This window comes from Mytilus edulis, chromosome 7 (assembly GCF_963676685.1).
Source record: "Mytilus edulis chromosome 7, xbMytEdul2.2, whole genome shotgun sequence".
NCBI lineage: Eukaryota > Metazoa > Mollusca > Bivalvia > Mytilida > Mytilidae > Mytilus > Mytilus edulis.
In genome coordinates, this window is record NC_092350.1 from 66517372 (window position 1) to 66661550 (window position 144179).

A 144179-nucleotide genomic window follows, 5' to 3' on the forward strand; every position below is an offset into this window, starting at 1 on the left:
ATGTATACACATCAATTGACGCTGCTTCGTAAGAGATGACATGTTCAATTTGCTAGATATGTATGTCAAAACACAACACCTTGATTCGATTACACGTGTTCATAGCTTGTGATAGCTTATTTACAAATACATACAATACTCTCTTCCACATTCGTTGTGCTATCAACATTTTTTGACATTCAGTATTACATTCAGAAACGTTAGAAAATGACATCCTCTTACATAGAGACATGGTCCTAATGTCATAACTACATAAAGATACGTAATTTTTCAAGACCCTTATATCTTGCATCGTTACTTTTCCACATATGATGTATGTTTCTTGGGCATTAAACCGTGTCATATATAGTACTTGTCATATGTTTTCACATGATATAAATACTTAGAAGATATGTGGAATGAGTGGCAACGAGACAATTTTACACACACGTCACCATGTTTAAAAGGTTAACAATTATAGACCAAAAAACGTTCTTCAAAACGGAGACTTGGCTCACACCGAACGGCAAAATGACTAGTTTTAAACCATTCAAACAGGATAACCAACGGTCTAATATATACATAAAACGAGAAACGAGAAACAGAACCCACATCATCAAACGACGACCACTAAACAGGCTCCTGGTTTAAGACAGGTGTACACAAACGTTTTACAGGCGCCTTGATGTCTTAGCCATGTCCTGTTACATCCTTCAGGTCTTAAGCATGAACCTTACCTATGTACCCAGATTCGTTGGCAAATGTTTCTTGTGAAGAACTTAACGGTGCTGTTTCTCGTCCATCTATCACTAATGTTTTCTTGTTCTGTGCATCATAAATAACCATAAAACAACCTAAAATTAACAAGTCTATCTCTTATTTTTCTTAAAATAATATCTTAAAGTGATACGAACAATACAAAAGTCATTTTGACAATCAAACTAAGAAGTTGATAATAAACTGAAAACACCATGGCAAAAAAGACCAAAGTTAAGTTTCAAAACACGCAAAGTTTCTGTGCTTTTACCATTTGTATATTTATTATTATAAATATCGAATCTTTGGTAATATCGCGAGTGATTGTTCTTACGTTTAAGTTGATTTCGTATAACGATATAAACTTTCTTATCGAAAAATCATAACATACCTCCACCTATCCCCATGCTATGAGGTGCCATAATACCGTTACATAACAAAGTAGCGACAGTAGCATCGACAGCAGAACCACCATCTACTAGCACGTCCCTGAAAGAAGAAGTATTGAAAATCAAAATGTGATATATTAGTACCATATAACCAACTACTACTTGCTACGACTATGAATTACCGGTGGTGCAACATGCATTTTGCAAAATGGTTTTATTGATTGATGATTGCTTTACTTTCAACAAAAACGGGCTAAATCGTGACGAGGATTCTACTGCTATGCTGTAGCACCTGTTGCTAATCACAGATTATTTAGAGTTCATATAAATCTAGTTTCTGTTTTTAGTATTGTCTGTGATTTTACATATGCATGGACATTAACCATGGTGTGTTTTTGGATTGTTTCTGATTAGTTTTTTTTGTTGGTTTATTTTTTGGACAACAGATTTCGATATTTTGATATTCCTTATTGTAATACGGTTGCCGCGATACTTATCTAGCTTCAAACCCGTGTAGAACGTCACATGCGGATGTCTATGTTTGACACGGGGTGGCGGTTTTGAAGCGGAGAAAACGATCAAGGTAATTTTAAGTATAAAAATTTCTTATTTGAGAATTGCTACCACCCAATAATGTATTGCAGTATTTCACGGAAGGCACCGAACCATAATGTATGTCCAGCAAGTAGGAGCAGACGAGTACAATGTTATGTTCTCTCAAACACTTCTCCCTAGTTTTCCGTGTAGCGGATTTTGAGGCTTCATATGCAAGTTTCAGGATAGAAACAACTACTTTTAACATGTGTTACCGTATACATTTCATAGAAATGAATTTCTATCATGAAATTTAACTAAATGCCAGCTTCTTAGTGTAAAATTAATGGTTTTAAAACTAATCAAAACATATCATGTCACTCGGGGTGTCAGATTTTGCGTCTTAAATGGTATAGGCATTTATTTAACAACAGAATAGGTTTGCATATAATTAGGTCTTTATCTGATACTTCACATGGTAGTTCATTTGGACCACATTGTAGTCTTTTAAGTAAAGTTCATTTTAATTGTTAGAAATAGAGAAAAAGCCAAGATAAGATTTTAAACTCTTGATTCATATTGCATTAATACATCTTTGCGTTTTATTATATACCTTCCAATTCTGGAACACACTTCATGATCAGCTACAACTGCTCCCTTTCGTACTGTGATTTTTCTAGGCTGACCGTGGTGGTTTCCTTCTTTGCTCCCAAGGATAGCTGCCAAAATTACCACTATAACAAATGCTAATAGGAGACTGGCTAATAGTCCATAAATTACCCATCGCCGCCTCAAAAATCGTAAAACCTTGTTTTTGCTTTTTCGTCGATCTTTCTTCGATGGTGTTGATGTTATGAAACTACAAATTTAAGAATAGATGAAAAAGGTTCAGAGTATTAATAAATATTTCTCAGGAGCAATACCGTAATAAAAAAAACATATTGAAATTGTATCATCTGATGAACAACTTATATTCACTGCGTATATTGAACTTTATATCAAAATGCTAGTTTCTGCTATAACAAAAAGCTCATGCAACGAGTAAATGTTTTAAATGTTAAACACATGCATTGTTTAGTGGTTTAATCAATCATTAAATAACAAAACAAAAATCGATAATTTCAAGATAACACTAACATTGTTGTGTTTTTTCAGAAGCCAATCTATTACCAGAGGCGGATTTAGGGGGGGGGCAGGGGGCCCGCCCCCCCTTTTTGGGAAAAAATTGGTTGCTTATATAGGAAATCACTGAAACGTGACTGGAGCGGGCCCCCTCTTAGGTCAGTCTGTAGGTAAACTGAAATTTGGCACAAATGTATGCATACTTTTTTTGATACACATGATTTTAGGTATTATGAAAACTAGTGATGAAAATGTTGCACTGGCGCAGAAGAGTTTGCATTCTTGCATGGTATGTTACGAGTGTATACGAATAAGAGGAGTTGTGGGGGTTAAAGGCAATGAAACATTTTCACAAGAATGCATACATTTGTGCCAAATTTAAAAAAAGGAAAACCAACGTTGTGGTCTGTACACAGAAAAGAACTATCAGTGGTATCTTTATAATAAGTGTAAAACAAAGCTGATTCGTTGTGTTTACTGCTTTGGGCGTTATTCAAAATTCAATTTATTGCTAATTCATTGAAAACAAACAAAAAACCACTGTACAATAGAAAACCAATTATAAGTGTATTATTTGCATGAAGGATCGATGTTTTTTTTAATAACATGTAAACTAAACAGGAGGGATATTATGTCAGATTTGAGCACGTACATGTAAAACCAATGAACGCGTTCCTGGACGATGGCCTTGTGGGGCCGATCCATGTTTTAAAAGTATTAAATCGTGCACATACAGCAATAAATCATGCACATACAGTTATAAATCGTGCACACATAGTAATTAATCGTGCACATACAGTAATTAATCGCGCACGTACAGTAATAAATCGTGCATATAGTATTACGTAATAAATCGCCCATATACAGGAATTAGTGGTGTATGCGATAAATCGTACCAATGAATGGATAGTAAAAGTAAGAGTTAGAATTTTACATAAGGATTAAGATACTTTAAAAATAAATGATTTTTAGTAAAAATAAAGTATAATTAAATGTATAATTAATTTATGTAATTAATAAAATGCACATGTGTTTACATATTTTAGAGTGTTAGTCAGACATACCTGCTATCCTCGGCTCCAGTCATGTTGTTTGTTACCTGTAAATAAAATGTTATTTCGCCAGGTTAAATCATGTTAGTTTCACGTTTTGTACAACTTGCTTGTGGTTATATTTCTATATATAACTTCCAAAATAACCTGAACTAGAGGTTGTCACTACATCTTTTTTTTCATATATATACACTACGTTCAGAGGCACTTGTCTCCGAATTTCTTCCCCTATAATTAGTTATAAGTATAGCGAAAACAATTCTGAGACAAGTGCCACATTGCCATTAACATATAAAAAAATAACGGCGAAATAAGACATATTTTTTCTGTGATGGTCATGCTGATGATGATTGATGAATGTTTGGAAGTTTAACGTCTAATTACAAAACAGATGCATAAATATTAAAAACGAGAATATGTGAGGGTCTTGAAATGTTTTATGTGATGTGAAATTTAAAAAAAAAATTAATTTGTTTTCAATATGTTACAAATGATAAATAAAAGGACATCCTGGTCCATAATTTTCCCCTAAATAAATGTACTTTTTAATCAGCGTTTGCTCTCTATATGCTCTACTAACTACAATTCCGTATTTAGATAGTTGAATATGTTTTAAACTATTGAAAGAGTAAAATACACCGTGACCTGGTGACGATAGTTTGTGGTTATCTTATTGAACAAGTTTGCATAAATTAAAGAAAGTATACGCACTACTGTAACAATCGTGATATTGAATAAAACTAAATGAGCAGGAATATTTATTTAAAAGTAAACTTTGTCCTTTTGTTTAAGGTGTATAGTTATATCATTGACAATTAAACCACATCTTCTTATGTCTATACATTAAGAGAGCACAATACCCGATACGTACCTAGCAAGCTTGATGTGTCCAACTGCAAGAAATATTCTAACATGCATATTTTCTAGACCTATTTTATAAGATGTGCAAGCCTTAAGGTTTATAAAAGAATAAACAGGTTAATCTGTTTATTATGACTTGAAGACCAGACTATGTATATTTGACATGATTGCGAATCCTCCGGACATGGAAGTTGCAGTACAAGCTATTGTTGAATTGTGTATTTAACTAAAACAATATTTGCTTTTGGCGCGTACCTTTGACATTTATTACATATTGCAAGACCGGTTAATCTGCTTTTCAATATTTATCAGATATTAAAACTTGATAATTTTTTCAAATATTATTAGTACATGTGTACTAGTATTGCCACCAATAATAAAAATGTATATATATGATTTAATGATTTAATGATTTAATATAACATTTTGTTATAGTAGGTACTGTTTTTTCTTTGTAATAAATTAATTTCTTTTTCACAAATAACAAGGTTTTGTATGCTTTTTTGGTTTAAAAAGATCTGAATATAATTATAGACAAAAGATAAGTTATTGATAGAAGCGTCCTCGCTGTGATATTCATACTCGTGTTCATTTTTCTCTGTTTATATGTACGTTCCGAATAACTAAGCATTAAAAACAGCATTTAACATTCAAAAATAAAAGCTACTTTTGCTGTCGCTAACCCTTATTCAGACTTCAAGTTCAATTAACTTACCCCGGCCAATACGTATACTTTCCGGTCAATTTGAATTTTTCCAGCGTGGTGCAAACACGACAAAAATTGATACCTGACCCTAACTTAGTCAACATTACTAGTTCAAAAGATGACCTAAATAGCACTAGCATACTATTTATTTGAAAGAAATTGATGACAAAATCATTTTTGAGTGAGATAGTGATTTGTTATGTGATACGGTTGTCGTTTATCACCCCACAACAATGTACCTGGTAGCTTTCTTTGTGCCCATTTCACGGTCTAGTTTATGTTTTGTGTGTGTATCAATGCATCTTGAAAATTTGACTGTGATAACAAATTATGTTTTATTTTATTTTGTAAATAGATAAATAATGAAATGAATGAAATAGGATTTTGTATTATTCAAGCTTCTTAAAATTTTATTTAAAATAGAAAAAAATAGTTTTAATGCAATTTTCCCTATATTCAGTGGCGGATCCAAGGGGGGAGGGGTGATCAGGGGGTTCCTTTTTTGCCGATAAATGCATTCGAATGGGGACATATGGTTGGACCCCCCTTTTTATCCTTTGTTGGAACCCCTTTTTTGAATGGCTGGATCCGCCCCTGATATTTTTTTCTCGTCATAGTTAAAATGGAAACATGATGTGATCTAGTGAATATAAATACTTATATGCTTAAGAGTGTCAATATACTCTTACTTATAAATGGTTTTAAACTAGTTTTCCATTAAATCAATGAATCCGGTAGCTTTCTGTATTTCCATTTCACGCTCTAGTTTACCTTTTGTGTGTGTAGCAATATGCATATTGTACATTTGACTGTGATAAAAATACGCTTGTCAATTTTGTTAAACTATATAGTAATGCATTGATGATATAGATATAATAAAAAGCAAAGTTGATAAATAAATATATTGATATAGAGACATGTGTTCAACTGGGCAAAGACTTTTTGTCAGCAACTTAAACGGTGCACGTGTACCATGAGTTGTAGTTTATATAGAATGCAAATACAATATCGCAAAGTGATTTCATACTTATTTTTCCTTAAAATCCGACCCCCAGATTTTTTATTAGTATGCTGTTGCCTAAAAAATATCACCAATCGCGAATAAAAAAAAGGGCATGAGTTCATGGGGAATGTTTTTCAAAGGTGCCTGCATGTATATATTGTCAATACTATAACTTTTAGATCTATTCTGACATCTTAAAATTAAACCCGTCTGAAGATGTACAATTTGTCACTCTAAGATAAAAGTTTAGAAAGTGCATCCAATGTATATATGATTATTTTTTTTCAGATGTGTTACTTCAAGAAACTTTATCCTGGGACTTGTTTTATTTTTTGTAGACGATATTTGTTGTTTCAAACTTAAACATAAAAGGTATCAGTTAGGCGTGCTATGAATACGTCGAAAGGAGTAAAATCGCCATCACGTCAACAGAAGTTATATATGTCACAGATACGTGCTCACGTGCAATTTGTCTGAGAAAAGCAGATGAGGTTTGCAATTATTTGTTGTTCTCAAATATAAAATTCATACACAGTACATTCGTTTATTTTTTCCTCGAGCACTTCTTGCATATCTAAAATAAATCGTATTGTGATTATTTGCTTTTCTGCATATCATCCAGTAGCAAATATTTCATCCATATCAATATAATAATCATTTAAGTAGGTTCTGAAAAGTAGGACTAAGACGATGAGTCCGAGAATGTTAGAAGAGTGTACATGTATGTTGAAGAATTCTGCATTGTAAAGAACCTGCGTTCCCCTCGAAAAGTATTGCAGAGAGTGCATTCACATAGATATATGATGAGAACATTTAACTCTCCACAAATACTCAAAATTGGATTAAACGTCTCCATTCCGACCAGATTTTATTTTAATACTTTATAACAGCCGTATTTTTCTGGTTATAAACCCTGTAAGTTTGTGAAATACTTGTCACTGTACAAACCAAACTGCTATCTTTTTTTCTACCTAACATAATAGTTTTCAATAGAAATTCTTGGCACTAATAATGGTAGATTTTAATATAAACGTAATCATCACTTTCACTTTTAAAATATAATAGAGAACAAATGGTTTGGGGTATCGATCTATGACACGAAATTAGTTCATGCACATTAAAAAAAACACTTAAAAAGCAAACGTACAGTACTAGAGCTCTTATTGATCCTTATTGCTTCATCAAAAAGTAAAAGTGCATACAACACTCAAACAACAAACAGTGCATACAACACTCAAACAAAAAACTTAAAGGTTTAAATCGTGAACTAAATATGATTTTTCCCCAGACTTTGCTGACAACTTTTAAAAACTTCATTTGAAATCGAAAGTGGAACAACAGTTTTCATCAAAAGTCATTAAAATGTGCATTTTCTTCTCATCTTGAAGTTAGATTTCATACTCAATAAACATCTGTTAAGTTGGTCAATATGAATGATGAACATAGCTTTTCCATGGAAAATTAATTCCCTCCAACTTAGGTCTTTACATAAAGATATTTTAGAGAAAAAACAACACAAATGAACAAAAGGAAATGTGGGTTATAAGAAAATGAGAAAGCGACAACAAGAGGAGACAGAGATCATAACACACAGTCTTCATAAATCAAAATGAAATGTGTTTGCTCATTGTTAAAGGCCGTACTGTGACCTATAGTTGTTTACATCTATGTCATTTTGGTCCCTGGACGAGAATTGTCTCATTTGCAACTATACCACATTTTCTTATTTCTATCTTAATGACTATACCAACATGTCCACTCTTACCTGCTCAAAGGTAAATTAGTGGGTTTACAGAGCAAAGGGTTTTTCCCCTGGGTCAAGGTGTAACTCCTATAATTTACTAATTCTTTTTTAATTGTAATATTGCTGTATAGAGTACTTATTTTAAAAAAAATCTCCCTTTTGAATCATATGCTGTTGATAAGCATTTCTGTTCAAATTATTATCTGTATTTTTGTTGATTTAAATTGTTTGAATGTGTTAAATAATCATTATTTAAGGTCGATTACTCACATATGGATTCCACTGAAAATTTCGTTTGTGTTGACTTATTCAGTGCAGATCTTGTCATTCTGAATACTTTTTGCTATACTGAGATTTTCTTTGTGTACTATATTTTTATGTAAAAATGTATAATTGAGGAAATAAATCATCTTTAAAGGGCCATAACTTCTATCAGATATTGTCTGAATTTTTATCTATTCAATCTTTTTAAAACTCGTTTTTCTGGTCATATGTTGTCTGCATAGTTTTTGTCCAAAATATACATTAATAAATTTAAAGATTTTGTCTTGCTGATCATTTATAGAACTATTATAGCCTTCAAGATGATGGGCAAAACCAACAATATCTTGTATAAGGAGTTGTCCCACAATTTTTGTCCAATACTGTTCATATGTAGACAGATAATGACATTCTGAACTCTTTTGCTCTGTCTGATTTTTTCAGTCTGTATTTCAGAGGGGAAGATTTTTTGTAAAAGTAAAGTAAATGGATGATGATGGACAGCCACACCATAGGTTGAGACATTAGACGATCGGTGATGAGAAAAATGTTCAACTTTCAAAATATGATCTGCATTGGATAGAAATTGACCATATGCAAATGCACATTTACATGTACCTGTATACAACTTTGATTGGTTTTAGGAACATTGAACATGTTCAAATATGAAATAAAACATGAAAATATAACATATTATTGTAAAGCAATATAATATTTCCCACAGAACGTAACCAAAAGTTAGCGTGCAATAAATTCTAATATTGCACTAGTGCAATAAATCTTCAAAATTCATGACGTCATCAACGTTTAAATCTTAGTTTAAACCATTTTTTACTTTCAAATATTATATTGCTATACAATAAAAGGGTTATTGCATGAATATTGGGGAATATTGTCCCTCGTAGAACATATATTGCACTCGCAAGCTCGTGCAATATAAAATTCTACTTGGGACAATATACCCCAATATTCATGCAATAACCCTATATTATAACAAATCAATTTTCAAACCATTACAGGCTTTTGATAGAGATTTCATTTCAAGCTGAAATATATCCTACCGTAGTCTAAAATCGTTCATCTTGTCAGTTCGTTAGGTATTTGTGTTTGAACTTAACACACGGGGAAACTCCGCATTGACGTCACTACGCTACTTCCGGCGTAGAAAAACAATGTAGAATACGTTTTTTCTGCACTTTTGAATAAAAAAACATTTCTGAAGGTAAGTTTTCATTGTTGTTCTCAATTATGGCTAAAAAATGCCAAATTTCTAATGCCCGTTTCAATCCCGACTTCCGAATGTCTAAAAACATTCTAGAACTTCACAAAATCCCACTTCCGGCCTCCATTGCTTTGTGTACATTCCATTCAGCGTCATCAATCTTGTGGCAGGCAATACAGGTCAAGCAAATCGTATTTTTAGGAATTTTAAAATGACATGCTCCTTACGTCTTTCGCGATTTTCCCGCGAAAAAAGCCCAACCAAAATGAAAGGAAAACTAATTGAAAAAATTATGCCCATGCTATAATTTTGTACAGGAATATAGAGTAGGTTAATGAAAAATAATTTACATTTATTTTTCATAGAATTTTCTTTTTATTCATTATAAAAAGATCGATATTCTGACCATCATGACTGTAGATAAATATTCATACAGAATTCCATTGATGTCAAAAGGGATGGCAAAAAAAGAGTTTTCCTGTTGAATAAAACCCAAAATTATTGCAAACTATTTTGAAGCAATATCCCACAAAGAAATAACGTAATTGCCGTAGACTGGATAATCCCCTAAATGACAGTAGAGCAATTTGATTGGGTAGAACGAATTGACATCACGTGATTTTGACGCCATTGAAATTTAAATGTAAACAAACAAGGTCAGAAGGTTCAGTATGGGACAGCATCGTACATTTAGTTACTGACAAATAATTATGAGTCACCAAGCTTGACAATGCATGGTAATAAAAAATGAAAGCTAAGTGTACAGAAAAAATAAGAAAAAAATAGCCTTAGGATAACGACTTATCATTACACCTGGATATAGGATAACAGATGTATTGATATTCACTTTCATAAGGTTGACTAAGCCCATATCATAAAATGAAAACACAATAATGACAAGTTATATTTATTCAATACATAAAACTAAAAGACATGATTTGGTAATGCCACAAGCAAACACATATAAGACATAATATAAACATACAAATGCTGGGAAAAAAAAGGAAACTAGATATTTCAGATATGAATTTTTATTTAATAAAATGTAAAGTTGAATGAATATTTCTTTGTGGATTTCATAGTTAAAAAAATTTGTATAAAGTTATAATGCATTTTTTATATGGGGTTCTGTTCTTCTTTGTTTAAAAAATGCATAAAAATTTCAACCCAAAAACTTGAAATATGTGTTTCTTTTGTATTGGATTCTGTTACACTTAGTTTGAAAAAATTGGAAAAAGCATTAAAAATTTCAACTCAAAACTTGAAATATATGACTGAAATTATTTTCAAACAGTAAACATAAAATGAAAATGAGGCTATATTGTATCAAAATGAGGCTACCCTGTCAAGTTCTTTAAATAAAACAAAATACATCAAAGCTTAGCCAGTTTGAAAGTGACCAGCTTGATGCCAAATGTTAAAGGCTGGATTTTTTTTCTACATATTTCCCTTATTCAGCCAAATTTTCTGGTAATCTGGTTCTTTTAAAGAGGTTTTACAAGTAATAAGAAGCAAACATATATATAAATAGTACTTAAAACCATAATAACAAAAATAAAAATCTATACATCGACTAATTCTACTTACTAGAATTTGACCTTACTATCTAAATGTTTATCTAATCGACCATTTCATGTCTTAGACGGCTCTACGTTATACACATATTTTGTAAGCGATCATTTTGTTCAAATACTAACAGATCTGAAGATATTTTAAAATCATTTAATTTTTTAAAACAAGATTCAGGTAAACTTTTTCTTTTAAAGGTGGTACCTAACACCTGAACTAAAATTTATTTGGCTCAATTAATTTTCTTAAATTACACTGGTTATATAGCAGTTTGACAAACACTCATTTTGATCATTGAGAAGCTTAATATTCCCTGAAAAACACAATGTCATTAAAATGTTCTGCTGATTTTACAGAGTTATCTTCCTGTAGTGTTATGTACCACCTTAAATACCACAAATTCATCTATACAGCTGTATCAGTTGTTCACCTATGAGCAATTATGCTTTTCTTATGATTTTATTAGCCAATTCAATATTTCCAAATATTGTGGTTTACTGAAAATTTTGGCATTGATATAACAGGAAATTAGATTTCAAATAAAATGCATATATACAAAAGACATGAATGATGAGCATGATTTTTACATTTTTATGAGGATAATGTTTTTACAAAAGTAGAACGGCAGTTTATATCCCTCCTTTGCTGGAGTACAATAAAAATATGTCACTGAAATATAAATAAGCCTATGTACATCATTTGTGTGTTTGGAATGAAAAATTTAAAAAAAAGGGAAACTTTGTCAAATTCATTATGATAAAATGCAGTTTATGAATGAATGCATATGACTACCAAGAAGATATATTTTCAAATTTCAGGAACTTGAAAACCCTTTATATATTTGTCAAATTTTATCAGAATACAGTTTTTTCATGGTTTGGAAAACATTTGTAATGTCAATAGACAATTTTTATATTTGTAGGTTCAAACTGACCAAAAAAATACAAATATAAAATAAAAATTTTGCTGAACATTTAAATTTCTTGTTTTTTGTCTCTTTATAAAAGTAACAAAAAGTTGATATATCAGGAATGATATACAATAAATTCACAGAAATTTTGACCAATGGAGGGTTAAAATACCCTTTAACAAGATCTATAACAAATATGCTAGGGATATTATAATATATTATAATTTGGCCTACTTAAAGAACAAGGGGAGATAATTTCAACCAAGTTTCTATCTGCAAGGTAATGAATGGTATATACCTAGGTTTGTATTTTCAAATTATTTATTTAAATTACTTAAAAATAATAAAATAATGGTGGCTGTCTTAGTTACCCAAGGGATATTATCAATAATTCATTTTCCTCCACAGAAAAGGGAAAATACATAAACTACTATAAATGGTAGACGACTCTCTTTAACCAAGTTACCAAAGGTAGGTAATCCATAATTCATTTTCCTCCACAGAAAAGGGAAAATTGCATAATCTACTTATGGAACTGACTTTCCTAAACCAAGTTACCAAAGGGAGGTAATCAATAATTACCCCCAAAAACTTGGTGAAAAAAGATACCTCTGACAAATATTTTTTTTTCAACTCATTTTGGTTTTACATGATACTTTCTGATGACTATTTACACTCTGAGAATCTCAAGACTATTGTTATAACATATGGCGATCCAATCGGGCTGTGTTGATGACCACTGTATCTGATTTATCTCCCCTGCTGCTGTGTATGCCAAGATAGGATCCTCTATTGCCCTCGGCATGGACTGTATATCCCATATTAATGCTTGATGATCATCAGCTATAAATGGAAATAAAATAAATTACTAAATTTCTTAGGTGGATTTCATGCTTTGTGCTTTATTTCATCAAGTTTAAACATAGATAGTTGTTGTTTTTATCATTAAACTTATTGTAAATTTGTTTTTCTATTCTAAGTATTGGAAACAACAAGAGATGTAGCAAGGTTGAACAATACACATAACTTGAATTAAAAATAAAAAGTTTACACAGAGAAATTTCTCATATTTGTATGAAATTTGATGGTATCATGCCGATCTTGAAATTCAAAAGCCCAAACATTAACATTTTAACTACCATATATACAGCGGGTTATTTTCACGGATGTAAAATTTTGCAATTTTCCTTGAAAAAGGTATACAAAATATTTTGGTGGTTATTATTTTGGCAGATTTAAAACGTTAATAAATACCTTTGCATGTGCAGAATTTGTTTTGGCTATTTTGCAATTAGCTGCCAAAGACTTCAAAATTTTATCCTTCACCTTTAGATAAAAGATAAAATAGCTGTTCTAGTTGAGCTTAATAATAAGGCCGTTAGTTTTCTCGTTTGAACTGTTCTACATTGACATTTTGAGGCCTTTTATAACTGACTATGTGGTATGGGCTTTGCTCATTGTTGAAGGCCATACAGTGACCTATAATTGATAATTTCTGTGTCATTTTTATCTCTTGTGGAGAGTTGTCTCGTTGGCAATAATACCACATCTTCTCTTTTTATATTGAGCATGCCTTCTATTATTTCCAACACTTACCTGCTGTACAGATATGACAACTCGAGTGTGGAGCCCAGGCAATACTGTTGACACATGCTCTATGGTTGTTTAATCTAGCTACTGGTGTACAAGGAACTCTTACATCCAAAATCACCACCTAAAATATTAGTAAAATAACTTTTAAATTTTTTTGTCACAAATTATAAATCGAATTGAATAATACATATACATAGGTGATTAATGTCCATTGGGAAATATGACATGCATCCTGGTCATGGTTTTTTGAGTATTAGACTAACAAGCTGTTGTAACATTGTTTTCATGCCACAAATAAGTTCAAAATACATGTACATATACCGCGAGATTAGTTATTACTATTATGGGAAATGTTGCATAGGCGGATTTAGAGGGGGCCCAGGGGGCCCGGCCCGCCCCTTTTTTGGGAAAAAATTTGGTTGCTTATATAGGGAATCATTGAAGCGTGACTGGAGCGGGCCCCCTCTTAGGTCAGTCAGTGGGCCCCCACTTATGAAAATTTCTGGATCCTCCCTTGTGTTGGATACAACCCATGCTATCAAAATCAAAAATGGAAGTTGTAATTTTTGCAACTTCGTGGCAATTTAATTTTGCCATTTTCATATTCACTTGATGTAATTAGATAAGGAAAAATCCAATTTTTTTTTACTTTCGCAACGATTTATTTTCGCATTATTTTTCTACTCGAAAGTCATGAATTAAATTAGTTGGTTTACAGTTCATATATCTAGTGAAAAGATTTATTACAGAATCAAATTTTGGTTACCTCTAAAGCGTCCATTGCCATGGTTGCTAGGTAGTTAGGATCTTGTTTGTTCCATCCAAGTCTAAGTAATGGATGATGCTGTGGGTCTTCATAGATAATTGTAGAATGTTCTAGATGTCGAAGGTCAAACATTCTTACTGAACCATCTGCACCTGAAAAATTTCATAGAGAGCTATAATAACAAATTCCAAAGGTAATATCTTAACAAGAGGCTCTTAAGAGCCTGTGTGGCTCACCTGTATTTACTGATGCTTTAGAAATCATGTAAAATAAGGTTTTAATCATAATTTATAGTACAAGATATCATTAGATACTACAGTACCCTTCAAGAGGACCAACTCTCCCACACCCTACACCGAGGAAAATGTCGGAGCCACTGCGAAAAACTCCGATATTCCTCCCAAAATGTTGGGAGGAATTTGGGAGTAATCTCTCCCAAAATCAGGTAAATGTTTATTGTGATAACGAGCTCACTCTCTACACCGAGGAATTAATTGCCCTTATCCTACTTTGATCTCTACCGGCACAAGACTGAATGGGTAATTGGATTACCTGACAGGTAAAGGTTGAAGTAATAAAGAATTATATTTCCGGTCTACTGTATCAGTTTAAGTGTCAAACAGGTGTATAATTTTAAATGTCTTCTATTCTTATTAAATTTAATTTGTGGTAATAAAAACTGAAGTCAAATTATTTTCGTATTTTTTGTTAGCCCATCTAAAAATATCTTAACCTTAATGTACTTGCTTTTTAAACTAGAGGCTCTAAAGAGCCTGTGTCGCTCACCTTGGTCTATGTGAATATTAAAGGAAGCAGATGGATTCATGACAAAATTGTGTTTTGGTGATGGTGATGTGTTTGTACATCTTACTTTACTGAACATTCTTGCTGCTTAAAATTATCTCTATCTATAATGAACTTGGCCCATTAGTTTCAGTGGAAAATGTTAGTAAAAATTTACAAATTTTATGAAAATTGTTAAAAATTGACTATAAAGAACAATAACTCCTAAGGGGGTCAATTGACCATTTCGGTTATGTTGACTTATTTGTAAATCTTACTTTGCTGAACATTATTGTTGTTTACAGTTTATCTCTATCAATAATAATATTCAAGATAATGACCAAAAACAGCAAAATTTCCTTAAAACTAACAATTCAGGGTCAGCAACCCAACAACGGGTTGTCCGATTCATCTAAAAATTTCAGAGCAGATAAATGTTGACCTGATAAACAATTTTATTCCATGTCAGATTTGCTCTAAATGCTTTGGGTTTTGAGTTATAAGCCAAAAACTGCATTTTACCCCATGTTCTATTTTTAGCCATGGCGGCCATCTTGGTTGGATGGCCGGGTCACCGGACACATTTTTCAAACTACTAACCCAAAAGATGATTGTGGCCAAGTTTGGATTAATTTGGCCAAGTAGTTTCAGAGGAGAAGATTTTTGTAAAAGATTACTAAGATTTACGAAAAATGGTTAAAAATTGACTATAAAGGGCAATAACTCCTAAAGGGGTCAACTGACCATTTCAGTCATGTTGACTTATTTGTAAATCTTACTTTGGTGAACATTATTGCTGTTTATAGTTTATCTCTATCTATAATAATATTCAAGATAATAACCAAAAAGAGCAAAATTTCCTTAAAATTACTAATTCAGGGCCAGCAACCCAACAACAATTGTCCGATTCATCTGAAAATTTAAGGGCAGATAGATCTTGAACTGATAAACAATTTAACCCCGTGTCAGATTTGCTCTAAATGCTTTGGGTTTTGAGTTATAAGCCAAAAACTGCATTTTACCCCATGTTCTATTTTTAGCCATGGCAGCCATCTTGGTTTGATGGCCGGGTCACCGGACACATTTTTCAAACTACTAACCCAAAAGATGATTGTGGCCAAGTTTGGATTAATTTGGCCCAGTAGTTTCAGAGGAGAAGATTTTTGTAAAATATTACTAAGATTTACGAAAAATGGTTAAAAATTGACTATAAAGGGCAATAACTCCTAAAGGTGTCAACTGACCATTTCAGTCATGTTGCCTTATTTGTAAATCTTACTTTGATGAACATTATTGCTGTTTACAGTTTATCTCTATCTATAATAATATTCAAGATAATAACCAAAAACAGCAAAATTTCCTTAAAATTACTTATTCAGGGGCAGCAACCCAACAACGGGTTATCCGATTCATCTGAAAATTTCAGGGCAGATAGATCTTCATCTGTTTAACAATTCTACCCCATGTCAGATTTGCTCTAAATGCTTTGGTTTTTGAGTTATAAGCCAAAAACTGCATTTTACCCCTATGTTCTATTTTTAGCCATGGCGGCCATCTTGGATGGTTGGCCGGGTCACCGTACACATTTTTTAAACTAGATACCCCAATGATGATTGTGGCCAAGTTTGGTTTAATTTGGCCCAGTAGTTTCAGAGGAGAAGATTTTTGTAAAAGTTAACGACGACGACGGACGACGGACGACGACGGACGACGACGGACGCCAAGTGATGAGAAAAGCTCACTTGGCCTTTAAGGCCAGGTGAGCTAAAAAAAACGATTATAAAATATAGTGGAATATGTGAAAAACCAAATATTCTACTTCAAAGTTAGTCTTTATTTAAAAATTATATGTCTAAAAGTTTTGCATATGCAAGTAAAAAGGAAAATTTATTCACCATTCATTAGGCATAATAATAGCCCCGTAATAATTGTGTAAATCTACGGCCGTTTTTTTTTACGATTATCTAATTGCTTGAATGAATAAAAGATTTAAAAGCAAAATGTTGTTGTTAATTCTTTCAATTGTATTTAAGTTTAATAGAAAAATAACCAGATGCTCCGCAGGGCGCAGCTTTATACGACCGCAGAGGTTGAACCCTGAACGGTTGGGGCAAGTATGGACACAACATTCAAGCTGGATTCAGCTCTAAATTTGGATTGTGATTAAATAGTTGACACAGCATAGGTTTCTGACACAGAATGAATGTGTTCTAATGAACTTAAAATTTTTGTTTTCTCTTAGAGCAATTCACTATGCTGTTGAATATTAATCCTCTCAAAAAAATGTTTGAAGAAATTTTCTTTTTTATTTATGAAATTTCAAATGAGAAAAATTGAACCCAATTTTTTTAATCACATCCCCCTTTCCCTTATTCCAAAACTAATCTCAATTAAAATTTCTAATGGAGTTTGCAACAATAGCTACTCATTTAAATACATCATAAAATATTAAGATGTAAAAAAACTGCTTGTTATCACTGAATGGTAAAGATTATTTTAATTTATCAGTTGGTAGTAAAAAGTGAATATACATTGTATATTGTATATAACAAAGATTTAAGTTGATTCTGGACAAAGAAAGATAACTCCAATTAAAAAAAAATCTTCCTATTGCACAATATTTTGCAATTAGATATTTCTTGCTTACTATTCTGGACAAAGAAAGATAACTCTAATTAAAAAAAAATTTGCTATTTCACAATATTGTGCAATTAGATATTTCTTGCCATTGAGCAATACTGTGCAATTTAAAAGACTTGCTATTGCACAATACTTAATATAATAATTTTAGATCCTGATTTGGACCAACTTGAAAACTGGGCCCATAATAAAAAATCTAAGTACAATTTTGGATTCAGCATATCAAAGAACCCCAAGATTTCAATTTTTGTTAAAATCAGACTAAGTTTAATTTTGGACCCTTTGGACTTTAGTGTAGACCAATTTGAAAACAGGACCAACCAGGTGCTCCACAGGGCGCAGCTTTATACGACCGCAGAGGTCGAACCCTGAACAGTTGGGGCAAGTATGGACAAAACATTCAAGCGTGATACAGCTCTGAATTTGGATTGTGATCAAATTTTTGACATTATATGTTTTTTTTTTACACAAAACAAATGTCAAGATTTTACAAATCAATTAAAGATTTCTTCAAACTTTTTAAATCTAAAATTAAATAGTTGACACAGCATAGGTTTCTGACACAGAATGAATGTGGTCTAATGAACTTAAAAGGTTTTTTTTTGCCTTTCAGCAATTCACTATGCTGTTGAATATTAATCCTCTCAAAAAAATGTTTGAAGAAATTTTCTTTTTATTTATGAAATCTGAAATGAGAAAAATTTAAACCCCCCCTTTTTTTTCACATCCCCGTTTCCCTTTTTCCAAAACTGATATCAATTCAAATTTCTAATGGAGTTTGCAACAATAACTACTCTTTTAAATACATCATAAGATATTAAAATGTAAAATAAAGTGCTTGTTATCACTGAATGGTAAAGATTGGTTGGTAGTAAAAGTGAATATACATTGTTTATTGTATAAAACAATAAAAAAAACTTCATCAGCAACATTTTATATTGGCAAATTTCCAATGAAGTTATTTACATAAAGTTATTGGCAAATAAAAATAGAAAATGACATCATAGTCATGTCTGGCAAATGTCCAACATACATTATCTAAAAACATTTTTGATAAGATAAGGAAAAAAAGCTTCATCAGCAACATTTTATATTGGCAAATTTCCAATGAAGTTATTTACATAAAGTTATTGGCAAATAAAAATAGAAAATGACATCATAGTCATGTCTGGTAAATTTCCAACATATATTATCAACTACTATTCTATACAAAGAAAGATAACTCCAATTGAAAATTAATTGCTATTGCACAATAGTGTGCAATTAGATATTTCTTGCTATTGTGCAATACTGTGTAATTGAAAATTTCTTGCTATTGCACAATACTTGATATGGAATCCTGATTTGGACCAACTTGAAAACTGGGCCCATAATCAAAAATCAAAGTACATATTTAGATAAAGCATATCAAATAAGCCCAAGAATTTAATTTTTGTTAAAATCAAACTTAGTTTAATTTTGGACCCTTTGGACGTTAATGTAAACCAATTTGAAAACGGGACCAAAAATTAAGAATCTACATACACAGTTAGATTTGGCATATCAAAGAACCCCTATTATTCAATTTTTGATGAAATCAAACAAAGTTTAATTTTTGACCCCGATTTGGACCTACTTGAAAACTGGGCCAATAATAAAAAATTTAAGTACATTTTTAGATTCAGCATATCAAAGAACCCCAAGGATTCAATTTTTGTTAAAATCAAACTAAGTTTAATTTTGGACCCTTTGGACCTTAATGTAGACCAATTTGAAAACGGGACCAAAAATTAAGAATCTACATACACAGTTAGATTTGGCATATCAAAGAACCCCAATTATTCAATTTTTGATAAAATCAAACAAAGTTTAAATCTGGACCCTTTGGGCCCTTTATTCCTAAACTGTTGGGACCAAAACTCCCAAAATCAATACCAACCTTCCTTTTATGGTCATAAACCTTGTGTTTAAATTTCATTGATTTTTATTTACTTAAACTAAAGTTATTGTGCGAAAACCAAGAATAATGCTTATTTGGGCCCTTTTTTGGCCCCTAATTCCTAAACTGTTGGAACCAAAACTCCCAAAATCAATCCCAACCTTTCTTTTGTGGTCATAAACCTTATGTCAAAATTTCATAGATTTCTATTTACTTAAACTAAAGTTATAGTGCGAAAACCAAGAAAATGCTTATTTGGGCCCTTTTTGGCCCCTAATTCCTAAAATGTTGGGACTAAAACTCCCAAAATCAATCCTAACCTTCCTTTTGTGGTCATAAACCTTGTGTTAAAATTTCATAGATTTCTATTCACTTTTACTAAAGTTAGAGTGCGAAAACTAAAAGTATTCGGACGACGACGACGACGACGACGCCAACGTGATAGCAATATACGACGAAAAAATTTTCAAATTTTGCGGTCGTATAAAAATGAAGAATCTACATACACAGTTAGATTTGGTATATCAAAGAACCCCATTTATTCAATTTTTGATGAAATCAAACAAAGTTTAATTTTGGACCCCGATTTGGACCAACTTGAAAACTGGGCCAATAATCAAGAATCTAAGTACATTTTTAGATTCAGCATATCAAAGAACCTAACTGATTCATTTTTTGTCAAAATCAAACATTTTTTGTCAAAATCAAACTAAGTTTAATTTTGGACCCTTTGGACCTTAATGTAGACCAATTTGAAAACGGGACCAAAAGTTAAGAATCTACATACACAGTCATGACAGTTAGATTCGGCATATCAAAGAACCCCAATTATTCAATTTTGATGAAATCAAACAAAGTTTAATTTTGGACCCTTTGGGCCCCTTATTCTGTTGGGACCAAAACTCCCAAAATCAATACCAACCTTCCTTTTATGGTCATAAACCTTGTGTTTAAATTTCATAGATTTCTATTTACTTATACTAACGTTATGGTGCGAAAACCAAGAAAAATGCTTATTTGGGTCCCTTTTTGGCCCCTAATTCCTAAACTGTTGGGACCTAAACTCCCAAAATCAATACCAACCTTCCTTTTGTAGTCATTAACATTGTGTTTAAATTTCATTGATTTCTATTTACTTAAACTAAAGTTATTGTGCGAAAATCAAGAATAATGCTTATTTGGGCCCTTTTTTGGCCCCTAATTCCTAAACTGTTGAAACCAAAACTCCCAAAATCAATCCCAACCGTTCTTTTGTGGTCATAAACCTTGTGTCAAAATTTCATAGATTTCTATTAACTTAAACTAAAGTTATAGTGCGAAAACCAAGAAAATGCTTATTTGGGACCTTTTTGGCCCCTAATTCCGAAAATGTTGGGACCAAAACTCCCAAAATCAATACCAACCTTCCTTTTGTGGTCATAAACCTTGTGTTAAAATTTCATAGATTTCCATTCACTTTTACTAAAGTAAAGTGCGAAAACTAAAAGTATTCGGACGACGACGACGACGACGACGACGAAGCCAACGTGATAGCAATATACGACGAAAAATTTTTCAAATTTTGCGGTCGTATAAAAACTACTTAATTTTGACCTCGATGTCTTCACCAGTAAATTAATAGTTTATTTACGAAATGAACATACTTGTGTAAAAATAACCGGAAACTTTCGCTAAATTAATCTGAGCAGTTGAAAGAAAATTATAAAATTACGTGTCTGAAAGTTTTGTATCTTTGTATAATATTTATTTTCGCACAATGAATGTAAATTTGTGTATTTTAAACAAAAGATTTTAAAAACAATTATTTGCCGTGAGAAGACAATTCCACGATACACATCTCAGTTATCAACAGTTTGGGTTGAACTTGAACTTGACTTACTTAACAATGTTAAATGCTAAAAATAGTTAACATCAATTTTATCCAAGCACGAGTTTTTTTAAGGGCGGGAAAAAATATCGCGTACTAGTAAACTCAGGTGACCTTTCTAGACGACCGTGGGAAAGTCCATTCAAGGTTTCTAAAGTTGCAGAACGACATTTTTGTGCAATCGTATTGAGGCTCCGGAAGGTCCTTTTACAATTGATTAATCGGAAAAATATAATTCTTATCCGAATAAACGAGAACACATCTTTAACTATTTGAATGTTAATGTTTTATCTTTCAAAAAGGGAAGTAGCCTGGACATTAGTTATATGTCCATGGTCAATAATATAAATTACGGTTGATGAAATATTGAAATTATGATGGAAATTGTCCGGGTGAATAATTGTATTCAAATGACAATAATACGATAAAGAACTGCCAATTGTAGGCGTTTGGGAAATTTTGAAAATAAAATGATGACTGATTTAACTGGAATAGAATATTATGATGGGCAATTTTGAGGTTTGATATTAATTAAAGGATTAGTGACCTATCGGATAGCGATAAGCGTATTACTTATCATCACAACTTTTAACATCTTTTGTAAACGTTTACTGATTGAGCGTCATAAACTTGTCAAACGCATGAAGACCGGTAGAATTATAATACTTTAAAGTGAACATATTTTTACACTTTCCAAATTTAAATGACGAAATTGATATAAATACTTTCGTCAATTTGAAACCCGTTCTGTAAAATGCGAAAATGACGAGCGCTATCAATATAACTTGAAGTTATTTCCTTTGTTCAACAGACTTGTCATTTTACAGTTTCTGTTAGTAATTTAAATTATTCTAGTCTGTATAAATGTACCGAGGTTGTGAAACATAATATTTCACATGGCGCATTTAATTAAGTTTACTTGATGATCCGATGAATCGTGTTACCGAAAAAACAACATGATTTTATTAGCCAGTTGATTTTTTAAATAATGAACAATTAATGCGCCGATATTGCTTATTGAATGAGTTATAAAAGATGCCAATTGTGGCAAAATCGTCCTTGTTGAAAGAACGCAATGTATGACCTGACGGGATTGTAATAGAAACACAAAATAACAAGTATTTTCTTCATACTTTTTCGTATGTACGTTTTATTTCAAAGATAATGTCAAAGGACAAAAACATATAAGATAATAATAATCTTATTCTAAATGATATTGTCACATCTTTATCTGTCAAAGAAAGGAAAACATTTTCAATTTTTAATACCGTGATTTTAAAGCACACCTGTGCAACCAAGATCGTTTAATGTTCATAGGTAAATTATCTGGGTAATTCGATTATGTTGTCACGCGTCGTTAATTTTTAGTAATTCCGATGGCCAATAAACCAATTAACAGCCACGCGGTGTTGGGAGAGAATCTTTGGAGGATTTTAGGAGTGAAATCCGCGGTACTCCGTGTGATTCCGAGAAACACGGAAATCGGAAAAAAACGAAATCGCATAGATATTTTTGAAGGGTACTGTATAATAATATCTAAGATGATAGCCAAAAACTGCAAAATTTCCATAAAATTACTAACTGAGGGGCAGCAACCCAACAACTGGTTGACGGATTTGTCTGAAAATTTCAGGGCAGATACATGTAAATATAAATCTGATGGACATCCATCAGTCAGATTTGCTCTAAATGCTTCAGTTTCAGAGATATAAACCAAACACTGCATTTTACCCTATGTACTCATTTTTAGACATGTCTGCCATCTTGGTTCGCGAGCAGGGTCATCAGACACATTTTTTAAACTAGATACTCTTGTGATGATTGTGGACAAGTTTGGTTACATTTTGTCTTAGTAGTTTCAGAGGATAAGATTTTTGTAAAAGATTACAAAAATTTAAGAAAAATTGGTAAAATTGACTATTAAGAGCAATAACTCCTGAAGGGGTCAACTGATCATTTTGGTCATTTGACTTATTTGTAGATCTTACTTTGCTGAACATTTTTGTTGTTTAAAGTTTATCCCTATCTATAATAACATTCAAGATAATAACCAAAAACGGCAAAATTTCCTTAAAATTACCAATTAAGTGGTAGCAACCCAACAACCGGTTGTCCGATTCATCTGAAATTTTCAGGGCAGATAGATATTGACTTGATAAACAATTTTAACCCATGTCAGATTTGCTCTAAATGCTTTGGTTAGAAATCTACATTTTACCTCTATGTTCTATTTTTAGCCATGGCGGCCATCTTGGTTGGCTGGCCAGGTCAACAGACACATTTTTTGAACTATATACCCTAATGATGATTGTGGTCAAGTTTGGTTTAATTTGGCCCAGTAATTTCAGAGAGGAAGATTTTTTTTAAAGTTAACGACGCCGGACGACTCCAGGACGCAAAGTGAAGAGAAAAGCTCACTTGGCCCTTTGGGCCAGGTGAGATAAAAAGAAGAGGAGGGAGATACCAAAAGTATTCAAACTCATGAGTCAAAGAAAATTTGACAATGTTTCGACAAAAAATGAAAAACGAATGAAAGACATGAAAAACAAACAGTCTAAATAACAAAACTGTTGTTAAAATTCCTTCATTTCTATCTGGTGAGGGAAAATTGGTTATTACAACAAATATCATCAATCAATCAATCTAGCGACTGGTCTATCAATTTCACTAGGAGATATTCATCTGATGTTGAAATTAATCATGTTAATATTGCTTAGGGCTGTTCCATATAAACAGACATTATAGGGGAAGACGCTTCAAAATCTCCAATATGTGTGGAGTTTTTGTAATGTGTAAAAGTGCAAAAAATATCAAAAATTGCCTCTACCGATAACAATAATATAAAATTTTTAAAGTGTCTTATTTGGTAAAGATGTATGTTTAAATTGAACAGTCATTTAGTGAAAAATATATTGCCTTAGATTTACCTCAGTTCCTATTGAAAAATATTGGTTTCAACACCTGAAAAGTTCTGTTAATAAATGTGAAATAGGTAAAATAGCACATGGCTTTAAAATTAGATTGGTAAACATGCAGTGATGCTTTTAACCATTTTGCCATTTAATCTATTAGTGACTATATTTGTGTCCCTATATATGAATGTCTATTGTCTTATTAAGTTTGATATAAAATTATCAATTAACCATGGACAATGCTCACTTATTTTATGTTATACCACTGTCCCAAGTTAGGGGGAGGGTTGGGATCCCGTTAACATGTTTAACCCCGTCACATTATTTATGTATGTGCCTGTCCCAAGTCAATACCTGTAATTCAGTGGTTGTCGTTTGTTTATGTGTTAAATATTTGTTTTTCGTTCATTTTTTTCACATAAATAAGGCCGTTAGTTTTCTCGTTTGAATTGTTTTACATTGTCTTATCAGGGCCTTTTATAGCTGACTGTGGTATGGGTTTTGCTGATTGTTGAAGGCCGTACGGTGATCCATAGTTGTTAATGTCTGTGTCATTTTGGTCCTTTGTGGATAGTTGTCTCATTGGCAATCATACCACATCTTCTTTTTTATATCATGTCATTTTAATTTTTGAATACAAGTGGCGAAGAGGTCCAATTTAGGTAGATAATTTTTTTCACTAGGATAAATGTGATGTGAATGTGTGCTTACCAACACTGGCAAACATGTCTCTGCCACCTCCTGCCCGACTGAAAGCAATATCATACACCTCTTTATCATGGGCTATCAGTTGTGTCTTTACATGACCAGATACCAAATTGACTCGTCCCAGGACCTGACCAGTCTGAAAAGAAAGAAAATTGTATACCATCAATAACTTCTTTTAGCAAAATTCAAAGTAAAATAATACTTGCAAGTGATCTGTCTCATTGAAGACATCGAAACTTTACCAGTCTTTTATTGAACTTTTCATTTAACTTTGAAAAACAACCAGTCCTGAGGTAAGATATAAAGTTATTAGCAATGAGGGAAAGATCAAACTTTAAATTGGTAAATAAACCAGTTCATCATTGTTCATTGGTGAGAAGTTAAAACAATTATACTTTTATTGATTATATGTTGTTAGGTTTCTTTTAAAACATTTAAATAAAAAGAAATTTTGTGATATCATAACTTGGTATGAGTCATATTGTAATAAACTTTCAATCAGGGCTATTTCAGAAAAAAATGTATGGGGGGAGGGGTGTTGGAAGGCACATTATATTAATACATGGGTGATTGGTATCAGAGCAACTTTTCACACTGTAATGCACTATAATTCTCAATTACAATTGTTAAGTGGCGGGTGCTGACAAAAACTGCCTTCCAACACCTCCCTCCCCATCATTTTTTTCTGGAATTGCCCTCAGTTAAAAAGATATGAATCCATTTTTTTTAAAAATCTGTAGGGGTCAATAAGACCTTATGTACCAACCTCTAGTCCCCAAATTGTACATGTAGTGTCTATACTTGATGTTCCAAGAAGATTTGGATCCACTTCATTCCAGTCAAATGATGTCAATGGTGCACAAAAGTCTGAGTTCTTATTCTGAAATAAAATTATACAGGCTTGCCATGAGAAAATTATTGCAGGGTTAACTTGCAGCAAAATAAATAGGAAAAGGAGTCAGTACAGAAATATTTAGTCTTTAGCTTTCACTTCAAAAAATAAATTTATACTGTCTAAAAATTCTGTTGATTACATCATGAACAGCCATTTATTTTCAATATTTTTCATAGTGGTAAAGCTAAAAAGGTAAAACATGGACAGAGAAACAAGACTCTTAAATTGATTTTTTTTGCATTATATCATTTTTAAATATTGGTCAATTTAACTGTTTTTCAAAATGTTGCTTAGCCTTGTATTTTAAAAACAATGATTTAACAATATTGTCAAAAGTCATCATTAAGAAATTAGATATCAAAACTTGTAAAAATTGTAAATTGTGAATTCTTATATTTGATAAAGAAAAGCAGATATAGATGGGGGTATGAACGCAAATGAGATAACTATCAAACAAGGTCTAAATAACATGGATTTAAGCAGTGATATATAGGTAAATAACTTACATTGTTTAAGAGACATTCTAATCTTGTATCATTATCACTCACTCTCCATACCCTCAGATAATCACCACTGGTAGCTAACAGATCTGGGAAAACCCCTTTCTATAAATAAAATTACATATAGATATTTAAGATGTAAAAGTTATATAAAATCTATAAAAAATCTGACCAGCTAGTCTTACAAGCTTTTAAAATTATGTTCAAACACAAAATTTCAACTGCTCATCCTGTTTATTATCATGATTATAGTGTTGTGTCAGGTGTGAATGGTAAACAATTATTGAACAAATTATGTTTCAGATTTTATAATGTCTTACATGTAATTTTTTTCTTTACAGACATAGCTTTTGATTGCAAATCTTTGGTTAGTTATGTCGTAGAATAGAGAATGTGTCAAAGAGACAACCAATTGGTCCTCAAAGCATTTACAACATTCTGCACTCAGAGGCAGGCTAGCCTCTAAGCAGTAATGTATACAATCACGAGTTCAGCAAGTTTATTTACAACTTGTGTGATATAGACAATTGTTTGGTGTTAAAGAAAGTCCATAATCACATGGCAAAATCAAATAACAAAACGCATCAAAAACGAATGGACAAGAACAGTCATATTCCTGACTTGGTACAGGCATTTTCAAATGTAGAAAATGGTGGAATAAACCTGGTTTTATAGCGCTAACCCTCTCACTTTGATGACAGTCTCATCAAATTCCGTTATATTTACATTGATGCGTTAACTAAACAGACACAATAAATAAAATAGTCAAAATATGGGTACATCAGTCATCATCATATTATATGTTGAGACATCAAATTGTTTTTGTATGGTTTTATGTTGTTGAGTCGTATTACAAAATTTTCTAATGATTGATTGATTGTTTGTGTTTTAATGCCACTTCTGTGATATTTCATGGCAGCCAGTTTTTATTGGTGGAGGATTCAGAGTGCCTTGAGAAAACTACCTACCTTTGATAAGAAAACTGACAATACTAGTCAATTAAGATTGAACATGTTGAATTTGAGTGCACCTGCACTAGCGATTACAGTAGAACTAATTAGACCACTAAGGTCACAAATTGTCTAATGAAATTGAATGGTAAATCTTTATTTCCTTTACTAAACAAATCATATAATCTGAACAAGATATTGTATACTTCAATCAAACTTATATATCTACTGGTTCAAATGTCAATGTATGTGTTTTTTATTACTTACTGCATCAGGAATCCACATGATTTTGGTTGTAGGGTATGGATGGTCAAAAGTACTCTTGGCTGTGAATTCAGATGTTTCTTCATCAAGGGAGACAATTTGTACCTGTAACATAACAACATAACAAAATATTATCAAACCTGCCAATTTTATTAATCCCAAATTTCAATTAACAAAGGATAACACAAGATTAATGTATAGCGTATTTATCATATTACATTGTATATGTACTTTAATTCATTATATTTTTGTGGTTAACAAACTGGAGTTGCCTTAAAAAAAGTTAACCATGAATTAAAAGCTTCAAAGATTTTTTATTTAGAGTTTTAGAGCTTTTATTCACACTTTGGTAAATTCACAAATCAAATATATTTCAAAAATACAATTTTCCAGCAATCCATAAAAAAACTCATTATCAATTAATTAAATGAAACACTTATTCAGTTTTTCTTTAGAATACAACAAATACATTTACCATTTTAATTTATAATGCTTTCTTTGAAACAAAGAAAATAAACAAAATTAAACTGCTCTCTTAGTCAAATACATTTTGCTAAACATTTTGAATCCTAAGTAAAAACATTAGACATCTATATTGTCTATACATTTGTTAAAAAAAAAGTACACAATATTTTTCTTCTTTTTAAATTCACTTACTTTGTTGTTATATTCCTCCACAAAACTACCAAGAGCTAAGCGAAATCTTTTATCAGGTCTTATGCTCCAGTTCATACTATATACTGTCCATGGTGCATCATACTTATAAATCTCTTTCCTCTTTCCCGGGGGTGGAGCAGGAGGAGCTCCTGGCAAGGCACACATTTTTATTGCTGAATAGAGAATTAGAAAATTAATTATACCGTCAGACTTCCATAAATGTACATGTACATGTACATTGTATGTGTAGTCATGGTAGTGGCACAATTATACAATATATACACAGAAAAAAAAAAGAAAACCCATTGTCATTTTATGTCATGAAAGTATCCTTTTCTTCACCATTCTTTTATCCAATTGGTTGGTCAGGGACCTCCATAACCTGTTTTTAAGGAGGTAGACCTTGGATCAGGGAGATAACTCTTTAAATCAGTTATGCGTTTGTAAAATTCAGGTTTCGCCAATGAATTTGAAGCATTTACCTGAAACAGATTGGAAATAATCTATGTATCCAAGAAGCTTAAACATATTTATGAAAATGGCTGACACAAACGTACTGATGATTTTAAGAGTTATCTCCCTTAACCTAGGTCTACCTCCTTAAGATGGCACACAACATTTTTTTATCCCACCTTGTCATTAGTTATTTACCATTTGATTGATTTAACATTATCACATCATACATGTCGTATGACCCCCTATTGTCACTATTTGCTGGGGATTTCCCCCATTGAGGCTCCCAAATGGAAATGTTGGAAGAGCAATTTTGTCCACAATCTTAAACAAAACAATTTTTAACAATTACTTTTATAATGGCTATGGGCTTTAAAAATCAAAGAGAATCATTATTATGAACAGTTTTAAAATATTCCAAATCAAGCCATTAACTTTTAAAATCTTCCCTGTACATTGTATTTTCATGAATTTCGAGAATTTATAAGGGGATGAACAGTAAAAAAATCAATAAAAAAAAAGTAAAAAAAAAAGGGAATTTTCATTGTACTTATGAACTCAAAATCGTTATTTTTTTTGTATTAACCTTTATAATTCTTGCATCTACTTCCTTTTTTCGTTGCATGAAACTTTGAGTAAAATATTTATCAGTCTAGTATAATATCATGAATATAGGATGGAATGCAATACCAATTTCATTTTAAATAATTCAACGATATGAAAAAACATTACCTGATGATAGGGTTTCTTTGCAGGGGTGTGGAAATATTTATTGTGAGCACTTGTCCCTGGGCAAGTAAAACTAAAAATTTTACTTGTCCGGAAAACAATTTATTTGCCCTGATGATCTTAATAAATATTGAAGTATTTCTTGTTACCTAATATATGCTTCTTACTTAGCATGCTTAGCACTATTGTGCATCACAAACAAATGAAATCCATTTGTTTATATGTGTAAACAAGAATGTGTCCTCAGTACACGAATGCCCCACTCGCACTATCATTTTCTATGTTCAGTGGACCTTGAAATTGGGGTAAAATCTCTAATTTGGCATTAAAATTAGAAAGATCATATCATAGGGAACATGTGTACTAAGTTTGAAGTCGATTGGACTTCAACTTCATCAAAAACTACCTCGACCAAAAACTTTAACCTGAAGCAGGATAGACGGACGGACGAACGGACAGACGGACGGATGAACAGACGGACACACGCACAGACCAGAAAACATAATGCCCCTCTACTATCGTAGGTGGGGCATAAAAATTAGGAAAGTAGAAAATGGGTTAACAGCAAGGGGACAGACACCTAACAGCAAACCAACTAATGAAATGACATGTAAAGGACAATTTTGCAGCAGTTTGGGAATAAAAATTGTAGCCAGTAGGTACACAATATACTAAATTTGAGGACAGTGATTGAAGAAATGTAAACTAAATAATAGATCAACTATTGATTTTGTGGTGTTTCTCTCAACTGACACGCTTGTTTTTTTCTTGATTATTTATTATTGTCTTGATGTACAATTAAAGCGTCCCTTCTATTTACCAGTTTGACTACAAATAATGTTGACCTTTCATCTATAAATAAGACAAAAACTGAATTTATTTTCCGAATTTCCATAGATAGCCAGGGGCAATCTGATATCCACGAAGTCTGAAATTCTCGCTTCCTTTTTTTTTCCTCCGTTTGCATTTAAGTTTTTCTACTCGACTCATGATTCTATTTGTCTTGCTTGCCCAGCTTTTTATTAAGTATTTGTCAATCTGAATCTCGATACAAAATTTAAAGAAATATCACTTCTGGTAAATGATGGATCAAACTTAATCGACGATCCCGGGTCAATGGACAAAGCCAATGCAATGTTATGCGACTCGGGTTCGCATACTTATTTTTACTTATTTTTACTTATTTTGGTAATCGATCTATTTCCGGTATCATGTAATATTTATCGTCATGAACATTGATGTTTTTACTTGCTGATTATTGGTTTCTTTTACATAAATTAAACATCTTTATACGTTTTGAAATTAATTCTATGTCTTTTTTTTGTTATTTGACTTTTGTCTTTTTTTACTTGTCCACGGGCAACCAAGACAAAAATAATTACTTGTCCAGTTGTTCAAATGTACGAGTCGGGCGAGTCAGGCATAGCGTTTCCACACCCCTGCTTTGTTTACATTGCATATGACGTCATTACTGAAATAAACGTCACAACTAAAATCCCTTACAACATTGTACAAATGAACAAAAATCAAACGTTACAGTATTTCCGTTTTGAAATAAAATATGTTTGAAAAAAAAAAAAAAAAATCATTCAGACTTCGTCTCCCATACCTGCCAACTTTTGAAAATGGCCATGGGGGTTTTTGTGCGCGGCACCATTTTTGAGGGTAGAATTTTTCGCGGCATTTTTTCGTGTGATGATTTGGCTCCTAAAAGTGTCTGACATACTTCTTTTTTTTTTGGGGGGGGGGGGGGGGGGATAGTTGAAGATGCTATTATAACCTATCTTTTTTTAAATTGTTTGATTGTTGTATTCTTTTTGTTGAGATAAACACCAGTAAGATGACTTTATGTTTGTCTGATACATTGTCAAGAAATAAAAAAAAAAGTAATAATTTTAATAATTTAATAACAAAAAAAACAACAATATATGAGGGTCTGGAAATGGGGGGTGGGGGGGGGGAGTGTCTGTTGTTCTGTAAACATTTAGTTTTCACCCCTTTTTTCTCTAATCTTCAAAAAATTAACCTCTTTCTTTTCTAATCTTCAAAAAAATTTGACCACGTATTTCTCCAATTTTCATTTTTTTTTGCCCGTTATTCCCTTATCTTCATTTTTTAAGGGCATTATATTCTTTAATCATTTAACCCCATCCAAACCCTCATATATTATATAGATCAATATCACAAGCAGTACTAGAATGTTTGAAGACATCATTAAGGCCACCGTAGTCAACTTTAAAGTCTCTGTTGCAAACTTTACAAAAGGCATGTGACAATCCTAACGTTGATTTAGACAACCAGCCCCTGTACTTGACATCATTCTCCCATTTCTCTTAGTATTTGCACGAAGCAACACGCTTTTTTTTCTTAGGCGGTGACAGAACTATTTTGCAAGTGATAACTCGCCCATCATGATTCCAATTTTTATAAATTTAACACCCAAGCTAAAAAAAACAACTCAAAATTTCGATTCTTTGATTGTTTACTATGCCGACATTAATCAACTGGTGAATGTGTGATCACTTAATTTTGAACAATGATAGTTACCACGAGTACATTGAAAATTCCTGACTGTAAAATATAACTTTTTTTATTATTGTAACATTTTGATGTCACCATAGCCAGTGCCAATTAATTAAAGTAAAGGTTAATTTGTAAAAATCACATGCATGTTTTAACAAAGTCTTTTCAAATGTAAACAATGAAACATTCGTAAAAACCAACGTTATTTGATGCAACATAGATATATAATTACCGATGAACTGTTAATCGATGATATATGTAGAACAAAATCAAATTAGAATGTAAAGAAATGATTCATTTTGCCTGATTTATGACATATTTTGATGTTTAAAACACTAGACAGGAAATTTCTTGGTCAATAAAAATAGGATTACGATTATCGTAAATTCCGTTTTGAAGTGTTGATGAATAAATAAATGAAATTTCTTCTGAATTAATTTGATGAATGAACAAACATTGTTTAAAGATTAAATGAATATCTTTTGATAATAAATTTTGATTAAAAATTATTTAATTTACGACAATAATCGTAAATCGATTTTCGATCGACGTTCATGAAATGCTTGTAAATGTAACAATAAATGATCATAGTCATAAGCGTTTAAAAGATATTTGTATGTTTTATTTTGTGCGAGCAAAAACATTCAGCGGGAAATGCCCCAAATAAATTAATGAACGAAAATGACAGAATTAGAAGGATCAGAATCCATGGACAAGCCCGTAAACGTACCTGAGGCTCTATTCAAGGACGTCAAATACTATGTCGTTGGCGATATTGCAAAAGAGGTCCAAAATTATTCAATATTTACTAAAATTATCGCTTTCGGGTCGATCCGGCCCCACGTCGATCCGGCCCAAGTCGATCCGTCCCACGTCGATCCGGCCCCACGTCGATCCGGCCCATATGTAAAGTCGATCCGGCCCCAATAAAAAAAATATTTCTAAGGAATAAAAATAAATATATATTAATTGTAATTCATAAATGTTTATTATTATTATTATAATGTTAAAGGTGTACGGTAAACAAATTAAAAAAGGCCTTTGAAAAATATTTTCCTTAGATGAGTATAAAACAACTAGGTTGATTATGTCTTTATTACAAGTTTTCAAGATTATTGGCTATAATTATATTAAAACATATATAAAAGAATTTAGACATCAACATTAATCAGCAGTAATTAGCATTTTCTTATAATTGTGATCCTAACAAGTTTCATCTTGTGTAACATGTAATAACAAATAGTTACATACATGAACGGTACAAGCCGATCCCCAAGCTGATACATATTAACTTTGTTTTTCTTAAGTTCATAAATTTTTTCAAATTAGGAAATGTTGTTTGATTTGCCGAATCGTTTCTATAAAAGAGTGCTGATATTATATTACGGAACATTAATAAATCAGCATTGGATTGAATTAAGTGATTACGAGTGGCATTACCTTAGTTCACAATCATCAGACAACTGTTGAATAAACAAACCAATTATAGACTAATGATTCGATTAAATATTAAAGTCATAATGATGCGTTAAATTTTATAGGTCCATTGGACGGAAAATATTTATTTAGCTATTCTGTGTGTGAACTGAATAAAAAAAAATCGCCATGAAATTCAAAGTAAAAGTTATCATGGAAAATAACTTCATAATTTAAAAATGTAGAAACTGCGATACAAACGGACACAATAACACTCATTTTCGTATCGATTTAAAATAGTTCTTTAACTGGTACTCCAATACTTCACTGACCTGTTGTCATCCATCATCGATCGGACACATTTTTCAAATTCCATCTATACTGTTAAAATTTGTGACAAATTCCTCCAAAAACAATATAGTTAATTCATATTTTATCATGGGGCCGGACCGACTTGGGGACGGATCGACGTGGGCCGGATCGACTTGGGCCGGATCGACTTTGGGCCGGATTGACTTGGGGCCGGATCGGTTTGGGGCCGGAACGACCGGATACCAAATTATCTAGTACCACAGGGGCTTGTTTAGTGGGTCAGACGAGGTTTTACTGTCAATGGCGATCGCTATCCTATATAAAATTGGTCAGACGAGGTAACCTCGTCTGACCCACTAAACAAGCCCCTGTGCTAGTACTGTGATGTCTGATGAATTTCTTCTACTTTAGTCACACCATCTTCCTCCACCAATAAGGCTAAAAATATATGTTTGTTTACAGTAAGAAGTTCAACCATTTGTTTAGCACCAACCCTAAATCATCCTGTTGTAAAGTAAAAGATTAAGTTGAACTCATGTCATGAATTTCTATTTAGTTAAGTTAGAGTTCTCAAAATAATGGCTAATACGAATGGCCAATTAACACCATAAATACCAGAATAACACTTGAAATTTTAATTTTAGCACATATGGGTGAATAAGAGGGGCATAAAGGGAGGGTATCTGCATGGAAGAATGCAGATACCCTCCCTTTATGCCCCAGATTATCGGAATTCCAATGGGGACTAACTGTGCACCACTTATTGCGGACCTGTTTTTGTATTGTTATGAGTTACAATTTATGACAAAAATAAGCAAAGACCCATCGAAATAACATCTGATAAATAATGACCACTGCCCTTTTCTCGATCTTGATATCTATATCACTAATGGAAAGCTGAATACTAAAATTTATGATAAAAGGGATGATTTTTCATTTCCTATTGTTAATTATCCGTTTTTAGATGGTGACGTTCCCTTGTCACCATCTTACGGTGTTTATATATCTCAACTTGTACGATTCGCTCGTGTATGTAACAATGTTTTAGATTTTAACGAGAGAAATTTATGTATTACTGAAAAATTATTACACCAGGGTTTTCGATATCACAAACTAGTCAAAACATTTACTAAATTTTATCATCGGTATAAAGACATCATTCGTAAATATAGCTCAACATGCAGACTTCTAATACGTTCAGGTATTTCACATCCAATTTTTTATGGTAATATTCTTTATAAAGCACAAAGGTGTCAGTATTCACCTCAGAAACTTACAAAACCTTTGAATAGACTTATTAAGAAGGGATATAATTACGATACTGTTGTCAAGTCATTAAAGATTGCATATTTTGGCGTTAATATTGAGTCACTGATAAGGTCTTTGCATCGGAACTAAACACATTATTTTTTTAAAAACAGTTGTTGGCATGACACGGGTTATGTTCTTCTCATATATGTTATGATGGTATGATACTAAACCCCTAACGGGAAGGATTGTGCCTGATGTTCATATGATGAAATCATAATCTTTCAGTCAGTTTAATTGAAGTCTGGAGCTGGCATGTCAGTTAACTGCTAGTAGTCTGTTGTTATTTATGTATTTTTGTCATTTTGTTTATTTTCTTTGGTTACATCTTCTGACATCAGACTCGGATTTCTCTTGAACTGAATTTTAATGTGCGTATTGTTATGCGTTTACTTTACCACATTGGTTAGAGGTATAGGGGGAGGGTTGAGATCTCACAAACATGTTTAACCCCGCCGCATTTTTGCACCTGTCCCAAGTCAGGAGCCTCTGGCCTTTGTTAGTCTTGTATTATTTTAATTTTAGTTTCTTGTGTACAATTTGGAAATTAGTATGGCGTTCATTATCACTGGACTAGTATATATTTGTTTAGGGGCCAGCTGAAGGACGCCTCCGGGTGCGGGAATTTCTCGCTACATTGAAGACCTGTTGGTGACCCTCTGCTGTTGTTTTTTATTTGGTCGGGTTGTTGTCTCTTTGACACATTCCCCATTTCCATTCTCAATTTTAAAATAAAATTGCTATTTCACAATGAGCAAACAATAAAAAATTTCCAGCATGTTGATCTTTTTACCGATTAACAAAACACACTGGAAAACTTAACTTTTTTATATTTTCACCATGTTCACGGCTGCACGTGAAATAAAAATATCAAATCATGTTGCACGAAAAAAAAACTATCACCCTCTTTAAACATTATATTGATTTAAAAAAATAATATTACATTAATATGAGGCAGGCATTACCTGTGAATGGGGATGAAGTCTGTATTAATTATTTTTTTTTAATTCAAACATTTTTATATAACAGTCAGGGGTACTACTTATACAAGTGTATTTTATTTACTTGAAGAAGTAAGAAAAAATATACACATATAAGTAAATAAATAATGTTTGAATAATCTCCCCTTAATTTTCTTAAAAATTTACTTGTATAAGTAAATTTTTCTTACAATCCCACAAAAATCCTCAAGTTTTGAGATGTAAAATCATGGCTTTTATGATTTTTCCCAGGTTTGCTCAAATTTTTTCATTTAACAGTCAGAGCTCTGACATAAACAAGTCAGAATAAAATGAGTTTTTCAAGTCAGAAAATGTTTTGAAATTCTGACCTGTACGGGTCAATTTTTGTTTTGCGTAGTTTTCCATCGATTCCGTCAAACCAGAAGATATTTTGAATTTGCCGCCGATCTAAGACACATATGATCACATGGTTTTTTGCGAGAGATCACGTGTTTGAGAGTCGTTGTTTTGGGAGTTTCTCGAACGAGAAGTTATTGAAAATATAGTGATTATTTACGTTTTTTTAGTGAAAATCTAGGTCAATGTGGTCATTTTCAGAAGGTAATACATATTACCTCCGTATTTTCATGACCATTTTAATATTTTTTGCATGTGAAGAAGGTCTTTGCAAGTGATTTTGTTGCTGTTTCGTGAAGGCGTGTGACCTGTAAATACGGACGCGTGGCCTTTGAGATGACCTGGTGTCTGACAATTCTGACTTGTTCAGGTCAGAAAATGTTGTTATGATAATGAACTGTTATTTTCGGGAGACAACTCGTGTTGTCTTAAACAGTATTAACATTATAACCACTGAGTCAGTGCAATTTTAAAAGTAAAATGATTGCTTCGAGCTGAACATCATCACGTGATTTTTCTATTTTTAAACTCAATCATGAATTGACTTTTTAACCTTTCTGAGCAGGGTTGGCAAAGTATTACCCGCCCTGGTTTTACTGGGCGGGAAAACCCGGGTTTTCCCGGGCTGGGCAATACTCCCTGAAACGGGGAATACTGGGCAATACTGGGCAATATGATTTTTTAAGCTTATTTCAACACAAAATAGTAAAGACTTGATTTAGTTTCAAAGTACTATAGCTAAATATATACATTTTATACAGATAACCATTGAGAGTCATTTCTAAAAGATTAAATATTCAATTTCATTCTCTTCTCCACATAAATTCTATGTAGGCAAAATACAAAATTTGCCCATTTTAGGATTTCTTGTTAATTTCCAAGCATTGTTTCAATAATCTTAACACCTTATTGTAGTGTTTATGTGAATTGTAAATTAAATTGCTATATATGCAATCATGATTGCTAAATAAACACCCTACAGGGTCTTATCATTAACTCTTATAGAAATGAAAAGACTGATTATTGTTATATAAACATATCTGTGTTCTAATCTGAATAATTACTTATTAATTAGTTTTGTACATTTGTACATATATATAAATTATTTCAAAGTAATTTTTCTTACATGTACATGTAATCCTTAAATTCTTTATACTAGTTATATATACACTAGTTGAAAAAATATTTTGTATCAGAGTTGAAAGAATAATTCTTTCTCAGATGTATACACTTGTACTTTTGTACATGTATGTATCATAAGACACTCAAACAAGTAAACGTACATGTAGTTATAAATAAAAATAGGTTTATATATATCTTAAATGTATTGCATTTGTGTTTGATTACTGAATCCTCTTTAAAATTCAGGCCAGTATCTTATATTACCCAGTATTGCCCAGTATTACCCAGTAAAACCCGGGTTTTCCCAGTATTTCCCACTGGGCTGGGCAATACTCATAAAACCCGGGTTTTTGCCAACACTGTTTCTGAGTTTGCGGCTTATAAATATATTTGTTTTTTCGTTTCTCCCAATGAGAAAAACGATCTTTTGAATATTGATATTAATGTAAATGAAATGAAATCGGAATAATTTTAATAAAGGAAAAGGGAAGGGAGGGTTTAACTAAAGAACCGAAATATTTTTTTATTTATATTTTAAAAATGATTTTAACTTGAGAACATTATAAAGAGATTTTTCAATTATGAACATGGAATATGATATTTTAAAAAACAAATCAAATGAAATGTAGGGTAAGTCTCCAGGGATCACGTACCCTACCCCTGTCATTTGACAATGTTGAACAGTCGAGATCCCTGCCCCCTAAACTCAAGTTGTTCTCTCTGTAAAGTATAATGAAATATACCAGGCTAGTCTCTATGGGTCGCCCCACCCCTTGTCATTTGAGAATGATCTTATATCTTGAAAATGGTCGAGATCCCCACCTGTAAACCATATATATTCCTTTTTATAATGTCAATTTGATTTGAATGAAATATACCGGGCTAGTCTCTGGGTTTACCCCCTCCCCTGCCATTTGCGAATGTTCTTATATTTTGTAAACGGTCAAGATCCCCACCCCTAAACTATATATATTCTTGTATGGGAAAATAAAACAAACCCAATGTAATATAGGGGAAGTCCCTTGGGGGGAGGGGGTTTCACCCCTACTGTGTGAAAACATGTAAATGGTCAAGATCCCCACCCCTGAACCATATATATTAGTGTAAGGGACAACAAGACAAATCAAATGAAATAAAGATAAAGTCCCTTGGGGTCACCCCACCCCCTCATGTTTGAAAACTTGTTAACGGTTGAGATCCCCACCCCTTAAGCCTATATATTATTATATGGGACAATACAACGAATCAAATGAAATAAAGGGAAAGTCCATGGGGGTCATCCCCATCCCCCTTTTTGAAATGGTCTGGATCACCACCCCTAAACCATATAATATTCCTATTCGTCATTTCAAGAAGATTTGAATGACATACAGGGTCAATCCCTAATTATATGGCATATATATTTTCCTATGAAGTTACACATCTATAATTCTTACCCCAGATGCTTAGCCACATAAAGAATTAACCTTTTATTTGAAATATAGATAGTCTTTGTTTCTACAGAAGTGAGAAGAACATTGGAAGTCAGTATGTTCTGACTTATAAAAGTCTGAATGTTCTGACTTATGAAAGTCTGAATTTTCTGACTTTAATTTAATAAGGCCAGAAAGACTCCGAATGATCTGAAGATAATGACTTGTTTAGAGTATTTTAGAATATGAATGCTCTTGTCATGCTAGTACCATAAGAAACCCTGACAAGATTTTGTTCCCAAAAAAATCTATATTAAGAATAACAAGTGTACAATTGAACATAAATTACAAAGTTATAAATGCTGCTAAAAAATCTATTTAAAAAACACCCAATAGATAGTTGTAGTGAAAATATTATGTATTTATATGTACCACTTCTTGAAGGACAACAAAGTCACCAAACTTAGTCTGATTTTCTAAGTATTTTCTCCTCAACATTTTTTTAACAGAACATGATTTGACCTGTTTAAGTCAGTTTACAGAAAAAAAGTCCGATCAAACTAGGTTTCTTCATCTTTGCCCCCCCTCCCCCCTTTTTCTCCTTACCTGAATCTGCTACTGTTGAGATAATTAATTTTTTTTAAGAAACAATTCAGTCAAATGGTTTTTAGAATAATGTTTTTTACAACCAAAAGTTCTATATGTTAACTTTACAGAAAAAAAAGTCATGAAAATACAGAAATAAAATAAATTTTTAAGATATAAATTTGATGAAATTTGTTAAAAAATACATTTGAATATAAAATATACCAAATACATTTTTTTTTATAGTCCTCAATATTTTGACTCGAGGGGACCATATTTCATCAGTCTTTTATCTGGTTTGTCATACATTTTAAAATCAATATGAAAATCCTAGACTTAAAAGTTGACATAAGTTTAGTTTTGACTGACTCTTTGAAGTCAGAACATGATTTGACCTGTTAAAGTCAGTTTACAGAGAAAATTAAATCCAATCAAAACTAGGTCTTCTTCTTCTAAGCCCCCCCCCCCTTTTCCCCTTTATCTGAATCTGCCACTGTTGAGTTAATTAATTGATAAGTTTATTAGAAACAATTCAGTCAAATGGTTTAAAATAAAATATTTTACAACCAAAAGTTCCATGTGTTAACTTAACAGAAAAGAAAGGTCATGAAAATACAGAAATATAATAAAATTTAAAGATGATTTGATGAAATTTGTAAACAAAATATATTTGAATATAAAATATTAGTTCTCATTATTGTGACTTTATTATTGGGTGTCTTTTATCTGATTTTCCCATACGTTCTTAAATGCATATATTTATCACAATGCCAGACTTAACAGTTGTAATAATAAGTTAAAGTGAAGTTTTTGACTGACTCTTTGAAGTTAGAACATAATTTGACCAGTTTAAAACAAAATACATTTAAATATTGAATAATCAATATGCAAAATAAACTTTTTTATAGTCCTCATTATTGCGCTGTATGGCGACCTTATTTCCTCTGTCTTTTATCTGGCTTTTCCGTACATTTTTAAATCAATATGAAAAAACTAGACTTAAAAGTTGAATTAAGTTTAGATGGGACTGACTTTTTGAAGTCAGAACACGATTTGACCTGTTAAAGTCAGTTGACAGGAAAACAAGAATGTGTCCTCAGTACACGAATGCCCCACTCGCACTTTCATTTTCTATGTTCAGTGGACCGTGACATTGGGATAAAAACTCTAATTTGGCATTAAAATTTAAAGATCATATCATAGGGAACATGTGTACTAAGTTTGAAGTTGATTGAACTTCAACTTCATCAAAAACTACCTTGACCAAAAACTTTAACCTGAAGCTGGACAGACGGACGAACGGACGCACAGACCAGAAAACATAATGCCCCTCTACTATCGTAGGTGGGGCATAAAAATGTCCTATCAAAGCTAGGTGTTCTTCCTCTAATCCCCCTCCCCACTAAATATCAATCTGCTACTGTTGAGTTAATTAATTACTGAGTTTTTTTAGAAACAATTCAGTCAAATGGTTATTAAAATATAAAAAAATTTTGCAACCACAAGTTCCATGTGTTAACTTAACAAAAAAGAAAAGTCATGAAAATACAGAAATAATACACTATTTTTTTTTTAGATAATTTGATGAAAATCTCTAAAAAAACAAAATGCATTTGAATATTGAATTTATCAAATAAAAATGTTCCATACATTTTTAAATCAATATGAAAATCCTGGGCTTAAAAGTTGAAATAAGTTTAGTTTTGACAGACTCTTTGAAGTCAGAACATGATTTGACCTGTTAAAGTCAGTTTACAGAAAAAAAAATCCAATCAAACTAGGTTTCTTTATCTTAGCCCCCCCCCCCCCCCCTTTTCCCTTATTTGAATCTGCTACTGTTGAGTTAAAAAAAAATTAAGAAACAATTCAGTCAAATGGTTTTAGAATAATGTTTTTTACAACCAAAATTTCTATTTGTTAACTTAACAGAAAAAAGGTATGAAAATAGAATAAATTTTTAAGATATTAATTTGATGAAATTTGTTAACAAAATACATTTGAATATAAAATATACCAAATACATTTTTGTATAGTCCTCATTATTGTGTCTTAAGGGGACCTTATTTCATCAATCTTTTATCGTGGTTTCCCATACATTTTAAAATCAATATGAAAATCCTAGACTTAAAAGTTGAAATAAGTTTAGTTTTGACTGACTCTTTGAAGTCAGAACATGATTTGACCTGTTAATTAGTCAGTTTACAGAGAAAATTAAATCCAATCAAAACTAGGTCTTCTTCTTCTAAGTCCCCCCCTCCTCCCCCCCCCCCCCCCTTTTCCAATATCTGAATCTGCTACTGTTGAGTTAATTTATTGATAGGTTTATTAGAAACAATTCAGTCAAATGGTTTAAAATAATATATTTTACAACCGTTAACTTAACAGAAAAGAAAGGTCATGAAAATACAAAAATATAATAAAATTTAAAGATGTTTGATGAAATTTGTAAACAAAGGAGAAGGTCCGGTAAGGACTGATTTTGGCCTCAAATTTCAGGTTCATCTGACGAAAGATTTTGACCACTTTTTAAACACTTAAGTGTCTATTTTATTTGAATCAATTAGTTGTTGTGAAAGATTTTAACTGATTTAATCATAAAAAAAGCACCGATTCAAGCTGAAATAAGAAAAATCTACCAAATATGCCGAAAAATGTCACTTTTCAGATGGTTTTTGTCAAAAATGAAAGTGGCCGCATCCGTGTTCATCCTCAACCTTTATCTATGTTATGTATTATCATAAAATACAACTTACATTTTAATATTAAGGATGAACACGAATGCGGCCACTTTCGTTTTACACGAAATCCGTCTAAAATTCAACTAAAATGCTAGAATTGAGAAGAATTCAGTAATTTAGCATGGCTTTGTGGTGCTAGTACCCGATATATTTTCATTGTATTGTAAAAAACAGCCCATATTTATGTAGCAGAAGCATTCTTCTGTCCAATTAATAACTGTAAGTTTACATTTGAACAATTTTGTAAAACTGCTATATTTTGGGGCCAAAAAGGGGTCTTACTGGACCTACTCCTTTATTTGAATATAAAATATACCAAACACATTTTTTTATAGTCCTCATTATTGTGACTTTATTATTGGGTGTCTTTTATCTGATTTTCCCATACATTCTTAAATGCATATGACAATGCCAGACTAAAAAGTTGTAATAATTAGCTTATTAAAAGTGAAGTTTTTGACTGACTCTTTGAAGTCAGAACATAATTTGACCGGTTTAAAACAAAATACATTTAAATATTGAATATGCAAAATAAACTTTTTTATAGTCCTCATTATTGCGCTGTATGGGGACCTTTGTTCCTCCGTACATTTTTAAATCAATATGAAAAAACTAGACTTAATTGTTGAAATAAGTTTAGTTGGGACTGACTCTTTGAAGTCAGAACACGATTTGACCTGTTTAAGTCAGTTGACAGAAAAAAATATGTCCAATCAAAACTAAGTCTTCTTCCTTTAAGCCCCCTCCATATCTGAATCTGCTACTGTTGAGTTAATTAATTCATAATTTTTTTAAGAAACAATTCAGTCAAATTGTTTTTAAAATAATGTTTTTTAAAACCGAAAGTTCCAAATGTTAATTTAACAGAAAAAAAGTCATGAAAATACAGAAATATAATAAAATTTTAAAATAATTTGGAGAAATTTGTTAACAAAATACATTTGAATATTAAATAATAGTATACCAAATACACTTTTTTATAGTTCACATTTTTGTGACTTTATTATTGGGTGTCTTTTATCTGAGTTTCTTATACATTCTTAAATGCATATGACAATCCCAGACTTAAAGTTGCAATACTTAATTAAAGTATAGTTTTTTACTGACTCCTTGAAGTCAGAACATAATGTGACTTGTTCAAGTCAGTTTGCACAACAGGATTTACCTCAATTAAATATTAAGATATCTGAAAAATATACCAAATTATCTTTTATATATATAGTTCTTATAATTGTGACTTAATTTTTTGTGATTTTTTTTCCTACTTGTATCCATACATTCTAACAATCACATCACAATCATGATAATGCACGACTTTAACAGAACTTTGCAAGCCATTTAGTTTTTGACAGACTCTTTTAAGTCAGAACATGATTTGACCTGTTTAAGTCAATTTGTCCGAACATGCCCATTTGACCTGTTTAAGTCAATTTGTCTGAACATGATTTGACCTGTTCAAGTCAGATTGAAGAACAAATTTTCCTATCAAAGCTAGGTGTACTTCCTTTAAGCCCTGCTTCTGAATCTGCCATTTGTGAATTTATTTGATAAATGTTTAGAAACAATTAAGTCAAATGGTTATTTATTTTAGGGGATCTTACGTATATTTCTTATGTCTGACGTTCCCATACTTTCATTTAATACATGTATCATATGTCAGTGCCCCACTCTAAAAATTTCAATAAATTTAGTTTTGGGCTGACTGATTTAAGTCACAACATGATTTGACCTGTTTAAGTCAGTTGACAGAAAAAAATATGTCCAATCAAAACTAAGTCTTCTTCCTTTAAGCCCCCTCCATATCTGAATCTGCTACTGTTGAGTTAATTAATTCATAATTTTTTTAAGAAACAATTCAGTCAAATTGTTTTTAAAATAATGTTTTTTAAAACCGAAAGTTCCAAATGTTAATTTAACAGAAAAAAAGTCATGAAAATACAGAAATATAATAAAATTTTAAAATAATTTGGAGAAATTTGTTAACAAAATACATTTGAATATTAAATAATAGTATACCAAATACACTTTTTTATAGTTCACATTTTTGTGACTTTATTATTGGGTGTCTTTTATCTGAGTTTCTTATACATTCTTAAATGCATATGACAATCCCAGACTTAAAGTTGCAATACTTAATTAAAGTATAGTTTTTTACTGACTCCTTGAAGTCAGAACATAATGTGACTTGTTCAAGTCAGTTTGCACAACAGGATTTACCTCAATTAAATATTAAGATATCTGAAAAATATACCAAATTATCTTTTATATATATAGTTCTTATAATTGTGACTTAATTTTTTGTGATTTTTTTTCCTACTTGTATCCATACATTCTAACAATCACATCACAATCATGATAATGCACGACTTTAACAGAACTTTGCAAGCCATTTAGTTTTTGACAGACTCTTTTAAGTCAGAACATGATTTGACCTGTTTAAGTCAATTTGTCCGAACATGCCCATTTGACCTGTTTAAGTCAATTTGTCTGAACATGATTTGACCTGTTCAAGTCAGATTGAAGAACAAATTTTCCTATCAAAGCTAGGTGTACTTCCTTTAAGCCCTGCTTCTGAATCTGCCATTTGTGAATTTATTTGATAAATGTTTAGAAACAATTAAGTCAAATGGTTATTTATTTTAGGGGATCTTACGTATATTTCTTATGTCTGACGTTCCCATACTTTCATTTAATACATGTATCATATGTCAGTGCCCCACTCTAAAAATTTCAATAAATTTAGTTTTGGGCTGACTGATTTAAGTCACAACATGATTTGACCTGTTTAAAAGAAAATGCATTTAAATATTGAATATACCAAATAATTTTTTTTATAGTCCTCATTGTGACTTTAGGGGACCTTTAATATTTCCTCTGTCCTATATCTGGCTTTCCCATACATTTTAAAATCAATATGACAGTACTAGACTTAAAGGTTGAAATAAGTTTAGTTTTGACTGACTCTTTGAAGTCAGAACATAGTATGACTTGTTTGAGTCAGTTTGCACAACAGTATTTACCTCAATGAAATATTAAAACAATAAATGTTTTTCCTTGGAAGATTTGAAGTATTGTCATGGTACTAGTAAATGTATCCAATATTGTATTTTGTAAATCTTTTGATATTGACAGAAAATTGTATGATAATTTTTTCTGCTTTGGTTTTTGTTTGTATTTTGAAATGGTTGAATTTAATGAGATAAATATATTATGTTAAGATTCTGGAAAGAAGAAGGTATGATGAGCCCCACTTTTTAAACTCTTTGATTCGAAACTAGTAATCACTATATTTTTATGGAGATTGATAACAAAGTGGTAGTAATGACTGCTTCAAGTCAGAACAAAAATGACCTCTCTAAGTCAAAATGCATTAAAAAGGGACATAAATCTTATTAGAATATGAAGATATTAAGTCACAATATTTTATGCAAAAGCTGACCTGTGGAAGTCATTTTATGATAAATTAAAGTCTGACATAAACTGACCTGTCTGACATAAACTGACCTGTACAAGTCATATTCTGTTGAGTGCAAGAAGGGAGACAACACTTACATCAAATTATATCTGACCTATATATGGAAGTCATTTTATTCTGACTTGTTTATGTCAGAGCTCTAACTGTTTAAGTTCAATGTTTCATCTCATTAATTCATCAAAGAAACTGATTGAGCAAAGATCTTCTATATTTGCGCAAGGCAATCAAAAATTGCTCCTTTGGGGCTTGTAAATGAGCAGTGTTATGAAGATAACAGACAAATGGGATTTTCATTGTCCATTATATTACACTTAAATGATTAGTAAAGACATCTATAAAGGGTACACAATTTAAAATTCTATTAGAGGAAAGAAATCTTAAGAATTCAAGAAAAGAAGAAAGGAGGATTTTTTTACTTATACAAGTAAAAAATTCTGAATGCCTAAAGGACATAACTAAGCCAATTTTTTTTTTACCTATACAAGTAAATAAAATTCACTTGTATATAATAAGTATCCTACAAATTTACTTATATGTGTATATTTTTTTTTACTTCTTTAAGTTAATAAAATACACTTGTACAAGTAGTACCCCTGACTGTAAAAGAAACAGAAATAATGTAACGTTTCCAATTTTGGTTCTGTTGTTAGGGATTTAGTTGTGACGTTACTTTAGTTATGACGTCATATTCAATATTAACAAAGGTAACGTTTTTTCATATTATAACAATTATTAAAAATGAATGGGTATTGAGTTCCAATCCTACATTTTACTAGACTGATAAATATATATTGTATTCAAAGTCTCATGCAAACAAGAGCGGAACATTCAAAAAGGAAGTAGATTTCTGCACAGATGCGAGGATTTAAAAAAGTCTAAAAATAAAAAAGTTAATGATTTTGAGTTCATTAGTAGAATATACATCCAGTCTTCACGCTTAACCACAGACTACCAGCCCAGGCTTCTGTTCTCTACAGGGGAAAAGAAGCTAACTTATATTTTCATAAAGTTGCACTTCAAAAATTTATTGTAAAGACTGTACATCATAATCTGTGATCAACACCAACATTTATTTATAAATAGTAAATTATCTTTCTTTGTGTTTAGGTGTCTGAATACAATTAGAAAATGCATATTCATAAGTATTCTTTTTATAGGTATTGGAACTCCTGAATGCGGGTGGAGCTAAACAAGACACCTATCTGAGTGAGATGGTCAGTCATGTGATATCTGACGACCCGTCACAAGATGAATATTCAGAAGCCAAGGAATTATTTGATCTTCCTGTTGTCAGGGTAATTAAACATCATTTCAGGCCTAAAATAAAATATTGTTTGTTTTCCCAATCCCGACCGACCCAGCAAAAATGGTCCTACTCATAAAATTTTATTGTCAAAACTTAGTCAAATATTATTTTCTTCTTTTTCAATTTTCAGGCTTGCTGGATCATTCGATAATTTTCAAGCTTTTTGGAAAATAAAATTATTTCCTTACCTACCTACCCACATCTGCTTGGCAGGGTCGGGATTGGGGAAACAAACAATTATACATTAATTTAGGCTTCATGTTATATGAAAGAATATGTTTTGCAGTGAAAAAAATGTTGACAGCTGAATTTTAAGATTTATCCACATATATCTTTATCAATTTTTAACTTGTATGCTTCATATTTAACGACAAAGCCATCTGCTATTTATTTATTCATTTGCTAATAAATGATATGTTTCTGTTATTACACTTTAAACACTGGTACATTCATTTGACCATTTACTGATGAATTCACACAGTATTGTTAATCTTTTTCTTTGTTTATTTTCAGTCCAGCTGGGTTTACCTGTCTATAAAATGCAAGAAACAGCTTCCGTATCCTTTGCAATAATAACATTTCACAGATAAATATATATGCATCATGATTTAGATAATATATATATAGTCCTTTATTTTTAAAATCTATAAAAACCAAGAAATTATGAGCTTTTTTAAGTTTTTTTTCAGGAGCACCTAATTACTCAAATTCTTTTCCTTCTGTATTTCTATTTTGCCAGCTATGGTCATGATGGCAACTAAATTTCTTGAGGACAATCTGGAAACATGAAAAAGACATTAACAATTTTTGTGTGCTCAAATTCGCAAAATTAACTCTACAAATTAAAGAGACTGCAAGAATTTGTTCTCAAACAATCCCTCCATCTGTATAAAAATGTAAACATCACAATTGATAAAATAAAAAAGAAAAGAGGAACCACTCAAAAAGGCAGAATATTGACATACTGACTTGCATAGGTTCGAGCTTTGACAGATATTCAGATAACATACAAATGTTGCACACATTTATTACTGTAAATTTAGAAATTATTGCGTGCATTTCTTATTGCAATTTTGTCATTTTAGACTAAAATGTGATTTTTATTTTTGCAATATTGAGAAAAATCCTTTTAAATGATATGGAAAATTTTCAAATTGCAAGTTTAAATTATTGCGATTATAACCCTTTCGCATTTTCGCAATAATATCTGAATTTACAGTACAGAAAAATGGGAGATTGTAGAAAAGATTGTGTTAATAGTATATTCAAAGTGGGCATACTGTTTTACCTCTGTCTATCCATCTGACAGTCCGTCTGTCAGTCCATCAGTCTGTCTGTCCCATGAAAATTTTGTCACATTTTTCTCAGAAACTACAATACAAGGATTTCTGAAATTTGGTTTCAAGGTTTATATAAGTCTGCTATACCGTGTGATGCGTTTTCAGATCCATCACTCGACAACTTGCTGTTTACTGAACACTTGTATGATTTTACACATGATAGCCAAGTTGAAAATTTTCGTCACGTTTTTCTCAGGAACTACAATACAAGGATTTCTGAAATTTGGTTTCAGGGTTTAAATAAGTCAGCTATACCGTTTGATGTGTTTTCAGATTCATCACTCGGAAACTTGCTGTTTACTGAACACTTGTATGATTTTACACATGATAGCCAAGTCGAAAATTTTTGTCACATTTTTCTCTGGAACTACAATACAAGAATTTCTGAAATTTGGTTTCAGGATTTATACAAGTCAGCTATACCGTGTGATGCATTTTCAGATTCATCGCTCAACAACTTCCTGTTTACCGAATACTTGCATATTTTTCCACTATTAAAATTATCCACTTGTGGCATGGGTATCATCAGTGAGTAGAATCTCACAGTTTCACTTGTAATATCAGTATTAAGACAGTTATAGGACACAATTTCTTGATATAGCTTTTACAGTATTGATCACTTATGGTACATTTAAATGCTTATAATTTTCTTAACTGTTTGAAGCATCCCAGTATTTTCTCCAGCAGACCTTCTATTCTCGGGAGTTGTTGCTTGTTCATCTCAGGTAATATTATGATTATGAATATAAGAAGTGGTATGATTGCTAATAAGACAAATTTCCATAAAAGACCTAAAAGCAGATGTCAATAATTACAACTCTTTGGACTGCCTTTGACAATGAATAGAATCCAAACTGTATTGTATGTTATAAAAGGAAATGGAGACAAAATGCAAAAAAATCAAAAGAGAAAACCAATGACTTGATTTATTCTACTATAATGAAAGAAAAGGAAATTCGATCATGGCAGAGAGCAAACAAAGACCATCACATTATTCTGGGCCTATACAGACAGACACACAAGTAGTTTATTTGATTCTTGTATTTGTAGAGAAGCAATTATGTGTTTTTGGAAACCACACTAACAAATTATTCAGTTTCCAATGTTCAAATCGGAAAAGTTGAAACCACAAAACTTAAAATTCGAAGATAAACTTGTTTGTACAATATAGTTAATTAAACTATGCCAAATAACAGCTATGAAGGAGTATACCACTCTGTATAAGCCAACACATTTAATTGAACCGTTAACATAATCTAGCAAAATTAATTGCATAAAGTGTTGCTAAGTTTACATAGATATAGGAAGATGTGGTATGAGTGACAATGAGACAACTCTCCATCCAAGTCACAATTTATAAAAGTAAACCATGATAGGTCAAGGTACAGCCTTCAACACTAAGCCTTGGCTCACACCGAACAACAAGCTTTAAAGGGCCATGTTTACTTTTATGAGATTGTCTATTTGTAGCTTGATGCACATGTTTATTTTCATGAGAATGTCTATTTATAGCTTGAAACACATGTTTGTTTTCCTGAGATTGTCTGTTTTAGCTTGACGCAGAAGAGTGTTTACATGTTTATTTTTTTGAGATTGTCTATTTATAGCTTGATGCAGAAGACACTTTACATATATGGGGAATGATAACTTACAATGGAGGGAAATGTCAGCAGAAACTGGATAGTAAATGTACACATCTAATTACTACAGCTACAGAAGGAGTAAGATAAAGTTGACTTTTAAATCTAAATTTATTTTTAACTTGTAGAAGGGTCTGGATGAGGAAAAATTAAAATCAAGAAAAATAGGCTAAAAAAAAGATATAGAATAGAAAATGAGTGGCCAAAAAATATAGAAAAACTACTTATGAAGGACCATATCCAGACCCACATACAGGGTTACCAATTACAGACATAATTTTGTTGAAAAATATCATTTTTTTTGTACATTACTTACTAAGTCTTCAACAATAAGCAAATCCAATATCATAATCTTAGCCATGAAAGTCTTGAGATGACAAAATGTGAAATAATTCATTAGAGAAATCATTAGCCTTATTTACTTTTAATTAAGTGTACCAATAAATAAACAAAAATTATGAAAGTTAACTATCAAACACAATCATGACCATGCATTTTTTTGGGGAACACTTTTTTTGTAATACATTTTTTCAAAAACAGTGTAACAAAAAATGATTACATGTTAATATTGCTATATTAGAAATTGTTATAAATATTTTTATGAAAAAACCAACCTTTTCAGATTTATTATTCAGTATAAATAAAATTTTGACCTTAAAGGATTTCTATTGGTCAAAATTCTTCAATAAGAAAATAAATTTACGAGCCAAACATATTCCATAACAACCTCACCAACAAAAACTCAAGTTGGAGTATTCTGAGAAATCAGCCATGTGAATAACTTTGTTAATGATCTTTATTTGTAGGCAAAATATGAAGCAGCTTTGAAACATGCAGAAAAGGTTAACATTGTGACACCAGACTGGGTAACAGACAGCATCAAGAAAGAGACCAAAGTGGATGAATCGATATATCATCCACGGCTTATTGTATATCCTGAACCTGAACCACCCACACCCCCAACACCACCTGCCACACCACCCCAGGAGAAGATTCCAACTCCACCTTTACCACAGCCTATGGATACAAGTGAACCACAGACAATGCCAATTCTAGATAGAGCAAATATGGGTTTACCAAGGCCAAACTTTGCAGACTTTTCAGAGAGAGTACAGAAAGGTCGTGTACGCCCTGACAAATCTCCAAGACGCTCACCAGGCCACCAGGATTCTGCAGGACGGAACATGTCAAAACAGGTGATTTCTCAACAGCTGGCAGCAGCTGTTTTAGAGAGACGGTTATCCAATGAAGATAAAGGAATATCCCGCCCTGATACACCCGGTAGTTCAGCACGTCCTGGCACCCCCAGTGGCACTGCAAGAGAAGCACTTGCTCGTATGGTCAACAATCGTATACAGGTTTGCCTGCTCGCAGCTTCTTTGCACGACATGCATGTCACTGTTACGATTGTTGTGGTATTTTCTCTTGCATGAATTCAGTCCTAGGGTCATGTTTTGTTCCCCTTCTTAGTTGTCCCTTATATAAATCATTCATGTTCTTAATAGATTTTTAGTTGAATTTAGTTATTTGCTTTTTGTAATTGTTGCATACTTGAATGGTCATGCAGAATAGATTATATGTTTTAAGTTTCTGTTTTTAATTTTATACATGAAGGTTCAAGTTTTGTTATTTTTTTCAGTCTTCAACACCAACAAAAAATATAATAATTTATTTAGCTTTTGTGACCCTAGTGTTATAAATGGTTTTTTTTTTCTTTTTTTTTTCTTTTATAAAGTTGATGCATATTTTGTGTTTTTAAAAAGAATCAAGAGTTCAATTGATTAACAATTAACTAGTGGGCTTATTTTGGGAAATTGACACAGATTTTAAAGTTTATGTTAGTTGTGCTACAAATAAATATTTACTTATTTTGTATGAAAATAATTTTAGTTTTTTCTTTCATCCTATAAAAATCTTATTTGGAGAACTAACAAGCATACACCCTTCAGTGATAAACAACACACAAATATTGTCAGGCCTTGCTTGAAAAAGTGTCTTTTATTTTTAACATAGCTGCATGTTTAATTCTTCAAAACAGTCATTCTGATCTTTATTCACATAGATAATGCATATATATTTAGAATGATAGAATTATATTTACCATGTTTAAATTTTTTGAAAGTTTGTGGTTGAATTATGTAGGTAGTACTCCAGTGTTTTGCTAGAATTTAAGGGCAAATGGGCACAATTTTAAGATGAAGGGTGCAAAAGGGCAATTTCTTGACTGAAATAGGATAACCTTGATCATGTTTATAGAGTTGAAATATTAAATCATTATTTAATTGGTGTATTTTTGAATTTTTTTTTTTAAAGTTTTAACTTTATTTAAAATGATTAATTTGCATTGAAAAGTTTTTATTTCCCTCAGACATGTCAGAATACAAATGAAAATGCATAAGGGTAGAGGGGTGCACATAAAGGGAAACGGTGAGCACAGAAATGGCCTACGGGAGCTGCCATCCCTTATTTAGATTAGCTCTACTCTTTGCTTGCTATGGAATGCACTGCCTCGATGGTAGCACAATATTCTCCAAACAAGAAAGTTAAATTTTCTAAAATTAAAACAGGAGGTCTTTAAAAAAACTAAAAATATAACTATTGTCGCTGATTGTGTAGAAAATTTTTTTAGCATAAGAAGAGTGGTTTGAATCTAATTCTCTTAAAATGTTAGATATTAGAAGGCTAAACAATATTTCTTTTTCAATGAAAAATTGTAATCTTTCTGTGCAAATACTGGTTGGCTCAAAGTCGAAATAATGTGTCTGGGTACGGTGACATGTCATCATGTCTTCTTTCGAACTGTTTGTTACCTTAAGATTGTGAACTAGCAAATAAAAATCCAGCTCAGCATGGCGGGTCCAGTGTAAAGCAGGGTTTATATTTGTATAAAATTAACTTGTTCTTGTCCTGAATATGCATATCAATTTGCTGCTGGATGATAATCATCCATCCATCTTCAAAAGAAATGATGGAACACATGTAACTGAAATTCTAAGAGAATTACTGAGACACAACCACACAGGCTAGTGAGCACTGTAGAAAAACTTAAGTATTTGGTCTGGAAAAATTTGAATACTGTCAGTTAGGGGTACTACTTGTACAAGTGTATTTTATTTACTTGAAGAAGTAAAAAAAAATATACACATATAAGTAAATAAATAATGTTTGAATAATCTCCCCTTAGTTTTCTAAAAAAATGGATTTTCATTGTCTATCAAATAACACTTAAATGATTAGTAGACATCTGTAAAGGGTACACAATTTAAGATTCTATTAGAGCAAAGAAATCTTAAGAATTCAAGAAAAGAAGAAAGGATGATTTTTTTACTTATACAAGTAAAAAATTCTGAATGCCTAAGGGATATAACTAAGCCAATTTTTTTTTACCTATACAAGTAAATAAAATTCACTTGTATAAGTATCCTACAAATTTACTTATATGTGTATATTTTTTTTTATTTCTTCAAGTAAATGAAATACACTTCTAAAGTAGTACTCCTGACTGACTGTGTAAAAGACAGGAAAAAGATACCAAAAGGACATTCAAACTCATATGTTGAAAAATAAACTTATAATGCCATGGGTCAAAAAGAAAAAGACCAATGGACAAACAACAGTACACAAAACACAGCATAGAAAACTTAAGACAAAAAAATAACCTCACCAAAAAATTAGGGTGATGTCTGGTGTTCTGGAAGGATACAAGAACCTTCTCCACATGTGACACCTGTCATGCTTCAAAATATGTTGATCAGTATCAAGTGTAAGGGATTTTAAAATCTGCTGTTTAGTTTCCTCTCTTGAACAATTTAAAACCAATGTTAAAAGGAGGATATATATTTTTAACTTCATGGTTCAGTGGTCACAGTTATATTACTTATTTAGAATATTTAAGCATGACATAAACACTCTTCACATGGTATTAGCTTCATAGCCCACAATGTCCAATGTTCACTGATACTAGGAATCAATAATGTTATGTAGTTTGGCAACTTTTGTAGATTTTTATGCCCCACCTACGATAGTAGAGGGGCATTATGTTTTCTGGTCTGTGCCTCCGTTCGTTCGTCCGTCCGTCTACGTCCGTTTGCTTCAGGTTAAAGTTTTTGGTCAAGGTAGTTTTTGAAGAAGTTGAAGTCCAATCAACTTGAAACTTAGTACACATGTTCCCCATGATATGATCTTTCTAATTTTAATGCCAAATTATAGTTTTGACCCCAATTTCATGGTCCACTGAACATAGAAAATGATAGTGCAAAGTTCAGGTTAAAGTTTTTGGTCAAGGTAGTTTTTGATAATGTTAAAGTTACATCAACTTGAAACTTAGTACACATGTTCCCTATGATATGATCTTTGTAATTATAATTCCAAATTATAAGTTTGACCCCAATTTCACGGTCCACTGAACATAGAAAATGATAGTGCGAGTGGGGCATCCGTGTACTATGGACACATTCTTGTTTACTTTAAAACAGACAAATAGTGTTCTAGCTCATTATTAAAGAAGGAATTTGGTAAATATCAGGGAAAAAAAACATGTTAATTTCCAGATTTTTTACAACATATACTTTCAAAGTTAACTTTAAATTAACAGTTTTTATAAAGCAATTGAAACTAAATCACTTAGAATTATACAAATTTTGATGATTTGCAAAATTTCCAATTCAAGAATTTACTATAAAACCAAAATTTTATTTTGCATGATTATATTGTAAAAGAACCCAACTAATTAAACTACTGAACAGCAAATATAGACTTTGATTTTTGACAAGTCCATGGCAAAAAAAAAAGTCTTGACCACTCAACCCTCCCATATGGAGTGTTCATACCTTCATTACAAAGACTTGAGGGGGAAGACATGCTTTTGGGATGTATGATATTGGTGTAAAAAAAGTAGGGAAGTGCGATAGCTAGAGGGGGTAAAAAATTTGTTTCTGGGAAAATGAAGGAAAAAAGTTGGAATTTACAACTTAACGTATTGACAGAAAGCACTTTAAAAAGCCATCCAAATACAAGTGATAAAAAGCATCCATTGATACCTCCCTCCAGTGCACATAGTAATTTATGTGCATTTTATTTAGTATAAAACTATTAGAATTTGTTCCAAAATTTGTATTAGGAACATTTGGACGAGATTTAATAATAACAACACTTTGCATTTACATCAGTGGTCAAATGAGTTTACATGGTTTTTTTTTTATGATTTTGCAGTTATATTTGATTGTAACATGACATAGTATGATCCAGAACAGTTTATATTTCATTTAAAATTACTTTCCTAAAAATGCAACTCCAATTTTGTTTGGAAACACTTCACTGTTTAATCAGATTGCTTTTTTAATTATTTTGTGAAAATATGAAGAAAATCATGATATGTCATGTTGCATTATTTGTAACACATGTAATCACTGCACATGTAGAGTTTTAGACGAGTGTTTTGATTTTTCACACAGGGTGTCGGTGTTGGTAGTAGGAGTGGTCACATTCCCGTACCTAGGATGCCATCCATGCCCCCTTACCCTCTCCCACCGCAGTTACAACAGTTCCAGCAGGGTGGTGCACCACAACAGTTTCAGCAGGGTGCACCTCCACACCTATCTCAGCAGGGTGGTGCTCCACACTTATCTCAGCAGGATTTCCTATCTCACATGAGGACACTACGTAACATCACAAACAATGAGATGAGGCAGGCTAGACCACCTCCACCTACAAATAAGGTACATTCGTGCATCACACTAAGAATTGTTTATGGTGAGTCCCTGGACTCACAATTTTTTACCATGGCTAGTCCAACAGTGAAAAGATGAAATTTTATTGGTATATCATTTATCAATTCAGTGCCCATGCCAAATAGAACATTAACTTTAGAAGGTTTTTTTCAAATTTTTGTCATAAAATGAAGATATTTGTGCTCAGTTGAAACAACATTTTAAAAGCTTGATGAGTTCAGACAGATTTTCAGGAGTCCAGAACTCAAACTTATCTAAGGAGAACCCTGTGACTAATTCTATAGTTATGTTAGAGATGTTATGTACAGCCTTCACAAAAAGTTTCTGACTTACTATACAGTTAATCAGGCTTTCATAAAGGAGTAGGTCCGGTAAGACCCCTTTTTGGCCCCAAAATATAGCAGTTTTACAAAATTGTTAAAATGTAAACTTTTAAATATATATTGGACAGTAGAATGCTTCTGCTACATAAATATTGGTTGTTTTTGGCAATACAATGCACATATATCGAGTACTAGCACCATTAAGTCACGCTAAATTACTGAAATCTTCACAATTCTATCATTTTAGCTAAATTTTAGACGGTTTTCGTGTAAAACGAAAGTGGCCGCATTCGTGTTCATCCTTAATATTGAAATGTAAGTTGTATTTTATGATAATACATAACATATATAAAGATTTTGGATGAACACAGATGCGGCCACTATCATTTTTGACAAAAACTATCTAAAAAGTGACATTTTTCGACATATTTGGTAGATTTTTCATATTTGAGCTTGAATCGGATCGTTTTCAATGACTAAATCAGTTAAAATCTTTCACATAAACTAATTGATTCAAATGAAATAGACACTTAAGTGTTTAAAAAGAGGTCAAATTCATTCGTCAGATGAACTTGAAATTTGAGGCCAAAATTTATCCTTAGGGGACCTACTCCTTTCTATAAATAAAATTGTTTTTGAGGCTTCAGATCAATAAACTACAGGAGTGATTTTGAACTTACATGTAATCATACTTTTCTATCTGCCTCTTTTATTTTCAAATTGTCTAACTTCAGTAGCTGAGTATGTATTTTGTAAACAGCAAAAATATTTCCACATCTACTCATGTTATCAATCTTAGATAGATTTCATAATATGTATGTTTTATTTTAGGTCAGTCAGATGTTAGGGTTGAACATGCAGGTTCCCCATCGACAGCCACCTCCCAGGTACACTCCTCCTTCTCCTCAAAAGATGGGCACCCAACAACTACAACAGTCACCATACTGGGGACATGAACCTTCTGATAATGGTACAGTTGTTGTATTTTTTACTTTTTATGAGTTCAGAATTGCTTCAGTAATTGTAAAAAAATAACTTGTACTAGAATTTATTGAAAATTTCCAAAAAATAAAGTGTCAAGTGTCATACACTATTATGAATTACAAAAAACTTGTCTAATAGATTTAGAAGTTCAGTGATGGTAGGCACACTTGTCTTCTATGGGCAAAGTAGGTTAAATCTTACATGGGTAGTAAAATACAGGGAATGTGAAATTTAAATGTTATCTTTCTTGATATAAATGTAGAAGTCATGCTCATCACATAACAACCGTTAATCAGATTTAATAATTTCTAGTGGGAAAGCACCTTTTAATGACAATATTTTATTTTTACTGCTATTCTAGCATAGATTTTTTTTTTTATTGAAACAATTTTTAATTCCAGTTCCAGCAGATATGTGTCTTCTTGGTTGTGTGTTCTTCATCACAGATTACCAAAAGATTCTGGGACAGGAACAAATTGATAACTGGAAAAAGGTTTGTTTATAACTATAACTAAAATTTGAATGGTGACACAGTTTTCTCCTAATAATTGATGGACTAGAAAGTTCTAAAATGACTAGCACACATCGTGCTCTTGATTTAACATTGAAGTATTAGAAAAACTTTAAAGAATAATTGGTTGTTAAAGAATTAATTCTCAATGCTAATAGTTAAGTTTAAACATATTTTATTGTTCAAAAAAAGACAAATGGATGAGACGCAAGTTTTTCAACTTAGTAACGTCTTCTCCAATAAAATTGAGAATGGAAATGGGGAATGTGTCAAAGAGACAACAACCCGCCCAAATAAAAAACAACAGCAGAGGGTCACCAACAGGTCTTCAATGTAGCGAGAAATTCCCGCACCCGGAGGCGTCCTTCAGCTGGCCCCTAAACAAATATATACTAGTCCAGTGATAATGAACGCCATACTAATTTCCAAATTGTACACAAGAAACTAAAATTAAAATAATACAAGACTAACAAAGGCCAGAGGCTCCTGACTTGGGACAGGCGCAAAAATGCGGCGGGGTTAAACATGTTTGTGAGATCTCAACCCTCCACCTATACCTCCAACCAATGCAGTAGAGTAAACGCATAACAATACGCACATTAAAATTCAGTTCAAGAGAAATCCGAGTCTGATGTCAGAAGATGTAACCAAAGAAAATAAACAAAATGACAATAATACATAAATAACAACAGACTACTAGCAGTTAACTGACATGCCAGCTCCAGACTTCAACTAAACTGACTGAAAGATTATGATTTCATCATATGAACATCAGGCACAATCCTTCCCGTTAGGGGTTTAGTATCATACCATCATAACATATATGAGAAGAACATAACCCTTGTCATGCCAACAACTGTTTTTAGAATAAATGTGTTTAGTTCCGATGCAAAGACCTTATCAATGACTCAATATTAACGCCAAAATATGCAATCTTTAATGACTTGACAACAGTATCGTAATTATATCCCTTCTTAATAAGTCTATTCAAAGGTTTTGTAAGTTTCTGAGGTGAATACTGACACCTTTGTGCTTTATAAAGAATATTACCATAAAAAAATGGATGTGAAATACCTGAACGTATTAAAAGTCTGCATGTTGAGCTATATTTACGAATAATGTCTTTATACCGATGATAAAATTTAGTAAATGTTTTGACTAGTTTGTGATATCGAAAACCCTGGTGTAATAATTTTTCAGTAATACATAAATTTCTCTCGTTAAAATCTAAATACATACATAAATATACACATGAATGAACATTACATAAATATGATTTTAACCAATTATTATGTTATGCTAAAAAATGATAGAAATAGAGAAAAACATTGGTAGCATTTGTTTCTGAAATTATTAGTTATTTTTGTGCATCTTGGGGAAATTATTAAGGTAAATTAAATTGAGAATGAAAATAGGGAATATGTCAAAGAGACAACAAACTGACCAAAGAACAGATTTAGTACATTTTAACATCTCCATACATTTCATATTTGTTTATAGAATAGTCAGGAGGAGAAAGCTTGTTAAAGTTGTAACTATTTTATTAAGCTTCTATACATCCTTCAACATGTTCAATATTTTTAAGTCTCAATTGAGCCTCAGAACTACACTTCTTTGAACACTTACTAGAATTTAGAATAGAAAGTGAAGAACACATGGCAGGCAATAACAATTTTTAAAATAGACTACAGCAGCATGCTCCAATTCAAAGATGAAAGAAAAAAAAACCCAATAAACAGTCCAGAGATAGAGGGATACCTTTATCTTTCAATGAACACACAAGATAAACAGCCCAGAGATAGAGGGATACCTTTATCTTTCAATGAACACACAAGATAAACAGCCCAGAGATAGAGGGATACCTTTATCTTTCAATGAACACACAAGATAAACAGACCAGAGATAGAGGGATACCTTTATCTTTCAATGAACACACAAGAAAAAGTACTCAAAATGGGACTTTGTATCTGAGGTAACATAAAATAAATAACTTCAAAGGCAATTTTGTTAAATAGTTTTGATTAATTCCAAATTGACATGTTGCCATTTCTTGCAGAATTAGTTTGTATACATTACAGATGATTTTGAATTGTCTCCCTTTGTACATTTTCAATTTCTTTTGAAACACAATATTTTAAGAGGAACATTTACCTGTTATTTCTAGGTGATAGAACAGCATGGTGGACAGGTAGACACGTCATATTCTAACAGAATTACACATATTCTGGCAGCCAATCAACACAGTGATGTATTCCATCTGGTAAGCACTAAGGGGTCTTTCTCTGGGCTAGAGTCAGTTCTGGGTCTGACAGGGATGATTTTTTTCCCAAAAAAAACTTTGCTATTATTATAGATGATATTTATCCCTTTCTGAAATGAAATTAAATGATTTAACTGTTAAAATATTATATATATTTATAGATTCTTACATTGGTACCAGTGGATTATCGGAATTTATCCAATCCAGATAGTCAAATTATCAATTTTAAAGTCTCGGCCTAGGCTGAGGACTTTAAAATTTATAATTGTATTATCTAGATTGGATAAATCCGATAGTCCACCAGTAACTATGTAAGAATCTGTTTCTCTAATGAAAAAACTATTAAATTTTCATATTTTGTTTAACAGAAACCCCCTTCCAGTGCCTTCCACATTCCGAGATGTCAATTTCATTAACACCTGTTAGTATAATTTGATCCATCCAGTGAGCTGATAAAGGTTACGACTTTAAATTCATCCAATCATCTTCTGAGATCCCCGACAACCACATGTTGATTAAATTTTTCATACAATGGGTTAGAAAAGGGTTAAACTCACAGAGAATTAGAGAAATATATATTTGTGGTATATGTAAGAAAATAAATTTACTAATTAAAAAAATAGGGCAGGAAGTAATTTTAAATGTTTTTCATATGAATTTTTTTTGAGGTCCTATATTTAATAAATATACAGTTCTTCAGAGCTGTTAAAGACAATGCAATGTGTGACTTTTGGGGTAAATAATATACATATTAATTTTATGGATGTCTAAAACTAAACTTTATTTCAGATACATCAAGTAAGTAATATATAATACAATACACAACCTACTTGCATACCTTGTATTCATTTTAGAGTTGAAATGTGATTACGCAACAAGTCAATATGCAAATCTGCTTTGAACTTTGAGATGCACCAATTGCACTTAAAATTGTTGGCATTTGCAATTTTCATAGAACAAAATCACATTTCACTTTGAGATGACCCCTTGCTTTATCACTTGGAATTGTGGGATATATTTGTATAGCTACATATCCTGAGTATGTGCAATGGGGGAAGGTTATAATCAGAAACATACTGAATAAGTTTGATCTTGTGGAGTTGTGGTATTACTTCATAAATTTTACTAGATTGGGTGTGACTTATAAGGCTTTTTATATTTAAGAAATGTGGTTAGATATAAGAAGATGTGGTATGAGTGCCAATGAGACAATTTTCCATCCAAGTTGCAATTAGTAAAAATAAACCATTATAGGTCAAAGTATGGTCTTCAACACGGAGCATTGGGCTCACACCTAACAGCAAGCAGGGCCCCAAAAATAATAGAATAATACATGAATCATTACTTAATCTGTGCAAAGAGTTTTTTAAATTTTATGAAATACATAACTTGGTGTCCCGACTCATTTCTTTCTGCCATGAATCTGATATCCTTTAATTGCATAGAAGTCTAAGCCACCCCCAACCATGTGAAATACATTGAGTAATAAGTGTCTTGTTTTTATCAGTCAAATTACTCTGCATAGGTCTTCGGGGAAAAAATAGTTTAGTTTGAAAATTTTCGTCTTTGCTTCTCCCATTTTGTAAGCTAGAATACTCCATATTTGATTTTATTGTTTCACTGCAAAACAGATTTTGTTCCCTTCTTTCAGAGGAACTCAACTTTTCTGAATTCTTGATTTAATATAAAAAGTCTCAATTGCTTTCAATGTATAAGAGTTTTATCTTGCATTGAAATAGGAAATTAAGATATTTTTAATAAAAATTTTGGATGAAAAAAGCAAAGTTTCACAAAGTTCAGGAACTCTTACATTAAATTAAAAATTACCAAAGAAAAATTCTGTGAACTGCTTTATTGTATTGAAATTGAGAAACTACTTACGTGAAACAGTAGACTCAAATTTTAAATTTCCAATCTTCATATCTATATCCATATTCAAATATCTTTTCTTTGTCCTATGAGCAAAATATTGCTTTCTATACATAAGTCTGATGATATAAAAGTAGAACAACTCCTAACTTTAAGACAACGTTGAAGATGCACAACTATATGATCTAATTCTTTACTTGCCATCTGAATAAAAGTTAATGGACCTGTCACCAATTAGCATGATTAGGCAATGATGACTGCTGAAATTTCATATACAATGTATTGTTTCCAAAGTTTTTACTAGTTTTTATATATTTTCATTCGAGTTTTGTTTTAAATCTGATTAACGTTACTTTATATTTTAGTTGTTTTAGTCATATTTTGGAAATACTATTGATACTCTTAAGGAAGGACTTGTCTATCAGAGTGATTGAGGGTGGGTAGAAAGGGATATTCATTTTTGTGGATATGGGTTGTCGGTCATTAATAGTTGTATGTCCATTTTACGTAAGAAAATTACAGCAATGTTGTTTGTGGATAGATTTTTGAAGGTTATTACAGCCCCATTCTTCTAATGAAATAACCCAATGAAAAGAAACTTTAACCTTAAATTATAAGTGTATATTATCTTATTTTGCAGGCATTAAGAGATCAGAGGAGAGTTGTAACTGCCTACTGGTTGAATGATGTGTTAGTCAAGAAAAAGATGATGCCTCCGTGGCAAGCTCTCCATTTGCCTCTGATATATGGTGAAAATAAACCTTGTAGTAATCAGGTAAAACAAAGTTACAACACAGCAACTTTATATAATAAAAATATAAACACTACCTAAATAAGCATATTTTCCATTTACAGTTGAATTTCCTCTATAATATATAACTAAAATACTAAACTCGAAGATAAGTTCTGGAAGGGGAAGTTTATATAAACTGACAAAATTGAATATTATCAACCAACATATCAAGTGGAAAACAACTGTCATATTCCTGACTTTGTACTTGGCTATTTCTAAAAATGATGGGTTAAATCTGGTTTTATAGCTAGCTAAACCTTCCACTTTTATGGCAGTTGTTTATAGTTCTGTTATTTAGACTAAACTGCCTTGAGAAACCCAATCAAATATATTTATGGGTTAATGTGACAATACTTAGAATCCAGCAGCTAAAACTGTGTAAACATACGTCACAGACACAAAACATCTCGACATAGAATTCAAACATGCATGCCAAAAATCTAACAAAGAGGCCTACACAAAACTTGATAATTTCATTCAAATTGGTGTTTGAGGTAGGAATAGACTTCCATTATCCCTAAAATTCAAATAATATCTTTATGAAATTTTGTAAATATCAGACATGTCAAATGGACCTATTCCTATATGATTTAGGTGCTTGGTCATCTATATCTATAGATGACCAAGCACCCAAATCACAAATTGCCCGTTTATTAGCTTGGCATAATGAGTTGCATGATTGAATTGAATATTTAAAAAAAATATGAGTTTTAATTTGAGTTGCTAGGAAAAGGCTACCCAAATTTGTGAAGGGATGAAATTATCAAAATTACAGGAAATGTAAAGTTAGAAGATACATATGAGTATATATATATTTTAGGTTCTGTGTATGACAAATTTTGAAGGAGAGGAGAGAATTAGAATTAAGCAGATGATAAATGCTATTGGTGCAAGATATACAGGTCACATGACCCATGGAAATACAGCGCTCATCTGTAGAAAGTAAGATTGTAGATATTAACTGAGGTGGGAGAAGGTTAAGGGTGATAAATCTTAAAATCTATGACATGCATGTTTGCGTCAATCATTCATATGAAAGATTTCTAAGCTTTTAAGGTACTTGACTGCTTAAAAGCATTGAAAAAAGCAGGCCTTACAAGTTAGTTTATGTGCTTAACCACATTAAGGCTTTCAAGCTTGTAAAAATCATCTCTACAGGCCAACATAATCCAACTAAAATTTTCCAAAAATTGAGCTTCAAGGCTACTTGATACTAAGTTCAAAAGTAATGAACATCTCAATCGTAAGATCTAACAACTGTTCATTATATGTATTTTACGCATCTTTATACATTATAAGTATTCAAGATTTTTTTGCCAAGCTTATGCTAGACAAAGTGTCTTAAATGTTTTCATTATTAATCATCCTTTCATTGTTTTTTATCAACAGACCAGAGGGAGAAAAGTATGAAAAGGCAAAAGAATGGAAGTTAGCAGTAGTGAATGTCCACTGGTTGACTGACCTGGTACTGGGGCACCTGGATGCCCTTAAGTTACCAGTTCAACCAAAGTACTTACAGCTCTATCCTGATCCCTTCCAGATGGATGTGTCATTAGTCCATCATCTAATGGGTATGTGCTGTTTTAATACATGTAGATAGTTAAATACTAAGGATTTTCTGTTTAAATTGAGCTACTGTGGATTCATTTATTTTTGTGGGTCCCAATTTTTTGTTAATTTTTAAGTAAATTGTATTTTCATGGATACTTCATTATGTATATGTGGTTTTCAATAACTTTGCATAAAAAACTTATAGATGATAATACTTCTTTGAACATTTAAAGTTTATAATTGTTCTACTGATATAGAATCTCATAACATGAATATGGATAACAGGAATAACCAAAAATATTGGAAAGTTAAACAGACCTGATTTCTATGAATAGATAAAAGTGCAAACAAAAAAAGAACAGCATCAACACATGGTCCAGATAGCTGACCTTGTACAGGCACAAGATTTGGTATGGTTAAACCAAATCACAGTGAAGTACTGGATAGTTAGTAGAGTTAACTAATAGCAATTATAGAAAAATTAACAATAGCTTTGATTACTAGCAATATTCTGATTATTGAAAAATTAGTATCATGAATAATATATATAAGTATACTTAAAAGTATTCATTTGTTATAAAATCTTTTGCATTTCTATTTGAAGTTGGATGGAGATCACCATTGAAAATTCAAAGAGAAACTTGGAAGGTACGTTAAGTATTATAACAGTAGCAAATGATAAATTGCCCTGGTTGTACAAATGCAAGCAAAGCAGACATTTTTTATGTAAATTTATTTTAGTCTATCTCATGATAAAAATCTGTTGTCTATTTCACTTTATTTATAGATTATCATTTGGCATCTCAACGAAATTGATTTTCCCACTTGAGCTGGTACGAAAAAGTGAGAAAAGCAATTGAGTTGAGATGACCATTGACAATAATCTGTTTATTGCTATTTTACTTATGAGGACATTGTTATTTTCGTTAACAACAAGCACATGCGTTGTTAGTTTCAAGCCATGATTTTTCATATCATTCGACTCCGCTGAGAAAGAAAATTATCAGTCAGTAAGAAAATCTTGTAAAATAGCAATAATACAACTAGAATTGCCATTGCAAGCAATAGCGGATGTCACCCTTCCCCTATTGCCACTAACCGGCAGCCATTTCAAAATGGTTAAACAGTGAATGCACATATATTTATGGCAATACATCTTTCTGTAAATTTTCAGTACATTCAGAGCATTTTTTTAAAAATCACATTTCAGCCGTTTCCATGGCAACGGCAGCCATTTTGAAAATTTCAAAGTCAAAAGTCTCATCTGTACTTGCCAGTTAACAATAATATCAAGTTTCATTAAGTTCAAAGCATTTTGAGAAATTTTGACTTTTTTGCAGTTTCCATGGCAATGGTGGCCATTTTGGAAATTCCAAAGTCAAAAGTCTCATCCAGACTTGCCAGTCACATTGTCGATCGGGTGACATAATTACTTTGTTTGAAAATGAAATGGTTACAAAAACATAGTATGGGAGGTAGTGAACAGATGTATCATGTTTAGGAGTGGTATTTGCGAAAAATACCAGTCGAGAGAATGTTAAATTTCGCGAGCTGTAAGGCGAGGGAAATTCAATCTCAAGACTGGTATTTTTCGGAAATACCCCTCAAGAACATGCTATATCTGTTTAATTACACCGAATGTTAATGTTCAAAAACGCATTGATGATAGTGACATTACAAGCGTCCAGTCGGATAGAGTATTTTTTGGCAAATACCATGACAGAGAGGGTAAAAAAGGCATACCCATTTTGCAAATACCCCGGCTGCTTTAAAAATAAACGATATTCATTTGAAAACAGTAAATTGGTGAAAAATACACTGGCTATCAACCAATCAAAACCCAGGATTCTTACATAAGGTGTAATTATACAATAAACCCCCATTTGTCCTTCTTTTGTTTAATTAAGGTCAAAACTTTCAAAAAGATCAAATGAACCTTTGCTTACAGGTATAGCCTTTAAAACAAGATAATTTGCTTCATGATCTATAAAATCAATGTTAGCTAAATGAATTTTATTTATTTTTCAGAAATTTTTACCACAGCAGAAATTTAGATCTGCACCTGCTCCTGGCCAAGACAACAATGTAGAGAACACAGAACCTCCAGCAAAGAAGAAAAAGTAATGTTTTATGTATTATTTAGTGAGCTAGAAGTTTCCTGACTTTTCTTTTAAAATAATGCATAATTTACAATTTTGTTAATGGTGTAAAGTAGCTGGTGACCATAGAAAGACGATGGATATTGTTTATCCATCCATGACACAAAATCACTACTTGCATAGCAAAAACACACAAAAATCAAATGAACAGCACATTAAGGTGGTACCCAACACTTTCACTAAAATTAATTTGGCTCGTTTAATTTTCTTAACATTTTGTCAAAGTATTTACTTTAACCCTTTAACAAAAATATAAAAATTTCAAAAATTTTGAACCAACCATTTTGTCAGAAAAATTACACTAGTTATATAGCAGTTTGATAAACACCAATTTTGATCATTGAGAAGCTTAATATTCCTTTTATAACACAATGTAATTAAAACGTTTAGCTGATTTTACAGAGTTATCTCCCTGTAGTGTTAGGTACCACTTTAATTGCTGTTATTCATCTCAATGTCACAATGAGGCCATCACCACAGAGCTAAATGCAGAAGATTTAGTGAATATTCTCACATTGTATTGTTTTCATCTTATTTCCTTATATGTTATATTTTAGACAGGAGAATGAAGAAATAAGTATCCAGATAACAAATGCTAATGGTCCCAGAGTTCTGTTTACTGGTTTTATGAAAGGACTGGCAAAGAAGCTGCAGGCTGTAAGTAACAGTGTAATCAAAAGCTTTGAAATAATTTTTAGAATTCTTGAATCAGGAAAAATACATTTCTAATATTTATAAGCATATCTGTCAAAAATTATACTTTTATGCCTGATAAAAATATTAATGATTATTTTTTTAAATCAAAATAATACAAAAATAATTTTTCGCAAAAATATATATTCCATTTCAATGATCATGATCATGTGGTAAAACTTTAAAATTTAAAGTTTGAACTAAAATATGTGTCAATATGCTGTCAAAGTGTGCTATCAAAATCAAACGGGGAAGTCAAAATTGATGATAGCTTCTCTAGATCATGACCAATCAATCTTGCATCTAACACTTTTACTACCAATCATCAGCTGAGACTGCATCTTGATTATGTTTTTATATTAAACAGATTTATAAGTGACTGATATGCCTATGAAAATACAATTTCACACATAGTCACACAGTATCAAACTAATAACAAAACATGTGTCGACTAAAGTTTATTTTAAAAAATAAATTGTAAAAAAGATGATTAATATATATTGCTGTGATATTTGATATAAATGATGTACTCTTATTCTTAAATGTAATTTTTTTTTTATTATAGAATGTAATTCAGCTTGGTGGCATGGTTACAGAGAATCCCAAACAATGTACACATGTTGTTGCTCCAGCTATCTCACGGACAATGAAATTCTTCATAGCTGTCAATGTCTGTAAATATGTAGTCACCAAAGAATGGTTAGAAGATAGTATGGCCAAGAATAGGTTTGCAGGTAATTCAAAATGTTATCTCAAGAAGAAAGGTGTATGTACTATTAATAATAAACTAAGGTTAACTTTTATAATTGCAGTATCAAAATTTTTCTTTAAATTGTCTGTATTTTCTAGAAAAGACAATTTTTTTATCCATACCGGCGACCATAATCTTCCTATTGTTGCCTACGCCCAAGGAAGTAGTAACCTCCAACAATGGCTAGGTTGGTAGAGAAGCCTTGCGAAGTGGTAGGAACCATGGGAAGTTCGTCCAATTCGATACCAAGCCTTGAGAACAATTTCATGTATCATATAATAGTAAAACAAACTCAAGTTACATTGTAAACAAACTTTAATTTTCTATATTTATCTATTTATAACTCTGTATTGCTACTTTCTCTTTTCATTGTTACTCTCACCATGACGACGTCAAATTCAATGCACCACTTTGAGTACTTCAGGGATTAATTTGGGTATAAAAATTGTCCTGATGAAGCCTGCCTTGCAGGCGAAACATGTAGACCATAGCAAATAAAATTGCAGACCATTTGAAGTGTTGTTGCCAATTTGGAGTATTATTCCTAGAGAAGAGTTTATATTTTGATCTACTTTGAACTTTTGACAACTTCCTTTTTTAGCTCACCTGGCCGGAAGGTCCAAGTGAGCTTTTCCCATCACTTTGCGTCCGGTGTCGTCCGTCACCGTTGTTAACTTTTACAAAAATCTTCTTCTCTGAAATTACTGGGCCAAATTAAACCAAACTTGGCCACAATCATCATTGGGGTATCTAGTTTAAAAAATGTGTACTGTGACCCAGGCAACCAAACCAAGATGGCCACCATGGCTAAAAATAAGACATAAGGGTAAAATGCAGTTTTTGGCTTATAACTCAAAAACCTAAGCATTTAGAGCAAATCTGACAATGGGTAAAATTGTTTATCAGGTCAAGATCTATCTGCCCTGAAATTTTCAGATGAATCGGACAACCCGTTGTTGGGTTGCTGCACCTGAATTGGTAATTTTAAGGAAATTTTGCTGTTTTTGGGTATTATCTCGAATATTATTATAGATAGAGATAAACTGTAAACAGCAATAATGTTCAGCAAAGTAAGATTTACAAATAAGTCAAACATGAACGAAATGGTCAATTGAACCCCTGAGGAGTTAATGTCCTTTACAGTCAATATTTAACAATTTTCATAAAATTTGTAAATTTTTATTAACCTTTTACACTGAAACTACTGGGCCAAGTTCATTATAGATAGAGTTTATTGTAAGCAGCAAGACTGTTTAGCAAAGTAAGATGTACAAACACATCACCATCAGCAACATGATCAAAACACAAATTTGTCATGAATCCATCTGCTTCCTTTGTTTAATATTCACATAGACCAAGGTGAGCGACACAGGCTCTTTAGAGCCTCTAGTTTTGGATCTTATTTGCTACTGCATTTAGATACTAAAATGAAAAATACATATGATATTAAGAATAAATAAAAGCAGGAAATTCAGCTTCATAATTGATTAATATATTTTGGTTTGTCAGATTTTAATATATAAGTTTAATTTCAGATCCAAATATGTATGCCCTTAGGGATATAAAAGCAGAGACAGAGATGCAGTGTAATTTACAGGATTCAATCTCAAGAGCTCAAGCTAAACCATTGTTTCAGGTAAGTTATATAAGTTGTAGAAATAGAAAATGACTGTGTGTGCTCTCCTTTGGACCATAGCAATATAATAATATTATGGTGCAAACACTATAATACTACCTAAATAGATTGAAAATAGAATGTATCATACTTTATGTCAAATTGCCAGATTTTGATTGGTTAATATAAGGGTGATAATTTACTCTTATCACATGACTTATATTCTATGACCCTCTACCAAGAAGCTTGATCAGTTGTACACTTTATTTTGATACATATGACTGTTACATACAAGAAGTTATACTTGATTGTTGTCAATTTAAAATTTTGAAAGTCATAAATAACTAATCTTCAGTATAATGATTAATTCTAATATGACGTCCTAATTACGCTTTGTAAACAAAGCCGTGTTCTAATGAGCACAAAATATGTTTGACACATGCGCACGAACTTACTGTTAATATTAACGTTATTTCCATCATCATCCTTTTAAATATATACAACATAAACTTTTATTATATATTTTTATAAAAGAACATATATTTTCCCTGCACATAGTTTTCAAACTTATCAAATTTGAAATGTAAGGTACAGACTCCTCGGAGAGGAAACGGGAAAAGCCAAAGATTTTTATGGTATTTTGGTATGCTTCAACCTGTAAAAATACTGTATTTGTCCTATTAGAATTGAAATAATTCCTTCATGTCATGCTCTATGCTCATTTTAACATGGATAGAAATGATATTTGACCGCATTTTACACCTCGCTAACGCTCAGTGTAAAATATTGACAAATATAATGCCTACCCATGTTAAAATGAGCACAGAGCATGACACGAAGGAATTATTTCTTAATTAAAACATACCTAAGAGGGTGATAAAATAGGTTGTTAACCCCTAGAAAAATACTTTGGCCTCTCCTTCATTGACAATGTTGTTTCTAAAAACAATCTGCTCTATTGCCCTCTTGTCCATGTTTTATTTATAAAGCATTATGAATGTGGTGTGATAAATTTATGGAAACAGTACTATTTCAAATCAAATGGTGCTAAAAGAAAATAGTAGTGAGAATAAGATAACAGACATAATATTTATTTTAAAATAATATTTCCAGGATGTGACCATATATGCTACACCAAGTATAGTACCACCCATATCAGATCTGACCAAAATTGTTGGAACAGCTGGAGGTACAGTGGTCAAACGGCTTCCGTCCATACCTTTACTACAGGAGAAAGATGATCAGGTGGGTACTATTTTTGCATTGTTCTAAACTCTAATAATAAAATTGTGGATATTGGTATGAATGCCAATTATAAAAGTAGTCAAAGGATGTGAATGTAGATAAAGCACACTAAAGCATTCAGAAATGAGCAAAACTCATATTATAATTGAAAGGAAAAAACATGAGTGATTTATTTTTTAAACAAATATAACAACCACACACAGCAACTGAATGATGTACTCTTGACTTCAGACAGGCACATACATGGGTTCGTGTTATAGCATGCATTCTTGGGAGCACTCCAAAAAGCTTGGTTTCAAAGTAAATGGTTTCCTCAATTTTGGGGTAAATGTTTTGTTATATATTATTAATTGCAGTATATCTAACATGCAGGTTTGGCTTTCAATGCTTTTGACCAAGTTTTATTCTGAAAAGCTTTGAGATGTAACAAAATTAACATGTATCTGATAGCAGCTGCCTGGATTTTTATTGAAAATACTAGCATTTCGAATTTATTTACAAAACCATGAACTTGCAACTAATCAAAATTTATCATAACCAATTTTTCGGCACCAGATGCAAATTTCCACAAATCATGTCGCTTAAACCTTACATTTAAATACGGAAAACATGATATAACCAAAAATATAATTTGTCAAGATAGACTGATCTATAGCCTACATGCAACCTAAAAACTTGTTCATTAAAATTGTTGAAGACTTTTATGTCGACGTTTAGATATTGCTTTATTATGGTGTTAATATTCTGCTGTCTCCTTTATGTATGCTGCAGATCTCTATTTATTGTATAGCAATATAAGATTTCCAACAGAAAGTAACCAAAAGTAAGCATGCAATAAATTCTAATATTGCACTAGTGCAATAAATCTTCAAAATTCATGACATCATCAATGACAAAGTCTAATTTAAACCAATTTTTACTTTCAAATATTATATTGCTATACAATAAAAGGGTTATTGCATGAATATTGGGGAATATTGTCCCTCGTAGAACATATATTGCACTTGCAAGCTCTTGCAATATAAAATTCTACTCGGGACAATATTCCCCAATATTCATGCAATAACCCTATAATATTCAAAATTAATATAAAATATATACAATAAACAACCGTTACTGTTGATTTTATTTTAGGGAAATCCAACCCATATTGTAGTTACCTGTGAAGATGATGTTCCTATGCTAAGGAATATTATTGCAAAGAAAATCAGTAAGTACAACTATATCCCCAAACATCACTATATTGTGTTACAAACTGTATTGGTCAAATGTTGAAAATGGATTTATAGTAGATACCAGGCTTATAATTTTGTACACCAGACATGCATTGTGTCTACACAAGACTGATCAATAACACTGAAAAAAAACCAAAATCCAAATAAAATATATGAAGTTGATACATGATTATTAGTGAGGGCTATTAAAAAAAAAAATGTATGGGGGGTTGGAAGGCAGTTTTTGTCAGCACCCGCCACCCAGACAATTGTAATTGAGAATTATAGTGCATTATAGTGTGAAAAGTTGCTCTGATACCCATCAATTATGTATTATTAATATAATGTGCCTTCCAACCAAAAGTTTCAGTATAAGATTCTTCACAGCTAATATCTTAAATATTGATTATTTTGCAAATGAGAATTGAATTAATGTGCCAATTATGAATTAGAACATTTCTTATGGGTTGAAATAATTTAAAATTAAAGGAGTGCAAATATGCCTTCTTGATTTATAATAAAATTCAGTATGCAGTTTGATAAATGATAGCAATTTTATATGTTCTATATGATATCTCAATGGAAAATTTGTCAATGCAGGTATCTTGACAAAAATATTTGAGGGTATTTTTATTTTTCATATACAAAATTTAAATTCCTGGCAAATAGTTGTTCTATATGTTATTAATCAGCAAGTTTGACTTGTCTCTAGGTTTTGCATTTCAAATGTATTGCCTACTGCAAGATATTTTAATCATTTTATATCATTGTTATTTTCAGCAATCCACAATGCAGAATTTGTGCTGACTGGTGTAATGAGACAAACATTGGACTTTAAAGCTTTTGTGATAGATGTACATTAATGTTATTTACATGTGAATCTCCATAACAATCAGACCTTCTAGTCTTCCAAAGCAGCATGTATATAACATTTTATATAGTGTATCGATTATCAGAGTATCGATTATCAGAAAAAGAAGAATACTCATTTTATATTGATACAGGGTTGTGAGGATGTTGATACCATTCAACATAGTCATGACAGAAGGAAGTTGAGGCCTGTTCCATTATTAAATGCAAAGGGAACGTAGGAGGCAATGTTTCAGAACCCAGAAAAATCAATCATGCAAAATTTTCATATTACCTATGAATGTTAAATACAAAATTATAAGGATAATGTAACCAACCACAAATTATTGATTTGAGTGTGTCAGATTGTACCTCCCTTTCCGTATCATTTATTTGTCAGTTTCTGTACTGTTAAAAGTTTGTTCTTTGGTTGATAAAGGCTATTCTATTAAAATGAATGTGGGTGGGTGGTTACATTTTCATCCAACCATAATATCGCAATTCATATGTCTAAAAATAAAACTTCCCTTCTTAACCCTCCGATTTATTTAATATTTATTTTAATGGGAAATGCCTGGTATTGTCTGCCTCTTTAAGAACATTTTGAAGGATTATAAGGAAAATTCTCATTATATCTCTTTGGTATTTGGTCAATTGCAGGTCTTAATTTGACTGCTGCTATTACTCATTATATCTTTGGTATTTGGTCGACTGCAGGTCTTAATTTGACTGCTGCTATTACTAATCACTTCTCATTCTCATTGTTAATATACTGGACTGGGTTATGCAGACATCAATTTTTCAATAATTTTTGTTTAAGCTCTTAGAGCTGTTCCAGAAAATAAAATATCCATCCCCCTTTTTTCATTGGTGGGGATGGGCACATAGTTACAGCTCTTAAATCATTGTCCATTTGTTTTTGATGTGTTTTTTTCATTTGATTTTGCCATGTGATTAGGGACTTTCCAATTTGATTTTCTTCTGAGTTCAGTATTTTGTGATTTTACTTTTGACAAGTACAACAAATTTGATTTACACTTAAAATTTAAACACCTTTCAGATTTATATGGCATTTGTATATCACAACTCTTTTTAAGGGAACAGTCTGTGATACTGGCAAACATCCACAAAAACCAATTCATAGTCTGTTGTTTTGGTATGGCCAGAAAAATCAAACCATACTTCTATTTTATTTTAAAGTTGAGTTATGTCCCTTTAACTGTTTTCTATTTTTGAAGTATAATTTATATTGATTTAAGAGTATAATTCTTATAAGTCTCAAATTAGGTTTGATTAAACAAAGTTAATATGTTCAGTTCTTGATTTTGTATTTAAATAAATTTTTGCCTTAAATAGTACATCTTAATATTGTTCCATGCTTAATGTATGCATATATATAAAGATTGTATGCTTTTTTGTTATAAATCAGGCTCATTTTTGTTTTTGAAAAAAGTTTGAATTTTATTCATACATTTATTATTGCGAATCTTCAACAAATGATAGTTGTATAAAATGCATTATTATACAAATTATTTTGATAGTGAACCTGTTTTTCGTTGTAGAAATAATTTTTTATTAGGTTTATCATGCATGTTTGCAATAATAAAAACATGGCCTTGATTTCTGAATTTACAAAATACAAGGAAGTATTGTGCACCCAATCCTCAAAAGAGAGTTTCATAGCTATTATTTAGTTTTCCAAATCAATGTTAACTTTAAAAAAAAAATGCGGTGATTTGTTTAAAAGGTGAACCTCTACATATAGTCGCTGGGCTTCTAAAATGTTGTATATGACTTTTTTGGCTAAAAATACTTTTTGACACCAATGGTCTGGGCTGGAGGAAATCTTTGTTATTACAAAATACCATGCAGTTAGACCAATAAAAATGTGTGAAATAAGACATATTACAAAATTGCCAATGTCAGTTGTTTGTAAAGTTTGCTTCCAAAATGTTGTATGAAAACTTGAAAATTGTTGTTGAATTGCTTTGGGAAAAAAATAATTGTACATTTCTTTATTTCTGTGAAAATAATTTAAGTTCTTGGATAATCCAGAAATGTCAAAGTTTTATTTCACTGCTATTTATAAAAAGGTTCAAGTTTACACACAACATTTTGGAAGCATGCATTTTGCCAAAATTTTCAAAGCCTGTCTATGAGATTTTCTTGATAAATTTGTAATTTACAACATTTTAGAAACCCAGCGACGACAATATGACTTTTTTGTTCTTTTCTGTGATGATATATTTGAAGACTTCATAGCTGTCTTTCATGTGATGGATATGATTTTTAACTGTACATGTGTTGATTTTTAGATTATGTTTATGATTTTTGAGCGATTTCTTTTCTACGCTCGCATGAGAAGTAAGCGTTGTAGACGGATTATTATGACTAAATGGAAGATCCAAATATTTGATGCATTTTTGTTGCTTTATTTCAAGGTTGTATTTTGTATTTTATACTATTATTTTGTCATAACAAAACCTCTCATGTAGGCCATATCAAATAAATTCTCAATACCTAATCTTTGTAAATGTTGTATGTTTTCTGCATTAGTATTGTTAAGGTCCTGCTGAAGTCTGCCTCAATGTGTGAGATATTTAACTGTGTTCAAGACCCATTGGTGGCCTTGGCCTGTATTCTCCTCTTTGGTGGGTTGTTGTCTCTTTAAGGTGGTACCCAACACTTTAACTAAAATTAATTTGGCTCGTTTAATTTTCTTAAAAGTTTGACAAAGTATTTACTTTGACCCTTTTACAAAAATATAATAAATACAACAAATTTGAACCAACCGTTTTATCAGAAAAATTACACTGATTATATAGCAGTTTGTCAAACACTTATTTTGATCATTGAAAAGCTTAATATTCCCTTAACAACACAACGTAATTAAAACGTTTACCTGATTTTACAGAGTTATCTCCCTGTAGTGTTAGGTACCACCTTAAGACATTCCTTGATGATATTCTTATTTCCTTTCTCAATTTTATTTATAACATGTAAGACAAAACAATTAAATATATTACTGGTAACAATATATTCACAATTTAAAATTTGTTATTTGAGAGTATCTTTCAAACCTTGATTTATGAGCCGTGATAAAGCCTTTTTGTGCAGATGTGGCGTAAATCAATTATCAATCAATCACTATATCAACGTTTTATGACTTTTAAACACAAGTAAGTATACTACTGTTGCAGTTATTCATACCACAATATACATGTACATGATATAGAATAGGGAAAGGAAATCGGATCTGTTCAGGGACAACCTGACCTCAGAAAAAACATCACAAGGCCAACAATGAGTCTTTAATGCAGAAAAACAATCTTGCATCTGCAGGCAGGCTTCAGCTTACCCCTAAACAACAATGTATACAATTTCAGCAAAAAAGACCCCACACTTAACTCTGAAACATACAGATAAACCATAAATGAAAAAAAACACTTGTACAGGTTCCTGTCTTCGTACAGGTTCTACATTTGACTGGGTTAAACATGTTAAGTGAGAAATTAACCTTCCCCTATACCTCTAGTCAATGTGGTTTAAGTATCTTTATAAAAAATGATTATTCATGCATCTGACACATTTACAATGACTAGTGTCCAATCATTTAAGTTAATCTCTAACAGTGCAAAAACAATTATTTAGTACGACCAGATTTTTTAAAAAGTCAAATAAAACTTAATAGTCATTAAATAAATATTACTATTTTATAGTTTCTAATTACATTAGAATTGACTGCATTTCTGTTCATTATAGAAAAAGGGGAAATAATACAATCAATCTTTCCGTCTGAACATGAGTTTTTTTTATCAATTATTGTGTTATATTCAAAGTGAATGCAGTTCTATAAATTGCTTCAAAACAAGAATGTATGTGTTAGTGCTATTATTATACGTCAATATAATGTTATGTTGTCTGTGTTTTGTTTGAAGATATTTTTGTTCACAGACAATAACTTGTATAAGTGTATGGATTTCTATAACATTCAAGCGCAAGGTTCCAGTCCACTATAAAATTGTTCTGATTGATTTTGGGGGGTATTGTAGCAGTTTTGTTATTAGTAGCCCAAAAAAGGTAAGTTTTTACTAGTTCATAGAAAATAAATTAGTTTTGCAGACAATAACTTTAGTATACGTGTATATATAGATCTACGAAATGAGTGATTTGGGATTGATTCAGTCGCTTGCCAGTGTAACTGTTTTGTTAATAAGAGCCAAGAGTATAGACATCTATGAACTTATACCACAAACTTCCAGGTGCAAATTTTAGGGGGTCATGGTCCAAACCATTTAAAAATTACTGTTGGAAAATAACCTAAAAATCTAGGTTTTGTAGTTTATGAACAATAACTGGAGTATAAGTATATTTATAGCTATTTTATTGTGCTGCAACATATTATACCATAAATAAAGTTGAAGATTTTTTTTATGGGTTATGAACATAATGGTTCAGTTTAAAGGTGTCAAAAATGATTCTTTTGTAAAACTTTGTATAAATTGATTGTTTCTTTTTTTAACTTCAATTCAAAGTCTTGAATTCTTGTTTTTTTTATATGCTGATAGGTATTATTTATTTTTATAGATTTTGGGTTTGTTGTGAATTGATCCAAGTAAAGGGTCCAGATGTTTTTGTCGAGCATGCAACTTTTGTTGCAGAAAGCTCGACATAGGGATAGTGATCCGGCTGCGTTAGCTAACTTCTTAAAAGGTTTATATTTTAGAAGGTGAAAGACCTGGATGCTTCATACTTTGTATATAGATGCCTCATGTTACGAAGTTTCCGTCAGTCACATGTCCAATGTCCTTGACCTCATTTTCATGGTTCAGTGACCACTTGAAAAAAAAAGTTCAAAATTTTTGTAATGTTGAATTCTCTCTTATTATAAGTAATATGATAACTATATTTGGTATGTGCGTACCTTGCAAGGTCCTCATGCCCGTCAGACAGTTTTCACTTGACCTTGACCTCATTTCATGGATCAGTGAACAAGGTTAAGTTTTGGTGGTCAAGTCCATATCGCAGATACTATAAGTAATAGGGCTAGTATATTTGGTGTATGGAAGGACTGGAAGGTGTACATGTCCAACTGGCAGGTGTCATCTGACCGTGACCTCATTTTCATGGTTCAGTGGTTATAGTTAAAGAGGGACGAAAGATACCAAAGGGACAGTCAAACTCATAAATCTAAAACAAACTGACAACGCCATTGCTAAAAATGAAAAAGACAAACAGAAAAACAATAGTACACATGACACAACATAGAAAACTAAAAATAAACAACACGAACCCCACCAAAAACTAGGGGTGATCTCAGGTGCTTAAGTTTTTTGTGTTTTGGTCTGTTCTTCTCATACTTTATGCAATAGGTCTACTATATTTGTTGTATGGAATGGTTGTAAGGTGTACATGTCTAGCAGGCAGATGTCATCTGACCTTGACCTCATTTTCATGGTTCAGTGGTTAAAGTTAAGTTTTTAAGTTTTGGTCTTTTTATCTAATATTATATGCCAAAGGTCAACTATATTTGGTGTATGGAAATATATTATGATCTATATGTCAGTCCCGCATGTTTTATTTGACCATGACCTCAATTGCACGGTTCATTGCACAGTGTTAAGTTTTTGTGTTTTGGTCTATTTTTCTTAAACTATAAGTAATAGGTCAACTATATTTGTTGTATGGAAGCTTTGTTAGCTGTACATGTCTGCCTGGCATGGTTCGTCTGACCTTGACCTCATTTTCATGGTTCATTGGTCTTTGTTTAGCTATCTTGGTTAATGTTAAGTATATGTGACAGTTGTAATCAAGCTTTATACTTAGGACTATAAACATAATATCAATGATAAGTAAAGAAGGGGAGACATTTCAGTGTGTGCACTCTTGTTTGAATTTCTTCAAACATTGGATCAATTGTGTTCTCTGATATGTTGATTCTTATCATGTAATTATATCTAGATTTTGGGCACAGTTTTCATGTAGGTTCAAATATTGGTCCAAAAATGTTGGGCCCTGTTATCAAATAAGTCCACATTGAGATCTAATGTGTCTTACATGTAAATTAAACTGGGAACTTAGTTTAACAAGGGAACTTTTGTAAAATACATACAAATGTCTTCTTTGGAATGGAAATGTGACAAAGAGACAACAACCCGACCAAAGAGCAGACAACATCCGAAGGCCACCAATGGGTCTTCAATGCAGTGATAAGGACCCTCAAAGAGTTTTTGCTAGTGTTGTAAATAGGTAGCAAGCGTAGCGATCTATGCACAAGAGACATCGGATTCAACATTTTAAATCATATCGGACATGGCTGGTGCAATCGGATTGTATTAATCAAAAAGCTACAAAAACCATTTAACCTCGAAAAGACATACAGTAGTCTTCAAAACACTACATAGAAGACGTAAAACTAAGGCGACCATTTATATATAATGCAAATCATGGCGAAATGCTGGTATAATTGTATTCAAAACAATTCTCCACCTGATGATGTGGATTTAATGAACTTTATGTTACTGTAAGGCTTTCAAAGTGAATACAAAGTTCATACATATTTCGTTATGAGATGCCCGAAGTGAGACTTCTGATTAATGACACGCACAAAAAACAACCCACAAACAAATATGATGGAAAGAAACCAACAATAAAAAGGGATTATCAAGTTCTTTACTTAAAATAGACACATATAGAATGATTCGGGATTAAACATAATTGTTAGAACGTGGCTACATCTCAGGTTTTGATGAGTCGGTGATAACATTCTTTTTTATTGACCGTAAATGTTAAGTTTTCTAAATTTCAAAAGTTACACATTAAAAAATAAGCAACCTTGCGACACAAAGGTTCAAAAAGTCATTTTGGCTTCAACAATAGATAAGCGCTATACATTAGTTGAGGTATACATAATCAATTAAAGTAATGTTAATCAAAAAAGCAGTAACTTAATAATTTCTAACAGAGAATATATGGCTTAAATGACTATATTTGAAAATACAGCACTTTCAAATTTTATTATATGTTAACGGACAACAGCTAATCAATAAATTCTCCGCCTGGTATTTTTGAAGACATCATTAGATATATCAATCAATGGTACGGAGAGTTTTATAGTTGCTTTTCTGTCTGTTTTCCCGGTACCGGTTACTGGTAAATCCTCCAAAAATAAGATGTATTTTGGAATGTATGCGTCCTCCAACATCTTTACTTCTTCGTCAATTTTCATAGTATCCCTGGTGAATTTTTGAAGTTCATCTTCGGTGACTTCGGTTCCTTTCCACGTAAGTACTGACGCACATGGGATATCATTGTCTGTCAGTGGATGTTTGATAGGAAAGACGACTACGTCCTTGACATCTTTATGTTTTTTCATTGCTACCTCGATAACAAACGGTGCAACCTTAGCACCAGATATTTCCATTACGTCAGAAATCCTTCCAGACACTACTAAGGAATTGTCGGCATTAATGTAAGCATAATCGTCAGTTTTATACCAGCCACATGGCATAATAACATTTTTGGTTTTCTCTTCGTTATTAACGTATCCTTGAAATCGGACTGGGGTTCGAATATAAACTTCTCCACTGGCTTGTGATTTCACGATCAAACCATTATGGTCAACTACTTTCAAGTCAACTCCTGAAAGTGGCACAACTCCAAGATATTTTTGCGACAATATTGATGATGCAGTATATATTTGTCCTGCTCCAAAACCAAGTTCTGTGGCACCATACGCAACAGCTAAACTGTCGAATATCTTACCCAACCCATCAAGACATGTCGATGGAACAGGTTGACTTCCAGTCATAACAGAGCGTATTTTTATATGAATGTCTTGTCGATGCAGTATGTGTTGTAACATCGGTGTACCAAAAGATGCACAGAAAGGACGCTCTTTCTGCAGTATCTCTATCACATAGTTAGTCCCTGCTGACGCTGATGTAAGTGCAAAGGAATTAGACTGTGTTATACGCGTTCCACCAGTGACTATTTCCCAATGTGGATATCCACCCATCCAATAAAAAGGCCGACCATTGAAGTAGACTAATTCTGTTTTATCAAATGATTCAGTTTGCAGTAAGTAATGAATATTGTATCCGTTTAATAAAATGCTGTAGTGACTAAATTCCACCGCCTTTGGAAATCCTGTACTTCCAGATGTTGACAGTATAGCTGCAGTATCATCTGGGTCAATCTGTGGAAGATGAACATCATTTCCATCATTGTACAGGTCCTGCAATGTGAATCGTTCTACTGCTTCTGTCGGTGGTGAGTGCAAAACAGCCAATTTTAAATCCGGAATTTCGCATTGAGTTACTTGACCGTTTTGCGGATCAATTGACATGAAATTACGAACGATTTTCAAGTGCCTGTCACCTTCTCCTGGATCAAACATTATCATTTTGCAGTTGCCAACCAGTTGCATCATTCTTTTGAGGTCAGAGCCATCTTTCATATGAAATGTTAGATGAAGTGGTTTTGCCCTTGTCATCTGAATGGCAAATATACAAATCAAAAACTCTGCCGTGTTGTCTCCGCCAACACCAACGACATCCCCTTGTTATATTCCATAACGAACAAGGCCTTTAGCCAGACGAACAGATTTGTTATATAGCTCACCATACGTTATTGTTTTTTGTAAATTTCCCTTGTTGTATATAATACAGGCTAGTCTGTTTGGATCCTCGTTCGCCCATTTTTGCAACAGATTTGGGATCGTTGTATATGGCGCTAAGACCGGATCTGTGGAACGTAAGTAACTTTCCATGTTCTTCTTCACTCTTCAAAATATGTATACATTATACGATTTCACTGATGTTGTTTGCCTTATATATCGTAACTGTATAGAAATAGAGCAAATGGTAACTAATTTGTGTCCAATCACTTCACGACCTTCATATACATTTAAATTCATACTACGTAAAAAAAAACTGTAATAAGAAATATAGGTCATATAACGTTTAACAAGGACATATGAATTGAACGACGCTGATATGATCGATTCATGTGACACGAGACATTGGACTAGAAAATAGAGAACAATCATGAAAAAGCAAAGAATAGAGAAAAAATTCCCAAACTTTATTGGACATATCATGAGACAATGAAAAAAATAGTCATACAAATCTTTTTCTATCGAAAGTTTCATAGTTAGACTTTGTAAAACCAAGAAAATGCCTGTACCAAGTTGTTATCCATTCGTTTTATGTGTTTGATCTTTTGAGTTTTGCCATTTGATGAGGAACTTTTAGTTTTGAAATTTCTTCGGAGTTAAGCATTGTTGTGATTTGATTTTTTTTCAAGATGTAGTGTCTGGAGTTAAACATAGATGAAATACAGTTACCGGTAAAATAAACATTTGAAATTGCAATAGTTTGGGGTTTACAAAATCATTAACAAAATATAGGTAGTATAAAGAGTAATATCATTTTGCATGTTCTATATATACCAACACTTTTGTTATTGTAAACATCATATTTGTCTCCCTTTTTTTTCTGCTAATTAGATACATTTTCACATGTTTGATATATTTTTTTTATAAAATAGACTTGACACACAATTGTCAATTGAAATAAAACCAGACATTAATTGATCTTACACCTGTCAATTCAAAGGTGATATCAATCACAATACAATCAAAGAATATATTTCAGGGTCACAGAAATGTATGACTCGAATAAAACAAACTGTCTTTGTAAAATATTGTTATCTTTGCATTGTGAATACATGTGCAATACTTTTTACGTGGACTAATGAGGACTTTACATACTATGACAGTTTATTTTTAATAGAGGTAAGCATATCAATTTAACATCATGAAAGAATGTCCAATGCAATTGTTATTCCTTGAAAAAAATTAAACAATATTTCCTTTTTTTAACATATTTTATGGTACTCAAATAAACTGCGACTTTTTTTTCCAGAAAATCTCAGTAAAAACAATACAGGACACAAGAACACGTTCATGAACTAACTATTTTGTTTATTTGTAATAGTAGCACTTTAATGAACTGTTTATTGACATGACATTAGTTTCGTTTACACTTTGCTCTACTTATGAAGATAGGGGTGTCATTGTTGGAAAACACCCAATAATTTTTGTTTGATGATTTCTAACAATGACACTCATATCTTCTAAAGTAGAGCAAAGTATTAGCGAAACTAATGTCATGATGAATAGTGCGTGTAGACACAGCTTTAAAGAAGACAATAAACTAAAATTATAAAATCCTTTTACATAGACATGTATTAAAAGTAAGATCAGATTAACATATATTGAAGGTTATTGTTATATACGTTGGTAGGCGTCCACGAGAAAACATGACGTGGAAATATAGTTTTGTTATTTAGAAAAATACATAAAAAATCAGCATTATCATAATTCTTTGGGCAAAATTCTACTTATTGTGAATAAGTGTCATAATAAACATTTATATAATAAGCATTTTGATAAAATCTCATAAATCCATTATGAACATACAAACTAACGTAAGAATACACAAACTACCATGAGAACATACAAACTAACGTGGGAACATACAAACTAACATAAGAACATACAAAAATGAAAAAAAGAGTAAAATTCAAAAGGAGCGAGCCTTTTTGCTTAGGCAATATAAGTGCCTCTTGCAATGCATAAACATGCTCAGTCTACTCTCAGTCAATAAGATCAGTGGTTGTCCTTGTAAAACTTCACGAGATCCAGTAGATTGCAATATTTGGCTTTAATCACCTGTTTGTTTATTTTTGTGCTTTCATATAAAGACACCTCGACTGGCCCTTAAAGTCACACTAAACTCCAAAACATATAAATGAAGTAAAATTAAAAATATACAAGACTATCAAAGGCCAGAGGCTCCAAAATCCCAAGCGGTTCCAGTTCCGATCAGCATATTACTCTACACTAATGTAGACTAGTTTGTGATATCGAAAAACCCTGGTGTAATAAGTTTTCAGTAATACAGAGATTTCTTTCGTTGAAATCAAATACGTTACACGAGCGAATCGAACAAGTTGAGATATATAAACACCATAAGATGGTGACAAAGGTACGTCACCATCTAAGAATGGATAATTAACAATAGGAAATGAAAAATCATCTCTTTTATCATAAATGTTGGTACTACTGAGCTTCCCGTTAAAGATATAGATATCATGATCCTGGAAAGGGTAGTGGTCATTGTTAAAAGTGAGAATGGAAATGGGGAATGTATCAAAGAGACAACAACCCGACCATAAAACAGAGAACAGCATTATCTTTATCTAAAGTCAGCTCGGCAGAATACATCCAAGTGTGCATACTGAAGTCGTTTATATTGAAAGCCAATATATCATCTAAACATCTAAAAGAGTTATTAAATTTTTGAATCAGATGTTGTTTCGATGGGTCTTTGCTTATTTTCGGCATAAATTGTAACTCATAACAATACAGAAGCAGGTCCCCAATAAGCGGTGCACACTTAGTCCCGGCCCGCGGCATAGCAATTCCGTATAACTTGACGATATACGGAAAATTACGTGTGCGACAAAATTTGTTTGCCACCCGCAAAATAATATTTGTTCTCGAAATAATTAAACATTCATCCAAGAAAATTAGATCGAAAATATACCATTTACAATCCTCTAAAACGGGTTGATGTAATATTCGAAGAAAATATATATAGAAAGGGCAGAAACAATAGTCATATCACATTCCATATAATATGAACAACAATACTATTTGCTCATATGCATCAGCCACGAGGAAGGACTAAGTGTTTTTCTTTTCTATAATGGATGTCATGCTGCTTCTAGCGCATGGTCAATAATCACTAAATATATAGATTTTGATATACATGTGACTACTAATAGTTGTATATGGCGCTAAGACCGGATCTGTGGATCGTTAGTAACTTTCCATGTTCTTCTTCACTCTCCAAAATGTGTATTCAATATACTAGTTCACTGTTTGTAGATAAAGGCAGATGTGGTGTGAGTGCCAATGAGACAACTCTCCATCCAAATAACAATTTAAAAAAGTAAACCATTATAGGTTAAAGTACGGCCTTCAACACGGAGCCTTGGCTCACACCGTCTGTCTTATATATCTTAACTGCGTATAGCAACAAAGAACACAGTTACTGATATTATGTCCAATCATTCACGACCTTCATAAACATGTTAAATCATACTACTTAACAAAAACCTGTAATAAGAAATATAGGTCATATAACGTTTACACAAGGACACATTTTTAGTTCCATACTGATATGATCGTTTCATGTTACACGAGAGGGTATGCATGAGACAGAAAAATAGATCGCAATGATAAATATAACCTAAACTTTATTTTACTTTATTTGACTTTTTATGAGACGAAGAAAAGCCTCACACTCTTGTTTCTATCAAACATTTTAAATTTAGACTTTGTAAAATCAAGAAAAGGCCTGTATCAAGTCAGTAATTTGACAATTGTTATCCATTCGTTTGATGTGTTTGAGCTTCTGATTTTACATTTGATGAGGGACTTTCAGTTTTGAATTTTCCTCGGAGTTTTTTTTTGTGATTTTACTTTTTTCAGGATGTATAGTGTCTGGAGTAAGAATATAGATGAAATACAGTTACAAGTAAATAATTATTTGAAATTGCAACAACTTTTAACCTGTCTGATATATCTTCAATCATATAGACCTGATTTCAGCTTCAATTGGTAGTTGAAAATAAAACCAGACCTTAATTAGTCTACCACCTGTCAATTCAAAGGTAATATCAATCACAATATTATAAAAAAAATAATTATGGGTTAAAGAAATGTACGACTCGAATATAATAAACAGTCTTTGTCAAATATTGATACCTTTGCATTGTGAATACATGTGCAATACTTTTTACGTGGGCTAATGAGGACTTTACATACTGTAACAGTTTATTTTTTACAAAGGTAAATATATTAATTTAACATCATGAAAGAATGTCCAATGCAATTGCTATTCCTTGAAACAAATTAAACAATATTTCCTTTTCTTTTATATATGTTATGGTACTCAAATGAACTGCGACTTTTTTCTAGAAGATCTCAGTGAAAACACTTTAATGAAGTGATTATTTTCATGACATTAGTTTCATTTACAATTTGCTCTAAATTAGAAGATTGGGGTGTCATTGTTGGAAAACATCAAGCGAAAGTCATTTTGCTTGATGTTTTCCAACAACGACACTCATATCTTCTAAAGTAGAACAAAGTGTAAACGAAATTAATGTCGTGAAAATAATCAGTTCATTAAAGTGATTCTATTACAAATAAACAAAATAGTTAGTTCAAACACGTATTCTTGTGTCCTGTATTGTTTTTATCTTCCCGATTTATAAAAAAAAACATCAAATACATGTATTTAGGGCCAGTTTTAACCCTTCGTTAATCTTCTCGTTTGCTCTAATTAAATTGCTCCGAATCATTTTATTAATTAATCGTGTGTATATCACATGATAGTTCATAAACCAGCTATTTTTCAGATATAAATACATATATATTTAAACAAAGGAAAGATGCACTTACACTCAAACCAGCTCTTAAGATCAATGTTATCTCACCTCATTATAATCTATAAATAGACTCAGTATTCATCAATCCGTCAACGTAACTAAACATATATATTATTGGATATCACAAAATTATATGCGGATCCAGGGGGACCCCCTTTCGTTTGAAAAAATGCTTGATGTTATAGGGAATCACTGAGTTCTTGAAATTAGAAATAATTTAAATATAAACTAACAAGAAAGTGGAACAACTGAACCGATCTTCAAAAGGTTTTTAAAATATCTCTTTTATGAGTGCTGTTTTAAGATCTGTCTACGATTTCCGGTTACATTCATTTGCAAAGCCAAACACGATATGCCTTGATGAACAACGTTAACCGATTGGACAAGTTTTCTTTATCGATTTTTATGTAAAAACAAAATGCAACTGTTTTGCTATATGGTGATTTTCGAAATTTGTGCTATACATATATATATATATATATATGTAGAAAATTGAAAATAGCAATAACTTTCACCGAGGACTTTACCAGGTCGCTTTTGGACAGTCGTAGTATTTGCTGTGTTGTGTTGGATTATTTGTTCCTTTTTCCTCAGATTTCGGCCAGTTCTTTTTCTTCATTTCACGATTTATTTGTGTCAATGTTTTACATATTGAATGTGATGGTACATTTGGTTTGAAGTTCATAAATGGGTTGAGTTTTTGGCTCCCCCAAATGTATTGATTTGAGCATTCCTGGTCATACGTATGTTGACTGACAAAGAAATAACTGACAAATAAACTGGTATCGGTATTATTGTTATTCCTTAAATCAACCATTTGAAAAAATAATTATATGATATATACGAGTTAGCCGTATTAGGAAATAGGAATTCCAATTACACGTAGTACTTAAAGCAATTCAATATAACAATAGTGATGATCAATACAAAATACTTTTACAGTGAGTTGCTTGTAGGTGTTATGGTAAAATTTTACCTATAGCTCAACCTGTTTTTAAAATTGTCAACACAATAGGGACATTTAAATTGACCAGTTGGTATTGATAGATTTAAATCTACCTTGATGCTACCTGTAAAAAAATTTATTCACCTAACCAAAAGTTTCAGCATGCTTTTTTCCTGAACTTTTTTTTACCTAGGATTATTCTATTGAGAAATTTTTATTTTACTGTCATTCAAAATCTTATGAGTGATCAAGCCAAACAAGAATGACTATATCATATATTTTATTTTCTTGCAGTTACATGTAATTTAAAATTGCATGACCTAAAGTGCACTACATTTCATATAAATGTTTGCATAGCCACTACTAGCAGTGTTTAATACCCTAAATAATCCAGTCGTGATATTTCACTCACTTAAATGAAACCTCAAAATCATATTTGAATAAACAATTTCATTAATTTATTTACACTAATATTTGACATCTCATCCAGAATTCCAATGATTTTAAATAATTCCCAATTTTATTCATTTTTCACTACTTCACTAGATTTTTTTCTAAATCCATAGTATAAATTCTGATTAACTTCCAATTATATACATCCTAATTTAACAGGTGCAGAATCTATACATAATTCAGAATCATTTCCATTACTATATTCCAAATAGTTATCCTCACTTATATTTTGTAATATTTTATTTATATTTTTACTATATATCACCTGATTTTAATATATCCACAGTAAACATTTTATTTCATTTCCTATAATAAATTTCCAAATCAAACAATATTTGATTCAGAATTTTATAATGACTATTTCCAATTTCACATTCACTTAAAACATTTCCTCATGTTAGGAATATTTTAGAATATTTTACTTTCATTTTTCACTTTATCACTAGATTAGACTATATCCACTGCATTACTTCAACATTTTATTTCATTTCCTATAATAATTTCCAAATCAAACAATATTTGATTCAGAATTTTATGATGACTATTTCCAATTTCACATTCACTTTTAAAAAACATTTCCTCACGTTAGGAATATTTTAGAATATTTTACTTTTATTTTTCACTTTATCACTAGATTAGACTATATCCACTGCATTACTTTAACATTTTATTTCATTTCCAAGATCCCATTTAAATAGGGAATCATCTTAAATTTGTAATAGATCCCAAAATTAATAATGAATATTTCAAAAATCACATTTAAAGCCACAGAAACATGTTGGATGAACTCACACTATATCTCCTACTTGAATTCCAGTTTTGAAATCTTTAAATCTTTGACATAACTAAATCCCATCGTATGAAAAATTGAATTCCTTTAGTGAACACAGCATTTTATGCACAAAACTCCCACTAATATTATAATAGATTTCAAAGAAAAAACACAGCAAGGCATACTCCAAAATTATTTCGAATTTTATATGTACAACATCATATGTAAGCCCCACAAAACGGTTTGAATGAATTATTTCCTCCTTGATGTCCTTCATGACAATAAAATCTTGAAAGAAACACATCACATTTTAAGAAGCAAAATTGCTATAAAAAGTCTGAGTAGTGAATTCAAATAAAATAAATCCAATATTGTATGCACAATGACACCAAAAGATTTAAAACATTGCAAATAATAATCCAAAATGAGAATCTTGAAGGGTCATGTGAAGAAAAAAACAACATATCCCTCTGAAAATTTAAACTGTAAACACCCTGAACAGCTATTTCTTGTTTCACTGGCAGCTGGACAATACTATGTATAAGGGTTCAAATTTTAAAGAAGCACTTTGGTGTAAAAACAGTTTAAATTTTCAAACACAGTAATACATATTTATTTTAATCTTTTACTGATTTAGAATTTTAGGTAAAAAATAGATAAATCAAATATATCAGGGATTTAAAACAATGAAAACCAAATTATTTTCTTCCCTATCAATTTTTAATAGAATAATCCTAGGTAAGAAAAAGTTCAGGAAAAAAGCATGCTGAAACTTTGGGTTAGGTGAATAAAAATCTGTACAGGTAGAATCAAGGTATATTTAAATCTAACAATACCAACTGGTCAATTTAAATGTCCCTATTGTGTTGACAATTTTAAAAACAGGTTGAGCTATAGGTAAAATTTTACCATAACACCTACAAGCAACTCACTGTAATCTAACTTATGACCACTTATCCTATTCTATTATTAATAAATAAGATATATTTATATATTCCAAACAGGATTATAATTCTAAAGACTTCGTGAAATACGTGAATTGGTTTAGAGCTATAACCGAATGAATATGAATTTTGCACTGTCCATTTATACAATTTCTTTTATTATAATATTTAAGATTTACGGTAAGTTTTTATTGTTTCTTTTCTCCAATATGTCATATTCTAGCACTAATCATGTTTTCGTAAAGATGAATGCACTAACAAAATGGCACATCCCATACAAATATTCATATGGCTTAGAGAGAATATATCTCCCAGTTATAATAAGAGTTTCAGGGCTCGTATTTACTATCATGATGTCCTTCAAAGAGGGTTGCTGCTCGCAAAGAAGCTACTAAACCAACTGTTTTAAGTGGTGAAGTTGAAATCCCTCCTTCGTACGTTTTACGGACGGTAAGACATTTAACCGGGTTTATACTAACATAAGCAATAAGACGGATGCCACATATGGAGCAGGACCAACTTACTCTTCCTGAGCATGCTAATTCCCAGCTTTTTGGTGTTGCTCGTGTTGCTCAGTCTTTAGTTTTCTATGTTTTGTGTACTATCGTTTACCTGTTGTCGTTTTTTGTTGTCTCTTTAGCCATTGCGTTGACGGTTTTTAATTAGTTTCTCCTTATGCTTTCATCAAACAAGATATTTTTGTTAAATCGAATAACTTGAACCTAATGAAAAACTTAGTTATACAAAAAGTAAGGTGAACATTGGACACACTCCATTTAAAACTGTTTTATATAAAGGTGTAAGGGTGAAAGGCAGAGGAGTGCCAGTTTGTCATAAGCCTTTGGGTATTGTCTTGTCAATAAGGCGTATTTTGGATAACTTTTCTTGAGAAATGAGTACTCTGCTAGGTTGTTGATGTTCATCTAACATTTCATTTTGTACTTTTATATTTGATAATTTGAAATGTTTCCCAATTATGAATTATAAATAAACTCATCATATTAAATCATATTAAATCTTACTACCAGCATGACCAGTGTAACAAACTCCTCCCGTGAACGTTGTATAACTTTATTTTACATCAACTTTTATAAATGTATTTTGTGTTTATAAAAAGGAGAGATAACTAACCTAGTTTGGATAGGCTGGAATGTATACATTTGTATATATTTGTTTAGGGGCCAGCTGAAGGACGCCTCCGGGTGTGGGAATTTCTCGCTACATTGAAGACCTGTTGGTGACCCTCTGCTGTTGTTTTTTATTTGGTCGGGTTGTTGTCTCTTTGACACATTCCCCATTTCCATTCTCAATTTTATTTGTGCCTTTATTTGATGTAGTGACACTTGCTTACTATTGGAGACCATTATATGCTGACATTGCAAAACAGCTATTTTTTTTTATCGCAGACCATAGTGCTATAATATACATCATCAGACTGCATCGCAGAACATAACATTTTGGCGCAAAACATATATCTGTACATTGCTGTAGATTGATCCCTGTTTAGTACCGACGTAGTTCAGAGCACAGACATTAATAAACAAAAGCAAAACACTGCGATTGTAAACCATCATAAAATCGGATAAAATACGAAAATTAAGGCAAAACTAGTATGTCAGTGTTCAAAAGTCATAAATTAAGAGAAAACAAATCCGGGTTACCATCCAAAACCCAAGGGAAACACATCAACTATATGTAGAAAAAGTGTCCTCGAAAAAGTTGTTTTTGTACAAGTATATCTTTCTGATATCTGCATTTGGATTTATATACCATAATCATTCAGAGACTTTTTGATACATATAAAAAATAAAGAAAGATCCGAAAAGACTGACAACTACTTAACTGTAATTAATCGACATATAAAAATAGACAAACAGCTTTAGAGTAATCTAATTGATTTAGATTTTCTTTTATAGAGGCATATTCAATGACAGTCATCATAAATCAAAACATTTCCGGAGTGATAGGAGAAGGCGGTACAAGAATACAATGCTTATACACCAGGGAAATTGTGACTAAAATTTTTACCATTGAGTTAAAAGCTAACAATGAGACAATTGCAACATTTTTACCAGATGAGGAACCAAGATTGACAACAAAGGGACAGTATTTGGAAGGAAGAGTCACACTGATGAATATAAGTAAAGTGTCTACAGAAGCTGTCATGATATTCGATAGTCTAACCTGTGATGATCAAACTAACTATAGTTGTTCCATGGTTTATCTCGGCCAAAATGGTAGAACAGAAGAAAGTCATTCAGGAATTTCAACACTTTATGTGAAAGGTAGTAAATTAATTGTACCATTAAAAATAAAAAGATTAAAAAATAACATTACTAACAAATTTATTAAAAATAAAATAAATGTCTTTAAAAATTGAAGGATTTGAAATATAGTCGACCGATAACTTGCTATTTATAATCATGTATACTTTACGATTCATGATAATTTATTAACATCGGAACAACGCTGATCGATCAAAATGTATGTAAAGGGACCAGAAATTACAGCAAATACTTTCGTGGTATGTAATAGATAACACAAACAATGCTTCCAAAACAACACTCACCTCTCTTGTTTGTTAAGGACAAAATTGAATAATATTAATTTTCATTTTGGAACTTTCCTTTTCGCTCAGAGTCCATTATTTTTTTTAATTTTACTATGATAATAGTATCATAAGCCAGACATTATTTTATTTTTATTTTACATTAGTATCACAAGCCAGACATTTTTTTATCTATCACAAGAATACAAGAAAACACGGTACAAAGACATAAAAACAAAACATGCAGTCTTATAAAAAACTTATAAGATCATAATATTCATTTGGTATGAACTCATAATATTGATGTATTTTTGCAGATCCACCGTCAAAACCTGAATACGTAGCGATTGTAGATGTACTAGAAGATGAATCAACAACTGTATCACAGATTCAAAATACAAGTTTTCCTCCAAATTTTACTGAAATTTCCACTGTTAAACAATCTACAACAACTGCCATTTTCCAAGAAGGAGACACCATTACATGTAGCTGTGCCGGAAATGTTGGAAAGCCTCCAGGAAAATTTATATGGCAAAAATATCGACATGGAGAAAAAGTTCCTATGAACTACACAAATATTACTACAAAAGCGACTGAAGTTCCAGACAAGTGCTCCTACTACGGTATAAGTTACCTTCAGTTCCAGGTAACTGCCTTAGATAACCAAGCAATCATTCGGTGTGTCCTTGATTCGCCGTTGGCAAAACCATATATGTATGTGGAAATGAAACCGATAGACATCAAGTGTAAGTAGTTGTCTTATTTCATGGCATATATGATTTAAAATTAAAAGTAACAGAATGTATAAGCAAATGTTATAAAAGGCATTCAATCTGATGAGTTAAGCCTTTTCAACTGATTTTTATAGTTCGTTCTTATGTTGTACTGTTGTACCACTGTCCCAGGTTAGGGGATGGTTGGGATCCCGCTAACATGTTTAACCCCGCCACATTATGTATGTATGTGCCTGTCCCAAGTCTGGAGCCTGTAATTCTGTGGTTGTTGTTTGTTTATGTGTTACATATTTGTTGTTCGCTCTTTTTTTTGTACATAAATAAGGCCGTTAGTTTTCTCGTTTGAATTGTTTTACATTGTCATTTCGGGGCCTTTCATATCTGATTATGCGGTATGGGCTTTGCTCATTGTTGAAGGCCGTACAGTGACCTATAGTTGTTAATTTCTGTTTCATTTTGGTCTCTTGTGGAGAGTTGTCATATGGCAATATATCATACCACATCTGCTTTATTTATATTAACATGTCAGTTATAGATAATAAGACAATCAGATGCACACCATCATGACTTTTGACAAGGTTAGTTTTGAAACTCGTTTTTAAACCAAATTTAATCTTATCAGATGATAAATAAAGTTGCATCAGTAACCTCAAAGGCCAACTAAGACTACATGTATAGACACCTATGTATTAAATGAGTCACGGAAAGGACCGTATAAACTAAATTGCAAGCCAAAACAGGAACACTGACCTATTTCGGGTAGTATTCTCTTCGACGAATCGTTATATTAGAGTGGTGTCGACCCAGTGGTTGTTTAATCTTACCAAAAATATAGAATGTGTATAACAAATAAGTAACTACATAATTTGATTCAATTTGATGACATAAAACAATCATTTACGACAAAAAGATTAATTAGCTTCTCGCTAAATAGTAAACTTTTAACTTTTATGTAGTTTTAGTTTATTCAGTATAAAGATTATATATCTTCCAGTTAATACGATAGTCCAGCACTTCCAATTCCCATCATGAATTTTGTTATAGGGTGTTGATGCTAACGTAGAAACATGTTAACCAGATTATACTTGTTAATCTCATGAATATGAATATGAATACTACTAGTATTTACCTATCAATCGATCTCATTTGTTGACAGCTTTTACGACCACGTTTCCTACCATAAGCAGTAGTTTTACGGGTGCAGAGGTAGCATCAGAATCATACAGTGGATACATAGGTAATGTTTCAATATGTTTTTGGCAAGTGTTTTTCTGAATATATCAATAAAAAGAATTAAGAAAGTAGAAATGTGAGTAAGACGTACACTTAAGACAAACAGAAAGAATGAAATATAATTTGCCATTTTGACAGAAATTTCACTTTTACATCAATATACTGGATTACAAAACATTTTGATATGCCTATTTCTGCTTTTGGCTTAATCATTTAATTAATATTGTTATGGCTATCGACAGTTTGATTCAAATTCAGTTGAAGCGTTTACTAATAAACTGATGCTAAACACTTACAAAAAATATATCTTGACATAATAAATTCCTTCCACATGACTCAAATTAAACATTACCAAAGTTGCAAATCTGGTCATATGGTGTCGTCAAATTTATTTACCCCCCCCCCCCCCAAAAAAAAAACAACATCTAAAATTTAAATATTGGTATTCAAAAGTTCAGATATGTTCTTAATTAAATATTTTCAATTATAAAAAGGGTAAACATGTATAGCATGTATAAGAAAACTTCATATTTTATAGAAGTATGTACATGTTGATACCATGCATTGCTAAATCGACCCCCCCCCCCGTTTTTATAATTTCTTTACTTTTCAACGGACAAATTGAGTTAGTAAGGTTTGCTATAAATCATGCCAGTAACGAGGTACTGAATACGGAGCTGATGATACACTTGGGTACATATATTACACAGCAGCGGTATTGACCAAATGTGTTTTATCAATTCATGGTGAATTAATCATGTAGATGTCCAGAAAACATGCACAAGTTAGTTCTGCTAGTTTTGAATTTTAAATATACTTTTTCCTCGAACATCATTAACTAGATCGAAATAAACATCTGCTGCACTCAAATGGGTACCGTTAGTAAGTAAGTAAGTAAGTAAGTAATTAGTTTATTACAGTGTCACAATCTAACATTATACATAACATATTATACATCAGATAAAAACAGCATAAACATATATTAGATTCCTGCCTTAAAAGACATATGAAAAGAGGGACGAAAGATACCAAAGGGACAGTCAAACTCATAAATCTAAAACAAACTGACAACGCCATGGCTAAAAATGAAAAAGACAAACATAAAAACAATAGTACACATGACACAACATAGAAAACTAAAGAATAAACAACACGAACCCCACCAAAAACTAGGGGTGATCTCAGGTGCTCCCGAAAGGTAAGCAGATCCTGCTCCACATGTGGCACCCGTCGTGTTGCTTATGTGATTACAAATCCGGTAAATAGTCTAATTCGGTAGGTAACATTCATGAAAGGGAAGGGGATAGTAGTTACGACGTAAGGAACATATCCGATATCATTTGTGAAATGGTTATTCCATAACGGTCAACCAACTCGTGATGGCGTCCGTAAAATTTACGAAGGGATGATTTCAACTTCACCATTTGGAACTCTTGGTTTAATAGCTTCCTTGTGAGCAGTAATCCTCTATCAAGAAAATCAAGATAGGAAATGCAAGCACGGGAATATCGTATCAATTGGGAGATATATACCTTGTATGCAGGTGCTGCTGGAATGTTGCTACTTAGAAATGGAAAGTTCACAATTGGAAAGCTGAAATCATCTCTTTTGTCGTAAAGTTTTGTTTTCAACCGACCCTCATTGTCAATTTCTATATGTAAGTAAAGATATGAAGCCGACTTAACTGTATCTGTAGTATCCTTTATCTCCAATTCGATGGGATAGATGCGTTCCACAAAGTCACCAAATTTTGAATTGTTTAGTGAAAGAACGTCATCTTTATAGCGGAAAGTAGAGTTACAGGATATTGCTAACTTCTTATCTTTCTTCCTAAGAAGTTCCTGCATGAAGTCAGCCTCATAATAATAAAGAAACAAGAGCTACTTTTACCTCATGCTCATTAAATGCATACACAATCAAAAAACATTTTTCAAAATTTAAAAAAAATATTGAAAAATACAAAACAATTACTTCGTAGATCAACAATTTTTCACTTAAAAGAACAAAAAAAGAATTGATTTAAAAATCATAAATAATATGCGAATAAATAATAATTAAAACATTTTGTGTGAATTAACATTTGTTATCATACAATTTACTAAAATATTTGGTATGATAACTTTTTTGGATCATTATCATACCAATATATCCTGTTTTGTTAATTCCTATTTGTTATCTAATAATTTTTCAGGACTTGGTATTGGTGTATTTGCTCTGGTTTTATTGATTGCGTATGGAATTTTTTTATTTATAAGAAATCAAAGAGAGTAAGTATATCTAATTATATGAGACAATATCTGAAAAAGTCTAATTTCCATGTCCCGCACTTCACCAGCAATTATTTTTTTATTCAACCATCTTTTTAAATTTTTTTTAGTTTTAGTATAAACTAAATTATATAATGCACCATGGCCTGCCAATTAAGCACTCATTCTTATATTTCTTCCAATAAAATATTGTAATTTAAATGTTCACCCCCCCCCCTAAAATCATATTGTCCCCTGGTTTCTTTTTAAAACTAAATCATTCAAATAATATCCAAATTAATTAAAAAGGCGTCCGATTCTCACATATATGATATATTATGTAATCAACTTGCCCCTAATTTGTCTTTTTATATTATAACTATAGCATGTAATAAAATTTTGCAAATTTTAAGAACAAAAAAATTTGTCCCCAAGGGTAATTTCCCTCCTGTTACCACTGGGTTTTTTTACCTGTGGAAACGTTTACAAGACCAAGAGTTATTTTCCCCTTATGTATTGTGAAGAGCATCATTCCTTGCATGTATTAGTACAAAGAAATAGTTGGAAAGGCGGCCAGGTTTGAAAATTCAAGCCCATCCAAGGTAAGAATTTATAGAAAAATACTTATTGGTGTTCTATCCTGTTATAGCCTTTTTTTTACACTTTCTGAGAATATTTTTAAGTGTGCACCACAACATTAAGTGTGTTTTTATATCATCTTTTTAAAAGTTATATGTCACAGAAAATACACTTACATTTAATGTGATAAAAAGGACAAAAACTATCGCGTAATTCCTTTCTGTTACGTTCTGTCATGTTACCTGATCAAAAGTAACAACATAACCATCATCAGTAACAGGAAGGATGTTCAAGACAATTTCACTGAAGAATCGAACAGTTAATCTACTATATGCCAACCATTTCATTTAATATAAGTTATCACCACCATATCAAATAAATTTCAAAATAATATACAGTATATTGAATAAAAAAATAGGTTTTTTGCTTTTGATAACAGCAGAGAACATTGTGTAATTCTAGTATAGTAGATAGTAACAGAAAGGAATTTATTTTAGAATTTTTCATTACCTAGGCAGATTTTTCATCTTGCAAATACAGTTTCAAAGGATAAATGACATTGTTTGCTGTTATCTTCCAATTGTGACCAATCTAAAATGATTTATTTTTCTTAAACTTTAAAATAAAGCAGAAAAATCCTTTCTGTTACCAACTCTGTCCTGTTACCGTTGTCCTGTTACTCAAGATTCTTTCATGTTACCGACATATCTGACTATATTTAAGTATATTTCTAAACCTTTTGTATTGCAAATGCTAAAATCAATAATTGGCATTTGATAAACTATTGCAGGATATACTAGTAAACCACAAATAGTGTCTCAAACTTATTCCTTACTCCCATTAGAAACTTTTTAAAATTGATTCACTTTGGTAACAGGAAAGAACTGGATTTTTTTTGTACCATTTTTGTCGAGCCTGCAACTTTTGTTGCAGAAAGCTCGACATAGGGATAGTGATCCGGCGGCGGCTACGGCGGCGGCGGTGTTAGCTAACTTCTTAAAAGCTTTATATTTTAGAAGGTGGAAGACCTGGATGCTTCATACTTTGTATATAGATGCCTCATGTTACGAAGTTTCCGTCAGTCACATGTCCAATGCCCTTGACCTCATTTTCATGGTTCAGTGACCACTTGAAAAAAAAGTTCAGATTTTTTGTAATGTTGATTTCTCTCTTATTATAAGTAATAGGATAACTATATTTGATATGTGCGTACCTTGAAAGGTCCTCATGTCTGTCAGACAGTTTTCACTTGACCTCGACCTCATTTCATGGATCAGTGAACTAGGTTAAGTTTTGGTGGTCAAGTCCATATCTCAGATACTACAAGCAATAGGGCTAGTATATTCGGTGTATGGAAGGACTGTAAGGTGTACATGTCCAACTGGCAGGTGTCATCTGACCTTGACCTCATTTTCATGGTTCAGTGGTTATAGTTAAATTTTTGTGTTTTGGTCTGTTTTTCTCATACTATATGCAATAGGTCTACTATATTTGTTGTATGGAATTATTGTAAGGTGTACCTATCTAGCGGGCAGATGTCATGTGAACTTGACCTCATTTTCATAGTTCAGTGGTCAAAGTTAAGTTTTTGAGTTTTGGTCTTTTTATCTAATACTATATGCCATAGGTCATCTATATTTGGTGTATGGAAATATTTTATGATCTTTATGTCAGTCGCGCAGGTTTTATTTGACCGTGACCTCATTTTCACAGTTCATTGCACAGTGTTAAGTTTTTGTGTTTTGGTCTATTTTTCTTAAACTATAAGTAATAGGTCAACTATATATGTTGTATAGAAGCATTGTTAGCTGTACATGTCTGCCTGGGATGGTTCATCTGACCTTGACCTCATTTTCAAGGTTCATTGGTCTTTGTTTAGATATCTTGGTTAATGTTTAGTTTATGTGACAGTTGTATTAAAGCTTAGCTTTATACTTAGGACTATCAACATAATATCAATGATTAGTATAGAAGGCGAGACATTTCAGCGTGTGCACTCTTGTTTAAAATGCCATTGTTTCCTTATTAAACAATTATTTGAATTACAGACAACAGTTCCTAGATCCCCAATGCGTGTTCTTCGATTTGTGCTATTAAAATACCGGGTCTAAAGAATTTTTTTTTGGTTTTTTCTTATTGCCAAAAATTTGACTTTTTCAGATATTGTCTCATATGTAGATAGGCGAGTGACTTATTTCAAAAAGACGCTTAGTTAACGACTTTAATGCACCTACCTAACACACGGCTGTATTATATATCATTCGAAAGCTGTTAATCTGTACTTTCTGTTTTGCCCGGTCGTAAAAAAATCGTACGGTGCAATTTTTGTTAAATCAAGGTCAAAGGTCATGAAAAAATATTCTAAATTTTGCGATAACTAAATAAAACGCCATTTTCTAATTCTTGTACCATAAAATTTTCCAAAAGATCATATGAACTTTATGGAACATGATTCATAATTTCCAATTCAAACAAAAAAATAAGAGATTCGATGCGCAAAATTTCCCGAAAATTGAAATTTATCACAAATCCTAAAAAAATGAAAAATTATCCAAAAAGCAAAATATATCTTGGGGAATCGATATTTGTATGCTAAAAAAATAGATAAATGTATATGTTTTAGGTCAAGGAATATTTGTTTTGTAATTTTAAGATGCAATTATTAATTAATGTTCATGGAACAGCCTTCTATTGAAGTGTTTGCAGTTGCCCAAAAAATCTGCCATCTGCAAATAGCGATCATTTTGTTAATCTATGTTAAAATAGCAAATCGCTAATGGTGAATATCAGGGAGAAGAATTATTTTCCATAATAAAAGAAGGGGTATTTAAAGTAAGAAAAGAATATATGTGAGGTAATTGAGGTTAAAATATGTTTTTTACGAAATCAAACTTTTTTTACTTTTTGTAATCATGTTTAAATGCAAACATTACTTTGCGACTAAATCGTAGGCAACATTGAAATAAGTAACCTTGTTTAGAAACACTTGGTTGTCTAAAGCGGGATGTAAACGAACTAAATAAAATGCGGCTGCTTCTTGTTTAGTTTAAAATCGTGTTATAGTAAGTCATATTAAATGTGTTTAGAAGTTTAATCGCTTTAATTATTTGAATAAAAGATGCTTTGAGCATTTTCTACATAAGCTTTAAAAATACAAATGCATGTCATTGTGTTTGTAAAACACTATAAGCAGCTGTGAAATAACAAAATGAAAAAGCTAAATACCCTTCCTGACCTCATAAGATCATTCGCTGTTTTAGGAGTGTTCGTTTTCATGGTATGCTGTGTTTTTTGGACTGTTGTTCGTCTCTTGGACTTTGATTTTATTTTGTTCATGGTTTTAATTAACTTTATTTGATTCATGGTTTGAGATGTTGATTGTCCCTTTGGTATTATTTTACTTTAAAGACATTAACTTGCAGTAATAACAATCGGCCAAAAAATCACCTCAAAGTAAAGTGAAGAAGATTAACGCAATAAGACAAATATCCGCGAAAATAACTTAATTTGCTCACGGTGATATATATACAGAACAAAATCGTTATCATGATACATTTAGCTACACTGATCTATAATTTTTAAACCTTTTACTACTTGAATAGTGACGAAATATATCAAAGGGACATCAAACTCATAATTAAAAACAAACTGACAAAGCCAGGCAAAAAACGAACAAGACAAGCAACAGTATACAAAACATAACATATAAAACTACAGATTGAGTTACACAAACCCCCCAAAAAAAAAATTGAGTGAACTCAGGGGCTCCCAAAGGGTAGGCAGATCATGTTCCACATGTGACACCCGTCTTAGTTTAAACATATTTATTTATTATGGATTGGGAAACAAGTTTTGCAACTTAAATTAATCGCTTTCCACTTTGCGGGTGCGAGTGCTGCCTTGTAGCGGCATTAGCCTGCTCTTTTTCGAAATCTACAAAGGTGTGTTTAACGTGCAAGAGATATGGCTCTCTTTTAATACGGGTCATCCATTTATCGTCCCCTTCCGACGGACTTTCATCGTTTCCTCAAGACCATACTCACAAATGGTGTCAAGGAAGAGCCGAAAATTCAGTTCCTGAAATTTTCATCACGGAACGGGAATCGAACCAGGAACCTTAGTGTTAGTAGTCCGATGCACTAACCACTACACCACGGCTCTCGTTTACCCGTCTTGTGGCTCATGTATTGCCAAACTCGGTGCCAAGCCTTATTCGGTTGGTGACATTCACGGCAGAAATGACGGCAATTTGGTTACGTCGATGGAACTTATCAGTCGTCATCTGGCGAAACAGATATCATATAATTGTCAACCAACTCGTAGTGGCGTCTATGAAATTTTCAAAGGGATGATTTCAACTTTGCATTTGAACTCTGGTTTAAAACATGTTTAAACCACCATTTTTCTTCAAATGTCCTGTACCAAGTCAGGCATATGGCAGTTGGTATCGAATAATATGTTTCTTTGTATTTTGGCGTTTGTTTTTGTAGCAGTTCTGTGTTTCTATTATATCGTTGTGCTCCTCTTATAGTTGATGCGTTTTCCAAGTTTTTGCTTTGTGACCCGGATTTATTTCAGTTACTAGTAAATCGATTGATGACTATTGAATAGCGGTATTCTATAGTTGCCTTTATTTCAGAGGAGTTGAGGCTCAATGAAATCGGTCTCCTCCTTTAGTAGTATAGATATGCAGGCGTTGCTATAATGTTGTTACATAGAAATGAAAAATTTATAATTTGGTAGTAAGGGGTGTTTTATGGGTTGTTTTATGCTCATCTCTTTTGTCGTAAAACTTGTTCTCAACCAACCTTCATCATCGATTTCAAGATACGTGCTAGAGTAAACTATATCTGTTGAGTCTTTTATTTTCAATTTCAATGGAAAATACGAGTCCAACATTGTCACAAATTTTGCACTATTCAGTGAGATGACATCATGTATATAATGGAAAGAGTAGTTTCAAGATAATGATAGCTTCTTTTCAGTCGTCATCAGAAACTCTTGCATGAAGTCATCCTCATATAAAAAATGAACTAGTCATTCAAGCTATTCAGGAAGTCTAGTTGTAACTAGAATTGTTGCGTATTAATGGATATGTTTTCTTCAAAATTATTCTTATTTAACGAATTAATGCATGTAAACAATGAACAACGCAATTTAAGCAATCAAGTAGTCAAGTTTTATAATGTGTTTACTAATTTTTGAAATTCTTGAAATTTCAATTTTCATCAATTTATTTTCTATTTATTTTGGTCTAAAGTTTCAACTCACATTAAATAAATAAAAGGTCTTTTCACTACATCAATATTTATAATGAAGCCTCAAATCAAACAATTAGAAAATTCGAAATATGTTCATTTCAGTCTGGTAGTTACAATGCAGATTGCAATCTCTTAGTTTCACCCCCTTTATTTCAAGCAATAATATGATTCGCGCACATATTTTATTACTCTAAATTTTTCAGATTCTTAAGAATTTGTTTATTAAATCTTATATTGACCACGTACAATGTTTAAATAGGAAGAAATGCTTAAAAGCTGTTTTTTCGCAGATGGCGGTATTTTGGGCAACTGTATGCGTTGTTATGATTTGCTGTTTGATTAGACGTAAGAATAATTTTAGGGAATTTTATGATGTCAAAAACTTCTTTGATAATCATTACAGGGTTTTACTTCGTTTTAATTGATTAGCATTTGCACCAGAAAGAAAAATTTGGGTTTTCACACATTTTGTTAACTTTTACTCCAATTTCAGAAAACATGTGCTCTCTGTCAAAAACACGCTTTAAATATTAAAAAATGCATATGAATAATGACTGTTAATCTCTCTGCTAAAAGTTTAAATTGTTTGCATATGTAAATTTAGTATATAAAAGTTATATTATGCAATCAGGCTGAAATCTTAGAAAATATGCACTTATTCGTCCTTGGCCTTTGATCTTGATTTGACGGAAATTGCACAGTACGATTTTTTTACGACCGGGCAAAACAGATAGTACAGATGGGTAGCTTTCAAATGATATATAATTTAGCCGTGTGTTAGGTAGGTGCATTAAAAATTTAATTTTATGGTTAAAGTCACTCGCCTATAAGAGGTATAACGTGGTATAATCTAATCAAAATACTGTCATGTGTCTAACCTTTGTTTACAAGGATCTGACAACATCTCATTTTACTTTCTGTTCTGGCTTTTATAGTTTAAACATATTTATTTATACTGGATTGGGAAACAAGTTATCGCAACTTTTATTAATTCCTTTCCACTTTGAGGGTGCGAGTACAGCCTAATCCTGCTCTTTTTTAATTAAACTACAAGCGTGTCTTTTACGTGCAAGGGATATAACTCGTTTATACCAGGGGTCAGCAATTTATCGTCCTCTTCATACGAAATATCATCGTTCATCGTTTCTCAAGACCATACTCGCAAATGGTGAAAGAGAGAGCCGAAAATTTAGTCCCTGAAATTTCCTCCCCGGAGCGGAGATCGAACCAAGAACCTGTGTGTTGGAAGTCCGATGCACTAACAACTACATCACGGCTCTCCGTTTACATCATCCAATGAAATTTCAGTCTTCAAATTTTGAGGTTTAAATAAATCCGACAAAACTAGAGAATCACAAATAGTTTGTAGAACAGAAAGTAAAATGAGGTGTTTTCTGATCTATGTAGGCAAAGCTTTGACACTGTTTTTTTTTTTTTATAGATGAGTGGACGAATAACTGAAAGAAGGCCCTTAAATGATTGGAAATAACGAAACTTTTTCAAGTCCAGCTCTTACATTACTTTTCGTTATCTTGACCTAGTAATCTTTTTGAAAACAAATAACATAATTCACTTTGTGTTGTTTGATTTGCCGCATATGTCCTTTCTTAAAAATAGAATAATCAATCGAAATTAAAAACAAGTTCAAATGATTTTGTAAATACAAAACTAATATAAGGGAGAACATACATTAACGAATATCGAAAAAAAAACCCAATTATTTTAACAATTTAATTCAATAATTTGGTTTAAAGATATAGAAATGTTTAGCCGCAAAAAAAAATTATGATAAAAACGATTTTGATCTATTTTGAATGATTACATTTTGTATACAAGTATTTTAATTTAAATTGAAAACGTGTGAAATTGTCTCTTAGGGAAAGATATAGTCATACAAGATGACACCAATGACCTTCATATTTTGCAAATGTAACTTTCAGTTAGTACCTAAGTTCTTGGATCATATGTTAATTTCAAATACTTAATTACATTCTGTTTTTTTAGGAGAAGTTATGCAGTTCAGCGAGAATCAACGAACAGAAATTTGTGCATCATAGACCCACTTATACAAGATTCAGGTCACTGTGAAATCATTTCGATGACTGTTGATATTGACAAAGAGACATCAGTGGGTGCTGTCGTAATTATTGACGACCCAAGATTACCTACCAATGAAAATTTGACAAGACAAGAAGAAGATAAGGACAACCAAACCCCGACGTATGTATTTGTACTTGATGTAGTACTATGTGTTACCGACTGTGCAAAGGTTGTATAGCCAGTCAAGGTTGTTAAAAACTTTCATATATATATATTATGTGTTTTTGTTCACTGACATGCGACAGTAGCAATGTGTTGTCGTGCTCTTGGAAAAGTACGATAGTCAAAACCGTTTGTTTGTAACGACCTTGTGTGCTATTCGTTTAGTAGATCCATCGAAGTTAAGTGGGTCAATAATTTTTTTGTACTTAGGTTAGGTCAAAATAGAGGCCGTGTGGTTTTTTATTTGCCTGTTTTCCATCGGCAATAAGTATTCCATCAAACATGTTTATATACAAAAGATTTATACCTAGTGATTTCAATCTTTGAATTATATTTGACATCCGTTGTTTTATTTTGAAATTCTATTTAGATTCATGATAAACCGAATACATAACGAATTCTCGGAATGTCCAAGAGAACACAACCTAGACTGGTAAATATTGAATACATCATCCCATTTGGTAAATAAATCTTTACCATAAGAGCAACACGACAGGTGCCACATGTGTCTGCTTTCCCTTTCGAAGCATCTTAGATCAATCATTCTTAAGTGGAGTTCGTGTTGCTCAGTTTTAAGTTTGATATGTTGTGTTTTGGTGTACCATTGTTTGACTGTTTGCCTTGTCTTTTTTAACCATAGCGTTGTCACCTAATGTTTCACATATATATAAGTATGAATGTTCCACTGGCAATGGTATCTTTTCCCCCTTTTTTACCCTTATTCTTAAATTTCATCATTCCCATTTAACACATCGAACCATTTTTTTCCAAAAAATATTTTCTGTTGAATTATGGAATAAAACTTTGAAAAACAGATAGATTTTATTGAATTTATGCGACGAAAATAACATGGATTATTCTCCTTTTGTGGTTTTTTCCTTGGGTTGAGGAATTTTCGAATAATTGTTTTCTATGTTTTGTAAAGTCTATAAAAAATGTGGTATGATTACCAATGAGACAACTGTCCACAAGAGACCAAAATGACACAGACATTAACAACTATTGGTCACCGTACGGCCTTCAACAATGAGCAAAGCCCATACCGCATAGTCAGCTATAAAAGGCCCCGATATGAAAATGTAAACTAATTCAAGCGAGAAAACTAACGGCCTTATTTATATAAAAAAAATGAACGAAAACAAATATGTAACATATAAACAAACGACAACCACTGAATTACAGGCTCCTGACTTAGGATAGGCACATACATAAATAATGTGGTGGGGTTAAACATGTTAGCGGAATCCAAACCCTCCCCTATGCCTACTTTACACTAGAAAAATGGTTATTAGTCGATAATAATTTACGGTAGTAGACGTCAATCCTGTATAGTCTCAGCATCCCTATAAATAATTTGAATTTATTTGAAATCTGAAAAAATCTTTCCTGTCATGCTTTTTATATGTTATACTGAAAGCACATATCCGGATAGATCACCCTTTTCATTGATCATATTATTGTTTGCCAGCAATACATCTCCTGTCCAGACAGTATGTGTAAATGCTCAATTGAAGGAAGAAGTAAAATCTCAGATTCCAAACAAAGACAACAAAGGCCAGAGCGGAGAAAGAACAAACACAAAGAATCACAATAAAGAACAGAACATGATGGCAGAAAAGGAATCTAGCTTGTAAGTCTGATTTAATTTGTTGGAAAATAAATTCTATCAAACAGGGATACTAATGTAAAAAACAATATCTATACTTGGTGCAGGTCGTGGTCAATAAAATAATTTAGGCTTTTGTCAACATAAATGAAAAAAGAAAACATAAACGTTACATGAAGTAATAACTCGAATAGTCTGAAACATTAGATGTAACCATAAACAAAAATTGTGTATACCAACAATGGTCGGAGGGAAATTCAGATTTGATATCAGCATTCAGTGAAATAATTTTTAGAAAGATATATTAATGCTATCTTCAATCCAGCTGTTTGTACTAAAGTCTTATAAGTTAAAAAAAAGAAAAAAACTATGTTGAGAATAAAAACTACATTCGATGTATATTTAAGAGTAAGCGACAATGGATTATATAATAACAGTAAAAGAGGGGCGAAAAATACCAGAGGGACAGTCAAACTCATAGATTGAAAATAAACTGACAACGCCATGGCTTAAAAGAAAAAAGACAAACAGACAAACAGACAAATAAAAGTTCACAAGACACAACATCCAAAAATAAAAACTAAGCAATGCGAACCCCATAGTGAATCAAAAAGTTAAATCACAAAATACAGAACTCCGACGAAAATGAAAACGGAAAGTCCCTAACCAAATGTTCCTAATCAAGTTATTGAGAAACTTCTGTATGTGTTAATGGAGAGATACTCATGTATTGAATGCAATCAGAATAATTAAAGTTCAACAATTCTTATAACACGCGAAGATGTACCGGTTTTTCGAGTAGTTTCTAAACATCGTAAACGAGCAAAATCATAAATTCTTTGCAACTATTTTCCCATCAAAACAAAATTACTGCAGTTGTTTTGTCCATTTCCCCTACCGGTTCGCATTGTCGGAGTCTGAGTTAGCTCATTTATCTTATAATATATAGCAAATTTGGTACAATAGTTGCGTCACAATACAAAGTTCAAAGTGTGGCCAGCCTTACATGATAGCATAAGTGACTGAATCTGCATCATCTGTGAAAAAAGTGAGGACACGACTTCGTTATTACATGGATGCTGTTTACATGGAAGCTTTTAAACCAAGATGCACAAGTGATATTATCACCATACTTTTGATTTCTTGACATTTTACCTGGTGCTGAGAATACTAGCTTACTTTTTGCCGGAAACAACCATTGTTCGCGTTAAAAACAACAGAAGTACAGAATTTAAAAAGTGAAAACATGATTTTGTATAAAAGTATTTTAATATTGTACTTGTTGTAGATAACAGGAAGGTAACGATATGCAGAACAATATTCAAAACAAAACATTCATTTACAGGACTGCAGATTGAGTGTGCTCAGCTACGACAAAGAATACATACACCAACATCTTTTTTATCAACTGTATTATACTTATACTGTAAACCTCTCTTCGCAGATACTTTTTTCGTGTTTAGCATTTTATAGCCTTTTTCGCAGCTACTTAATTTCTCAATTTTCAAATTCAGTTTATTTTTTACTGTCTACTGGCTTCCAAATAATGGAAAATGAACTAACAAAGCTCAAGCTAGTTTTGCATGCTATTTATAAAACATCAAGGATTTTGTTTATTTTGGATCAAACAGCCTTGCAATCAACATAGACATGATAGAATAAATTTGATTTGGTTGTTTTTTTAATTTTAAAAGCAATTATCTGTAAAGACCAAAATAACCTGGAAATACATGATTACGGAACTTTTGAATTTAGACATAAATTTGAAGGACCTCCTTATATATATTGAAAAAATATTCAAATTTGGTTTAAGGTTGGATAAAAACAATAATCACGACTTAATCAAATAGAAATGTAAGATTATGCCTGCATTTTAGTTCAACATGGGCTGTTTTGACATCAATTTAAAATTTGGTGAGAGAACGAGATGACAAACATTTAGAAATGAAAAAAGTACATGTATATATTTTGATTAATTTTGTAGTAAAATAATCATGCGATTTTCGGTGCACCAGATACGCATTTCGACAATGCATGTCTCTTCAGGGATGCTCGAGACTGACATAATGTATACATATACATTTGAGTACATTACGAAAATAAAAAAGCATAAAACATGATTGGTACGTGACCTTGTTTTTGAGATATAGTGTATAATGAATCTCTCTACTTTTTCATACATTTATCATTGCCTTCTTTTCTGTTACCAAGTATTAATAATAGATTTTCATACAGTTAATATTGTCACTTTTTTTGTTTACCAGCAAGGTCACTAAGCTATTTATTTTTATTTGCCCCATATGTTCCGCTTTTAAAATACTTTCAATTCATAAGAGTCTTTTAAAATGAAAGCAAGGAGCAAACATCCCAAGCAAACATAAAATTTCAACGTTTGAATGATCTGTTGAAGGAGTGACCATTTGTCAGTTTCTATGTAGCACTTCACATTTTACTTATTACTGCTAATCAACACGATCGAAATCTTTTAAACAAGGTTTCATTTGCGATTTTATCAGTTTTCCCTTTTTCATTCCCTGTCAACCACCTATTATTTCCAATTATTTCAAAAATTCGACTGATTCTATTTGATTATACCTGTTAATTTTGGTTGGTGGACAACTGTATTTCTGATAAGTTATGTTGTTTATGCTTCAATGAACATTTTTTATTTATTTGTATAGTCTTATTTGATTTCTTTCTTTGTAAAGATATTGAATTGTTTAACATGTTATTATTGTTTTTATGTCATTATTATTTTGTTGTAAAAAATAATTAATAATGTTTTTTTTTATGTGATTTGTTTTCTTTTTGAATAAGTAAAATGTCACAATTTACATTTTATTACTTCATTCCTTATACATTGCTCATGATAAAGTCAAACAGGGATTCTCGGAGCATTTAGACATATACATGTTGAATCGTCGGTTGTTTTTGTAACAGAAAATCATGCAAATTAAGAGTCTCATGTCTGATAAAAATATGATTTGATTATATGACTATACTTTGTTTCGTGTCCAGTAATATCTTGAGGGCATATTATTGACGATGTAATTATAGTTGATGCAAACCTTAATAAGCAACTTGGTGGGTTTTAGCAAAACGGATACATAATGATGAACGACTGAGTGAAATGTAGTGACTGTTGCAAGAAAAGAAGTATTGCAACAATTTATCAGATACCGATCGAGGAATCTCTGAAATCTTTTTCTGTAGTAGCAAAAGTTTAAATCTATTTGGTATCTTGTTGAGAGTTGTCTCATTGACAATCATACCACATCTTCTCTTTATATTTAAAAGGGATACCATAAATAATTTGGGTAACTGAAAAAACTTTAAGTCGAAGAAAACCCCATGACCCCTCTCTTTCCCCATTTTCCCCCTAAAAAAAAGACCTCAAAAAGTCGAAAAGGCACTATATCGAAGATTAAAATTGAGCAAACATCCAGACTGAGCTTAGACTATCCGACAGAGACAATAAACCCATTCTTCTAGTATTGAGCTAATGGGTACTTACATTGACACATTTTTCAATAATTGAACTGAACTTTTTTTTTTAAATTTATAAGAAATCCGCAGAATTGAAAAAGAATCTAGACAAAAAATGATACGCATTAACATTTAATAACTTAAACAAATATGGATATGAATATGTTAGTGTTTCTATGTTAAAACCATCGCTACAATTCTTATATCAACGAGCAGTAGGGGTCGTCTAATTGTAACAACACTAAGGAAGAAGGTTTCTATTCGATAAGCGGTCTTAAGACAAATCGTAAAGGAAGTTATTAAAATCAGACAAATGTAATTATAGCCATTACGTTTTATCTATTTTGATTTATAAATAGTTACACAGAAAATAACACTTGAAATACTTATTATTTGCATTTCACTAAAACTACGTGACTAAATGGCATTCGACATGTGCGTTTGTTAACGATTATCTTATTTTGGATTACATACATGCATGTATCCTGATCTCATTCAGCATTAGATGTTTTTCAGTGAAATCTAATAATATACAGTAAATCATATTTAATAGAAATATCTATTTACACGATATGTTACATACATAGTACATATATATATCGGAAACTCATTATTTATAGTTAACAAGTATATGATTAAATTTCATGTTTTATGTCAAACATCCTGTAAAGTTATCTTGTGACATGTTTCCATTTTCTTTCAAACATTGGAAAATCCATGTCACGTGTCTATTAATACGTATTCAAAAGATTCCGTAATCATGTTAATTTAATAATATTATCGTTAACAACCATCTATGCTTTAATTATAAAACTCAATCAGGTTAATGACCTTTTTTGTTCTGTGACAGGGATATAAAACTATAAAGAAGTGATATGTGATGTAAAAAGAGTTACAAGTTTCCATGGAAGAAATCTTAAAAATCGCACACTTCAGTAAACGACATTGCTTATATTGAAGTGAGAATAAGGCTTATTAGTTATCAAAGGTACAAGGTTTATAATTTAATACGCCAGACGCGCGTTTCGTCTACATAAGACTCATCAATCACGCTCAGATCAAAATAATTATAAAGCCAATCAAATACAAAGTTGAAGAGCATTGAGTACCAAAAACTCCAAAAGGTTGTTCCAATACGGTAAAAGTAATAGGTTATCCCTTTTTAGAAAATCCTTAGTATGAAAAGAAATTTTAACTTTTGTAAATAGGAAATTTATAAAAATGACAATACGATTGATATTCATGTCAACACCGAAGTGCTGATTACTGGGCTGATGATCTCCTCAAGGACGAAACGTCAACCAGTGGTGTCATCGACTCAGTGGGTGGTGTAAATAGCTATCAAAGGTACCAGACTTATAATTTAATACGCCAGATGCGCTTTCCGTCTAGATAAACTCATCAGCGACGATCAGATCAAAAAAGTTATAAAGCTAATCAAGTATCACTAGATTTATTTCATTTGACTTGGCGGGGTTTTCGAAGTTCGCTTATTTAAGACCAGTTCATCTAAAGACATGAGTTTAAGGATTAACTCATCAATGAAGTGTCCAGTTATTCGTCCCGTATCATACACTCAGTTCTTTTGTATATGCGTTTGGTGGCACTGATATGTGATTAGAATTAATATTAACTTTAACAGCAATCATCCTTATCATACACATCTTCAAATAGATGTCTTAATGCCAATTAAAACATAAGCTCCGCCCGATCAGTTGAAATTACATTGGTAATACATAGGTTATAAAGCATTGAGGACCAAAAATTCCAAAAAGTTGGGCCAAATACGGCTAAGGTAATCTATCCCTGGAATAAGCAAATCCTTAGTGTTTGAGAAATTTTGACGTTTGTAATCAGGAAATTTATATAAATGACAATACAATAGACAACTTTCGGGTTCGATGCATTTCCGTCAAAAACTCTGGTTTTAGTGAACGTCATTTGTGCGTTCAGGGGCGTCGTTACATCCATTCCAATGTTGAGCAAGTGGTTGGAAAACTATAATTCTATATTGTACAAATTATTTGGCAAATTGAATTCTCAAAATTGAAAATCAGCACTGCTATCATTAGGTAAATTGTCATTAAGAACCTACAGAACAACCATAAATTCTAGTTTATCCTGCACGATGACGATCACTAAGACGCTTGATGAACGTAAATATTGCAGGGATACAGGCGACCCCCTCTATCTGGTAAATGACGTCATAAAGGCGCGTATAATTGAGTTTTTTTTCGGTGACAGATGAACTCGAAAGTGGTCTATTGCTATTCATGTCAACACCGAAGTACTGACTACTAGGCTAGTGATAACCTTGGGGTAAAACGTACCCAAAATTACAGGCATTCTTACCATAATATGGATACTGTTATATTACTTTTATGAAATTAGTATAAATCAAGAAATATTTCTCTCTCGTTCAAAAGCTCTGACTCATTGTTGGTGTTTCTTTATATTGTTTGTCATTTTTGTTTTGATAACTACGTCAATCATTGTATAATGATTTTTTATTTTAAAATATTGCAGGCCTTGAATATCAATAAAAACTGATTAATTATCGAAACTGGCACAGTTTAAAGTACAATCAGTTCCGTTAAAGATGTTACTATTTAGTAAATTAACAAATTATACAAAAAACATGTAAAAAGTGGTTTATAAAATTGCATGTCACATTTAGACATGCATTCATGGGATCTTTGCTTGTGTTTACGTAAAACAGAATAATGGTCAAATGATTAAACCTTATAGAAAAGATTAGCACTTAATATAAGTGTGACTTGTTTCTATTTTTACGTTTACATGATAATTTTAAGTAATGAAATGCACGCTTGGGCGCTCCTGGAGAAGGTAGAACACAAAATGTGCTTCTGGCGAACCAGATGTATTTAGTATTATTTCGATAAAAATGTTTATTGAAAAAGGATTTATGATATTGTTATATTTATTTTTCTAGGTCTGCATTGTGCGCTGGATTTCTCCGATATATTGTTATATTTAGTCTATATTACGCAAATAAACCCATCAAAACACTCCAAAAACACAACGAAATAAAAAAAAGATAAAAATGTTACTGCTTTTCCCATATCATCATGCACTACTTCGAAAGGGGACGTATTAAATCTTAAGCATGGTACATTTGATAAATATTTACACCACTGGGTCAATACCACTGCTGGTGGACGCTTCGTCCCTGAGGGCATCACCAGCCCAGAAGTAAGCACTTCGTTGTTGACATGAATATCAATTCTATGGTCATTTTTATAGATTTACTGTTGACAAAAGTATGAACTATTCGAAAAACTAAGACGACACGCGCGTCTGGCGTTTTAAATTATAAGCCTGGTACCTTTGATAACTGATTGAATAGCCAATAGCAGTTGTTATGGTCTGAATACAGATTTCCCTATCAACATTCCTATGTTGATAGTATAAAAATACTTCAACATTCCTATGTTGATAGGATGCTCAACTTTAAACCAATGCTATCATACTACTTTCTATCAGCATAACTCGTGTTTATGAAAGGATAAATTTTGTTCATGTACGCTCAAAACTTATCTCATTCTATGTCTTATAATTTTGTTCACGAAAACGTGTGTTGAGGCTACAGTTGACTCATCTATAGAGCTTGAATCAAAACAGTAAAAAGCCTAAATCAGATAAGTAGTTCAAGAGGATAAAGTTCTGTTAAATGCCAATGCTCTCTATGCAAAACCAGACTTATAGTATACGTTGCGTGTCAAAACAATGAAGGGTTCGATCGAGATAACCAATGACTCTTCTGACAATTTTGCATAAGATACATGTGACATTAGCTTTTAGACATCGGCATTTGATGCTGCACAATATATACTGTTTTAACGATATTTTTCTTTGTTTGTCTATTTTTCCGGACCATATGAGTATGTAGACCATACGCATATGGTCATGAACATATGCGTATACTCATATGGTCCGACCATACGCGTATGGTTATTAACGGGCCGGACGATATGAGTTTTTTTGAACAAATAGGTAATTTTTTAAAATATGCATTACAAACGTTTCAATAATATAATAAACTTTATAAATAAAAACAATAATGGTTACATGACAATGTATTAATTTAAAGGCTACCTTAAAATTAAATATTGATGCCAAAGTTAATTTTCTTCGATTATTACATTCTGGCAGGTAGGCTTATACTTCCACACGGTAACATAACTTTTTTCGCATTTGCACGTTATGGTTGGGCACGATCCTTTTCAGTTACACCTTTTGTTAGAAAATGAAAAGATAGCCTTCTCTGCAGCTGCTTGCAGTGATGCCGAGGTTTTGGGTTATTCCGATGTGACTACGGTGTTTATGAAGCTCTAGTTTTCAAATATCGCAATATGACTATTGTACACCATGTTTACAGAACAACGCAGTGACTTCTTGTGTAACAGTTTATTGAGAAATTTTTGGAAGTTATCTTTTCAAGTCGATAGATTGCTATTCACTCGTTATAACAAATCGGTAATGGACATCGGTATAAAATGTGTTTATTATAGTTTTGTCTAGGTAGTAAAATTAATTATGTGAAATTTCTTATTTTTATTCACTTTATCTCTTTGTTATAATATGATAATAAAATGACCTATATGATAGTGTATTTTTAATGAATGGTCATACCATATGAAGCATTTAGAAGTATTCAAAGTAAACTGTAAATGATTTCAAGGTTTGAAATACAATAACGTTTTCTCCATAAAAAGAATTTTTCTGTTGAATTCATCGTACCGATGAACATAGTAATGGCGTTATGACTCATTTGATATCAGTTTTAAGTGACACAGAAGATTAAAAATCACTGGTATTTTGCTTGTATCTTTAGAAGGACGAAATTTCAAAACATTTGCAACAATAAATTTGCATTTTTACAGCTATCATACAGAAATGTATAAAAAATTTAATCCAAATATATAAATAGTAAAAAATACTTCAATTAACGGCAATGAACGGTTAAGATATAACATCATTGATGAAAAAAGATTCTGATTTTTTAAAAGTTGTTGGTTCTTTTGTATATAATACAATAAAACATTTTAAGAAAAAACATAAACGGAGTAACCTGATATTTAACTTGCCATGTTAAGATGACAATACACGGAAAACCCCAATACTTAAAAATACATCTGCAATGGGATTTATATTGAGTGGTAAGTTACATGAGTAGTGGAAATGCGTACATATGATACATTATGTTATCTATTTTTAATTAAAAAGATGTATAAATAAAAAGTAAAATTTTAATATTTCTCTATATTGATACTTACCAAACCAAGGCAACATGACAATGAACCAGATCAAATTTGTTCTAACTTCGTGTCTTTTAATTTTTAGCAAGATACAAGGTAAGTGTTCTTTTTGTTTACTTTCTTTCTTATGTGTAAGCTTCCTGTCTTAGGAACACCCTTAATTGGGTAATGGAGAATATTTAATGGTAAAGATATATATAAAATCCCTTTTTTTTATTTTCATAAGATATATACAGAATCAGTTTATTATAAAGAATGTGTTTTCTATTATGCAACTCAAACTTCTAAAGTCGGCACGTTATTTGTCATCTTTTATATTGAAATGTATTGTTGAACCAACCTTTTTAAATGTAACAAGTTTGATTAAGACACTTCTTTAACAAAAACAGCAAAGAATCTTAACTGGTCACATACGGGGCTACACTAATGTCTTTTTATTATGCTTCATCTTTTAACATAAGATGTTACTTTTTCTTTTCATCTGATTTGGAATTTTTTTCATTTTTATGAAAAAATTAAAAAAAAATACTTTAGCTTTTCAAGAGTTGGATAACTTTTTTGTCAAAACTTATGAAATAAATAAGACAGGATTTAGATACCAGAACTGAATACATTTACGTCGAAAATGTATTCTTACAGAACAGATACTGAAATGTGATAAAAACACTTCAGCATTTATCTTCATTTTATTTTCAATGGACTTCTTACAATGAAATAAATGAAACTTAAATAAAAACTGCATATAATAATGACAATGTAATGGAGTATCTAAATTACAACACGTGTTTATCTTTTATATTTCAGATGTTTATTCAATTACTGTGCAAATAAATCAAAACATATCTGGAGTAATAGATGAAAGTGGTACACAAATAAAATGCTCATTCACAAGGCGCAATGTTATCAAAATATTTGCCATCGAATTTAAAGCCGAAAATGAAACTGTTGTAACAATTTTACCAGACGATAAACCAAGATTTACATCAAAAGGACAGTATTTGGAAGAAAGAGTGACAGTGATGAATATAAGTAAAGATTCTACAGAGGCTATTTTGACATTCGTTAACCTTACTTGCATGGATCAAATTAATTACAGTTGTTCAGTTGTTTATCTTGACCAGAACAGTAAAACAGAAAGAAGAAACTCAGGAATGTCAACTCTTTTCGTTAAAGGTAATAATAATGTAGGCATATATAAGAAAGCTTACCATAAATAAACAAACACTATTTTATAGAAAAAGAAATTAAAATAAATATTAAACACATTTTGAAAATATCAAAAAATACTATTCATATAACCCAAAAATTAGACTACCAGGATATGATTTCATAATACTTGTACTGATTCATTGTATGTCTACGATAGACAACATTTATCATTATGATAAGCAAACATAAATCATAGTTGATTTAATCTTTAGGATTATCAATGGTAATTTTACATAACTTATGTTTTAGTAGTATTGCTTTTTGAAGATGAAAAAAAAAAAATCAAAAATACGATTTTCTTATCTTTTCATGTTGTGTTTGTTGAACTTGTTTCTAAAAAGCACGATAGATGAATGGCAAATGACTTAACAGTTGAATAAACAAAGTAGAGCCGTGCAAGGGAACCCCTACTTAATTTGAAACATTTTTTTACAGTACACCGTTTTCGGAATTTATGTCATATTGCGTTAAACATTGGATCATTCCTGCGAACTATATAGGTCAGTTATTGTTAGAACAAATGTACGGTTTATATCGTCTGCCGAGATAAACCAAGCTAACCAATTATAATTTATTTTGCAGTTCCTCCTTCCAAACCTTATGTTTTAACTATAGTTAGTTCACTAAAAGACCCCACAACTACACCAACAACGTTAGAAAATACGACTAATCCGCATGTTACTGCTCGACAAAATAGATTTAAAACGACTGTTAGCCCGATCATTTCGAACCAGCACACAACAAATGACGGACAGTTAAATCATGAACCGTCAATTAACTCCACCAAATTGCAGATAGGAGATAAAATAACATTTCTTTGTACTGGAAATGTTGGAAATTCACCCGGTGTATTCATCTGGCAAAAATATAGACATGGCGAAAATCCAACAAATTATACAAATATCACTACAACTATCCAAGAGATATCTGATATGTGCTCCTACAATGGTACAAGTACCTTGACAATCCAGGTAACTGCTAGGGACAATCAGGCCATCATTCGATGTATAGTAAATTCATCATTAGCGCAACCAAATGTGTTTATAGATACAATACCACTGGAGGTTCAGTGTAAGTATTTGTTCAATTTCTTTTTAATTATTACATTCTGCTACTTTTTTTTAGTAATTGAAATTACAAAAGTGAAACAAAATTGTAAACACTAACTCAGTTTTGTCTAGAAATGCAATGTATGATCAGCTGGTATTGTACAGTTAGATTATTCAATATGACAGGTTTCATAAAATTCAATACATTAGTATGTGGTTTTTAATGCTGAATATGTATAATGGTTTGATTCTGGATTTTTATTTCCGCTTATCTGTAAGATAGAAAAGGTTGGGCGATATGTTCTACAAATAAGTATTCTTTTTTTGATGACAGAAAAACATTTGCAGTATATAACATGTACAAATTAAATGATTGTATGATACTATGGTAAATTTATGGTGGTTTTATATCAGAGTAGCTATCTCTTAACATCCAAATGTAAAAAGTCGTCAGCAAAGATACGGGACCTACAATTGCCAGATGCGGGTTTTGTCTTCACTAGACTCCTTGGAGGTGTTCAAATAGCATTTACTTATTTTATACTTTGACGTTTATATTAGTCATAAAATATATAATTCTTGATTGCGATCCTGTTTCTACTTAACCATATACTAATACTGTAGTAAAGGAATATGTTAACAATGCTCCTTTAAAAAACACATCCACATGATCAAGATACCGAACATTAATATAAGCTGCCTGCTTTTCCATGTCAAGAGCAGTATTCATAAATAAGACCAAAAAAGATTCAACTTAGATAATGTATACATACATGTATGTATTATATATGGTATCCTCTACTGACTGCATAATAGCACTTTTATGATAAGATTCAGTTTGTAGGTATAGTACAAGACGGATTAAACGCATGTACATGCATGACGTATTTTAAGCATTATTTTTTGGTGTTAATCAATGATCGAATAAAATTTATCTAATTTTAACAGCTCCTGATTATGATACCACAATAGAATCTTTACAAACAACGTTAGTTACTACGATAGACAATACTGTTTCAGATTCAACCAATCAACCAGAAGTTCACAGTGCCAGTGGAAACATAGGTAATACCTAGTTTATAATGTCTGTGTTTTAACACTTTTACATTAACATAAAAAAATGATAAAACTGTAAAAGATGATGGATTTAAAATTCAAAATAATATTTTTTCTATAATGCCCTGTACCAAGTCAAGAAAATTGCCATTTTATGTTATAGTTCGTTTCTGTTTGTGTTACATTTAAGTGTTGTGTTTCTGTTGTGTTGCAGGTTTCCTTTTATATAAGTTGTGTTTCCCTCAGTTAAAGTTTGTAACCCGGATTTGTGTTTATCTCTCAATCGATTTATGAGTTTCGAACAGCGGTATACTTCTGGTGCTTTTATGATACGTTGTAACCTGTTTAAACGGACTTTCTCTAGATTTTAGGAGTAAAGAAGGAACAAAAGATACCAGAGGCACATTCAAACTCAGATAGAAATTAAAATGACAGCGTCATGGCAAAAAAAGAAAACGAAATGAGAACTAATAATAGTACACAAAAAACAACATAGAAAGTTACAGAGTAAGAAACACGATTACCTACAATAACTGGGGTTGATCTCAGGTTTTGCGGAAGGATAAGCAGATCCTGCTCCAAATGCAACACCGGTCGTCGTCTTGTTCATGTAATTTTGAACCCAGTAAATAATCTTATTATAAATATATGATTTTGTTTATCTCTTTTCGCAGTTATTAGTGTATGTGTTGGTATAGGAGTCTTGCTTTTAGTGATAATTGCAATTTGTTGTTTTTACAAACGAAAGGGAGAAAAGTAAGTTATTTGAAGTTATTTTACTAAATTTCTATATTACGGATTATATTTGAAACTGCTACTGGTAGATAAAAATCATTTACAGCTGAGCAGCTTCGACGAGCATGATTTAACAATCCATTAAACAAGTATAAAAGTTTGGTTAGTCAAATACACCACCACATTGAATGCTTCTGAACAATAAAGATAAAATTGGAAGATGCCATGCTTATTTGCTTCTGCAAGTTTTCATTTTTCGACAACAAGTTTTAAAGTTCGGTAGACTGATATTTCCATCAGACTATCGGTACCTCAAAGAGTATTGCTGTGAACCCTACTGACCGTTTTGTTAACATTTTCATATTAAGCAGATAAAAAACTTTTCAAAGACAAAAACAGATAAATCACTTGTAAAGTTGTTTAAATGTTTGCTTTTCAAATATCCCTCAAATTAGAATCTTTGATAAATTTGATGAATTTAACTTTCAAAATGCCATCATCACTGTCAGTAAATTTCCCTATGCCCCATTGTATTGCGTTTGAATATCCCAATTAAAACGCCAAGCTCATACATGTCATACATGTTCTCACAATACGTGCTTGAGCTTTTGATTTCGCCATTTTATAAGGATTTAACTTTTTTCCTACACGGGACTTATATCCAGTCTAACAAACTGTTCCAATAAATTTAGCAGGAATCGGGTGTGTTATCGACTCAACATATTATATATTTGGTTATCCGCACGAATTGGCTGTCCTTTACGTTGGGTTTGTGTCTCCGACCACTTGCGACACGTGTTTGCAGTATTAGACCTTTGTATGTCATAACTGTTTTCCGAAGTGCATTTTTATCGACTATGTCCTTTAAATGATTTTGACATTTTCACGGAGTGTGCGTTCACATATTGCACGCAGGAGACACTTACCCTGCACCTCCAATCAGTCAATAACCTTTGGGTGTTAATTCAATTCCATCAGTTAATGTTTGTAACCTTTATATCCATTATCCTATTTGATTGGTGAGATTTGAAAATCAGAAAAGTACTTGTACTTAAAGTAAGTAAATGATCATGAGTTGAATTTTCTTTCAGGAAAGATAGTCGATATCAGGTTACTGAAAAATCTAATATTAGCCAATCAAAACAAACGATCCATTTTAAACAAGTTTCTTCGGCAGACAGTTATGAAAAAATACCGTTGAAAATTGATACTGGAAAAGAAACAACGACGGTTGACATCGATGACATTAAAAAGCAGAATATGGTATACATAGAAACACATGAAAAAGATGATGAAAATAAATTTTCCACGTATGTATTAGAAATATATTTTTTAAAAACGAAGCAATTGATAAGGGCTTTGTTGTAGCTGAGTAATACAAACTGTGGGGTATAGTTTCTTTGACTTAACGTTAATTGTTATTGATTCAATGTTGCAGGTCAAATAATAATTATCTTATTGTTAATGGCTTTTTTTTTAACATTATGCTTAACTCCTTTTAAGCAATGCGAGAATATACTATGTTTCTAAAACACTTGTCCTTAGTGTTGATGTGATAGTTGGTACTTAACGTAGCGCTTTTAGAAATTATCAAACACTGTGTCAATATATGTATATGTGCTATCATGTCCAGTATTTAACAATATACATTGTCTATACCAGCTCTTAATCAAGTGTATCAACTCTTTTCTAATTTCATCAAATTCTACAAAAAAGAAAGCATTGATATTTTAATAAAGACAGCTATAAACACGGTTCCTTGCTTATGACAGGCATACAATTGTTGGAGTTAGGCGAGTTTGAGTTCATTTACTTCAATGTTTACTCGATTATTTTGACAACAAATGTGTATAAAAATATAATATAATTGGTACAGTTAAGGCACGTCTCAAAAATAACGAACAGGTGTTAGTTTTGAACTAACTAGTAAACACGATGTTTCTTCCAAACAGCCTGGTCTTTATTTCCAAAACGCAATTAGTATTTAGTTTTAGAATATAACATTTGTTATAGTTTTGAATGTATAGTTTAGGTTTCTTGATTGAACCTGATAATATAATAACAATAAAAATATGTTACGTCTATTTAGGTTTCGCAGAAATTCTGCATCCCAACATAAAGAATATGCTCAAGTGAATGAAACAGATAAAACACAGCATTTAAACAATACGCAGACCCAAAAAAATTCTATTCAAAAGGGAATGTAGTGTCAGGATTCACAAAAAAGCATTAACGACCATTCGGCAAAGGAAATAAACAAACAAAACCTTAGTGATGTAGCATTTAATGTCATTAAAGAAACAATTGATTCGTAGGTAATTTTATAGGCATACCTTTATATTTTGACATCTTCATCTTTTATTATGACAGATGATTCATGCAGAGGCTCTGTGCGATAATGGACCATATGATACCTGTGACAACCAGTTGGAACGTCTGTTAAGCGGCGCCGATGTTGTTGAGTTTATGACAAGTTTGCGAACACTTCTAACTTTAAGATATGTAAATATGTTGTGAATCATCTATGTTGTTATAATTTTGTTAAATGTGTAAAATTCATTTTGTTTTTTAATCTTGCAACTTGTCTATTTATCAGGGAAAGTTGAGTGTTAACTATATTCTTATTAAAGTAGAATTATGGTGTATTTGGCTATGGTTCAAATTTTGTATGATATTTCAGTGCAATTTCCCCACCACTAATTGAAATACCAAATGTACAATTGATACGATGTGTCTGAGCGACATTCTCGATGTTTTAGACAGGAAATTTAATAAACATATGATTTTATCATATTCCTGATTGTTACATTCTGTCTGTGTGTCCATCTGATGATCACGTCGACTTACCCTGTTTTGATCAGTTGCAGGGGTTATGTGATTCCCTTTTGTCTATTTTGTATCGATAAACAAAAAAGTATCACTTTATTGGATATTTATATTCGATCATTTGTAATCGACTTTTGTCCCCAAACGAATTGTAATTGTGTTTGAAAAAATATATCAAATTCATTGGAATCAGCACATTTACCAGCATGTACGTGACAATGGTATTTTAAAATATTCGTTTGAAATTTAAACGGACGTAAATAAATTGCATGTAAAAATTTCCAATTTCTATGGATGATTTGTGAAAGTTTTGGCTATTTCTATAATATTTTATAACAATAGTTATTGTCACGATGCATCTTCTTAAGACACTTTGACATTACTTTGTTTCAATTCAAATCATCTCCGGAAAATATCAAATTGATATACATAATATATATATAGTAAGTTTTTAAGACTTGTTACGCTTGTGAAACATAATGAGTACAAGTGTGAAATATGACTTTAGTAATCGACAGCTGATAAGATGTACGTGTCCTGGTATCAAATTGCATAGTCACATGCTTTGACAAACAATAATTTCCTTATCAGCTATTTATAAATACAAAGTGTATTTGTATCTTTAACACATTACTTTTGTCATAAGTTTAAGTAGTTCGTTACCACAAGTCAATAAAACCACACGTGTGTAATTGAAAATAATTGTAGACATTTACCAATGAAGAGACGACTGGAAGACATTTTTATTAATTCCAAATATACTTATCAATTATGGACTTTTGACGAGGTCAATATGTTATATATGGACCTGTTTTGATTATATTTACCGAAGACAAAGTCAGAGTGTTAATATAATCTAACAGGTCCGTATATAACGTATTGGCTGAGTGAAAGTCCTTAATTTCTATATTACATCTGTAAATACTGTATTAGGAAGAATGCAAGAATTTTTGCTTGTTATAGAGAATATCTTTTTTTTTAAACTTCATAGCTTGTTGCATTAGCATTCATTTATTTTTGTCGTCTGCATTTTACATAAAATTCTTGAAATCTGAAAAACGTGCAAATTTTCTTTTTTGATGCAGCGCTTCCTCCGTGGTTGTTATTTGTGACCTTTTTCTTCTTCTTCTTTCGATTTTTACACCCTTTATAGGGTAACCATACTTTTGTATGTCGAACAGTTCCACCACCAAAAAAATAGATAAAGAATAAATTAACAATCGTAACACAACACCATTATATACACTATTTACCTCTTCTTTTTTTTAAGTCTGTAGGTGTTTTTACAAGGGTGGTTTACAGGTTTATTTTAACTTTTACATGGGAAGTTTACAGTTTTTAAGACTTTTTACATGTAAAGTTAGAATTTTTTTATGATTTTTACTCTGAGCATATATGTTTTATATATTTTTTTTTCGGTCTACTGATGTTTAAAGTGATAACATTTACAGATTAGGTCACTTATTTACTCTTTAGATAATTCACAAAATGTAAAAAGGCAATATTTTTGGTCTTTGACCTTAAGGAATTCGCCTATATATCTTTCAAGTTAATTTGACACTAATTTATTCACTGTGTATTATGAGAGCAGATAGAAAGATGATGTTTTTACAACTATTTACAGTTAATTCACAGAATATTTATGAACTGAAACTCTTCAGATTTAATAAGAAAGATTATACTGTTAAGAATAGTATTAAGTAGACTAATTTTTTAAAATGTTTGTTAAAATTTTACATTGCTGTCCCTCCCATCCTTGCACCCACTCTCAGGCAGCCTTTTTCTTTAATTGGTCTTTCATCACCAGTTGATATCGTGCGTTGTGTATGAGGAACACTAGTCTTCTTGATTGGAATTCTATTTGAGACATCAGGTCAGATGTGACTCTGTATATCTTTTGTATTTTTGTTATGTCCATTAATACTTGAATTGTCATTTCACATGTGAGATCTTCTTGACACACATTCTCATTTGTGGTAAGTAGGTTCTTAATTGTTTGTAGTATTGGATCTCGTAGGTTATCCCACGCTTCACATTCTGTAAGCAAATGTTCTAATGTCTCTTCTTTACAGTCACAGGCTATACAATGATCTTCAGTTCCTTCTTTGTATATCTTATATCTATAGGATTGAAGTATATAAGTTCCAATTAATAGTTTTACTTAGTAGGTACTCCCTTGCTGTCTCTTAGAGATTGATGCTTGATTCGCAATATTGGATGTATTTTTCTTGGCATGAATATATCACTGTTAAGGTATCGAAAGCCGGTATAAAGCTTAGCTAGAGATGTTATTCGCTCAATCCAGTAGGCATTGATACCTTTTTTTAGCTTTATTTAACAGTTCATCCTTTTTCATCTGAATATCTAGCCACTCACTTGCATTTCCTACATCGTATTTTAGCATGATTGTTTTTACTTCAATAAACCAGCTGTTACTATTCACTGACTTGATGCACAATTGCCTCCTTGATAGTTGTTTTTGTAAACTTTCGTTGGGTTGGGTGCACACATTTATAAAGAGGGTCATAACCTTTAAGTGTATTTGTGCTCCTACTGGTAGTTTTCTCGTCAAGATGTTAATTGCGGGATCTGGTGTATTAGTTGGAAGTGACATCAGTTGCTTGAGCATTTGCTTTTGCAATTTTTCCAATTTCTCTAGATCCAGGGATCGTGGTGTTAATAGATCCATTCCATATAATAACACCGGCAAGGTGTATATTTTTAACAAGTGTATTATAGTTTCCATATCCAGTCCATTTTCACCATGGAAGCCACTGTCAAGTAGAGCACAAGCACTTCTTCATAATTTTTTTTTATATTATCCTCAATATTTGCTATGATATTTTGCTTCAAAGAGTTCGTCCGGATTATTCCTAAATGCATAGCTGAGTCAACTCTTGGCATAATAGCTTTATTTAATGTATATACTCCCAGCAGCGGTTCTTTCTTTGTAGGCTTAGGTTTTATGTTAAAAGCGACGTTTTTTTCTGTAGTTCATATCCTTCCATGCCGGCAAAGGTGTTTGCCATATTAATTTGTACTTGCATATTGGTGGTCTTGTTGCTCTTGAGTGCGACATCATTTGCACATGTGCTAGTATTGCAGAGTATATTTCCAATTTACCTGTACTTGTTGCATTTGTGTGCATACTCTGAATTATTGTCCAGTGTTTATCATCAATTCCAGCATGTTAGAGCCGCTTCATAAGATGGGAATGAATAACTACATCAAAGGTTGATTTTGCGTCCAGTTCATATTCTTGATTGTTATCTTTGGCTTCACGGTATATTTCGTCAACCGGTAATGCTGTATTTGCTGGTCCTGAGACTGCTGTTAATCCTCGTTGAGTTACATTTTGTGTTGTAGGCACTGCTGGATTGATTGATCCTTACTCTTACAATTGTTTCTATCACTTTGTTTAACACAGGTAATACAGTGATTCCTCTATAATTAATTGCTATGTTTTTCTCGCCTTTGTTCCTTAACACGAGGGTGAGTAATCCCTCCTTTAGCATGTCTGGCACCTTGCCTTCTTTGAATATTATGTTGATGAGGTTCAGTAGCAACATTTCCAAATTGTTTCCTGCATGCAATTTATGTTCGACAGTGATTCCATAGATATCAGATGATTTTCCTTTATTAATTGATTTGATGGCCTTTTGTAGTTCTTCTAGTGTGGCCGGTGATATATTATTATCCCTCACCATCTCTGTAATTAATCCTATTTCATATTCTACTTCCTGGTGATATTGTCTATTCTCTAAGACTGTAGATTCCTCTGGAGTTGCAAAGTTTATAAAGTGCTGTTTCACGCCTTCCATAACATTTTGTTCAGCAGACATACATATGTCTCCTACATGCAGATTCATGATAGCATTGACTCTGGTCTTTCTATTGCTTTTTACAACTTGTTTCCATTATGACCTCATGACGTCAAAAATCTAAATTAATAATATTTTCATATAGACCACCAATATACGTATTAATAGAAACAAGTCGTCAAAGACGTAAAATAATCTTTGAAACACGTGATCGTCATATCCAATGAAAACAGTAGAATGCTACGCCACATGTAATATTGAATTATACATCTTAATTGGTAACTGGTGCAGTTAATTCGTACCATTAATGAACTATTTGTTGCTTTTGTCATTTTGTCAAAGTAATATTGTTTTGTTCATTATCAGTTGTGTATGTTAATGATAAATATCTTCTTGTTATCTTATATGTTACATATTTATTAAAAATCTTTTGTTGCTGTAAATTTTATAAAATAATCTGTAGATTTTCACATTTTCTTACTTTGTTTTTCGATTTACTTTGTCACTTATGTTAACATGTGTGACTTGGATGGATAGTTGTCTCATTGGCACTCATACTACATACATATATCTATTTCGTTGCTTTAAATTGATTTTGCATTCATCTATTTATAAGAAAAAAGAAAACAAGTCAGCAGTATTCTCTTACTTTACTTTGGTGACTATATGGAACGCATCTATCTCATCGAACTAGAGAAAAAGGATACTACAGATACAGTTAAGTCTGTCTCATATCTTGACTTGCACCTAGAAATTGACATTGATTTAAAAAATTCTTATTAAGCTATGAAATAATAGATATTAATGCCTGAAAGTGTTTAAATTTATATTTTTTCACTTTAAATTATTATTGGATTTTAAGTCATGTTATTTTTTTGTCTTCCTAGATATAAGAAGATGAGGTATGAGTGCCAATGAGACAGCTCTCTCATTCAAGTCATAATTTGTAAAAGTAAACCATTACAGATTAAAATACGATCTTCAACAAGGAGACTCGTCTCATATCGAAAAGTAAAATATATAGTGGCCCCAAAAAATGACGTGTAAAACCATTTCAATGGGGACAAAAACTGTCTAATTTATATAAAAAACAAGAAACGAGAAACAATGTTTTGTTAAATAAACGGAGGATTTGTTATTTACCTTTCTATGTTTTTTTTGTACTTATGCAAGTATATATAAGAAAGGAAATGTGGTGTAAATCACAGTAAGAAAACTATTCACAAGAGACCAAATGATGTTACCAGCATGTATTTGTAATAAAAAAAAATCCGTGTCAGTGTATGCTGGCGTTTTTTTTTTTTTTTGTAGCAGTTCAGTGTTTCTGTTATTCTGTTGTAGTCCTCTAATAGTTGTTGTGTTTCCATCGATTATGGTCTGTGACCAGGATTTGTTTTTACCTTATCGATTTATGACTATTGAAAAGCGGTATACTACTGTTGTTTTTATTTTTTTTACAATATCAGGGGAACACATATTTACTGCAATGCACGATATTATAGTAATACACCAAGACGTAACATAATCGTGTGTTTTTGGCGCTTCTGATAAAAAAAACCTCCAGTTTGGTTATGTATAAAACGTTACCAGTATTTATATCTCTCTTACTATTGATATGTGCAATTAATGTTTCAATGTAAACTGATTTATGTTGCTTGTAAGAGGTGTGCAAGATACCAAAGAGACATTCGAACTTATATATCTAAGATGTTGTCGTAACTACTTGATTTTCATGAAAACATGGAGTCATAATAGTATTACGGTAACTGATATAATTGTTTAAAATGTCAAATGATTTGTTTTAAAAAATTCAAATTTATCCCTTCTAAAATTTTCCATTAAACAAATTATTTTTTTCTAATCATGTCATTTAAAGTAAAATCGTTAATTTCGTCATGTTCTTATGACATACATTTTACTGAATTAATGTCAGGCAATGTGACGGCAACCAATCAATACAATAAACATTCCAGACTGTAGCATAATCCAGTTTATTAAGAGTTGTTGCCAAGTAAAAATAGACCAAGACCAATATCGATATCAAATATAGATCTCTATCTGTTGTTCTTAAAATTTAAACGAAAATTTCAAAATAAATAAAAAATATCTATTCAATTTAAGCTATAAATAATGAAAATCCTGGTAAGCTTTAGGCCACTTAATCATTGGTATTTTGCCCAAACAAAAACATATTTTACACAGAGATAATAAACATACTTGACTTTTTCTAAATTTTATGTTCAATCATTGCCCATGTATCGCCAATTCTACTGCAATATTATTTGTTACAACCATTTTTAATTGAATAATTCAATCCATTAACGTATTAATGGTCTTGTAAATGCAAAAATATATCATCAAGACATATCATACCTCCCCTATTTCTGGAAAAATATCCAAGGAGTCTTATTGTATTAGTTAAATCGTAAAACTGCCCAAACAATTTCATTATAAATAATTTGTTTCAATACAGGTGCAGATAGACAAAAAAATTCAAAGACAATTCCGTTCTCTCGTACTATACATCTCTTGCTTATAAATTTTGCCATAACATAACATCTTATTAATGTTTACTTTCCTATTCAACTCAAAAAGTATCAATTTTTAAATCAACCATCCACATTTGAGATTAATATTTGTCATGACACAATCACCTGCTTTTTCTTCGTCAATAATTTTTTTTTATTGTACATTGTTTATTATTCATCAATAGAAATAGAAAGTTTATTGAACATCTCATTCATATTTCGATACTTGTGCTAGTTTTTAAAATCAATGAAACAGATGGTTGGTAAAAAAACATATTTTTGTACTTTACGAAGTAAAGACACTTTGATTGAAACAATATACGTTAAAGAGTTTTTCAATCATGACGATCGTTTGGATTAGCATTTCCGTCAAACACCCGAAGCGAAATAATACAAGACTACAAGACAAGAGAGGGGCAAAAGACATCAGAGAGACAATCAAACTCATAGTTCGATAATAAACTGACAACGCTATGGATAAAATTGAAATAGACAAACAGACAAATGATAGTACACATGACACAACATAGAAAATTGAATACTAAGCTACACGAAGACCACCAAAAGCTGGAGGTGATTTTGGGTGCTCCGGAAGGGTAAGCAGAACCTGTCACAAAGGTGGCACCTGTCGTGTTGCTTATGTTAAAAAATCAAAAATAATCTCGGCGGTTGAAGCTTATAAGACAACATTAGGTCAATTTTTTAAAAACATTTTCTGATCATCTAATATAGACTTTCATTGCAACGCCTACGACCTCTATCGTATAATGAATTATTTTCATAAGTAACAAAACAGGTGCAAGTGGTATTGATAGAACTAATAACTCGTTCAAAGCACATGGTAATCAATGTTATTGCATAGCAATATAATATGTCCCACAGAAAGTAACTAAAAGTTAGCGTGCAATAAATTCTAATATTGCACTAGTGCAATAAATCTTCAAAATTCATGACGTCACCAACGACAAAATCTTAGTTTTACCATGTTTTTACCTTTGAATATCATATTGCTATACAACAAAAGGGTTATTGCATGAATATTGGGGAATATTGTCCCTCGTAGAACATATATTGCACTCGCAAGCTCGTGCAATATAAAGTTTTATAATATTAAGATAATGATAAAGCATATTCATTAGATAATATGAACACGTTGTCTTTGTGCATCATTTTAACATCTTGGTGTTATCTTAAATCTTTGCAAATGGTAGAACATAAGTTGCGTCGTCTCTGCAAAATTGCTTTTACATTTTCCTCACTCAAGACGAGTAAAATCCAGATATACGACTCTGTCAAATCTGAACTGAAAGCACATCAATAGAGAATGCATTTATATCTCCGTCTACTCAACATGCTCAATAAATAAAGTCTATTTAATATATATTAAAAATAAATAATATAAATTCGTTTCAAAATGGAAAATTCACATTAAATGAATATTTGTCAAACACAACCATCTTTTTCTTTTTTTTTATATTTTAAGAAACAATCCTTTTAATTCGTCTAAATATTCAATTAAAACACAAAAGGTGCGTTGAACTTCCGCCTTCTTCTTTGACACGTGCGTTAATTTGTTATACAATGAAACATGTCACTTGAAAAAAATTATATATATGTACTTTATGAACAAACCTTCAGATATTTTTTCCTGAAACAACATACATTACACATTTATTTCAACATGATGATTGTTTGGATAAGCGTGTTCTTCGTTTTGCTTTTTCGAAACGGTAAGTAATCTGTATCACCCTTCGTTTTTTTTATTCTGAGAATTATTAAATAGTGCAACCATGAAATAGTTAGCTATGCGTCATTTAGGACAACAGATACTCTTAAACTTATTTATTTTCACGACTTTCGCTAATAGAAAATAACGCAAACATAAATCTTCGCTAATATGCTTAATTTGGATATTTCCCATATCAAAACAACATTCAGCAAAATAGAGACAGGGACCTTTAAACGGCCCTTTAAAGGTGTTTTTTTTTGTAAAGTTATTTTCTATTTTCTAATATCAAAATATATAAACATTTTACAATTACATAGCATACTTGATAAAATTAAGAGATAAATAATCAGGATTCTATCAAATTGCGGCTTGTGTTTATATCTGGTCCAGAAACACAGTTTTCGCCCTTGATTTTGTTCACCTCGAATATAGTCCCTACTATGGGAAGTGTGTTACTTGTCAAGTGTTTGTTAACCTTCAAAATTTATTTCTTCATGTTTTATGCCTCTAGTAGCAAGTAGGGGATGAAATTACACTGTGGCTCATGAATTTGAAAGTAGAGTAGTGATTTGTTCAGTTGAAAAAGGTTACAAATTAGCATTTCGGAAGCTGTCCCATAGTACTTTGGATTCTTTTATTTCGTGGGTACCAATTTGTTTTGTGGATTAAGGAAAATTTGCATCTTCGGAGATATTTAAATTCTTGGTATTGCCAAAACATTCAAACACGCCTATAGAAAATCTGTCAATCATGGAACATTTGATTTCGTGGTTTACGAAAAATAACGAATCCACAGTAGTATGTTACACAAACGTTTATTGTAGTAAAGTTTATTCCCGTTTCGTTGCTTTTTTTTTTTTTTTTTTTTTTAGAATATTATTATCAAATTTAAGCCAAACACGTTTAAAAGCAAAATAATTTTCAAACTGATAAGTAGAAAGAAAAAGGAAAACCGTTTAAAATGAAAACAGCAAACATAGTAATAGTGTGTCATATGTGTGAATGAGATATGAATTTGAAAACACACATTCTCTAATGTTGTGGGCTTTTATTATTTCCATCTTGTTTAAGTGTGAGAGTATATATATGTCTCGTATCGTACTAAAAAATTATAAGTTATACGCGAACAACATTAGGTTGTATAACATATCCATAAATATTGAAAGAAATTCTGGGTTTTTTTCTCATGTCAATAATTAATTTCATATGTCACGGTCTGAGAATAAGAGTAACGACAACTCTACCCCTTTGTTTTGCGGTGATGGCTGTTGTACCCTATTTTGACAATTTTGACAATTTTACCTTTTCTGTTTTGTTCACGCATAGTTGTAAATATAATGAAATTTGATGCGACTGCCATACGAGTAAGAGGTTTAGCGCTATAAAACCAGGCTCAACACAATATTTTCTACATTTAAAAATGCCTGTACCAAGTCAGAAATGTGACAGTTGTTGTCCATTCATTTGAAGTGTATAATCATTTGACTTTGCAATTTGATTAGGGACTTTCTGTGTTGAATTTTCCGCGAAGTTCAGTATTTTTGTGATTTCACTTTTTTCTGTACATATTCACAATTGTTATTTGTTATATTTGTCCAAAAAGATAAAAATATATTTGTATGTTTCACACGATAATAATGTGATTGATTTATTTGATTCCTTTCGGAAAAGAGCAAAATTTTCAAAAACGTCTTTGTAAATCTTTGACAACGGAATCGGAACTATGACGTCAACATGGTAAACAGTTATCCGTTCTGATTTTCCTCGGATATCAGTATTTTTGTGATTTTTTTTAATCCTTCATTTCTTTACAATAAGCTCGTTATTTCTGAACTCTCGGGGTTTGTTTATCCTTGGATTTTAACCACTTTGCTGTTAAATTTAATAAATTATAATTTCGTTTTTATCAAATTTAAAAAAACCCAGCGATATTCATGTCTTACTTGTTCTGAAACTATTAAGTTCCAACAGATGTATAACAAAAAGAGCAAATAACCCCAAAAAAACATAAATATAAAAATAAAGATTACAGAAAAACTTTCCACTTCGTTTCGATTATAATATTGACTATTTATAGAAAAAAGTATATGTGAACTTCTGTCTTTTTTTTAATGCTTGTTCTGTTTTAATTAATCTATGAAACAGCTGGTTATGTTATGTTATGTTTTTTTTTTGTTTTATGTTTTTTAATATTCACTGATATATTAAATATGCTGACAAGAATTCTTTGTTTTTGTACATGACTTTTTTTGTACTATTGATTTTATTCTGAAGCGTAAAAAATATCAAAAAAACATAGTTTATTAATGTTTGACACAGGAAGCTGACTTTTGACGTCAAACCGTTAAGATACAAAAACAAGATCAATGGTTTGTTTACTCTATTTTTAAAAGAAAATAATGTTTACACAAGCAACAAATTGATTAAGAACTTTAAAGATTTAGCGCGAGAAAAACGCTTTGATTTATTTACCTTCACAGGTATGCTTAAACGTTAAAATTTGATAGCCATAGATTCGTAAATAGGAAGCAACATCAGCATGTATATGACATAAACAGACAAAAAGAGAATAGCAAAATGCATATAAGGTCAACTCAGAGAATTGGAACATTTCATGCCTCACTTTCTCATTGTTTCTTCACATGAAATCATAAGAATTGTATATCGCTAAAGACAAATTCTTCTTAATTTGATTTTAACACTAACGATGAACTCCCAATAGAATCATTTCTAATTACATTGGATTGAAATATGTTAATTGGATTTATAAAAGTACCTAATCATTATTCATGCTATAGTTCATGTAGTAGACAAATATAAAAATATCAATGAAAAATGTAAATTAATATATGTTTCTCATTAATTGAGTATTACCGTCACAGGAGGTTCTATTTTTCTTCGCATTTTATATGGACACATCTTCAGCTTTGTACAAATTAACTACTAATAAATGAAAAAATGAAACCAGATTATGAAATGTCCCTTTAAGTATTTTTTTAAAGATATTTTCCCTTCCAGTTAGATAAAGTTAATCACTTGACATGCCTTCATATTTCATAAGCAAACTTTTTGAAAAGCGAAAATGAACGATGACCTGCATTGTTTTACCAAAGGGGAAACATGAATTTGAAAAAGCTAAAATGATCAATTAGCAGGAATAAACTGTTTCATACGTTACTACATTTGTAGTGCTTTGGTTCTTACACACTGTTATTGACTTATTGCATTATCAGTTTACCAGTAGTCGTTCATCGATCAAAATATTTTAATTCAAAAATTATTGCGATGTTTTTTTTATTACGAAAAATGCAACAGGGTTGTAATCGCAATAGTTTAAACTCCCATTTTGAATTTCTTTTAAGAATTATAATGAGTATATAGAAATTGTTTCACTATCGCAAAAAGAAAAATTGTATTTTAGTCAAAAATGACATTTTAAATTATCACAATAACAAATGTACGCAATAATTTCTGAATTTACAGTACGGTATGCCAACTAATCTGGAGCCTTTAAGATTAACTCCCGTCTTTGGTCAGGTGAGAAAATTATACTGTGGATTCAGTATTAATCGTTGGATACACATTTTTGTAAAATTTCTTTGTTGAAGAGAAACCACGAATTTTAATGTTAAAAGAATTGCAAATTTTCTGTATGATAAAATGCAGACATTTGGAAAACCACGAAATCAAATATCGCACGAAAATGCAAGTTTTTCCACAATGCACGAAACTTGGTAACCACGAAAGTAAAAATGAATTCCCTGTATTCAAACTCAAAAGTCAAAATCAAGCTAAAAATGTCATTGCAAAAAAACAAGCAATCAATCTAAAGACAAAATGTAAGACTGAGCAACACGAAACACGCCAAACCCTGGAATGCAATCATATTCTTATCATGCTTATGAACTGTGCTTTAATTCTGCTTCACATTTGGCACGGGTTTCATTGATGAAGCAAGTACAATTTGGCGATAGTTATCAATCGCCGATGTGACATGTTAGGAAAAGAGAAGGTAAAAGTGGTTAAATAATCGGAAAACATTGGTAGTTATCTATGAAATAAAGTATTTCTCGCCTTTCAACAAACTCATGTTTTTCTTTTCTTAGATTTGAACAATAACATTTGGCGATAGGTCATCATGTGAGATATTTGAGGCTTACATTACATAAATCTATTAATTTTTCAAACTAGGAATAAGTAAGTCGGATGTGGGTTATTCTGTCAAAAACATAGATGGGAGTTCTTCATGTTTATATCAATCTGCCATGTCAGTAAACTATGTAAGTTCTTCATTTCATGAGGAAATCAAATGTTCAATTTATTATAAAAAATCTAACACTTATGATTGCATATACCCAACCATCCCCTACTGTTGGTTCTAAAGCATAACTGTACCCCGAAACAAGCATTACCAACCATAATATTATTGAAGATTTTTTTTATAGCGAACTTTACATTAAAATTACACATAATCAAATTAGTTAGGATTTAAATGTATCATATTTGTACAATATCACATGTATTCATTTGGATTCTTTTTCTTTTTTATCAGTTTTTGGATTGTGTTCGCAACCATGTTACAGACAAAAAACCATTTATGGAAGACTAGGAGACGACGGAAGTCCAGTAGTTCCAGGTCTCGTAAGAGAAAATAATCGAACCACTAGTGTTTTTACATTGCATGGAAGACTTCTCTTTTACCAGGAATGTTATGCAAGATCTGGACTTTTCACAGTTATAAGGTGAACATACCCTACTAATTTCTTTAAAATATAATAAACAAATTATTTGAATTAGTCGTTGGGCAGAAAATGCCTCCCCACCATATCACATAAGTTCACCTGAGATGATAACCCTGTTGAATTTTGTTTCCATTTTATAACGAATCACTTTTAACTGCTATAGTACTTTATACAGCTTAATGATAGGTGAATATATGAATTAAGCGACTTTATCAAAATAAATTTCTGTTACGCGTAATGTACAACGAATATGTTGTTATGTAAGAAGAATGGTTTTCAGACGAAAAATGAATCCAATCGCAGATTACAAAATTACAAATAAAGATTTTATTGCCATCAGATTATAACTGAAAAATACATGTATATGGCAACTTGATTTGAATGTGATTTCAATTTAATCAGACATTGAAAACTCATAGAATACATATGTGGTTATAATCAAGCTGAAATGTTTTTCAATATCACAATTAAGTTGTATCGGATGGGCTTATTGACAGTAAATGCCTCCATAGCAATATTCACGATAGAAAATTTGGAAATTTTAAATCTGATGCAAGCGTTGAACAGTTGATTAAGCAGAAAAGACGAAGCGAATACTCCACCACTGATCGTCAATCTTTTTTAAAACATGTTAATTACCATTTGTCCAATGTTTGCCTCTTTTGTGGTCTATTTTGCCGTTTGAATTTATGAAAAAAAACATCGATAAAAAACATTAGGTCCATACGATTAAAATACTGTTTTATCATATTAATTTGTACAAACATGCTAGGTGAGCAATGCACGCTCTCTGTAGCCTAACAGTCTTACGTCGGAAATTGTTGATTGTTGAATATATATGGACGTAAAACTTCTAAGTTGAAATATGTTAAGACGTTATATACTTTGACTTTTATATATGCTATAGACTGATGAATGGTGTTTATTTATATAGACGGAATAATGGTACACACGATACATACTCATGTGGTAAAACTGTTGTCACAAATGGATTTCCAGACGTTATAGCGTCATTTGTAACAGATTTGAGTAAGATTTTTTGTTTACGTTTCCCGTATGTCAAAATACGATTAGTAAATTTACAACTCACCATATTAGATACGAATGGCGTAATGTCTTAAGACAGCGTTTCAATGGTGAATTTAAACAATTAATTAAACCTTGAAGAGATCTTACTAGACATGTCACATGTCCTGTTTCCGCGAGTATGAACATGATTATTTGAGTTCCTATAATTAATTAACACACACAGAAACAACACTGTTTATACTGTTTGCAACATTGTATAAGTCATATTACTAGTTGAAAAAGGCATAGCAGTGTTCTTGTTGCTCGTGTAATCTGGACGATCGTTTCTGTGTTTAATAGGATGTACTGTCGTTGACTTTTGATTTTCGTCATAAGAATACAAAAATTATGAGTTTTTTTTTGTCCACTATGTATATTTTTCTTTTTTCTTGCTATTTAAAATTATAACAATTTATTTGTGCTAAACTATGTTTACTGATAATATTTGTTGTAGCATTTTTTCTCTCAAATTTTTCAAATTATCCTACGATATTTGCTATATGAAAGTTGCTTTTAAAGTTTTCAAATACCGGCCTTAGTCATAGAACATCATTTTTTCCCCCGACAAATAGCAATTTAATTTGTTTAACAATGATTCTTATCTAACTATGTTTTATTTATAACATTTTATTGAATTTTATGCTTAGTGGTCAAAAACAGAGATTCCATACGATTTAGATTTGGTCATTGACTGATACATTCATGCCATATAAGGGATATCATTCAGATTTCTGATAATTTCAGAGACCTTTGAGAAACCCCCTACGATATGTGATGTATGTGATGGTAATTTCATTCCGACTATGATTCTTCGAAAAGGTAAGCGACTTGTACAAATATCGACTTTGTTTTTCACTCAACGCTATTTTTCTACGCATTATTTTCTATCAATCTCAACTTATATTATCAATTTTACACAATGCATACTAGATCATGCACTAAATAATTTTAATTGTTTTAACGGATACAATACCCAAGCTAATCATTCTAAAGCAATACATATTGTGACAAGAAAAAGAATTAAGAATATAGTAAAATGTCATCTATATTTGTTCATGAATTTCTTTCGAAATAGAAGAACAGTTATTGATTTTGACAACAAATAATTAAAAATTAACCATTACAACATATTTATACCAATTCGTATTACTTTTCAGATGTCCAAGTCGGTAAGTTTCCTTTTATATTTAATTTTATAAAAAAATAATTAGCCACAGAATAGTCAAATAGTATAACTGTTTTAAAAAATTTATTATGTGAACTATATGATTTTGTTTTACAAGTTGAATGAATTGAACACATTGTGTAAACATAATTTCGACTTCTTAGATCATTACTTTATTGTGTTTATTCTATTTTAATGAACTATTGTTTTCTTCAATTTTTTGACGTTCTTTTTTCACATTTGTCTTTTTTCAGGATGCAAGATTGGTAAGCATTTGTTTTATTTATATGAATTAACATACGATTAACAAATTACTGTATCTTCGTTTCGCATTTATTTAATGGTAACTTTTTGATAGCAAAGCTAAAAAAATGTCAACTTGAGTTACAATCAGACTTTTTTTCTTCTCAGTCCAATATTCCAACAATTTGTCAATTGCATTCCTGTTATATTCCAAGGAAATAATATAATGAATTTGGGTTTTTCGTTTGAATAGTTTTTAAGGTCCTTTGGAGCTGTCTGTTCGGTGTGAGACAAAACTCCGTGTTGAAGACCGTACCTATAATGGTGCACTTTTACAAATTTGACTTGAATGGATAGTTTTAGCATTGGCAATCATACCTAATCTTTCTATATCTAATTGATACCCGTATTGTTTGTTTCAGTTGAAATTCCTGAGGGTGAGTTTGTTTGAATACTTTACTTTCTTATATAAATTATAGTGAACAAAAAATTATAATGTGAATGATCGACATACTATTTTGATAAAACGATCATCTTAATTGTTAAATGTGTAACATACACACACAAACAAATCAAACGATCAATCCATCAATCGATCTTAACAAGCACATGGAATCTCCATTTTTGTCTGCTTTTTAAGTTAATATATTTCTATACTAATGTATAAATTTCAAAAAGTCTTTTAAAAAGCTCGTTATTTTGAAACCGAGTAGCGGACATCTTGAGTAAATGATCAACTACGTTTTTTTTGGCTTATCAAAAAGTTCGTTCGTTGACCTGTTTAATTGTCCTCTATTTATACACTACTTTAAAAAATCTTTTCATTAATGGTCGTTAAAAGTAAGGCATTATGCAATCGATACAAAATAATCAACCATTGTAATGTTATTTTTTAGATCCAGGATGCAATATTCCTGCTGTTTGCCCTGTACAGAAAGAACATCAAGTTCAATGTTCTAGGTGCCTTAAAATTCCAAAAGAAGTTTTGAATGATGGTCTTTGCTGTGATTCATAAACTAAACTCATCTATCGAACGAAAGAATAAAATAACCTTAAACATAAGATTTTGTATTGTTCATTATACCATATTTTTGTTTCTTTTGGTTTATCATTGAGATTTGAGTAAAACATATAATTAAGTATGATTTACAGGCTTTCAAACTTTTGTATCTAGGCGGCACTAGTAAGTCTTGTGTGGACAAAATGCACTTCTGTCGTATTAAAATTTTAAACTTGTTGCCTTTTGTTAGCAATTTTTTGTGTGTTTCTTTGTCAATTATTTTCTCCTATTTATTTATATTGTAGTCCTGTAATGTTGTGTTGTCATTTAATGTTATGTTTCACATGGCCATAAAAGAGGGAGGTTTGACCTGCTACAAAACCAGGTTCAACCCACCATTTTTTCCTTTAAAATGTCCTGTACCAAGTCAAGAATATGGCCATTGTTATATTATAGTTCGTTTATGTGTGTGTTACATTTTAACGTTGTGTTTCCGTTGTGTCGTTTATTTTCTCTTATTTTTGAGTGTGAATTCACATTACTATAAGACGTGTCACGGTACTTATCTATTCCGAATTCAGGTATTTGGTTTTGGTGTTATATTTGTTATTTTCATAGGAATTTGTCTAATGCTTAGTCCGTTTCAGTGTGTGTTACATTTTAATGTTGTGTCGTTGTTCTCCTCGTATATTTAACGCGTTTCCCTCAGTTTTAGTTTGTTACCCCGATTTTTGTTTTTTGTCCATGGATTTATGAGTTTTAAAAAGCGGTATACTACTGTTGCCTTTATTTACAATTAGTAAAGGATGTACAGAGGTAAAATTTAAAAACAAATCTAGAATTTAAAATTGATAATTTATGTCAGAATAGCATTAGTTAAGCATGTTAATGTACCAAATAAGCTACATATTGTGATAGGTTGTGAAATTCAAGCTCCTTTAAGATATTATTTTGTTTTAAATGGCTTGAATAGGCTGACATTCACCTTTAGTTTACAATGGCATTATGTGGGTATTAAATCGAATAAAAAGACATCAAGGATTTGCTTTAATTGTGGTTAATGACCATTTATGAGCTTTCTCGGAATCTTATATGAAAAGAAAAATGGATTATACTGGAAGAAGTACCCTGTATCGTAGGAAACAAACCAAGGAGTCCGAAAATCTTACAAAAAAATTCTAAACTTGACCTATGTATATTCTTAAATCAATTTCAATTCAGGGAAGACAACTTTTAAGGAGCAATTTCATATTGACTTTTTTTTTCGGAAATACATGTTTAAAGGAAACAGGAGTCAAAGCAATTATTTAGACAAGATGAAGAAGAATTTCAAGACACAATCAAAGTACACTGTCCATCTGATATTTTGAATAGAGTTTCCAATATTGATGGTGGTACGTATCATAGACCAGTCCATCTTTAAAAAGAAGCTTTTTGATAAACCCATTCATGAATTATCCAGTTGTGGTCAATGACCCCGTTACAATATATAAACCCTATATGTGTATTTGCAAAGTAAATAGTGAGACACAGCCGTTGATTTTCATGTAAAATAGAGTTTAGAAACATATAAAAATTGTGAATTTGAAAGTTTAACTATGACGACGACAAGCAAACATATCCATTTGTCGATATTCTAAACTCAAAACATAAAACACACCAAAACGAATGGATGACAACTGTCTTATTTCTCACTGGTACAGGCGTTTTTTTATGTTTGAAATGCTGGATCAACCTGGTTTAAAAGCTATCTAATTAGTTAACAAAGGTACCAGGATTATAATTTAGTACGCCAGACGCGCGTTTCGTCTTCATAAGACTCATCAGTGACGCTCAAATCAAAAATATTTATAAACCCAAACTAGTACAAAGTTGAAGAGCATTGAGGATCCAAAATTCCAAAAAGTTGTGCAAAATACGGCTAAGGTAATCTATGCCTGGGATAAGAAAATCCTAAGTTTTTCAAAAAGTTCAAAGTTTTTTATACGGGAAATTTATAAAAATGACCACATTATTGATATTCATGTCAACACCAAATTTAATACTTGTTTGGTAACGATAAAGTATTAAACACAAAAGTGAAAATATAATTGAAACTGTTCCTAGATAAGAAACTCAAAATGATAATCTGATAATAACAACAATTAACATGAATGTGTCCATAGTATACACGGATGACCAGCTCGCACTATCATTTTCTATGTTTCGTTGACCGTGAAATTGGAGTCGACACTCTAGTTAGGCATTAAAAGTAGAGAGACCATATCATAGGGATTATGTGTACTAAGTTTCAAGTTTATTTGACTTCAACTCCATCCAAAAATAGCTAGACCAAAATTTTTGACCTAAAAGAGACTGACGAACGAACGAACGAACGGATGGACGAACGGACGGACGAACAAACAGCCGGACGAACAGATGAACAGATGTACAAGTGAACGAACGGATGCACAGACCGAAAACAACAAAATGCCCATTAATGAAGTTTTCCTAGATTTACTTGTTTCAAATAGTGCAATGAACTAATTAACGTAATACCATGCAGTATCATTTCGATTTCGATACATGAGTCGTCCTCTATAGTTTGTGTATTCTACATGTTCTATGTTATCTAAATTAACTAATGTTTGTTTTGGATTTGTTTCCTCAACTTTAGTACCAGACGATTGAAAAATTGAATTCAATCCTTTCGCAGATATATTTCTTTTTTGCGCATCATCTATGCCAGTGTCGGACTTTGCAACATTTTCTCTCCGTTCTTTTTTATCAATATTTGTTTTCTTATTCCACTGACTAGGTATCTCGGTCATGCTTTTATCCCTGCTTAATGGTTTTCTTTCAATTAAATCCTGCCACCTGTGGAAACGAAAAAGTCGGGTTATTGTCAAATAGCTGTATACAATCGTGTTTTGTTTTATTTGTACATTTTAAACAGCTGTTTGCATGTGTAGGACTCTGAACCGCGATGGTACTCTGAACAGCGTTGGTCACGCTGAGGTGCAATGGTTTGACGCCAAAATGTGATTTGATCACGCTGAAGTGCGATGGTTACATTGTGACGCTATTGTGTTGATAGCTACGTACGCCGAAGTACGATGGCGGTAACGCTTTTCAGATAATATGGGGCTTATAAACTTTAATACCACGAAAACGTGGAGGATTGGTGGAAAGGGAAAAGTTTACTTATGTGCGGTTTTTTTAATCTTCCAAAGGTTCCATTTACCTATGATGCATCATAGCATTACCTAATACATACTGATCCGAAGACTGACGCTCCATTTCTTATATTACGGTTAACGAGGAAGCCATGAAAGGACCAAGCAAAGATAAAATGACAAAAATTAAAACGATTTAATATTTTTTTTCGAAACCTCTATATATAATAGAATGTAACCAATGTTTAATAGCAGTGAGTTCCTATAAACATTGTATAGCACGCATTAATTTTAAGTATTTTGCATTAATTATCTTCAGAATATTTGTTTTAAAGCTCTTTTTATTAACATCATTAAAATAAATTTCATAAAAAAACAAGTAGAAGGTCGATTACATCCTTCAGTTTAATTTTTCATTAGTTATCGATTTAGTCATCAAAATGTACCTTGATTAAAAATGAAAAACAATAGATGATTATTGATTTCTTTTATAGATTTCAAGTGAGTTCGGGATTTGTATTTTTTCGGTTATTAAGCTATTGACATTACATTTTTAAAGATCTCATATTAATAAAAAAAACTCAAAAATATTTTTTAACTGTTATACGTTACATGAATTAATAGGTCTGGTGGCAATACATCTTCAAGCACAAACGTACAAACCTGAACTCTTTTACGCACTTTACAAAGTCCGTATCCTTCTGTCTACCTTGTATTTCTTCTCTGTCTTTTCCAGTTTCTAATTTAGTTTGCTCTTGTTCATATGGTTTAGCTTTTTCCTCCTGTAATTCTTCCTTAAGGGTTTGCATCGCTTTTCGGTTTTCAGTTAGGATTCTGAAATTTACAAAGTCATAAGTATTGACCTTAAATATCAATATTTCCTAAAGTTCATTCAAGGTTATATGTTCATTTACATTTCAATAGCACTAAACTGGAAACCTAAGTTCTTCAGAATATGATGTTGCCGAATAAAACATCCAACCCAATAATACACTTCTTTCACGATTGGATTGTGTGTTGATATTGAATGTATGAATAAAAGTGAATGATAAAAGAGCATCCAACAACATAATCCAGACACATATCTCATTTTCCCTTTTCTTGAATCATGTACATTTGCACCATTCACATTAACAAATAAAGTGACATATTTAAAGAAACAAAAAAAAAAAAACGTCAAATTTTGAAATTTCTTCCATAAAACGAGATTTAAATGAAAAATTATCAATACTATTTCGGAAGTATTTTAAATACTTTAATTTTGATTGTACCAAATAAGCTACATATTGTGATAGGTTGTGAAATTCAAGCTCCTTTAAGATATTATTTTGTTTTAAATGGCTTGAATAGGCTGACATTCACCTTTAGTTTACAATGGCATTATGTGGGTATTAAATCGAATAAAAAGACATCAAGGATCTGCTTAATTGTGGTTAATGACCGTTTATGAGCTTTCCAACATGGCTAACTAGACAAACATTAGCCTGAGACCGAATAAAGCCGGTTATTTCGTCACTTTTTCTAAAGATGTGATCTTTTCAATTTTTTTTCCAGTGGTAATCCTAGAAATAGCTTTACTGAACTGCTATTTTTATTATCATTGTGTTTATTTGTATTAAAACTATATATAAACTAGACTAGCAAAGATAAGATAGCTGAAAACATGGCTCTCTTTTTATAAACCCCGTCATTGCGCCATGGTAAATGTTTGTTTATGTATGTGTTTGATTTTATAGTGATTAGGTTAAAACATAATATTGACTGTTGTACCCCTATTTTGGACATTTTACCTATTATGTCTGTTTGCTTTGTTCACAAATCGTTGTCAACATTATGGAATTTTATACGACAGTTATACAAGTGAGGTTTAATTAGCTATAACACTAGGTTTATTTTGATTTTGTCATTTGATGAGATTTTGAATTTTCCGTGGGGTACATGTACAGTATTTTTGTGATTTTACATTTTAGGATCATAATGTACATTTGATTTGGATGCAAAAGCATTTAACGATGTTACAAAGCTGTGCATGCATTTTACATTGTTTATCATGTTATTCGAAGTATAATAATCGTCTTAGTTACCTAGCACGATATTATTTCCTAAAGGATCTCTTTTGGTTTTCTTTTGTTAAATTATTGAATTTAGAACTGATTGATTTATGATTAATCAATTTGTTACTTGTATGTCATTACAAAAAAGGACAGTCGAAAATATATGAACTTTCGTACTTAAACCTTGAGGCAATTTAATAGCTGTATCTTTTGCTACTCTTTTTTTTTTTATTACAACAACGTTTCTATATTTTACAAAGTAATCTTAAAACCAAGGTAATGTATATGTCTACTTTTCAAAAATATTGGCAACATTTTTACACATATTAAATGTTATATTTGAATTTTAGTTAATACGATAGGTCTGAAGATGGAATATGACCACATCGATTTCGTAGTTAATCTTATTCGTATACGTATATCTTTATAATATTTATGAAACCTATTATGCATATAGTTTTTTTATGATAAGTTTTTTTTTCCACATTGTTTTGTCATATGATGCAATGGTGTTCATTGAAATTCATGCTTTGATCTTAAACCATATCTTTGTTCAATGTTCTTACATTTCTTTGTTCAATTTTAATACATTCTATTTGGTATTATGTTGGATTAGCATTGGAAAGTTTCATTTTCATTTCAATAATCAAGCATCGCTCCGCAATCTCGGTTGATTGATCTAGATATTTTTGCAATGTTTAAATTCTAAAGCAAAGTTTAAATTCTAGAGTATCGCCTTTGAACTCCAACAATCGCAGTATAGTATTTCCCCCTATTTTACCATAATGATTATACTATACACAGTTACCCTCCGACCCCAACCTAAGAATGCATGATGTTGATTTAGTGAATGACCAACGACAATATCGCAGAATTGTTCTGTATCACCTTCCATAAATTTTCCACAATATAGTAAACTTTAATCAGACACAATCATTCCCTAAATGCTTAAAGTTTTGAAATTTTGAGGATTCTGTCTAAATTTGCTCTGTTTGTGTGTGCCCAGTTTTTTAACAGCTCTACTGCATATTCTTAAAATAGATTGTTGAATATTTTCTACGTTTTGTACTGTTCATGTGAATTCTCAAAATTATTAAGCTGC

The 144179-nt window shown here is 31.6% G+C and overlaps 5 protein-coding genes, 2 long non-coding RNA genes and 1 pseudogene across 13 annotated transcripts in view; 5 read left to right on the forward strand and 3 right to left on the reverse strand.

Moving 5' to 3' along the window:
* The window catches only part of LOC139482027 (glutathione hydrolase 1 proenzyme-like), a 10683-nt gene extending 6691 nt beyond the window's left edge, over nt 1-3992 (reverse strand). Inside the window, exons 1-4 of the mRNA XM_071265663.1 lie at nt 3845-3992; nt 2272-2517; nt 1127-1224; nt 717-833 (exon numbers count right to left, since the gene is read on the reverse strand). Coding sequence (XP_071121764.1) covers nt 717-833; nt 1127-1224; nt 2272-2517; nt 3845-3867 — 484 coding nt within the window. The 5' untranslated portion in view covers nt 3868-3992. The remainder of the gene's footprint in view (nt 1-716; nt 834-1126; nt 1225-2271; nt 2518-3844) is intronic.
* A 6531-nt stretch (nt 3993-10523) lies between these two features.
* On the reverse strand, nt 10524-32649 carry LOC139482028 (DDB1- and CUL4-associated factor 7). Its single transcript, XM_071265664.1, has 9 exons — nt 32499-32649; nt 28562-28734; nt 27908-28009; nt 26697-26795; nt 26062-26175; nt 25299-25431; nt 14468-14619; nt 13705-13822; nt 10524-12951 (listed from the first exon to the last, which is right to left on the reverse strand). The coding sequence occupies exons 2-9, from the start codon at nt 28724-28726 to the stop codon at nt 12779-12781; spliced, it is 1056 nt and encodes a 351-aa protein (XP_071121765.1). The 5' UTR covers nt 28727-28734; nt 32499-32649; the 3' UTR covers nt 10524-12778.
* Nucleotides 32650-32858: 209 nt separating this feature from the next.
* On the forward strand, nt 32859-75348 carry LOC139482047 (PAX-interacting protein 1-like). Of its 2 annotated transcripts, XR_011654756.1 has the most exons (22): nt 32859-33052; nt 47150-47287; nt 47812-47855; nt 49303-49363; nt 50246-50359; nt 51085-51474; nt 55732-55995; nt 57162-57300; nt 57716-57807; nt 59990-60085; nt 62595-62729; nt 63568-63689; nt 64137-64318; nt 64903-64946; nt 66327-66418; nt 67015-67114; nt 67716-67884; nt 69437-69537; nt 70630-70761; nt 71896-71971; nt 72756-73484; nt 73542-75348. XR_011654756.1 is itself a non-coding variant. In XM_071265694.1 (21 exons), the coding sequence occupies exons 1-21, from the start codon at nt 32948-32950 to the stop codon at nt 72836-72838; spliced, it is 2679 nt and encodes an 892-aa protein (XP_071121795.1). In that variant the 5' UTR covers nt 32859-32947; the 3' UTR covers nt 72839-75348. The 2 variants fall into 2 exon arrangements, 1 of the variants encoding a protein (XP_071121795.1); XM_071265694.1 differs by having other exon boundaries at nt 72756-75348.
* A 31-nt stretch (nt 75349-75379) lies between these two features.
* On the forward strand, nt 75380-75877 carry LOC139482048 (uncharacterized). Its single transcript, XR_011654757.1, has 2 exons — nt 75380-75496; nt 75774-75877. It is a non-coding gene; the product is annotated as an uncharacterized lncRNA (long non-coding RNA).
* A 3946-nt stretch (nt 75878-79823) lies between these two features.
* LOC139483596 (uncharacterized) lies at nt 79824-81594 on the reverse strand (annotated as a pseudogene).
* Nucleotides 81595-89470: 7876 nt separating this feature from the next.
* On the forward strand, nt 89471-108766 carry LOC139482030 (uncharacterized). Of its 4 annotated transcripts, none has more exons than XM_071265666.1 (8): nt 89471-89643; nt 91380-91748; nt 92329-92757; nt 93902-93982; nt 96170-96245; nt 104069-104284; nt 105795-105956; nt 107221-108766. In XM_071265666.1, exons 1-8 carry the CDS (start codon nt 89580-89582, stop codon nt 107222-107224), a joined length of 1401 nt encoding a protein of 466 aa, XP_071121767.1. In that variant the 5' UTR covers nt 89471-89579; the 3' UTR covers nt 107225-108766. The 4 variants fall into 4 exon arrangements, with proteins under 4 accessions (XP_071121767.1, XP_071121766.1, XP_071121768.1 ...); XM_071265665.1 differs by having other exon boundaries at nt 89522-89643; nt 107278-108766; XM_071265667.1 differs by having other exon boundaries at nt 89522-89643; nt 105859-105956.
* Nucleotides 108767-114613: 5847 nt separating this feature from the next.
* LOC139482031 (uncharacterized) lies at nt 114614-121391 on the forward strand. 3 transcript variants are annotated; one of them, XM_071265670.1, is made up of 7 exons: nt 114614-114793; nt 115502-115870; nt 116489-116977; nt 117904-118020; nt 118686-118767; nt 119838-120056; nt 120836-121391. In XM_071265670.1, exons 1-7 carry the CDS (start codon nt 114730-114732, stop codon nt 120951-120953), a joined length of 1458 nt encoding a protein of 485 aa, XP_071121771.1. In that variant the 5' UTR covers nt 114614-114729; the 3' UTR covers nt 120954-121391. The 3 variants fall into 3 exon arrangements, with proteins under 3 accessions (XP_071121771.1, XP_071121772.1, XP_071121773.1); XM_071265671.1 differs by having other exon boundaries at nt 121117-121391; XM_071265672.1 differs by lacking the exon at nt 119838-120056 and having other exon boundaries at nt 121117-121318.
* An 8150-nt stretch (nt 121392-129541) lies between these two features.
* LOC139482032 (uncharacterized) lies at nt 129542-136321 on the forward strand. The gene is made up of 4 exons (XR_011654752.1): nt 129542-129651; nt 134203-134392; nt 135327-135421; nt 136205-136321. It is a non-coding gene; the product is annotated as an uncharacterized lncRNA (long non-coding RNA).
* Nucleotides 136322-144179: the final 7858 nt, after the last annotated feature.

Coding starts and splice junctions, on each gene's coding strand:
- LOC139482028 (XM_071265664.1), bottom strand. CDS start 28,726: ATGTGTGCCTTGCCAGGAGCTCCTCCTGCTCCACCCCCGGGAAAGAGG. Junction 26,796..27,907: donor TCATGTGGATTCCTGATGCA/GTAAGTAATAAA, acceptor TTTTATTTATAG/AAAGGGGTTTTCCCAGATCT. Junction 13,823..14,467: donor TGGCAATGGACGCTTTAGAG/GTAACCAAAATT, acceptor CTAATATTTTAG/GTGGTGATTTTGGATGTAAG.
- LOC139482030 (XM_071265665.1), top strand. CDS start 89,580: ATGAATATGAATTTTGCACTGTCCATTTATACAATTTCTTTTATTATA. Junction 89,644..91,379: donor TATAATATTTAAGATTTACG/GTAAGTTTTTAT, acceptor TTTCTTTTATAG/AGGCATATTCAATGACAGTC. Junction 96,246..104,068: donor TTTATAAGAAATCAAAGAGA/GTAAGTATATCT, acceptor CTGTTTTTTTAG/GAGAAGTTATGCAGTTCAGC.
- LOC139482047 (XM_071265694.1), top strand. CDS start 32,948: ATGACAGAATTAGAAGGATCAGAATCCATGGACAAGCCCGTAAACGTA. Junction 49,364..50,245: donor TTGTTGCTTGTTCATCTCAG/GTAATATTATGA, acceptor GTCTATTTATAG/CTTGATGCAGAAGACACTTT. Junction 66,419..67,014: donor CCTCCAGCAAAGAAGAAAAA/GTAATGTTTTAT, acceptor GTTATATTTTAG/ACAGGAGAATGAAGAAATAA.
- LOC139482031 (XM_071265670.1), top strand. CDS start 114,730: ATGACAATGAACCAGATCAAATTTGTTCTAACTTCGTGTCTTTTAATT. Junction 118,021..118,685: donor CAGTGCCAGTGGAAACATAG/GTAATACCTAGT, acceptor CTCTTTTCGCAG/TTATTAGTGTATGTGTTGGT. Junction 120,057..120,835: donor GATGAAAATAAATTTTCCAC/GTATGTATTAGA, acceptor ACGTCTATTTAG/GTTTCGCAGAAATTCTGCAT.